The 109,323-nt window shown below is 45.3% G+C and overlaps 1 protein-coding gene and 1 pseudogene across 2 annotated transcripts; one reads left to right on the top strand and one right to left on the bottom strand.

Moving 5' to 3' along the window:
• The window catches only part of LOC136398404 (small ribosomal subunit protein eS6-like), a 24,841-nt pseudogene extending 7,192 nt beyond the window's left edge, over positions 1 to 17,649 (bottom strand).
• Positions 17,650 to 41,252: 23,603 nt separating this feature from the next.
• Positions 41,253 to 103,302, top strand: VANGL1 (VANGL planar cell polarity protein 1). Of its 2 annotated transcripts, XR_010750312.1 has the most exons (9): positions 41,253 to 41,374; positions 51,116 to 51,319; positions 58,166 to 58,298; positions 62,539 to 63,146; positions 88,601 to 88,734; positions 91,075 to 91,207; positions 91,977 to 92,211; positions 96,144 to 97,636; positions 97,737 to 103,302. XR_010750312.1 is itself a non-coding variant. In XM_066377224.1 (8 exons), the coding sequence occupies exons 2-8, from the start codon at positions 51,249 to 51,251 to the stop codon at positions 96,402 to 96,404; spliced, it is 1,575 nt and encodes a 524-aa protein (XP_066233321.1). In that variant the 5' UTR covers positions 41,253 to 41,374; positions 51,116 to 51,248; the 3' UTR covers positions 96,405 to 103,302. The 2 variants fall into 2 exon arrangements, 1 of the variants encoding a protein (XP_066233321.1); XM_066377224.1 differs by having other exon boundaries at positions 96,144 to 103,302.
• Positions 103,303 to 109,323: the final 6,021 nt, after the last annotated feature.

Consider the following 109,323-nt stretch of genomic DNA (forward strand, 5'->3'; position numbering starts at 1 on the left):
TTGCTCACTTCTGGTCAGTGAGAAAGTGAGAACTCTTCATGTTAAGGGTGATGATGATGGCTAACATTTATTAAACACATTTCACCAGTGTCTCCTCATTTAATAATCACAGAACCCAGGGCCCTGACCTGTGGTGGTGCAGTGGATAAAGCATCGACCTGGAATGCTGAGGTCACAGGTTCAAAATTCCAAGTTTGCCTGATCAAGGCACATATGGGAGTTGATGCTTCCTGCTCCTGTCTCTCTCCTTCTCTTTCTTTCTCTCCCCTCTCTAAAATTAATAAATAAAATCTTTTTTAAAAAAAGGAAAGAACCCTGGGAGGTAGACCTTGTCATCATTTCTATTTTCTGATGATAAAACTCAGACCTGAAGAGGTTATGTGCTAAGGTTATACAACTAGACAAGGTCATACAACTAGATCGTTTATTGATTTATTTAACAAGCCTTCTTTAAGCACCTGCCACATTCCAGACCCTGTGCTGGATACACTAGTGAGCAGAATGCAGCCCAGAGCCCATGCTCATGGAACTCAGTGGGGAGACAGAGTTGAGTTGGGAGGGCCAGAGAAGGCTTCTCTTAAGAGATCTAAGTTATGACCAGAGTTAAGTGGGTCAGGAGGTATGAAATACGGAGGAGAACTTCAGCTGAAGAAGCAGTTGTATGTGCAAAGCCTGTGGTAAGAAGCAGTGTGGCCTATTCAAGGAATTAAAAGAAGGCCATTGAGACCACAGTGGACAGAAGGAGAGGGACATGGGGCCAGAGAACCTGAAGAAGAAGGGGAGAACTTTGGTCTTCATCCTAAGTTCAATGGAAAGCCATTCATGAGTTTTAGCAAAGTGACAAGATGTAGACTACAGTTTAAGAGGATCAGACTGGGTGTTGTGTGGATAACAGATTGAAGAGGGGCAGGAGTCAAGATGGATGACCAGAGAGCTGACTGTTTTAAAAGTCTGGGAGAAAGTCAATAGTGGTTTGGCAGCAGTGGTGAAGGCGGAAAAGAAATGGAAATTTTTGAGCAAGAGTAAAGAGGTATAATCATAGGAGTTAACAATGATTGGACAGGGAAAGTGAGCAAGAGAAAGCTTTCAAGGATTTGAATTTGACTCTGTCAGTCACCAAAGACTGCACTTTCAACCACTACCCCTTAAGCATTCGGTTATTTAAGATTAAGTTCAGCTTGATAGAACCAGAATCTCCAAATATAACTAGTTTAAATTTTTTAAATATTTATTGATTAATTTTAGGAAGAGCTAAAAGAATAGAGAAAGAGAGATATAGATTTGTTTTCCCACATATTTATGCATCCCTTGGTTGATTCTTGCCCTGATGAGGCATCAAACACACAACCTTGTCCTACTGGGATGATGCTCTAACCAATTGAGCTACCCGCCCAGGGTCAATAGTTTAAATGAGATAAAAAATGTATTTTGTTCATATAAAGAAGTCTAGGGGTGGTAAATCCTGACTAGGTTAAGGTTCTGCCATGTTAAGGATTTAAGCATCTTCTAGTTTCTTGCTGTGCTCACCTTACCAAACAGTTTCTATCTTCTGGTCCAAAATGGCAGCTTGAGCTCAGCTATTACATTTGCATTCCAGCCAGCAGGAGAGAAGAAGAGTAGAAAGGGTGTTTCTCTTCCCCTTTAGGTCATTTCTTAGAAGTCACATATCAAATTCTGATTTTGTTTCATTTATCAGAATTCAGTTAATGACCATCCATACTAGCTACATAGGAAGCTGAGACTTGTCATCTATATTATGGGAAATGAGAGCCAGCTTAAAACCAAGGGGTCGATTAATGAATGGATAAACAAAATGTCATATATCCACGCAATGAAATATTCAGCAATAAAAAGGAATGAAGTAACTGTACTGATATATGCCACAACATGGATGAACTTTGAAAGCATTATGTTAAGTGAAAAAGGCCAGACACAAAAGACCACAGACTATATGATTACACTTATATAAAATGTCCAGCACAGGCAAAGCCATAGAGACAGACTATAGATTAGTGCTTGCCAAGGTATGGGGGAGAGGGATAAACAAGTAAGAAGCATATTTTGAAATGATGAAAATGTTATAGGCCTGGTTGCTTCGAGTGTTTTCCTGATAAGCCAAGGTTATGGGTTCAATCCTCGGTCAGGGCACATACAAGAAACAACAAATGAATGTGTAAATAAGTGGGACAGTAAATTGATATTTCTTTCTCTCTCTTTCTCTCTTCCTTCCCCTCTCTTTAAAATCAATAAATAAAAATTTAAATTAAAAAAATGTTATAGAATTAGATGGAGGTGATGCTTGCACACCTTTGGGAGTACAATAAAAACAACTGATTATACATTTTAGAAGGGCAAATTTTCAGCTATGTGAATTACATCTCAATTTTTAAATTTTATTTTTAGTTTCATATATGTTTTTTAAAAAAAAAGAAAAAAAAGTCAAGAGGCCCTGGCTGGTTAGCTCAGTCAGTTAAGAGCATCGTCCCTAAACAACAAGGTTGTGGTTTCAATCCCCAGTCAAGGCACATACAGAAGCAACCAATGAATGTGTGACTGAATGGAACAACAAATGCTCCCCTTCTCCCTCGGCTCTCTCTCCCTTCTTCTCTCTGTCTTTCTAAAAGTCAATAAAAATTAAGCCCTAGCCAGATAGCTCTATTGATTGGAGCACCGAATGGAAGCACAGAGGTTGCCAGTTCAATTCCCCGGTCAGGCCAGGTACAGGAGCAGCTCCATGTTCCCGTCTCTCTCTCTACCAGCCTGTCAAAAAAAAAAAAAAAAAAAAAAAAGATAAGATAGAATAATATATATAGATAGATAGATTTGGTTCTTCTGATGAAATAACACTTTAATTCTGGTTTTTGAGTCATGTCTTCAGAATCATATTTAGCTACAGAAAGCCGAACATTTACGGGGATTTTGGCCTGGATTTTAATTTTTCTGAGGATGCTCACCATCAGCATTGCACTGCTGCTATGTATCAGTCTCCAGTGCTGTGTAACAAATGACACCAAAATTCTACAGCTTAACTCAAGTGTTTACTATCTCAGAGCTTCTGTGAGCCAGATATATGGGACCTGTTTAGCGGGTGGTTCTGGCTCAGGGCTTCAGTAAAGCTGTCTGCCAGGGTGCAGTCCCTGAACACAGGACAAAGCACCCTCATGTGGCTGTTGACATGGACTTAGTTTCTCACTATGAGTCTATTGCTAAGGTTGCTCAGCTTCCTTAGGAGTGATGAGAGAGAGAGAGAGAGAAAGAGAAAGAGAGATGGAAGCTGGTGTGTCTTTTTAACCTAATCTCAGAAGTGACATCCATCACTTCTGCCAGACTCTATTGGTCACACCAGCTGATGTGGCACAATGTGACAGGAGACCACACACAAGTGTGCACAGGAGAGAGATCTTGAGGGCTGTACTGGGGACTGGCTGCTCTAGGGGGACAGCAGGGCTCGAGCTGGGCAAACCCAGGAAACAGAAATTCAGAGTGGATTTCCCCAAAGTGCCGTCAGTCAGTGGGACAAGAGCCAGTTTGCTGTGACGTGAAGGCCACATCTTCCCAGCTAGAGTGACACACCAGTGGTCCAGCTATTACTGCTGCTCTGGGAGCTGCCCTTGAGGACAGCATGTCGAAGGGTAAAGGGCACCAGACTGCAAATGAGGCCCCTCTGCATCCACTCCCTTACTCCGTGAGCTTGGTCAAGCTACTGCCTCTCTCCAGACCTCTGCTTCCTCCTTCCTAACAGACACAGTTCGACAAATGGTTTTTAAGCTGAGTTCTCTGGCTCCCCAGGGACCAAAGGATGTGCTCTGGTTTCACCAGGATCTGAGTAAGGGTTCAGCTGGGACAAAAATAAAAATGTGCCACAGATTAAAGGACAAAGTGACCTTGAAAGCCTCTGCTCTCTGATGCTTGAGTCCTCCTATGTCTTTACTTTTTTTTATTTGCTTGTACATGGATTCATATTTAATAAATTTCAGTAATACCTTAATATATTTGAAAATAGTCACCAATACATTTATGAAATATATTATTTGTTAACTTCAGAGATAATGCTTTAGAGACATATGGATTCATGAATCTCTAAGCCTGCATTCTTACTCCCTACTCTCCCATTCCATAAACCCTATGCTCTGTCACTAAGACTTATGGCCCATTGAATGGGGCTACTGAATTCACTAGCATTTTATGAGTTTGTGTTCACTGGAACATGTTTCATAGAGTTCAAAATAATTAGGCAAAGAAAAGAACATTGAGCAAAAGCTGAGTTATACAAAGTCAAATAATTCTCTCTCTTGTGGGACTTCTCAGAGCCTTAACTGTTGGGAAGCATTTTGAATCTCTACAAAGAAGGTACAGATTTCAGAATTCATTCATTTTTTAAAAAGAAATAATACTGTCTTCACTTTTAACTATCCTGATCTCAGAATCAGCAAAGCCTTCACTATAGGCTCCCTCTCAGTCACGCAGAAGGTATGCAGAGAACGTGCAGTTATGTTCCATCTTGTGGTTGGCTAACTAGAGGGAAATTGCCCTTGTATCAGATGCCACAGTAATTGTCATACAATCTTTCATTTTCTGCCCAGAGGGGGAATAATCTTAAGGGAAGGGTTGTGTCAGTGTTGTGTCGGTGTTGACACAGGGCCAATGTATCTGGATGGAAAGGGAAAAATCCGTCATCAAGACTCGCAGTCCAAGCAGAGAAGCACCGAAGGGGCAAAGGGGACAGACAGCACGTGGGTGTGAGAAAGGACTGTGCTGAGGGGCCTCTGAGTGCTCCTCGCCTCACCTGTGGCCACCGCAAGGATGACCAAGACAATCCAATGAAATTGTGGCCCGCTTGGAAAATGTAAGGAAAAGGTAGTGTCCTAGCTGTGGGATGCTGCACAGCTGGGGACAGAGGGCAAGTCCCCAGGGATGGGGCAGTTCTGCATGCGAGTGCCAGCCCACAACTGCCAGATCTTCTTGTTTTTCGGGAGAAGCTGAAAATTCAATTATTCATATGAAATTTTCCAATTCTTAAAATATTGGGCAAGCCAAACAAAACTTGTCACTGGGCCAGACCCGATTCATTACGAATGAGTGAATTTCAAATGAGTGATTCCATTTTAATCAAAATGCCAAAAAAAAATTAGACAAACATTTTCATCTTTCCTAGGAGAATTTGGCCCCTAGAGGCACATCATTTATTCAGTTATCAAGTGCCCGGTATTTGCCAGGCACAGAGAAGCCTGAATGTTCACATTTTCTCACTTCTGCTCTGACTGCAGCACCTCTCCGCTCCCTTGGTCCATCTGCTGGGTTTTCTGTATATGGGAAAGTGGGGGAAAAGGAAATAGAAGGGAAGAAGAACATAGGCCTAGAAGAAATGATTAGCTTGTGTCTCATTCCACAAGCAAAAGGTAAAGTCATGCCCCAAAGTCATCATCTTTGTACCTTCAGCAACTAGGCCAGAGCTCATTATTATTTATTGATAAATAGCATGCATCAATGGACCACCCATTATGTGCCAGCTCCAGGTGGTGATATTATCAGACTACTGGACTTTGCATTTTGTTCCTCATAACATTTCCATGACAGAGACCCCCTTGTAGAAGATGAGGAAACTGAAGCCTGAAGAGTCTAGGTAACTTGGCCAAATTCACAGAGCTCTCATGTGGTTGGGCTGGGGTGTGAATCCAGATGTGCCTGACTCCAGAGCACACATTTTTAACATTGTACTGAATGAATGAAAGAAAGAAAGAAAGAAAGAAAGAAAGAAAGAAAGAAAGAAAGAAAGAAAGAAAGAAAAGAAAGAAGAGAGCTGAGTGAATGAATGAGTGAATGAATGAGTGAATGAATGAGTGATTGAGTGCATGAATAAATGAGTGAGTGAATGAATGAATGAGTGAATGACTAAGTGAATGAGTACCTGAGTGAGGAAGTGAGTTGAGTGAATGACTAAGTGGATGAATGAGTGAGCGAGAGAGTGGGTCAGCTGAGGCCCGGCTCCCACTCTCCCTCACCCTCCAGCCCCACCTTACCCTCCCAACTCATGTGATGGCTCCAAGACTTAAATGTTTGAGTTACATTTCTGTGGATTTCCCACATCACCCCCTTTCATGCTCAGGGTTTTCCTATTTGTCATGGCCTCCCAGAGCTGTCAATGTTTAGACACGCACTTAGCTCTCTTCCTGTCACACTGATATCCTCGTCATTTTCTCCTCTTACATGTGTTAGTGAAGGGAAAATATTGAAGAAAGCAGCAGGTTTTCTGCATCAAGAAGGGTTATTATTTACCAGTGTGCTAGTTTCTGTCATTTTTTCTGTACCCCTAGTGTGCAATCAGAGCTCATAAAAGTGCTACTGTGTGGGAGGTCTACATTTCCTCTCCATTAAGCATCCCCAGATGTTCATGGCTCCTGACCCTTCCTACATCCCTGCCTGCTCCGGTCCTCCTTCTAGCCTCCCTCCTCCTCTCTGCTCCAGCAAGGATGCCCATCCTGCAGTTTGCTAATCCGTCAGCATTTCCCAGCACTGCAACTCAATGTCTTCCTGAGTGTCTGTTTCCTCCTTGATGTGGTCCAGTGGCTGCTGTCTTCTCTGATTCAGAAATCCCTCTTTCTGAGAACTTGACTCCCAACTGCAGATAGCACCCCCAGGTGCAATCAGAGAAGCCCCTGGGTGGACTCTGCTGACCCGATGGCTAGACAGGGAGTCAACAGACATTTCTATCACTGCTGTTAGCCAGCTCGCAATTTCAAGAAGTGCTGGTATGAAATCCTGAAACACCATGGTTCTCCAGTGAGGTCCAATGGTCTATTTTTGCAAAGTACCATTCCCAAAGGATACAAGTGATAACCCAGAGAGGGGCCTCTCTGTTTTCCATCCAGACCCACCCAGGACCAACTCCATGGGCTTTGTGGCTCTGTCCTGAGGGCTTTGGCTTTTATTACCTAGGAAAGGACACTGCAGAGTCTTAGAATAACATATGACTTGGAATCTGCAGAACCGAGATCACATTCTCACTCTGCCATGTCCTAGTTCCAGGAACTAAATAAAACCACTGAATTGAGGGGAAACATTCCCCTTACCTATAAAATGGGAATAAGAGCAAAAATGGTCTCACAAAATAATCATATTAAATAAATTAGCATGTGTGAATGACTTGGGACAGAGTAGGCTTTCATCACATGCTAAATGAATTTCTCAAAGAAAGAGTGGTGTCTGCTCATATTTTCCTTTCTCATCAGTAAAGTGGAAGAAATAGCATTACCTCTGGTGAGGGCTGTGCACTCACAGCAGGGACCACTTCTCTCCCAGCATAGTGATGGAGTTCATAATAGTGGGGTTCAGTCCATCCTAGTCCTGGTTTGTTTTCTCTCTTTTCTCTACCTGGCCAAAAAGTCTGATGTTACTTCTTAACTCTATTCTTTTACTTAAATATGTTTATTGTGAAAAAAGTTAAGCATACAGAACAGTAAAAGAAAAGCATAAGTTACTAGCCAGTTAGCATTTTGCCATATTACATATTATACCTATTATATAGGTATATTTTTATACACACACACACACACATAAAGTCCTCACTTAACATCATTGGTAGGTTCTGCATTTTTAAGAACCTATTGGTTACTTACCGTATTTTTCACTCCATAAGATGCACCTGACCAAAAGACATGCCTAGAGTTTTGAGGAAAATAAGAGAAAAAATATTCTGAACCAAATAGTGTATTAAAATATTTAACAAAATACCATGTTTTTCGCTCCATAAGATGCTAGGGTATTTTCCCCTCCACTTTTGGAGGGGGGAGGGAAGTGCGTTTTATGGAGCAAAAAATATGGTACATGTAACTAGTTTCACTACAGGCTAATTGATATAAACAAGAGTTAATTTTCTATGGCATCTCATTAATGTTATAATGAAATTACCTTGAATGAATCTTTATTCCAGGACCTGCTGTACATATTTGCTCAACAATTGCAGACATAATGACCCCTCATTCCAAAATAATTCAACAGATACTTCCAAAAGAAATCTTTCTTTTACACAACTTTTATAAATGATGCTAATAAGTATTAATATCATACGCTAACCAAATTAACAATTCCCTAATATTATTGAATAATTAATTCATATCAAAATTTTCTTTGTTATTTCCAAAATATATCTTATAACATTTTTTGGAATAGGTATCTCATCAATGATATATTTGGTTATGTCTCTTGAGTTTTTAAAAAATCTAGTACAGACCACTGCCCTGCCTACTCCCACTCCCAGCCCACCTGATGCAAACACACACTTTTTGTCTCCCTTAATGCTAATTTTAACCCTGGGGCTAAGATGGTGATCAGCCAGACCTCCATGTTGTTACAGTCCAGTTTTCTCCCTTGTGATTGGTGAGTTATCTGGGGAAGGGAGTCAGCTGGCTTTCTCTTTTCATTCTGCTGTGCTCTTTGCTCCTTGGTGCTGATAAATAAAGAACATTCCTGGTTCATCAGGAACAAAATTGGTTCTGAAAAAAATGAACCTCTAGGTCAGTGATTTTCAACTTTTTTTGAGCCACGGCACATTTTTTACATTTACAAAATCCTGGGGCACACCACCTACCAAAATGACACAAAATGACACTCTAACACAGTACATATTATACATATAGTTAATAATATAGTTTCTAAATGTATTTATACTCAGTGTGAAACCTGGGCCTGTTTTGATGAACACAAAAGGGATATCCTGGCAGGAATGGTAGAAAGACACACACGAAGCTCTTCCTCAACAGTTCTCAGTCTCTCTCTGTTTTTAGTTTTTATCGCAGTCAAGCTTGAGAAGCTCAGCTCACATAGCTATGTGGTTGAAAACGGGAGCAATGTCAAAATAGCTTTGTTGGCCAGAATGGGGAACTCCTTGACAACAGATAACCAAAAACTGTCCAAAGGAAGATCAGCAAACTTTAGCTTTAAAGTTAGATAACATTGTGATGCATTGTGATGCATTGTATATCACTCTCTGCGGGGGCCTCTTTTACAAAGAAAAAGGTCAAATATCTATATACACCATCAGGATAGACATAACCAGCTGAGGCTGAGGCTTCATCTAGTGGTGGCAACATTTACCTCCTGTCCTGACCAGGATAAGAAATCAGAACCATGGGGAGGAGTAGCAGCTTCAACTACTCGCTGTGGCCACACAATGACAAGTGCGGGGCAGCCCGAGCAGGGACCTTCCTGGGAGTGGATGGGAGGCAGCCTACTATTGGTTCATCACTAGTGGTCAGGATGAATCCTAGAATGTGATTGGTCAGTGGGCATTCCCTGTGCCTCCACTCTTCCTGTTGCTGATAGCTGGAGGGATTGTGAGGGAAATGTTTATGTTTGGATGGAGGCGGCTGGCGGCTGGCCGGATAAATAGCCTCCACGGGCCGTATCCAGCATGCAGGCCATAGTTTGGGGACCCATGTTTAATTTCCCCACGGCACACCTGACCATGTCTCACGGCACACTAGTGTGCCACGGCACACTGGTTGAAAAACACTGCTCTAGGTGACTCTGACCAAATTAGAAATGCAGGTAAGGGAGGGATTGCTGCCACCTAGGAGATGACAAGGGTGAGCTCAGGAGACATCTGAGCTGGCTCCTGAAGGCCAGCTTGAATTAGCAGATGCAGAGAAGTGTGCGAAGGACGCCTGGCGAGGGGAATAGCATGACGAGGGGAACAACGTGAAAGAAGCCACAGAAGCAGGAAAGCCTGGAATGAATATAAGGAACAGTGAACTGTAAACTTCTTAAAATGAGGGGTTAAATGGTGTTGAATTGTGACTCTCCAGTCGTCATTAAACCTCTGTTGAATGAATGAGTGAATGACTGAATGAAGGAACTAATGAATTAATATCAATAATTGAGTAATATTATAATTAAATAATTGAGATTTTAAGGATGTGGGGATCTAAGATCAATCTTGTTCAGTTCAAATCCCAGTTCAGCTATAGTTTACAAGATCTGTGACCCTGGGCAAACTTTGTAATGTTCTACAGCTCATTTTCCCAGTGTATACAATTGAGGTTAATAAGAGAATCTCCTAGGTACAACATGATCATTAAATGACATGATCTATATTAGCCAGTTAACAAAATATCTGGCATCTAATAAATGCTTAATAAATGTTTGCTATTATTAGCATCTTTTTTTTTTTTAATTATGTGAGTGATAGGGAGGCAGAGAGACAGACTCCCACATATGACCAGACTAGGATCCACCTGGCAAGCCCCCTACCGGCTGATACTCTGTCCATCTGGGGCTGAAGCTCTGTTGCTTGGCAACTGAGCTACTCCAACACCTGAGGGAAGCCATGGAGCCATCCTCAGTACACAGGGCCAACTTGCTCAAACCATTTGAACCATGGTTGCAGGAGGGGAAGAGAGAGCGAGAGAGAGAGAAGGAGAAGGAGAAGAAGAAGAAGAAGAAGAAGAAGAAGAAGAAGAAGAAGAAGAAGAAGAAAGAAGAGGAGGAGGAGGAGGAGGAGAAGGGGGGGGAAGGGTGGAGAAGCAGAGGGTCACTACTCCTGTGTGCCCTGATGGGGAATCAAATCTGGGACTTCCACACACCGGGCCGACACTGTACCACTGAGCAAACTGGCCAGGGCCTATTATTGGCATCTTTAAATTAGGAAATTAATTGTTTAAGAGGTGCTTTGAAATACTTTATAAAATGTTAATAAAGTACACTTTCTGAATATTTTTAAAATTAATTTTTATATTTTTTACTGATGGTCATCATTGTTGTTCATTTGCAGAGTTAAAACTTAGGAAATAGTTATGGAAAGTTGAGCCCAACCCCTGACATAATTATCAAAACTTCCCCCAAAAGGAGGAGCTGAATTAATGAGATGGTCTTTCCCTGTTGGAGGTCCCAGAGTCAGATGGCTGGGGGATATTATCTTTCATTCCAAGAACCAGGGGAGGAGGTGGGAATGTTGCCACTCGCTTATGCTTTATGTATTTTCCTGAGTCAGAAGCTGGATAATCAAAATATTCATTTACCACCACTCTGGAGCCCTACTAACTTTTCTACACCCACCATCCTAACACATTGCAGGGACAGTCCTTTGTTTTGTAAAAAGGGGGTAGGGATGCAAAGATATTTCAATATTAATGAAAACACTTCAGAGCTTCAGAGCACTTCAGTAAAGCAGAGTAAACACTAAGACAAAACACAAATCATTTCTGACCAGGTTATCCAGGTGAGGAATCCCCACCTTTTGAGCAAAAATGGAAAACTGACTCTAGAATTTTGAAAGCCTGGCTTGGTTACTGAGAGCTCATTTCAACAGCTGATTAAACAAATTCACAAATTCAGTTGACAAACCACTAATCAGTTCAATTTTGTCAATACCCTTTTACCTGAATGAACATTTACATTTGGACTCACTCCAGCTGTTGCTGCTACCAGATGGTTTATGGAGGCATGCTGAGGCACATCTGAAAATTAACATCTGGAAATCTGAATCACATTTTTCTTAAACATCCCTGAGGGAATGGAGCCTCAACAAGAGAAAAATCCAAACTTTTCATGGCTATTGTAAAAGGATGTGAGATATTCACGTTTTTTTGGTCTTAATTAAAACTTCCATGGAACAAAACAGAAACTGACCTAACATTCTAATTGAAAAGGCATTAATGCTGTGGATAGAGGAGTGTCACCTTTTGAATTGTACTATGAAGATGTCATTTATGAGACTGTCATCTTTAATATAAGTTTGTGAAAACGCCCCACCACTGGAAAGGTCTGTGCTCCAAACCATTTGTCCCAGAGTGGTGACAGATTTGCACTGACCCTCTTTGGGCAAGTGTGCTCCAAGGGCCTGGAGCCGACCACCTCCCTGAGTTGTCTCAAGGTTTAATGAGATAATGCATGTGCAAGTGATTTGTCAAATGAAGAGAACCTTATAAATTGTAGAGGGCTGCCTTACACATGATTAGTCCCCAGTAAAGACGAACTGTTTGACCGGACCTCACACTGCAGCAGAGGAAAGCAAAGAAAAATGCTGAACTCAGGCAGATACAAAACTACCACTGAGGATTTTCAGACCAGGGATCAAACCAGCAGAACTGTAGACCTGGCGAGGAGGTGGGGAAGCAGTTCTAGTTTTTTTCAAACTTTGAAAATACTCTATATAGAATATTATCCTAAAATGGGGTTTCCTTTTCTACTGTAAGTTTCAGACCTTGGGAGCTGCAGGGTTATTTCAAAGGGTTTGTGTATTTGTATGTGTATCCAGCCAACCCTGAGGGTAGCCTGACAATATGTACTCACTAGATCCTGGTAAATAATTATTAAATCAATGGATACTCCATCTTATTCATTTTATATACTGGTATATTTCAAATTACATCAATAGCGATGTGTTTTGATTATTTATTGTTGCATAACAAACTACTCCAAAACTTTATGGCTTAAAACAACAGCAAGCTGGCATTCTCCTGATTCTGTTTGTTAGCTGGTTGGTCTGTTGGTATTGCCTGGGGTCACTCATGTGGTCGCATTCAGGTGGCGGATCAGCAGGGACAGCTGGGCCTCTCTCCCTACTGTCCTTCATCCTCAAGGAGGGTGAACCAGCTTTATCATGTGATGATTCTGGGGTCCAAGAAGGCCAACCCCATGGGTGAGCATGTGCCAGCCACTGCAGGGGTCAAGTTTATCGATTTCCCCTTGGCCACGCAGGTCACCTCATCTAAGTCCCCAGTCATTGTCGCAGGAAACTGAACCAAGAGGTCAATTCTTTGCAGACCACAAGTGTGACAATCTACAGCAGTGATATTTAACAATTTTCCTCTCATGGCACACATAAATTAATTACTAAAGTTCTGTGGCATACCAAAAAATATATCTTTTGCTGATCTGACCAAAAAAATAGGTATAATTTTTATTTATTCACACCAGATGGCTATTATTGTGTTGGCTGTTATCTTTTTCTTTTTGGAAATTGCTGATCTATAGCACTCCTATGAAATATCTGTACCTTCATTTAAAAGTTACTGAATCCATAAGAGCTTTGGGCCATCATGTTTTCTCAGAGTCATCAAAATATCCAATAAAAATTCAGCGTACTCTCATGAGGCTCCATAACTTGTTTGACATTTTAAAGGGATCCTCGCAGTCACAAGAGGTGGGAGACTATGAAATGGAAAGTAGGACCTTAAGTTCCTTGGAGAGTTGGACATTTTCACGAGAGATGATCTGTGAATCTGTACTTTCTTTGGGCAATCATTCCATAGCTGTGTAAGGAGACACAGGAGGAGTAGACCCAGTTCCCGTCCAAGGGTGCCTCCCTACAAGGCTGTGACTGAATGAATTGATGATGTGTTTGTGCTTATTTTGAATGTTATCATTTTAATGGTCTACCACATACAGAGAAAAGTACTTTCACTTTCTTCTTAAGTGTTCTATTATCAAAATCAATTTAGTAAACTCTGCATTTGTAAACTAATATAGCACATTTTAAAAATGATATCTGATTATTCCTGATCCCCAAATCAGAAATTCTGAGTTCTGAGTTTTCTTCCTTCTTGTGGTGATAAAATTATTTGAATGGGTTCTTATCAGGATAAAATTGGAGAAATTATTGTGCAACCAAGACTTTCGCCAGAGTGTCACATTTGAAAATGATCCTCACTGAATTAGGTATGACCAGCCACTTTTCAGAAACAAAAGTTGTCTTTATTTATAGAGCTGATGCCTATAAAGCCCTATTGGAAATAAGAGTCAGATACCTGGCTTTTAGGGTCACATTGTCGCTTGTGGTAAAGAAGGTCACTCACTGGGAAGCCAGGGACCTTAGCAAATTTGGATGATCTTGAGAAAAGAGGTGTGTGGCCAGTAGGCATGGCACCATCACAGCCGCCTGGCCCATGCAGGTTCGCATTGGATTCGGATAGTCGGTAAAAAAACAACGGATCCAAAAGCTGGTGGGCCATCATCTTTAATCCTAGCTTGCACCCGGCAGGCAAGTAAAAACACACACTGGGCTCCAAAACCCACTCATTCAGTGCTCACAAAGCTACTGACTTATTCGAGTTTCCTAGAATCAAAGGTTTCTAGCTCACCAGACTTATTCACCTCTGTTCCCCATCTCCTTCCTTCTCCCTGCACAAACTCTGCACAAACTGGCCTCTCACTCAACACTCCGCCATCTTGGCTGCCTCTCCTGGCTCCTCCACGTGGCCTCTGTCTGCTCTCCTCTCTGTCCTCTCCTCTAAAGTTTTCTCAGGAACCAAGAGAGCAAGCTCCTGGTATGCCCCACTTTACAGGGCAGAAATCAAAACCTTTAATCCAATATACAAAATAGGGAAGTCTCTAATACAAAGTCACTTATCAGAGACATGATGGGATTGTACCACCCCACATCAAAAAGGGTGGGAAAGGCTTAGTCCTAAAACCAAGCCCCAGGCTACAAGGATCCTGCCTGCCCACAGCCTGCCCCCAACACATATTAATATCACCTAGGTGACAGGCTTCCATGTGGGCAGCACCATCTTTAACAAAGTGAGCATAATATATTTTATCTGCCCAACAAGAGGGATTTCTTTAAGTTAGTAAGCACTGCTGGTGACCCTGGTATCTGGCCTTCCAGCAGGCTGGCCCTCCCCCGCCATCCCTCTCTGCACTTCTCCATCAGCGCCCTCCCCAGACCAAGCCCAGCATTGCAGGCAGCCTTCCCAACTCCTGCTCTAGATGGGAGATCTCTCCCTTCAGGACTCCTGTTGGGCAGATAAAATATATTATGCTCCCTTTGTTAAAGATGGTGCTGCCCACTTGGAGGCCCATCGCCCAGGTGATATTAATGTGTGTTGGGGGCAGGCTGTGGGCAGGCAGGATCCTTGTAGCCTGAGGCTTAGTTTTAAGACTAAGCTTTTCCCCACACCCTTGACTGATTGCATGATCTGGGTGGTGCACTCTCATAAGGAATCCAATTATGCCTGAGATAAGTGACTTTGTATCAGAGACTTCCTTGTTTGTATATTGGATTAAAGGTTTTGATTTCTACACTATGAAGTGGGGCAGACTGAGAGCTTGCTCTCTCAGTTCCTGCTATCACCATTGCAGGGGCCTCCCTGATCCCTTCCCCTTCATGGGAAAAGCTGGTTTTCTGCTTTTCCCTTGTTTTCTCTTGTGGCTTCCCTATCTTGGTGAGATACCAATAAACAGAATGGCCCACCATCCTCCGACTCTGTCATTTCTTTACTGTCTCCCCGAATCCAATGGGAATCTGCATGTGAATGGCCGCAATGGTAGCTCCTGGCCTTACAGCTCCCAAGCTCTTACATGATCTAACCATTGTGGCAGGCCCAGGGCAGAGCGCAGAATGGGGTACCGCAAATAAGATGAATGAACGAGTGAATGAATGAATGAAGAGATGGCTTACAGCTAAAAAGAGATAATGTCTGAATAGATATTTTAAGAGAGATGTGATTTTAAAGTTGGGGAGGGAGATCAGGGTTAGGTACTGATAATGCTACCTGTTAGCCACACTGGGCCCATTTTAGGAGATCTGCTGTTAGATCCTGCCTCCTCTCCCTCCCTCCTTCCCTCTCTCCCTTTCTCCTTTTTCCCTCTTCCTACCCTCCCAGGAATGGGGACCTGATACCTGCTGTTGAAACAGGGGTCCCCAAACTATGGCCCACGGGCCACATGCGACCCCCTGAGGCCATTTATCTGGCCCCCACCACACTTCTGGAAGGGGCACCTCTTTCATTGGTGGTCAGTGAGAGGAGCACTGTATGTGGTGGTGCAGCAAAGCACAGCATCACTCACATACAGTACTACTTCCAGTGACACGGGATGCACGCATCAAGGCTCCAGAAGCGCGTCATATCACTTGTTCCGGCTAGCAGTGACAAATATGGAACCAACATTGACCATCTCATTAGCCAAAAGCAGGCCCATAGTTCCCATTGAAATACTGGTCAGTTTGTTGATTTAAATTTACTTGTTCTTTATTTTAAATATTGTATTTGTCCCCATTTTGTTTTTTTACTTTAAAATAAGATATGTGCAGTGTGCATAGGGATTTGTTCATAGTTTTTTTATAGTCCAGCCCTCCAACGGTCTGAGGGACAGTGAACTGACCCCCTGTGTAAAAAGTTTGGGGACCCCCTGTGTTAAAAGCTCTGGAGACAGATCTGGTCTGGAATCTTCCCTCCCTATTCATGGGCGAGTCAGCAAGTTACCTAACCTGTCTGAGCCTGCCCGCCAGGACTTCCTTACCTAGGGAGAAGGGAGCCAGTTTCTGCAGGGTGGCCAGGAAGGTCTGTGAAACCTTGAGCACAGCTCTTGGCAAGAAGTAAAACAGCGCTTTGTATTGTCCTCCTCATCACTTCCTCCCACCAGGACCCCCAGGCTGTGGCCAGGCAATTAGCAAGTCAAAAAGCTGCTGACCTTACTGTTCTCTCTTCACACCTTTGTCAGCCTCAGTGGCTGCTTCTACTTGCCAGGCTTCACTCTGGAGGCCTGGGGCCACGGGGTCCACATGTGTAGTCGTTGCCCAGCTGGCTGTGTGTCTCTGAGACCCCGAGGCTCTGGTGGCCCAGGTGATGGCATCCAGCCTAGAAGCTGGTGTCCAGAGAAGTTTCTGTAGTGTCCCCTGTGTGCTCCTTATGTGTGGGTTTTGGCGCTGCTCCTGAGGCTGGAGAAGTGGGCTATGAGGACGGCCCCCAGTGGCTGGGACCCTGTGTGGGGAAGGGCTGGCCCACCCATCTGAAGGAAGCAGGGAGGTTGCCCTGCCCCAAGCTCAGGCTCAGGCCCAGGCCCTGCAAACTCTGCCAGACCAGGACCTACCTCGTGGGTTTCTCCCAGTGCAAGGGCTTCCCTTAGGGGAGGTTGGGGAGGGGTTACAGGTAGACTGCCTACACTGAGTCCCTCCTTCGGTGGAGATTCTGGGTGACCCTGTGAAGCAGGGCCTCCCCGCAGCTTGAGAGACCCCATCTGCTTGCGTTCCTTGAAGCTTCTGCTGTATTTTTAAGAAGTGGATAGATGACAGAGTGGGATCATAAAAAAAGAAATTTATAAATTTTACATTAACGCTCTTAACAAAGAAGCACTTACTGAATGACCACATTTGGAGATAATATCAGGGTTCCCCTTCAGGCTTCACATGCAGGAGACTGGGACCCTCCTGGCCTGCTTCCTCGCCCCTCGCTCTCTGGGGTGGTTCTCTGCAGGCCAGGCCGTAGAAGCGCGGGGATGTGTGGTGTGTCTCAGAGGACATGGTGGGGGAGGGTTGCGGGGGGCGAGGCTGTGAACTTGGCAGGAAGGGGACTGATAGTAGAAACACGAGGCTGGTGCTAGGCCTCGTGGGGAACACAGCTTCCTGCTGAGCTGGGTGTAAGGAAGCCCAGAGTCCCCAGGCCTTCCTTCAACAGCCCTCCCTACCCATCCTTGGAGCCCACCAGCCTCCGCTCACCTGTCAATGGTCATGTCTTTGACCCTGGGATCCCAGCCTAGTCCTCTAATTGCAGGAACAGGTGCCATGCTCAGCCCGGGGCCCCGGGAGTACTGCCGGCCTGGCCTGCCAGGGCTAGTGGGCACTCCCAGGGGCCTTGAGAACACAAAAAGCAGGACTGGAAATGAGCGGGGGCTCTGGGGTGGGGAGGAAGGATAGAGCACCACGAACACCATCACACGGGTGTAAAGCCAGTAGCCATGGTATTGGGCAGATAAAATGTATTATGCTCACTTTGTTAAAGATAACACGAGGAGGCTGTAGCCCAGGTGATATTAATGTGTGTTGGGGTGGGCTAAAGGCAGGCAGAATCCTTGTAGCCTGGGGCTTGGTTTTGGGATTAAGCCTTTCCCACCCTTTTTGATGTGGGGTGGTACAATCCAATCATGCCTCAGAGAAGTGACTTTGTATTAGAGACTTTCCTATTTTGTATATTGGATTAGAGGTTGTGAAGCTACAATATAAAATGGGGGCAGAACAGAGTTTGTGCCCTTGGTTCCTGAGGTTAGCATGAGAGAGCAGAGAGAGTAGAGCCAGCAGCGGAAGGAGGCCACGTGGAGGAGGCCAGGAAAAGCAGCCGGGGAACTGAGGAGAATAAGGCTGGTGAGCTAGAAACCTTTGATTCTAGGAAACTCGGATAAATCAGTAGCTTTGTGAGCACTGAATGTGATTGGGTTTTGGAGCCCAGTGTGTGTTTTTACTTGCCCGCCAGGTGCAAGCTAGAATTAAAGACTATGGCCCACCAGTTCTTGGCTCCATTGTTTCTTTACCGACTGTCCGAATCCAATGCGAACCTGCACTGGCTGGGCTGCTTTGATAGTGTCCGTGACTACTGGCTTTACATTTGGCGTAGTCTGTGGCAGGATTCGATACAGATCGGCAAGGAGCCACCACCACCTTTGAGTGGTGGAATAGAGGACTGGCTGCTGTTATGGTTCCCCATGGCTGTCCTTTTGGGGACCGTAGGCTGGCTGACTTTTACAGCCATGCGTGAGGAAACTGAGAGCTCTGTGGAAGAGGCTGCCCGGGACCTGCAAACCGAGCAGTGGAAGGAGCTGCAGCAAACGCAGGAGAAACTGATGCTGACCCTGGAGCTGGAGGAAGCGCTGGAGGAGGAGGCCGACCAGGTTTACGAGATTCGCCTGGAAATGGAGCAAACGCTGGAGGAGGATTCAGAGGTTCATGAGTTGCGGCTTGCCCTGGATGTTGCGGAGAGCCAGCAGTGGCGGGAGGCCGGGGCTGAGGCCGGAGATGAGGCTGGAGCTGCAAGGTCTGCAGAGCAGAAGGCGGCAGCGGCTCGGGGCTCGAGCCTGGCAGCGGGAGCTGATGTTTCCAGTTCCTTTTTGGAAGATGAGGAGAATCGAGCAGGAGTTGTGATCTACAGTCTCCAGAAGATGGCAGCCCAGCTGGAAGGAGCACCTACTGCGGCCCCGGTAGGTCTGCGATTTTGGGACATAGGGCTGGCTGGACATGCTTTTCGGAGCAGAGGTGGAAATGCTGACTGCCATTGCCACGTGCCCCTCTTTGGGACAGTGTAAGACCTGCCAGGACGGCAGGAATGAGGGGGGTGGCTGATGATCCACGTGCGTGGACTGATTTCCTGGACTACGACCGGAGTGGGCATTGGCTCATTTGTTGGATGGATTTACAGATTATGGATTTTGGACAAATGTGAAATACCCTAATGGGGGTGGGGGTGGCTTTGCTGGAAGCACTCCCCTGCCCCGGGAAGCTTTTCCCGTAGGCCGAGGACATTTTGCGCTTTGGGCAAAGTGCTCAGAGATTGGTGAAATGTACCTTTGTAATTGTTGAAACTGTATGATTTTTGCTGTTGTAATTTGTGTAATGTGCCTAATTTCCTTGCACGGGGATGCCGGTGATGTAGATTGTGGGTAGTAAAGTGAGCATAGGGGTGGATTGTTGGGCAGATAAAATGTATTATGCTCACTTTGTTAAAGATAACACGAGGAGGCCGTCACCCAGGTGATATTAATGTATGTTGGGGTGGGCTAAAGGCAGGCAGAATCCTTGTAGCCTGGGGCTTGGTTTTGGGATTAAGCCTTCCCTACCCTTTTTGGGGTGGGGAATGTGGGGTGGTGCAATCCCATCATGTCTCTGATAAGTGACTTTGTATTAGAGACTTCCCTACTTCCCTATTTTATAATCTTAGTTCCTGAGATTAGCATTAGAGGAGAGAACAGAGAGGAGAGCAGACAGAGGCCATGTGGAGGAGCCAGGAGAGGCAGCCAAGATGGCGGAGTGTTGAGTGAGAGGCCAGTTTGTGCAGAGTTTGTGCAGGGAGAAGGAAGGAGATGGGGAACAGAGGTGAATAAGTCTGGTGAGCTAGAAACCTTTGATTCTAGGAAACTCGAATAAGTCAGTAGCTTTGTGAGCACTGAATGAGTGGGTTTTGGAGCCCAGTGTGTGTTTTTACTTGCCTGCCAGGTGCAAGCTAGGATTAAAGATGATGGCCCACCAGCTTTTGGATCCGTTGTTTTTTTACCGACTATCCGAATCCAATGTGAACCTGCATGGGCCAGGCGGCTGTGATGGTGGCCTTGTATACTGGCTTTACATGTGGCTTCAGAAGAAAAGGCTACAGGGTGTGCCTGGTTCTGAGGGCAACTGAGACCTGTGTCTGACCTTGAAACTTAAAGTTTTGCTGGGGCACATGGACACCCAGACTGGGAGGGCTGGTGGGAAGAGAGCAGAGCCCTACTCCATGTCGCTGTCTCAGATCGGTCCTAGGAGATTCCCATGGATATGTCCCAGAACTGTCTAGTATGCCTTGGCTGGTTAGCTTAGTTGATTTAGAGCATCATCCCGAAATGAGAAGGTTGCAGGTTCGATCCCCAGTCAGGGCACATTCGAGAAGCAACCAATAAACGCATAACTAAGTGGAACAACAAATGAATGCTTCTCTCTCTCTCCCTTCCTCTCTCTGTCAATCAATTAAAAGAAAAATAAAACTGCCTGGTGGAGTAAGCGTGTTCAGATAGTCAATCAGCAGAAAATTTTCCCTACCTCTCCCTACCTATAGCTTTAGCCTCTGTAGGGCCAACCTGCCTCGGGGTGATTGACAGTGCCGGTTAGATAATGTAGACTTTGTCTTTCCTTTTCTGTGAGGACTGGCTGGCAGAAATCCTCTTATAGAATTTCTTTTAAAGAATCCAGAGGAGCGTTTTACATATCATGCTGGCTGATTGGGAAAGCTAGAGATCTGGTGTGTGATGGTGCCACCTAGTGACTCAGAAGCCGCCATTCACCCTGAAGGAGGTGCATTCCCTTCCCAGAGGTGTGGGTTTATATTCTCAGAATCTGGCGTACATGAAAACTTCTTGCGATGCTTGTTTATATTGAGGAATCCTGGGCTCCAGACCCTGAGGTTTTAATTTTGTTTGTTAAGGGGGGGGGGGGGGGTAGGGAGTCTAAGAATGCTTTTTTTTTCTAACCAGTATCTCAGGTGTTTGTGAGACAGAGTGCTGGACCACACAGAGAACAAGTCTCACAAAGAACTGTTGTCTTCTAAGAGTCCTGTTGTGATGGGTAGATATGTATACTTGCATGGGTTCAACAACCTTGCTGACTACTCCAAAATCTGTGTCTTTAGCAAAATATAGAATATCAGCTGGTAATTTTTGACTGGTTGCTTTATAGCTCTAGAAACAGACACACACATTTAACACAGTCACCTCTGAATTCTTAAACTCTGTACCTCATCCCCAAACTCTTATTCTTTGGGAAAGAGTTAGCCTTTTCTGTTCTACTCAGGTTTTTAGCTGATGGGAGGAGGCCACTCCCAGTAGGAAGGGTAATCTGCTCGACTCAGTCCATCGATTTAAGTGTCAGAATCACCTAAAAGCACCTTCACAGAAACAGCTAGAATACCATTGGGTAAAATATCTGACACCCCAAGGCCCAGTCAAGTTGACACATACAATTAACCACGACAAGGCCATGGTTTGTCAACTTGGCACCGATTGCCTCATCTTAAACCACACAATCTCCAAATGAAGATAGTAGGAAGTTCCTAACTCCACCCAACATAGTACAACTCTTCTGTGTCCAATGGAATCTGCACCAAGCCCTCTGCCAGAAAAGGAGGTAAAGTCCTTGAATGATATTTACTCCTTCTTCTTGATATCCTGTAACTCAAACAGATGATATAAAATTAATAATACTTTAAACACCCTGATATAAAGTCAATACATCTTATGCTACATGATAAGAGAATAAAAGATGGAAGAAAAAATATAATATATACACATTATATATATACTTCTGCTACCCATTTCATGCTTCCTTTGCCTTCAGCAAGCACCTCAGCTGCCCGTGGCTCTTTACCTGGTGGGCTGGGGAGTGGTGACCCTGAAGGTCATTCCTGAAAAGTCTGGCCTTTGGTAGGCCTGCCTGGATTGGGTTGTTGCAGTTTTCCATGAACACCCACTGTGGGGTGTGGGATCTGACTTCCTGAGCAGCAATAAAGGCCCAATGATACACGCTGGAAATGTAGGGTAATGAGTATCCGTGGTGTGACACTTGACCAATGGAAAGTGACAGGAAAGGCGGCTGGAAAGAGACAGTTCCTCCTTTCTCTCTCCTGCAGGTTACTCTGAGGTGGGGTCCCACCTTGCAGGCTTTCTGGAGGAAGTCAATGCACTGAGTGCTCACAGCTCCTGAGCAACCCGTAAGGGGCACAAGGAGGGACTTGATGGCATCCCTTGCCTGCACTCAGCCTCACTTCCTTTCTCCCTGGGTGGTACCTTCAGACATGTTAATATCCTGACTTTGCTCCAGGTCCTGCTTTGTGAAGGATCTGAGCTCAGACAACTTAAAAGTGAATAAAGATGAAGATGTTACACATAAAAACTTTTGGAAGGGGACTAAAACAATCTCGGAGAAAACTTTATGCTTTAATGATCTATATTAGAAAAGAAGAAAGATCGAAAATTAATGCATTAACTATTCAGTTGAGGAGTTAGAGAAGGAATAATAGTGTAAGAATGAGACGGCACTCCATCACCAGATGTGCAGGCTTTATTAGAGGAGAAAGACCTGCCGGGGCACTCCTCCAGGAGAAGTGCACCGGGTTACAGACTAGGGGCGAGTTATATACTGTTTGGGAGAGCCTGAGGGGATACTGAGGCAAAAGTCCTGATATGTCCGGAATGCTCCTCCTTGGGGGGCTTCGAGCATGTGGGGGTTGAATCAAAAGTCCTGGTGAGTCCAGAGCCCCTCCTTAGGGAGGCTTGTCAGCTTTTTGGAATTCCTCTGTCTCAGGGGCAATAGTCCAGTAAGGGTGAGGTCTGACAAATAAGTGGAACATCAAGAGGGCAGTTTGGAATACACATATCTATCAAATAGATTTAATCCAAAGAAAATATAAGGAATGAAATAATGAAGTTAAGATGAGTTAATAAAATGAAAATAACATTATAGGTCAATAAAACCAAAGTTGTTTATTGAAAATATAAATACTTAAAACATACCTACAATAAAATGATCACAGAAAAAAAGTAGGAAACCACAAATAACCAAATTAGTGAAAAAGATAGGCAAAAAGACTAGCAAAGATTTTTAAAATAATGAAATATTTTAATTAAATGTTAAGCCAATAAACTTGGAAACTGTAAAGCCAGAAGCCACAGCCAGGGCCACTATCACAGCAGCCTGGCTCATGCAGGTTCGCATTGGATTCGGATAGTTGGTAAAGAAACAATGGAGCCAAAAACTAATAGGCCATTTTCTTTAATTCTAGCTTGTACCCAGCGGGCAAGTAAAAATACACACTGGGCTCCAAAACCCACTCACATTCAGTGCTCACAAAGCCACTGACTTATCCGAGTTTCCTAAAATCAAAGGTTTCTAGCTCACCAGCCTTATTCTCCTCAGTTCCCCATCTCCTTCCTTATCCCAGATACAAACACTACACAAACTGGCATCTCACTCAGCACTCCGCCATCTTGGCTGCTTCTCCTGGCCTCCTCCATGTGGCCTCCTTCTGCTCTCTGCTTTGCTTTCTCTGCTCTCTCATGCTAGTCATCCCAGGAACCAAGAGGGCAAGCTCTCATTCTGCCCCCATTTTATAGTGTAGATTCCAAACCTTTAATCCAATATACAAAATAGAGAAGTATCTAATACAAAGTCACCCTCTGAGGCATGATTGGATTGTACCACCCCACATCAAAAAGGGCGGGAAAGGCTTAATCCCAAAACCAAGCCCCAGGCTACAAGGATTCTCAATACACATTAATATCACCTGGGTGAGGGCCTCACGTGGACAGCACCATCTTTAACAAAGTGAGCATAATACATTTTATCTGCCCAACAGAAACTCCGGTAAAAATTACAATTTTACGGTTAAATCTTCAATACTGACTCAAGAAGAAATAGGAAAGTGGAATCCAAGTTGCATCAGGACTTTTGATTTGGGTAGGATACTGGCTGCCCCCCAGAGAAGGAATTCTTCAGACATCCCCCCAAAACAATACATAAAGGAGAATGCCTACAATTACTCTTCACCCACACTTATACCTGAAGACAATTTGCATAGAAGTAGGGAACACACTAGTGCTCGACTTATGACCACGATTGGTTCCTCCGACAGACCACTCACAGACTGGTCGTAACATGATTTGGTCGTAAGTTGAGTAGGCTATAGGTACAATACTGTGAAATGATGTTATAAAAATCTTTAAGTCATATTTTATCATAATTTTCTTTCATTCTTGTTATGTATCATAATTTTCTTTGTTCATTTTATGCCATTTGTATCATGTCTACACCATTTTGTTTCTTATTTTTACATTCGTCAGGTTTAAGTAAAACATTGCATTACCAGTATAACTGGTTTAATATTTGCAAAGACAATTTCCTCTTGGTAGACATCTTGGGAGGGGTTTGATGAAAAATATCCAAGACACAAAACACAAATTGCTGTACCGAGTTTGGGATAACAGTTGAAATGGTGCACGCGGAGATGGTAGTGCTGCCGGAAACTGGTCTGCACTGTTGTACGTGATAGATACGTGAATTCCAAACTGCCCTCTTGCTGTTCCGCTTATCTGTCAGACCTCACCCTTACTGGACTATCGCCCCTGAGACAAAGGAATTCCAAAAAGCTGAGAAGCCGCCCTAGGAGGGGCTCCAGACACACCAGGACTTTTGATTCAACACCCACATGCTCAAAACCCCCCAAGGAGGAGCATTCCGGACATACCAGGACTTTTGCCTCAGTATCGCCTCAGGCTCTCCCAAACACTATATAACTCGCCCCTAGTCTGTAACCAGTGCTCTTCTCCCCCAGGAGAAGTGCCCGGCAGGGTTCCTTTCTTCCTTTCAATAAAGCCTGTTACTCTGGTCTTTCGGACTCCCATGGATTCCAACAGTACGCCCCAGCTGGGCAACGCTTGCGCTGCTAGATGTGGAGCAGTCGTGGCTAGCGATTGTGGTCATAAAGTCGAATGGTCGTAAGTTGCATTGGTCGTAAATAGCATAGGTCGTAAGTCGATCAGTATTTATACACCTTGATGAGGAGCAGAGCAGAGGCAGCGTTAGAGCCCTCTCTGTAGTAGAGAAAGCGCAGAAGCCTCTAAGAGGATCAGAGAGAGTGTGAGCTGTGAGGACTTCAGAGCGAGATGGGGAACTTGTAACAAGAAGGCATCTTCTAGAGGCTTGCTAATAAAGGAAAGAAGATAGAAACAGTTGAATTTAAGTGGCCCAAGAAATGGTATCACAAAATCAAAGTCAGAAGCATATTCCTACCACTGATGACACCGCACACCCACCCCCATGCCTGCGCGTGCGCGCACCTCCTCATTAAAGAAACTGAATTTCATTATACCAACAGAAGAGGGCGCTGTTGAATTAAGAAACGCAGTAAACCAGCTGTTTTATCTGGGTTTCCACAAAGCAGTTTGAACCAGAATTGGCAGACAGATAATCTGAAAAGTGATTTCAAGGAACCTGAGAAAGGGACTGGGGAAAGATAAAAGGGAAGTTGGGAAAATCAGGCCATGAGTACACGGTGGAGCTGATTATTGCTGCAGGCAACCAGGACTCAATCTTGCGGGAGACCCTCTGCGGAGCCCTGAGACTGCAGAGATCAGCTGCCCTACGGAGAGCACAGGCGAGTGTTATATCCACTGACTGAAATATAATTTAATCCCATTGGTTAATGTGGCAGCCATGAGGGTTTGCTGTTCGAATCCCCCAAGAAAGAATTTGCCATTTGGCTACATAGCATGCACTTGGCTGAAAGCCTTCGTTTGCAGTGCCCTCGGGATCCGACATGCTCTTCGGGGCAGTACCCAGTAAATGAGCGAGTGTGGTGCAGGACCTTGCCATTTCTGCCCAAGTGGGCCTCATCTAATGGGCAATATTAGTTCCAGAGTTCCCTGTTGGGTTAAGACTTTGTTGATCTGCCTCACCATTTGAGGCTCTCTTGTCTTCTTCAACTGGTCTCTTGGCAACATTGTGGTCTGGAGGCTTTCCCTACCCAATCCTGAGCCCACGCTGTTTTACCTTTCATAGAAATGATTCCCAAAAAGCCACTTGCATTTCTAATGCCATCTTGGTCTCTTCTTGGAGGACTCAACTGCTTGGCCCCTTGAAGCGTTAACTTCCTTTGCATTTCCAGGTTCACACACATTTGAAACCCCTGCAGATGGATCACACGGGCAGGGCCAGAGAACCCCAGGGAGGAAAGTCAGAGCTATGCAGTGTAGCGGGAGCAGAAGCTGTCAGTTCCTACCTGTGCCCAGCTGGTTGCCTCAGCAGTGGTCAGCATGAGAAAGGTGACTGGAAGATATGACAAGCCAGACATAAGAGGCATCTGTTCCAGCCAACCACCCTCTGCACCATTCAGATGCATGGCTGCCATTACATCCTAACTGCTGCAGAGCTTTCTGTGTGTGGTTAGACTCAAAATACAAGACTCGGCAAAAGAAACTAGAGTGCATATGGCTGGAACCAGTGCCAAAGCCATCATTTATTCTCACTGTGTCCTTCTTCCATCACGCCTTCTAGAATTTCTTTCTGCTCGGCCAACACTTCAGTGGGGCTAGTTCAGCCCTCATCTCAGAGGGGCCAAAGCCATTGTTGGGCCGTGGAAAGACTTTCCCCAGGGTTCCAGATGGGCATCCATTGTGTGGCAGCCACTTGGTTCTAGGTCTTCCTGGCAACCTGGGCCAAGTGTCCCTGCCAATATTGTGACTCCTTTCTTTCCTTGGGACTCCACTGCCAGAAGGCTCCGCAAAGCCCAGGCAATGGGTATAGCCTCATTTTCAGTGGGATCCTTACTGTGTCCAGGTGGAAGGCCTATCACTTTCCCTCTCCCCAACCCCCTTTCTTCTTCCCACGCTGGGGTAAAGTGTTGGCCAGGTGGAAAAATGCCAGTCATTCCTTTTTGCAAGTAAAGTACTTCCCCATTTTCTAAGAGCAGCATTCTTTGGGCTCCTCATATTTGGCTGGAGGGTAAGATGGGCCCCCCACACATGGGGGAGAGGAGGAGAAACTAGCATTCTCCACTCCACCAGCCCTTCCAGGAGCTTCTTCCTTCCTCACTGACTCCCTGCTTTCTCCTTATAGGTCCAAGGTGGGTGGACGGGAAGCCTCTGGCCAGTGTGGACAAACTGAGCACCAGGACCAGGGCTTCTCTTTAGAATATGGTTTTATTCATCAAACACTCATTTTTAGCTTCAAGACTGCAGCAGAAATTCTGAGACCATCATAAATGTCCAATGCAAGATGAAAAGATATTCAACCTCACTGCAGTTATAGGAATGGAAGTTAAAGTCATAACAAAATATCATTTTTTAAATATTTTATTTATTGATTGTAGAGAGAGGAGAGGAGAGAGAGAGAGGAATGGAAAAAGGGAGGAAAGCATCAAGTTACAGTAGTTGCTTCTCCTATGTGCCCTGCCCAGGCAGGCCTGGGGTTTCAAATCAGCAACCTCAGTGTTCCAGGTCAATGCTCTATCTACTGTACCACCACAGGTCAGGCCAAAATATCATTATTTACTCATTTGTTTGGCAGAAATTAATAAGAGCAATTGTTGGGCAGATAAAATATATTTTGCTCACTTTGTTAAAGATGGCGCTTCCCATGTGGAAGCCCGTCACCCAGGTGATTGCTTGGGATGGGCGTGATTATGTTAATATGTGTTGGGGCAGGGCTTTCACGCCAAAAGTTTTAAAAGGAAGAGAGATCACGTTGTTCCGGGAGAAGAGTGATTATGTTCTAGGAGAAGCCCATGCTAGAGGAGAGCAGAGAAAGGCCATGTGGAGGAGAGGAGAAGTAGCCAAGATGGCGGAGTGCTGAGTGAGAAGCCAGTTTGTGCAGAGTTTGTGCAGGGAGAAGGAGATGGGGAACAGAGGTGAATAAGGCCAGTGAGGTAGAAACCTTTGATTCTAGGAAACTGGGATAAGTCAGTAGCTTTGTGAGCACTGAATGAGTGAGTTTTGGAGCCCAGTGTGTGTATTTCTTACCCGCCGGATGCAAGCTAGGATTAAAGGTGATGGCCCACCAGTTCTTGGCTCCGATGTTTCACTACCGACTGTCTGAATTCAATGCGAACCTGCATGGACCAGGCGGCTGTGATGGTGGCCGTGGCTGCTGGCTTTATAGCAATAAGAACCGAGTTGGACAGGACCTGAAGCTACACTGCAGGGGGTGGGTAAGATGTGGGTGTATATCTTTTTCTATTCTTTTTTCCTGAGAGGAAAGGAGACTTTGTACATGGTAAATACATTGTAGTTTATTGTGTGTTTTTTCATCTAATACGCAACATCTTAAAGTTTTTATTTTTAAAGCCTAGTTTATCACAAGCCTTCGAGTTCAACTTACAAACTATCTTGTTCTATTAACTAATCTAGCAATTACAAAGAATTTTAAAATTTGTTTCTCCTGGCTCTTTGATCAATGTTAAACTAACTCCATTTAAACAGATTAAATCCTTAAGCATTAACTCCATTGATGTTTTAATTAATCATATTTCCTGAGACATTTGAAAGTATAATTACAAGTTTAATATATTGGATTCTTCCAGGAAATGAAACTCCTGTTGTGGCAGACTTAACAAGCAAAATTATTCTCAGCAATTACGCTACTTTTGTAAGTTAATAAATCAATCTTGTCAATGTGGTATTTCAGGTTCTCTTGCCCATTTCAAACATCTTAAGGACAGGAAAGCAGGCAAGGCAGATAGATACAAAGCAGCAGGACACTTCTGAGATTTGTAACAAATCCCACAGGGTGCCACCCCATAGAAAGATTCCCACATCTATTGCTTCATCGTTTTATACTTGTTTGCGTATCTTTGTAGGAATTATAAATTGCTCTCTCAACCAAGGGAAACAAAATTACAGTCTCAGGTGAATTATCTTACTAAAGATGCAGGTTGAAAACTTGACTGACTTTGCCCTGGCTGGGTAGCTCAGTTGGTTAGAGCATTGTCCAGATATACCAAGATTGTGGGTTCGATCAGGACACATACAAGATCAACCAGTAAATAAAACAACAAATTGATTTTTCTCTCTGTTTCTCTCTTCGTGTTTCTCTTTCAAATCAATAAATAAAATAAATAAGGAAGTTGACTAATTTTACAATCTAGTTTGAGATACATGTGTACCTTCTTCTATCTTACTTGCTTACCTGTCTCATCGCCCACTTTTTCTAGAATACTGTGTTGACACAGGTAAAGGTGATGAACCTACATGGGAAGGTCCTACAAGCTAAAGAGCCCTCTTTCTTTTTATTATTATTAGTAGTAGTAGTGGTCAGTAGTAGTATCATTGATTTTAGTGAGAGAGGTAGGGAGAGAGAGAGACAGGAACATCGATCTGTTCCTGTCTGTGCCCTGACCAGGGGTTGAACTGGCAACCTCTGTGTTTCAGGATGACACTCTAACCAACCCAACCATCCCACCAGGGCTTGAGCCTCCTTCATAACCACTGGCTGGTGAGTTTACACATTGTTAGAGTTAGCATCTAATCTCTCCTCCACACCAGCCTGAGGGAAAATGCCATGCTAGCCCACCCATCCAGAATGTATCTCCAGAATAACAAGCTCTCAGGCTTTTCTCTTGTAAAACTTGACTCTTAGTTCAAAAACATGTTTGTTTGTTTTTTTATATTCAGCCAGGGAGCACGAGATAGTGGTAACACTCATTAAGGAATCTTTTGGAAACAAAGCCTTTTCATTTCAAAGTTAGCCACGATTGAAATCCACATGTGTACACACACGCCTCATAAATAACGCTGGCAGATCCCATAGTTCAGCAAGCTGTCCACTTCCCCAATTCTCGTTCACCCCAGCGAAGATGTCACACAGTGGCAGAGGGTCCCAGTGTTGTCACCAGCCAATGGGAGAACACAGCCTCTCCAAAAGCTTAGTTTCCTGTGTAAAATGGGAAACTCACCTCTTCCGGCCACTGAGAAAAAAGGGTGAATCCAATGTTAGGAGAATAAGGCTTCATCTCAGGACAAAGAAAGCTGGGAAGAATGTCATTCCCATCATAACAATAAAGAAAAGCCAGGTAAGCTCTATAGTTGTAACTGTTCTAGAGCCCATGAAGAATCTGACTTCACAAGGCAGCCAAGTACACCAAGGAGAGAGCAGCCACAAAGGCCAGTGGAACACACACATCATCTCCCCTGGGCAGAGCACAGGAGAGCAGTGTGCCTGCCAGCTGGGCCAGTAAGAAGTAAACAGAAGTGTGAAGAACTTCTCGGATGCTGGGGGTGGGTCAGCATGTCAGTTTGGAATCGCTGTGTCCCTGGAAATGAGGAGACTTTGCTGTCGCTTGCAAGCTCTTCTCCACGAACCTCTGTTGTGTGCTTGCAGAAATGATAACGGGGAAGGCTACACAGGTGTGGGGATGTAAGGACCAAGAGAAGATCAGAAAATAAGCAGGGCACTAATGGAACAGGGAACTTAAGGGTTACAGGCAGGTCCTGCTCCTGTTCTGTTAGGAATAACATGCCCAAGGTCGTTCAAGAAGCAGAGACAGATAGGGACTCTGGGAGGCTGAAAGAGAGAAGAAAAAAAAAAAAAAAAAGAGACAAACGTTTGCATTCTATTGGTTAAAAGACCCTTATCAGAAGTTTAGGTTTGGAATTCACCAATGAGGTAGACCCCAGCCCCTGTTGCTATGCTATGTGCAGCCCCCTTAGCAAATAGGTTACCGCCACATCTGCTTCTGTATTAGGCTTGCTTGCTTAGCTTATAAAAAGATTTAGCTGTGAGCACGGTGTCTCTGGACACCTCAGGAATTTGCCCCTGCACAGGTAAAACTGGCTAATAAAGTTACATCTATACTCCTGAAAGTCTCCGACATTTGTTCTTGTACCTGGTGGATGCTACAGGGGACAGAAGAGTGAGCAGCATCTTCTGGGTGACACGGGAGGGAGGAAGGTAATAGATGGCTAAAGGGACAGGCACAAAGCCCTGCTTATATCTCTGGACTCTTTTCTTTTATGAAGCAAAAGCCTTAAGCAATTGAGGGAGAGTGAACCCTCTAGATCCATGGCTTCTTAGAGAAGTGATACCCATCTTTCTTGGGAGAAGATAGGGAAGCATCTCCCAGGACACAGGCTAAGAGCCGTGGCTGCTGGAAGAAAGGTGGGGGTACAAACCCTCTGCCCAGGGAGAGCAGGAAAGCCTGTGGACCCAGAACCCTACACTGATGTCAGGAAGACTGCACAGCTGGGAAGGGGTTAGTCAATGAAATGGAAGAGAGAGTTCAGAGATCTATGCAAATATAGTCAACTGGCCTTTGGCAAAGGACAAAAGTAATACAATAGGGCAAAGACGATCTCTGCCACAAATCATACTGGAATAAATTGGACACCCACGTGCAAAAAACTGAAACTGGACACAGACCTTGTACGCGTCACAAAAATTAACTCAACATGTATCAAAGGCTGCAAGGTAAAATGTAAAATTATAAAACTCCTAGAAGATAACATTTCTTGCACAGTTCACTGAACTTGGATCCAAGGGTTGTTTTTTTTTTTTTTTTAAGATTTTATTTATTCATTTTCTAGAGTGGGGGAGCAGGAAGCATCAACTCCCATATGTGCCTTGACCAGGCAAGCCCAGGGTTTCAAACCAGTGACCTCAGAATTCCAGGTTGATGCTTTATTCATTGCATGACCACAGGTCAGGTAAATCCCAGGGTTTATAGTTTTTATTATATTTGGAAAACTGGAGGCTATTATTTTATTTTTTTAGGTGAGAGAAGGGGAAGGATTGAGGCAGACTCCTGCATGCACCCCAACTGGATTCACCTGGCAATCCTGTCTGGGGCAATGCTTGAGAACTGAGCTATGTTTGTGCCTGAGATTGACGTGCTCGGACCATCCAAGCTATCCTCAGCGCCTGGGGCCGACCCTCAAACCAATTGAGCCACTGGATGCAGGAGGGGAAGAGGGAGAGAAGGGGGAGAGGGAGAGGGGAGAAGCAGATGATCGTTTCTCCTGTGTGCCCTGACTGGAAATCAAACCTGGGAGATCCACACGCCAGGCTGACACTCTATCCACTATCCACTGAGCCATCAGCCAGGGCCCATTATTTCTTCTTTAAATTTTTTCTATTACCCTCCTGGTGAACTCCTAGTATGTGTACATTATATTACTTGAAGTTGCCCATTGATTACAATGTCCATTGGTTATGGTGCTCTGTTTACTTTAATTCTTGTTTCTTCTAGTTTCTGTTGCTATGCCTTCAAGTTCACTTAATCTTTCCTTCTACAATGTCTCATCTTTTGTCAATCTGATCTGATATATATATATTTTTTATTTCAGACATTGTAGTTTTTATCTCTGGAAGCTCAACTTAGGTCTATTTTATTTATTCCATTTCTCTGCTTATCATGTATAATTTTCCCTTTATCTCTTTGAACATATGAAATACAGTTAAAATCTTGTTTTCATATCTTTTTCACTAGTTCTATTATCCGTGTCAGTTCTAGTGAGTTTCAATTGATACAGTTTCCTCTTCATTAAGGGTCATATTTTTCTGCTTCTTTACATGTTTACCAATTTTTTATAGGCTACCTCATTGGATGCTGAATATTTGGGCACTCTGTAAATATTCTAGAGCTTTGTTCTGAACACAAAGTACTTGGACACAATTTGATACTTCAGGTCTTGCTTTTAAGCTTTGTTAAGTCCAACCAGAGCAGCATTTAATCCAGGGCTTTTTTAAATGACGTAAGAGCTTTCTGATGATACTACCCAATGCCCCATGGAGTATGAGGTTTTCCAGCTTGGGATGGTTATAACAGGCACTGTTTACTTTTCTGTGTGACTTCTAGGTATTGTTCCCTCTATCCACTCAGGGGATTCTTGCCTCACACACTGGCATGGTAGTCATTTGGGTACTGGGGAGGAGCCTGTGTGCTTTCCTAGAGTTCTCTTTACCAGCACTCTGTCATCTCCTGTTACTCTGCTATCTAGAATACTGGCTCCCTCTCGGGAGCAAACAGACCTCTCGATTTTGCTTGGGTTCCTCCCCCTTATACCACAGCCTGAAAACTTTCTTTAAGCAGCAAGTTGAGGCAATTGTAAGAATTACCTAATTTGTCCCCTGCATCTTCCATTGCCTGAATTTCTTGAATCCTGCTGTTTTATGTATCTTATCTAAATTTACAGTTATTTCACAAGGGAGAGAACAGCTGGCCCGGTACTCTACTGTGGTCATGGTGTCTGAAAAAAGCATCATAAGTTATATAAATGTTGAGTCACTATGTTGTATACCTGAACCTGATAAAATATTATATGCCAATATATTTTAACTAAAATAAACATTAGCAGCAAAGTATATATTTGAAATTTTTATTATTGAACTTAAAATGTAAGATAATTATAAGCTCAGAACTTAAAGTATTTTGTAATTAAAAGAAGAAATTTTATTATATCTTGAAATTTATGATTTATATGTTCAGATTTTCACCTGGGGGAAAGAAAACATAAGTAACATTGCAAGGAATTTTTTTTAAGGGAAAAGTAGACAGAAAAAGTGGAGGAGGGGTGGCAATGATCACAAATCAGAGAAGGGAAGAAGTAGAGAAACAATGACAAGAATGGCTGCTCCTGGGAGGTCAGCGAGGCCCTGTGTGGCTGGCAAGTCCCAGCTGGAGACAGTGGCCTAGGGAAAGCCACTTAACCAATTTGAATTTTTATAAAATATCAACTTTATAGTGTTCTCAAGAAAATGTTATTAGCCTTAACAGGCAATAGCGCAGTGGGTAGAGCATCGGACTGGGATACAGAAGACCCAGGTTCGAGACCCCGAGGTCGCCAGCTTGAGCGCGGGCTCATCTGGTTTGAGCAAAAACTCACCGGCTTGGACCCAAGGTCGCTGGCTCAAGCAAGGGGTTACTCGGTCTGCTGAAGGCCCACGGTCAAGGCACATATGAACAACTAAGCAATCAATGAACAACTAAGGTCTCGCAATGAAAAACTAATGATTGATGCTTCTCATCTCTCTCCGTTCCAGTCTGTCTGTCCCTGTCTATCGCTCTCTCTGTCTCTGTAAAAAAAAGAAAAAGAAAATATTATTAAATAAGATCATATATTTAAAAAACAACTATTGCAACACCTGGCACACAATAAAGAACACAATAAATATAAATTCCTTTTCTCTATGTTATCTATATGGCTCACAAATCAGCAAAACTTCAATAGACACCCTGTGTTAAAATAGAAGTTATATAATAAGGCCAACAGATAGGAGATATTTGCCATTGTAAAGGGTTTATTCCCAAGAGGAGGGTGTGTGACATGTCATGAGGGGCACACGGGAAAGCAGTGGGGTGAGTCAGGAGGCAGAGAGAGCAGGAGGAAAACACGAACATGTTATTGTTGTTTCTTGTGAAAAGGAACAGGCGAGGCAGGGTAGGCTGGCTCAGGACTGGCTAGTTTGAACAATTTCAGCAGGTTCCGGGGTGTAGGGGTTGTCTCTACCTGTCAGGTAGCTGGCCTAGGGTGATTATGGCAGGTGAAGGGTGGCCCAGAGTGAGAAAGCCTGGTGGGGGAACTGAACACGGCTCTGGGTGGGCTGGTTTGCACATGATTAGCGTACTAACAGATGAGCGGTTTACTAGCTCTAGGAATTAGCGACCCATGGGAAGTCAGCAAGGCCCCAGATATCAAGGCATCAGAAATACAGAAAATATAAAGGCATGATTAATACAACCCTGATCACCAGGAAGGATGGTGTTGTCCTATTATGCCCAGACCTGCCCCCTATCCCCACCACCTTCTGCGGAACCCATGGAGACTGATTCAGAAAGTGGGGGATGGGGGAGTGGATCTTCCTTCCATGCCTGTGTCTGCTCCACAGCCAGGAATCAGCCAGGCCCCCAGTGGCAGAGGCTGGCTCACCCTCAGGACATAATGCCAACTTGGTGTTCGTCCAAGTAATTAGCTTAACGCGGGATGTGGGGTGTTATTCAAGTGTTTCTCATAAATAGGCAATGAATTACTGATGACATCTCCATATATTAAGAACAACATTAAGGAAACTTCCGGGCCCCAGATGATGTGATTAACCCACCGAGCCCAGTCCATGATTAGCTGTGGAGAGTGTTATCCCTGGCCCCGCCCAGGCAAGTGGGATTGCCTTGGGAACACCCAGATGGCCCAAGGCCATGTGCACTGACTGGCATCTTCATCAGGTTCTCTGAGCCTGGCTCCTCCCTTTTTCGCTGATAGCCAGGCTGCTTAAGTGCAGGGCTGACTGTTGGCTTGGGAGTATCCTGCTTCTGAAAGCTGAGCCCGACCTGCTCCTGCGTCCCTCCCAGCCCACAAGGTAATGACAGCCTGGGAAAGTGCTGGCCTGCCTGGACCTGCAGAGCAGCATGGGACACCAGGGCCTGGCCCACTGCAGAGTCAGTGCACATGTCCACCGCCCACACTGCTTGTTAAGGTCCCGTGGGCCTGGTGGCTTTACACAGGGCGCATTAACTTAGATCCACAGACTACAGTCCCAAGCCCATCAAAGCAATGTGATGGAAAATTTCATCATTTACACTACCTTTTCAAGTTTACACATAGACATCTCACCCTCACCTCAAACTTAAGTCATCAGAGATCATTCTTAGAAGTAAAAGAGACTTTTAGAGAGCACTGTCTGGGGGCCCGTGGAGGTCTTCAGGGACTGTGAGCTCATTCAAGTTGTTTGAAAACAACTGGGAACGTGCATTTTCCTGTGGTTTCCACCCCAGTGACAATCACATTGTCAAAGTCCCCCCCCCCCCCCAAGAGGCCATCAGACACACCTCGTATCTGTGGCCTGATTTTATCTCCTGGCTTTCTGTTGAAACATCTTCCCTTCTACTTCATGGAGAATAGAGATGCCTTTGACCTCCTATGTCCCCCTGTTTGCTTACCTGTCTCCATCCGTACAAGGCTAGGCTTTCCACCCATCCCTTTCTTTCTTAAATTTTAAAGTTTAAAATTTCTTCTCCCTGGTCTATAAATAGACTTAAGCCTATGTCAAAACTAAACAATAGTGACACCAGTTTCACCTCCACATGTCCCTGTCCTATCTTTGCTCCACACAATCAGCATTCTCTGCCTACCTCTTGCTCTCCTCTGCATTGTCAACAACCTGTCACCTTCTGAAACAATACTCATTGTCATCTCCTCCCAAGTTCTAAGCCCACACTGTGACAAAGCAGTCTGGCTTATAGATTAGAGATGGGACTCTGTGGTCAGCCAATCTGGGCTTGAAGCCTAGCCCCACCAGTTAGCAGCTGTGGGATCACCTGTCTCTGCTCGAGTTTCCTTCTCTGAAAAATGTAGATGATCTAATACCTACAGCATGGGTTGTAGTGAGGATGACTAAGACCTGAAGGTACTTAGCACAATGCCTGATATATAATAGGTGCTCAATAAATGTGACCTATTGCCTGACCAGGCGGTGGCGCAGTGGAAAGAGCGTCGGACTGGGATGCAGAGGACCCAGGTTCGAGACCCCGAGGTCGCCAGCTTGAGCACAGGCTCATCTGGTTTGAGCAAAAGCTCACCGGCTTGAACCCAAGGTCGCTGGCTCCAACAAGGTGCTACTCGATCTGCTGAAGGCCCGCGGTCAAGGCACATATGAGAAAGCAATCAATGAACACCTAAGATGTTGCAATGCGCAATGAAAAACTAATGATTGATGCTTCTCATCTCTCTCCGTTCCTGTCTGTCTGTCCCTGTCTATCCCTCTCTCTGATTCACTCTCTGTCTCTGTAAAAAATAAATAAATAAATATGAATGTACCCTTGGCATGCTATAACTGAACCTGCCTTTTCTCCTTGAACTTCCTCTTCCTCCTGTTTGCCCACTGGTAATTGAGATTTGCCCATGGCTGCTTAGGCTGCAGTAACTCAAGCCCATTCATTGGTTCATGTTCCCTACATCCACCAGTCTCCTATTTGGTCTCCCTGCCTCCCCCCTTTGCTCATGAAGCCACTCTCTGCACCACATATCAGCTCATCTTCATAAAAATTCTTCAGTGACTCCCTACTGCCTGCCAGAAAAAGCCAACTGTCTAAGCTCACCATATTAAGGGACTGTGAGCTCTAGTGTCGGCCTCTTTCTTCCAGGTGTGCCCATCCTCGCCCTGCTTCCTCCTTTACACTGTCTCTGTGCCAAACTGCCAGCAGGTGTCCAGGGAAATCCTGCTGCTTCCACATGTTCTGCCTTCCTGCCCTTCCCCCATGACACCAGTGGCATTTAATGCTTTATGCTTCTAGCTCTGCAGTCCCACGCAGCCTCCTGTCAGTCCAACCCCATTTTCCACCAGCTCATCAGCACTGCTCACAGACACAGCTTCCTGCACATGCTCTGTCACAGCTCTGTGCCTTTGTCCAGGATGTCTGTTCCCTTGTAATCTGCCAGATACTCATCCTTCTCCTTCTGCCCGTGGGGTCACAGCCAGGGGAAGCCATGCTGCTTCTGCAGGCTGAGCTGGCCCTTCTCCCACTGCTCCCCCAGCATTCCCAGCCTGCCTCTCATCTGTCACAACACTCTGGAATCCAATTGCAAGGCTTTGTTTAAATAACAGTCTCACCCAGCAGCCTGAGCTCCTCCTGATAGGTGAGGTCACACCCCTGCCCCAACCCCGTCCCCTGTCTTGCTCTGTTTTCTCTTGCCATTTGTTATCACTGACACACCACACATGTCTGTTTGTCTGTGTCCACCCACTAGAATATTAATTCATGAGGCAGAAGCATGATCTGTTTCGATGGATCCCCAAAGCCTAAAATAGTCACTGGTAGGTAGTAAGTGCTCAGTAAATATTTGTTGAATAAATTGTCAAATCACTGATCAATGTTACATTATCTAGTTTTGTATTCTTGGTAGTTAATATATTGCCTGACTTGTAATAGGTAGTAAGCATACATTTTCGAATGAATGGATGGATGGATGGATGGATGGATGCATGAATACTTTCATCATATTATTAGCCTGTTTTAAAAAGTTCAAACACTAGTGTTGAATTCCAAGTTCTCTACTAATCAGCCACTCTATTTAAAATTCTGTCCTGGCAGGAGCCCTTATGTAAGCCCAACTGCTCTGCTCACTGTCCTTGACTGTATACCAGACACTGCTTCCTACACATCCCTGCCCATAATCCAAACAGAAATACTATTTACCCATTTATTCAACTTGTGTTTATTAAGTCCTTCAGATAAGCCAGTCACTGTTTTAGCCACTCTCCTTCACTAATGCCTGTTCCATGTCTTTCTTTCCTCAAGGTGAGGACAAATGGACCCTGACCTTCCAAGTCCATGTGACTCTCTCCTTGGGCACTAATAACCTACATTTCAATACCTCATCACTGGAATTTTTAACCTATAAGAAGATATTAGCCTGACCAGGCAGCGGCGCAGTGGATAGAGCATCGGACTGGGATGCAGAGAACCCAGGTTCGAGACCCCAAGGTCGCCAGCTTAAGTGCGGGCTCATGTGGTTTGAGCAAAGCTCAACAGCTTAGACCCAAGGTCGCTGGCTTGAGCAAGGGGTTACTTGGTCTGCTGAAGGCCCATGGTCAAGGCACATATGAGAAAGCAATCAATGAACAACTAAGGTCTCGCAACAAAAAACTGATGATTGATGCTTCTCATCTCTCTCCATTCCTGTCTGTCTGTCTCTCTTTCTCTCTGACTCTCTCTCTCTGTCCCTGTAAAAAAGAAAAGAAGAAGATATTACACGTGTCGATTTTACAAAAAAAAAAAAAGCCCTTTAAAGAATCAGCACATTTTAACATTTTAAACATTTTGAATAGAAATTTTTTCAGTATTTTTTTCACAACTTCCCTTTCTTCTTAACTAGAGTATTGTATACAGAATATCCATTTAACCTTTATAATTTAGGCTCACCACTATGGGCACTGATATTCTGTGACATCTCTGTGTGTCAAGAGGAGTCACTGATAAAAGGAAAAGGTAAGAGTTTGGAATTAAATAATCTTTACAATGACTCCCTTTGCAGTACCTGGGGTCTCCTGAACTCGCCTCCTGCTCTCTTTTAATGTGCTTCTGATATAAAGTAGGCTTAGGAATTAGATAATGGAGCTCATTAGAAATGTTTGCAAACTAAGTGTAAACAGTATATAAGCGAGGGTATGAGATAGTCTTTTATCTATAAAGCTTATCTATTTTAAAACATGAATTTTGTACATCTAATTTGTTGTTCAGGGGCCTTTCTCACTTAACTCCTGTTTTTCAGGTATATTCTGAATTCCCAAGGCTGGATAAATGACTTCTTCACAAGTATGCCTTTCGAGCACTTGTCCTTTTATATAGTCTCCTTGTTAACTATATTCATGTGCATATGTTTTGACTTTTCAATTAGATTGTTCCCTGGTTAACTCATTAACTCCCCCAAAGCAAGTGGTATTTTATTCACTCATTCATTTGCAAAGTGTATTCTAAAGCAGTGCTCCCCAACCTTTTTTGGGCCACAGACCGGTTTAATGTCAGAAAATATTTTCACGGACTTGGCCTTTAGGGTGGGACAGATAAATACATCACGTGACCGAGACAAGCATCAAGAGTGAGTCTTGGATGTAACAGAGGGAATCTGGTCATTCTTAAAAAATAAAACATCGTTCAGACTTAAATATAAATAAAACAAAAATAATGTAAGTTATTTATTCTTTCTCTACGAACTGGTACCAAATGGCCCATGGACCAGTACCAATCCATGGCCCAGGGGTTGGGGACCACTATTCTAAAGCAATGGTGCGGATGCAGTAGAGCAGTGCTATGGGCTTGAGGGAGAAGAATGTTTTCTCACTGGAAGACAGCAGAAGGCTTTGGGTGAGATGTGGCATTTGAAATGAATCTGGGTAGACAGGAAGAATTTTAGTGGGTAGCATTCTGGGGTTTGGGAAAGCTGTGAGGACAAGCAGAAAGAGAGAATGGGCGGGAATTTGTGGAAAGTGTAGTGTGCCGCAGTCTTGAGAGCACCCAATGGGGAGTACCCCGCCTCCCTAGTTGAGTTTGGAAAAATGGATGAGACAAATAAATATAACCTTTATTACTGGTTAAGGTTAAGCTGCAGAACTTGACTTTGGGCCAGAGCTAAATCAGGCTAACCCACTCTGTGACAGATACGGGTCCAGGCAGGCCTCCAGGCTATATAGATCCTCATTCAGTTCCTGGGAAGTTTTCCAACTCTTACCTTTTCAACTTGAATACTCGAGATTGTCAGATAACAACAAACAGTAGACGGCATTTAATAGTGAATTTATATCTTAAACTTGAGTTTATTTTACACTACCACTCTTTCCCACAAAAGCACCACCTGGTCAGGCAGCTAGACTTACTAAAGTGAAGTAGAATCACTCTGTGAAAATTCAGTGAGAATCTGTAGATCACTGGGGTTATTCAGAAGCATCATAACTAGAATTGGAAATCCCTGGCCTTTTGTAACCTAGATGGGTCTACATTTTAAAGATGAAATAGACACATTTTTATAAAGCTCTGCAGTGAAGCCTGGTGGCAGGCTGGGGGTGGTGGTGAAGACAGTACACATTGAATATATGATGTCCCCTGAAGAAGTGCAGTATTTGGGGACCAGAGAGGAAGAGGAGGTGAGGGGAGAGTAAAGACTTTAGGGGCTAAAGCTCCTTAAGGCTAGTTCAGGGTGGGCATGTGTTTTTCTGTCCCAGTTATCCCAGTGTTCTATTCCCACTCTCATCAGAGCTATGTCACATAAGCAGCTTTGGGTTTCCGCTAGATTCCAGACTCTCCACAGGGCTGCTCACCCCGACTCACACAAGACAACGGAGGGGAGAGAGAAGAGCGCAAATATTCATAGAAATCATTGACAACTGCTCAGTGCCCGTGGGCACTAGTCACTTTCTATTATCCTCACCACAACCTGCCAGGTTGCCTTTTCAGACCCGCAAGAAGGGAGAGACGCCTGACTTGTGGTGGTACAGTGGATAAAGCATTGACCTGGAACGCTGAGGTAGCTGGTTTGAAACCCTGGGCTTGCCCAATCAAGGCACATATGGGAGTTGATGCTTCTTGCTCCTCCCCCTCCTCTCTCTCCCTCCTTCTCTAAAATGAATAAATAAAATCTTTAAAAAAAAAAAAAAAAAAAAAGAAGGGAGAGACGGCTGGCTGTGGGGGCCACCGGACCCCGCCCTCGGCGGCAGGTGGGCCGGGCCCGCGGCGGGGCGGCCGCGCTCGCTGCTCTTGGCTAGCGGCCGCGCCGGGCTCGCAGGGCTGGGCTCGGGCTGCGGGGCGGTGCCGGGACAGGAAGCGGAAAGCGGCAGTGCAGCGGCAGCGGCGGCGGGGCTCTGCCTCTACAGGAGCCCATCGCAGGCCGCAGAGCCGGGGCCGCTGCGAGCCGAGACCGCGGCCGCGGAGCCCGCACGGCCGGCGCCGAGGTGAGTTTGGCGAGAGGCCGGGCGCGGCGACGGGTGCAGGGCGCCAACCTCGGGCGGAGAGACGCCCCCAGAGCGGATCCCGCACCCGCCGCAGGACTCGGACCCCCGCTCACCGCCCACCGCCCGCCGCCCCTCCTAAGGACCGCACCCCGTGCGTGCTCCCCAGGGTCCCACTCTCTCCTATCGCTGCGGGGTGCGTCCCTCCGGCCCCTGCCCCGCGCTCCCCGCCGCACCCCACTTCCTCGGGACCCGGAATTCTTCCCTCGCGCCTGGGACACCCCTTCTCCCCTTCGGGGTGCGCCCTGGGGTGCGCGTTCCGGCGGCCGGCAGGGAGTGGCCGAGAGATCCTGGAGGCACCGCGCGGCCGCCTCGCCCGTGGGGTCGGGGACCAGGGATCGGGTGCGCACCCCGGTCCCCACCCCGCCGCGGGGCTCGACCGGGTAACCGCCAGCGCCCGGGGGCCGCCGGCCCAGGGCCAGCTGCTGGCACAGAGCCGGCCTGTGTTCACACCTCGCTGCCCAAACTGAGCCGGCCCCGGAGGCCCGGGGGGGCGGGGGGCAGCCCGGTGGCGCGTCGCGGAGCGCAACAGGCAGGTAGGAGTTGACTTTCAAAAACGCCGGAGTAAAGCAGGAGGCGGCTGGCGAGCCTCTGCCCGTGGGGTCCCGGCTGGAGGAAATCCCCCCGCGCCCGGGTGGCTACGCCTGGGGCAAGACTTCATTTCCAACTGCAGTCTTTTAACTGTCCCAAGCAACGCGCCCAGAGGAGTGTAAAGCTTTATAAAAAATTTAAACGCGTCGGTGGTGGAGGCAGGAGTGGGGCGGAGCCGCGGCCTGGCGGCCGGAGATTAGCTTGGAGTGAGTGAGACTTGGAGCCCAGAAATCTGTTGCTCTGTTTTCACATCTTCAAACAGGTACCCTGCCCGCACAGCGGAGGTGTTGTGATCCCTAGCTGCTCCTTAAGAGACGATACAGCGCTTTATTATGGTGATTGTGTGGCTGGCACTTGCATTTTGTTAACCTTTCTTTTTTTTCCGGGGCTGTGGTTGGAAATGAATGTATTTTTAGATACTTATTCCAAAAGCTAGCTGGCTGTAAAGAATCTGGCTTTTTCAGTGATGTATTTATACATTTTACAGGGTTACTGGAAATATTAGAACTTGTGTCGCCCATCAACAATGCTAATTAGCATTCTCCATCCTGAGAGTAGGTTGTTTGATTACACAACTTCTGGGCTCTTAAGTGAAATGGCAGAAACTGCCTGCATCCAGGGAGATGTAATTAGTCATTTTATGTAACCACTCATTAGAGTTTTTAGAGTCGAATTAAATCAGTATGATATCGTTGGGGCTTTGATTTGTGGGAGGAAACTGTTTTATAGTTCAAAGACATAACACTCTTCACCTATCTGAGCATTTAGCATTTCCCAAACATTGTGCTTAAGTATAATTAGTAAAATATCTAGTGTGAAATTTTTCACTGTTAGAGTGTTGGCTGTGTGACTCTGTTGCAACTCAGTTTGGAAGTAAAATGAGAGAAGAGTTTTGAGAATGACATTTGTAAGGACTGCTTGCCAGGCAGTATCTTTTTATTGTTAGTTATGTCTTTGAGGGACCAGATGAAACCATGAAGGGGAGTTTCCTTACCAAGCAACAATTCCATGTCACCCTGTTCTGTTGAAGAATGAGCAGGCACTGAGTTAGGAAGGTATTCTCCCCTGCATCCCCCTCACACTAAAAAATACACCGTTACTCCAGGCCTCAGCAGCATTTGGATTGCATGGTGCTTATCACATTGTATTTTAATAGGCAGTTTCCACCTTTGGGCTGTGAACTCCTTAGGAGCTGGGGCTATTTCAGGTTTATTTCTTTTCTCCTGGAACCCTCCCACCTCCCTGTGCTTGGGACAGGGAAGATATGAATAATAGTTACAACTGTAGCATTCTTTATGGGTTTTGTGTGATGTGGGACCATTTATGATTGTTGCCCACCTTCCTTTGTGTAAATAGTTCTGGTAATTGCTACATTGTTAATACATTTTTCATAGCTCAGAGCCCTGGCTCCATACTTACCAGGTGTGTAACCTCACTATCCTTAACTGTAATGTGAAATTAACATTTTACCTCAGGTATAAGATTTGGCCTGTGGCCTGAGAATTACATGAAACATCACATGCAAATAACGTAAAACAGTTTCTAACACATCCTTTTCTGTCAAGTGAACTAGCTGTGGTTATGGGTAGCTGCGTATGGGCAGGTGACTTGGGCATCATGCTATGCTATTTCCAGAAGATGAACAAGACAGGATTAGGTGGACTTTGGGGCTGGACTCTGTTTCTCTTGGGAGCATTGATGTGGCCTGAAGCCCAGTGAAAAGATGCTTGTGTTCTGCTCTCTGTCTCAATCACTGTCCTGAACCCCACTTATTGGACAGCAATCATTAGATCTGGCAGCATGGGAATTACAGAAGAGGTAGTCCCTGTGAAATCTATTTTGCTGAAGCTTAAATGTCTAGCAGGGGACAAAGGTTACTTGAAAACAGATATACACCATAGGCACATTAACTATTCACAACTCTTCAGAATTCTATACTGAGCTGTTTACAGTGTTTTAGACCTAATTAATGGCTCCAGCCCAGAGCAGTTGTTCTGGGAAGGTGAGCTGCAATCATTGCTAAGACGGGTAAAACGAGGTTGACATTTTCTTTTCTTGTGAATCGTGGTCCAGAATCATTCATTTGTTAGAGCTCTGTTGTAACGAAAGAATCATGGGAATTTTCATAAATCCACAAGCCCTCTGATTCCCATCTCAGTGACCTGGATGATGTTTTATGCTTGATGGACCACAAATTCAGCAAAATGTTCTGCAGACCTTGCCATAGTTCTTAGCACCCTCCCTTACAGCCCCGAGACCCTCCAAGGAAACCACATAAAATACATACAGTCTCCTCTGATCTCTGTGATACTCACTTCCAACCTGGGAACAGTAAAAGGAGATCTGTGAGGAACACAATGGAAGCCATTAAATTACTTTGCTACAGTTCATGGTATTCATTAACGATAGACTATTATAGAACCCCCCAAAAGTATTTAAGTTCAATGAAAACAATACTCAAGTCATATGTCATATGCCATACAAAAGTATTCTAACTAACTGAATTTCACTTTACTGAATAATAGTAATTCTCCAACATTGTGAGTGCATACCATATGTTAGGCACTGTTCTGAATGATTATGAATTATATCACTTAATAGCCACCACAAGCCTATAAGGTAAGTAAAATAGAATTCTGTTGTTGTTGTTAGGGAAACAGGCGCAAGAGGCTAAGTAACTTTATCTGAGGTTACACAACTGGTAAGTACCAGAGCCAGGATCTGAACAGTGACAGTCTAACCAGAACCTGTGCTCATTGCTTCTCTTCTGTAGAAGAAAAGTCAACTCCAGACAAAATTATTTAAATTGTCATTTTTCCCTTGAGTGCCATATATGTGAACATGGGTATCTTGAGAAAAACTTAATAAAAAAAAAAATTAATGGAGTCCACCCTTTAGAATTATATATGATAAAAATTAAATATTCAAAGTAACGTACACTGAATATCTAAAATCTAAACACAAATGCACCAGAAACTTCTTTCTCTTATAAATATATCTACTGCAGAAGGAAGGCAGGGAGGGCAATGGCTCTTAAGTTTAGTGTGTGTCTCTGTGCCCCTTGCAAGGGAATTTTCAACCCTCCAAACCAGAGTTCCCTTAATTATTTGCTAGCTCCAGGCAGAACTGTTGATGTGTTTATAATTTCCTCTTCATGAAGTTAGCTTCTGTTTACCAGTGTCATTACCATGACATATTATTTTCCCTCGTAGGGTTTTCTGAACACCATGCTCTCCATTGAAATAGTGGGTATATTTTATGTGTGTGAACATCACTTTAGGGTAAGATTCTCTTTGAGGCTGAGGCTACCGATCTTCATTTTGTTTGTAATAAAGGGTGGTGAAGGAGATTCTCCCTGACATTTTTGCCAGAGAATTCCAGAACTTGAGATGCTGCCATTCAAAAGTATCCTATGTATTCAACTCAACACTGCCTGCCTGGCCTTCATGAGATGTGATGTGATGCGCTCCAGCCCTGTCTTTGTGTCTGCCACGGGCAGCGCCTCTGACTCCTACAAGATAATGACACACAGGCAGGAGAGGCAGCTGGTTGGGGTGTGTCTGAGATATAAATTGTGTCTCTGAGTGAGACTGGTGTGTGAGCAGCCGGGCAGCGCCACTACTGGTGGAGCTGACATCACTGCTGAATCTAATGCCTGCATCTTTCCCTCTTCTAGAGAACTGAGGATTTCAAATAGACCATGTTACCCCGGCTAGGTAGCTTAGGTGGTTAGAGCATCATCTAATATGCCAAGGTTGCAGGTGTGATCCCTGGTCAAAGCATATACAAGAATCAACCATTGAATGCATAAATATGTGGAACAAATTGATGTTTCTCTCTCTCTCTCCCTCTCTCTCTAAAATCAAACAATTAAAAAAAAAAACACTTAAGATAGACCATCTGTAAGGTGTCATCCACAGTAGCTGTATGGCTTCCTTAGGACAGCCACAGAAACCCTGCATTCGCACACATTGAGTGCCTGTCAGGTTCTGGGAGGTGGAGTAGTGAGAGTGGTAGCTGCCCTCATAGAGCTTATTATCTGTTCAGATATTGGATAATCAATCCCTCAGATGGAGAATTGGATGTGAGGGTGCTGTGAAAGGCCACAGTTTAGACGGGAAGGGGTTAAGCAATGGAGTGACATCCACACTGTGATTTGGAAGATCACTGCCTGCCGCCCTGCTGGACCCAAGCGCAGTGTGGGTCAGGCCATGGGTCAGTAATAGAAGGACAGTTCCAGATTCCAGGAGCTGTATGAACACCTTTGTATGACTCCATCTCATTCAGGCTGCACAGTAGCCTGTCAGGTTATCAGACTGGAAATTGGGTTCCTTTTCATTACTTTATTGTCTTCTTGATAAGGCAGCTCTGAGACCTTATCTGAGTTCTGCTAATTTCTTGTGCATACAAGGAAACTACCTTGTAAACACATCATTGCAGTGATAAGCTTCAGGATATTCTTTTCTTTTAACTGCATAGTCCCTTCTTACACGCAACTTCACTTTTCACTGTTTCAGTTTCCCGTGGTCAGCCACTGTCCAAAATATTAAGTGGAAAATTCCAGAAATAAACCATTTATAAGTTTTAAGTTGCATGCCATTCTGAGTAGTGGAATGAGATCTTGCTCCGTCACACCTGAGAAGTGAATTATCTTGTTGTCCAGCATGTCCACACTGTAGGTGCAATCTGCCCATTAGCCTCTTAGTGGTTTTGCTGGTTATCAGGGCAACAATGGAGCTGTTGCTGGGCTTGTGTTCTGGTGACTGCTGTTCTACTCCATAGCGTCACTTTTCAGTCACCTCCTCTCATTGCGTGGGCCTTGTGTTATCTCACAGCCTCACAAGAAGAAGAGTGAGTGCAGCATGATAAGATATTTGAGAGAAACCACATTCACATACTATTATAGTATATGGTTATAATGGTTCTATTTAATTATTGGTTACTGTTAGTCTCTGTGTCTAATTATAAATTAAACTTTCTCATAGGTATGTGTGTATAGCAAAAAACATAGGGTTCGGTACTCCTTGCGGTTTCAGGCAATCACTGGGGGTCTTGGAACATGTCCTCTGTGGAGGTAGGGGGGCTACTGTACATCGAAGTTCTTACATTGAGTTTTAAAATGAGTTCACTCTGGGTTTCTGTCACTTGACCACCTGTTGCTGCTGCTTAATCTCAGATCTCAGACAAGAGTTCACGTTGATGATGGAAACAGGATGATGGAGAATAGGGGTCCAGGCTCTGTAGACTAGATTCAATAAGGAACCCGCAGGCTTTGTAATAGGTTAGCCCTGGAGGAAGTGGGTGGCTGAGAACCAGGAAAGTGAGGGGAAGATCTTGGAGGACAGGGGGCACTTAGTGACAGTAGGATGTGTGGAACGTGGAGAAAGAGTATTGAAGTACCACAGGGATGGAGTTATAGGATTCACAGGGTGATTGTGTGGCCCTGATGGAGGAAACTGGGAAGGGTGGCTAGGGCAGTGGAGAGTCGCTGTGAGGCCATTGATGATCATCCCAGTGGGGCAAAAACATCTGAATGGGAACTGTACCCTGAGGACTTCTCTGCCTGGTGCTTGTTGGGTACCTCTGTGTTCAGAGTATCCTGCGGGTAAACAAGAGCTCTTGTCTCAAGGATCTGGTATCAGAGTAAAGCCATGGACAGAGACTAATGGGCAAGTTTGAGTCTTAAGGGATAACTTGATAGGGAGACAGAGGACATGTTGGAGGAGAAGCATCCGTGCATCGCATGGATGGTGATGGTGTGCCCTGGGCCCCCAGCTTACTAGGTATGGCGGTAGATGAATGAAGAGATGGGATAAGATCTAGGGAGAGGACAAGGCTATATACCTTTGGATGAAGCTCATGGTAATCACTGACCAACTAAGCTCTTTCAGTAGGAAGGCTGGAGGACTGGGGTGACTGTCAAGAGGGGGCGTGGCAGCATATACAGACCGCCCCTCTATAGATCTAGGCGGGGATTGTGGGAGAGAAACTGGACTAGGGCAGCTGGGACGGTTCGGTAAAGCCTTTACCCAAAGGGAGCCAGCCTATGATTGCCTTTGAGAGACATGCCTGGAGTTGCCTTAATGGATGGCCAGGATTTTTAATGAGAATGAAGAATGATGTCCGTTGGCAAAGGAGGAAGAGGAATGAAACTTGGGTAACCACGTACCAGAGGCTTTAGGTAAGGAGTCTCGATTAATGCTCACAACCAACTTAGGGCAGGAACATAGGCAATGGCCTCATTTTACAGGGGGAGAAACAGAAGCCCAGAGAGGTGAGCATCTGGCCCAAGGTGTCACGGCCAGGAAACATGAATAGGATAAGTCAGGCCTGTAGGACATGGGTCATCTGCCGCTGAGACCCTCCTCTCCCGCACCAGCAGAATTAGCTAGATGTTAGGCTGGAGAGGAAAGTCAGAAATTATGGGTTGGAAGGCAGAAAAGGTGTAGAAGTTGTGGGTGATGAATTATGAATGTAGAAGAGGCAGTCAGGGTTCTGGGTGAAGCAGCTGGTGCTAGACCCAGCAGGTTAGTGGAGAGCAGGGCGAAGGGACTTCAGGAGAGGAGGCTGGTTCAGGGCAGGCCTGCGGAGCCCGGCTCACCTTCCCCAGGCAGGAAGCAGCGAAGTCCGAGCAGAAAGGAAATGAGTCTCTTCAGGTGCTGCTGAAAGCTCATTGAAATTGCTTGTGAGGCCCTGGCCGGTTGGCTCAGCGGTAGAGCTTCGGCCTAGCCTGCGGTGGACCCGGGTTCGATTCCCGGCCAGGGCACATAGGAGAAGCGCCCATTTGCTTCTCCACCACCCCCCCCCCTTCCTCTCTGTCTCTCTCTTCCCCTCCCGCAGCCAAGGCTCCACTGGAGCAAAGATGGCCCGGGCGCTGGGCATGGCTCTGTGGCCTCTGCCTCAGGCGCTAGAGTGGCTCTGGTCGCAATATGGCGACGCCCAGGATGGGCAGAGCATCGCCTCCTGGTGGGCGTGCCGGGTGGATCCCGGTCGGGCGCATGCGGGAGTCTGTCTGACTGTCTCTCCCTGTTTCCAGCTTCAGAAAAATGAAAAAAAAAAAAAAAAAAAAAAAAAAAGAAATTGCTTGTGAACATGAGAGGCAGAGGAGGGAGGACAAGGGGATGAGCAGGCTCGTGAACTCTTCTAGGAAAAGTGGGGGTAGGTCCATGAGCAAAACATTTTTTCAAAATGTCTGTAATATTTATATTCACATTCACGGTCACCCCAGAAAAAGTAGGCTGTCTTATTTCTATTTAAGGGATGAGGAGAGCCGAAGTTCCCAGGGGAACCCACCCTGCTCAGGTAACAGCTTGTTAGCACGTGGTGGGCTAGATGCCCCAGTGCCATCTGACTACAGGTAAGCTGCGGGTGAGCCACAGGTGAGCCTCCAGGTGAGAAGACAGTATAGGCACTGCTCTGCCCTGCTTCTTTCCCAAGTTTTCCACTGCCTGAGAAAGACAAGGAAGGTGTCAGGTTTCAGAACCAGAACGAACATACTAATAACCAAAACTTTCATTATCTAGTACTGTATTTGGAGCTGCTGCTGGGAGCGTTCATGCTTGTAGCTTATGTCTTTCTCCCAGTAGCCTTGTTGTATACACTTTACAGATACAGGTTTAGAGAGGTTTAGTACTATGACTGAGGTCACACAATAAGCCAGTAAAACCTGGGGTCGGAACCCAGCTCCGGATACTATATCTGCTTACATCTTCAGCTCAATCCGAGAGAGACAGTGGCTGGTTGATTTACCCACGTTTGACAACAGAGGAAACGGATGCTCAAGGCCAGTGGCAAATCTCAGGCTGTGTTAGACAGAGAAAGACTCTGGCTAGAACCCAGGTCTTTCTCTGCTCACCTGGGGCCTTTGCTGGCAGAGGAGGAATGAGATGATGAGTCTCCGTATCAGGACCAGGGAGGTTAGCCCTGGGTCACAGACCATGGAGGGGAATGTACCCTTTGAGAGTGAGGGTTGTGGTGGTTCTCAGAGGACTTTCTCTAGACTTGCAGGTAGCTGGGGTCAGGAGCCAGGGCCTCCCCTCAGGAGGGACAGGGGCACGGTATTTGCAGGTCCTTTGTTTTCCCTTCGCACTTCTCACTGGCTGTGTTTGCAGTTTGAGTTTCCAGGGGCCCTGAAAGGAGGAGCCCTTGGACGGAGACTAGCTCTGGGGTGAGGGGCACAAAGGAAAGGCACCACTTGCAGATCCCCGTTTTCTAGAATATAGCTTGTGGGGCTCAGGAATTTACCTGGAAATGTTTTTGATTTATTTTTATTGCCAATCAAAATCTAATGAAAACGTGGGGAAAGACCTAGGAGCCTGCAGCTCGTAAATCCCCGGCTCTCTCTTCCTGGAATCCCTCCTCATCCTTGTCTTTACGTAGCTGTTTACAGGGCTGAAACTGCTGAGTGGGTTCAGTGTGTCTCCACAGTCCTGTGGCTGGTTTGTAAATTTATCGTGCTATCATATATCCATTCTTCGTAATTATCATTTTAAACAGCTCGATGCTGTTTTGTGGGTGGATAAACCTATTTCTCTGTTTGGAGGGCATTTAGATTGTTTCTGGCTGTTTACTGTTAGAGACAATGTGGTAATAATAATTTTTCTTTAGAAAAGAAATTAGTTCCCTAAGATAAATTCTCAGGAATTTGGGTTCTTGGATTAAAGAGACTGAGAACTTTTTTTAAATTTTCTTTTCAATTGGGCGTTGGAAACTGTGAGCAAATCCCTGAAAAGTGACTTCCCTGGGTATTGTTTTTGTAACCAGCAAGCTGGCAGTGGGGACTGGGCAGAGTGTCTCTGGCTATGGGAAGCTATTTCCCCAGCCCAAACCTGCGGGGGCCAGGCAGTGTCCATGAAGTGGCCAAGGGCCACTGATTTTCCTGCTGCCCTGGTTGGGGTTTGGCTAGTTAGTCACCTACCTGTCTCCCTCCTGGACACCTGGAAAGCTTGGTCCCACACGGGTAGAGCACTGAGTGTCCATTGGCTTCCCCATCACACACTTGCTCAACAATAGAAACCCAGAGATGTCATTTATCTTCCAGCTCAGTTAGGTTGGCTTTGAAGGTTGACATCTGTTTTTTTCCCCTTTTCCCAGAATTTGCTCCCGTTGAAGAAAGGCTCCCTGATTCCCAGGCCCTTTGAGATTTTAGGAATCAGGTTGGTGGAATCCTCTACCTCGACGGAGAAACAGTACCTGCTTCTTCATCAAGAGCAGGCTCTTCATTGCTATGGATACCGAATCCACGTATTCTGGATATTCTTACTATTCAAGCCATTCGAAAAAATCTCACAGACAAGGGTATGTAAGCTGTGCATGGTTCCACTTTTCCTTTTGGGGACACTTGCAAGTTGCTGGAGCATTTCAATTCACTTTTCCAACAGTGACACGGGTTGCAGGACTGTGGGTGTTGATGGCATGGTATGCGGGAAGCTGAGTTTGAAAAGCATTTAACACGCGTTGGGAGTAACCACTCCACCAAGTTGCATTTTATAGCTGCCATTATAGTTGGCCTTAATTTCTCACAATTGATTTTCAATTAACATTCCTCCCTGCAGTGGAAATGTTTCTTCATTTCCAAGTACTTCTCATAGATGACAGTTCTCCCAGAGCTTTACCAAGAATGCAAATGAAAATTTTAAAACACATGTTAATTTGTTGCTTTTTGGCCAAAGCTGCTGACTCAGGGTCCATTTTGAATGTGCCACGAGGCTTATACAAGAAAGTGGGATCACCTGGGCACCTTATTTCTCTCTGACTATTCTTCCCTTTGAATAAGCCTGGGCTTTGGAAACGCTGCCCTGAGTGCTGGGGGCTAACCCCTCCCCTGGGCGGGATGCACAGGTGCACACAGCTCTTCATAGACCCTGCTGTGTTGCAGACCTTCAAAGGGTTTGCAAGTCAAGGAATGAGGGGATGAATGAATAAGGAGGTGGCACTCTACTGCTTAAGAATGCGGTTTGTAAAGTTACAGGGCTGCCACTTTCTTAGACTCATCTGTGAAATGGGTATAGCAATGCCTTCTTATAGGGCTGTTAAGAGAATCACTTGAGGCTATGCATGTAAAGCATTTAAACAGCGCATAGAAGGAGGTTGCTAACCAGTGGCTCTGTTAATACTATGAATGGCCTTGGCATTTCAGCCCCAGAGTCAAAGACCCCAACTGGCCACTGCCCAAAGGCCCAGCTGTGGCCCCAGACCTTCATGGCCTGGGAAGGGTGACTGTAGTGCTATATCCCTCGTACAAGCAGCTGAATGCAGATGCACCTGAAGATGCAGGTCTGGAAAGCTGTCCTCTGACTCCCAGGAATGTCGTCCACAGGAAAGAGGCTGGACATAGACGGTGATTGACAGGAATACTCCTTGATACATTGTTCTTCTGTACTCATTCGCTCTTTTACAAGTGTGTATTTTGCAATTAAAAATATGAATGAAATAAAAGAGGGTAAAAGAAAGATTTTTAAGGATTGTTTAATGACATAGAAATGTGTTTGTGAGGCCATGTTATAAAAACCAAGGTTTATAACTTTGCACGTTACAATAGCTATATGTTCTTATGGTGACGTGAATATCAGCCTATTGGCCATGTCTGTCTCAGGGACCTAATTCTGTCTCTGGGGTTATTAGGATTATGGGTTTGTTTGTTTTTAATTTCATAATTTTCTGAGCTTTAATGCATTGCTGCTATAATCATAAAAATTGAGAGAAGGATGTAAGTGAGCTTGTGTTAGAGTTGAGTAAGCCTCTAGTCACAAACTTCAACCAGTGGGTAAACATATCAAATTAGTTATAAATTACCAGAAACAGCTCTTTCAAAATAGCAAATTTTTGGACTTGTCTGGAAAAAGCAATTCCCTGTCAATGTGCCAAGTTTCCCTTTTCACCCGACAGTGATGGAAGTCAGAATTGGGGGTTCTTGAGTGTTCGGAGGTGAATAAGGAGGACCCCTGCAGGAGTCGTCAAACTTTTTATAAAAACCGCCCACTTTTGCAGCGCTGGTCAACCTGGTCCCTACCGTGCAACCAAACAGCGCCGCGATTGGCCCATCATGAAAGCTGGAACGCCCACTAGTGGGCGGTAGGGACCAGGTCTACCAGCACTGCAAAAGTGGGCGGTTTTTATAAAAAGTTTGACGACCCCTGCTTGCAGTATTCTGGAGGGGACTGTCTCCGGTGTTCTTCATTAACACGCACGTCCTGACTGCCACACTTCAGGGCCTGAGCTGTGCTCTTCTGTTTCCTCAGGCCTCCTGGGGCCCCAGGAATTGATATAGGAGTGCCCTTGTGGGAACTTTAAGAGCCTACGGCTTTCAATTAAAAGAGCTTGTGGAACTCAGTACCTTCTAGGACCCACGTGGACAGAGAGTACTTAGCAAATGGTAATACAAGCTGAGACTTTTAATAAATCAAGGAATGCTACTGAATGCCTACTCAGGAAGGCTCTTAGTGGAGGGATGGCCACTCCAGATTTATTGGAGCACTCCATGGTTCTTAAGAACAAAGCAACACCCCTGTGGGGTGGAGTCTGTGTCTGGGGGCCCTGTGGGGCGTGGTCACTGTGGAGCAGAGGGTGTAACCCTTTGTCAGCACAGAACAGAGAGAACAGGAAGCAGTAATAATACTCCTGCACTGGCATGTGAGCAGGCCCTGATCCAGCCAAGAGTACTGTCACCCAGGAGTGTGCCTGTGAAGGCCTCCCTTCTCAAGGATTCGTTGGCAATTTGAATGGAAGAGTAGAAACAGGGAAGGACCTTGCTGTTTTGCATAATTTTAGTAGAACTCTGGATCAGAGGCTAATAATGAAGTGCACCAAACTTGATATGCCTGATGACACTGTGATTATCTTTGGAGGACAGGCTGGTGACAGGTGATTCTTCTCTAGCAGAAGATAGTGCTCCGCTTTTCTGAGGTCCACCATCTCCAGAGGGTGGACAGCTATCTTGCTGGGACAGTGGTGTAGGCTTCAGCCGACCTCACCTAACCTTTAGCTTTGGAGCACCAGTTCCCTGAGTTAAACACAGCCTCAACCAGCCATGGTGAGGACCAGTTGGAGAGTGACCACTAGGACCCTTGGTCCTTAGCCCTGATCCCCACAGCTGTCCTAGGACGGCGGGAGGTGGTACCCCCATTCACTCAGTGATAAGTCTAAGGCCCAGAGGCACCAGGATTTGCCTGAAGGTATGAGGCTCGTAGGTCCCCTTGACAGGTTTCAGGCCCACTTGTTGGTCCGTTGGAAGCCCGTGCCTTTTCCCTGGGCTGTGCCAGAGTAACTGGCAGGAAGAAAAAAACAAACGAACCAGGAAATGAAGGGAAACTCATGTGACTAACATGCTAAATTGCATTGTCCAAAAGAGGGCTGCCTGAGTGGTGGGAGGCCGTTGCCTTTGTTCCCAGGCTGCTTCAGAGCCCCTCCGAGAGGAAGCAGCCAGCCAGGCCCAGCCGTCAGAGGAGAGACAGGACAGGTAGTGGGTGGTGCAGAGAAGGAAAGGGAGGAGTACCCGGTGGGACAGGCTTTCCCCAAATAGAAAGAGCAAACAACAGACACAGCGAAGTCATCTTCTCAGGACTTGCAAGTGGGACCCGTGTGGGGTTTGACAGGGAGTCTTACTGGGGCAGGAGGGGGTTGGCAGCAGCCGCCCAGGCTCAGCTCTGGAATCATCTCAGTAGATGTGTTCACATACACGCAGGTGCAGACACAGGCTGGGCCTCCTGCGTGTCCTTGCCTGCTCTGCCTGCCCCTCCCACCCACGTGCACAAATACACTTCTCTTCGCTCATGCGTGCAGATGCTGCATGTAAACAGACTCAGAGGTAAAGATACAAAGATACCTGTCGCTGGCATTCCTCTGGCAAAAGCACTGAGGTGATCCCAACCTCTTAGAGCTGGAAAACACCCAATTGGGCATGTGTTCATGTGTTTCTTTCAGTGGTTTGGTCGCCTTATTCCTCTGGTCTCCTGTTTGCAACCCTGATGGTCTTCCCCACTGGGGAGCCCTCTCCCGGAGGGCTCTAGACACTTCCTTGGAGTTACTGGGATGGATGTTTGGGGACCTGTTGCATTGAAACAGTCGTATTGTGGCTTGTAGCTCCATAAACTGAAGCGCACTGACCAGCAGTACTTTTGTTGGGCCTCTCTGTTTAGAACTGGCTCGGAGACCTTCCTGGAGCTGTCATTCAGGGGCAATGCTCTTTCTGAAAGCTGTATGACAGTTCTTGCTCCCTTGATAGCAAGGACCACAACGCGGAGCCCACACTTGATAGAGTGATCTTTACATCTGCCGTTTCACTTGACTGTGTAGAGGAAGCTCTCACCTGTGGGTGTCTCTCTGTCCTGATGCTTGCTGTCCTGAGCCTTTCTCCTAGCCTCATCCTCCTAGTGCTAGTTGAGTAAAGAAGCCACTAGACATTGCAACAATTTGTACGGCTAAATATACACCCATGGCTCCGTGATTGAGCCCCTGCTGTAACCCCCCACCCCCAGGACTATTTAGGTGGGAGAGCCTTGGGGAATGTTTCCTGGATCACCTGGGGTGCTGGTGGAAAATGCTGGTTCCTGTGGTCTCCCTCCCAGCTGAGTTCTGCGAGGGTGGCTCCAGCGTCTGACCCCATGTCCTTGCCGGTGGTTTCTCTGCGCACACTTGGGTGTGAGAAGCACTGGTTTAGGGTTTCTGGCTCTGGGGATGAGAAACCTCCCTGGGGTTATCAGATAATGGGCGCTTATCTGGTTTACCTCAGATGTTACCAGAGGAACTGATAGACTGTCCTTCTCCTTTGGGTGTCCTTGGGCCCTCTCCGAGCCAGGCTGGGTGGGTGGGGGGTTGGAGTGAGAACAGTAGGAGGTTCAGGCCCTGGGAACTGGCACTGGGTAAAAGAAGTTTGCTTCCCAACAGAATGTGTGCTGTCTCAGGATTTGACGCATGCGACCAGTGAATAGATAGATGGGTTAGGGGAGCATGTGACTTGGCTGATGGCAGAGAGAGTGACAGAGTTGAGAACAGGTGGGGAAAGGGGAAAAAGGGTAAAATCAAAGAGGGGCCCCTGGGGAGCAGCAGTTCTAGACTGAACATTTCACTCTGCCACGTGGGAAATCTCCTCCAAGTTGTTCACTGTTTCTCACAATGAGTCCTTTGGAAGTGATTATTTTTGGCAGCCCAGAGTGTTGGTCGCTCTGCTTTGTGCTATCCAAGGTCACAGCTCAATCCAAGGTGACTCCTAGCAGTAACTTCAGACGCATATCTCATTGCTGTAGTAGTTCATCGAGTATGGGGTATGAGCATGAGCAGCAGGAATATTCATACTGCAGAATCTTCCAGGGGCTCCTCAACTCAGTGCAGCATTGCGGGTATCGGTCGAGGCGTTGGGAGCAGACCTGGGTTCAGATCCTGCTCTGCCACTCCTGTGACTTTGGGAAGTCACTTAATCTCTTTGAGCCTCAGCGTCCTTGTCTGTAAAACAGGGACAGTGACACTGGCCTGATAAGCTTATTGTTGGGGGTGAATGGAGTTAACACAGTAAAGCACTTAGTGAAGTGCTCTGAGAATTGGGGTGGGCCATGGACTGGAGGAGCTGGCATTGACCTCTCAGGTCTCTCATCTATTTCCCTACTTGTCTGGTGAAAATAAAACACCTGAGTTGACCAGAATACATCTATTTCTAGACTCTGGTTTATAGTAGATTGTAATGAAAAGCTATTTAGAGATCAGAGATGCTAGCTAGCTCTGGAAGAGTCAGAAGGCTCCTGGCTCTTTGAAGGACTTAGCCAGTGCATATCCTGGGGAGGCATCGCTAGGGCAGGGAATGAACACAGGAAGCCTGCATGTGGTTTTGTTAGCTTAGCAGTAGGCTAATAGGAGACATACTATGGAGGGGAGGGAAGAAGGTGTGATTGTGTGTCAATAGCTCCTTTTACATCTCTTTCTGCAAGTATACATACTCTGCTTCACAAAGTCATTTCTGCCCTTGGCTAAGAGTCATAGCAGTAATAATAGCGATGGTGTACACTTATCCCACACCCATGTACTGATCTCTACATGCAATATCTGTGTGGTATTATCATTATCCCCATTTCACAAATGAAGAAACGGAGGTTTTTTCAGAGTTTGAATAACTTGTGCAAGACCACGCAGCTAGTAGGGGCAGAACTAAGATCTGACTCTTTGTCCCCAAAGTCAATGCATGCAGTGCTTCTGTCCTGCCTGGGAGACATGGGAATGGGGATAGTGGTTGAAGAAGGGGGACTGATGTCAAGGTGGCCTGTTGGGTATCAGATTGAGGGAACTTACTCTTGGCTGCGGAAGGGCTCCTTAGGTTGTATTAACTGTTCACAGTTGGGGGCAGAAGTGCCAGTTCCCATAGGTGGTTGAGGCGTAGGTTGTGACCTCTGAGCTTTGCACAGTGACTGGTTTCTTTAGCAATTTCAAGATTGACCCATGGCAGGGTGCTCTCACAGTGGCCTGGAAGACCACCCAGGAGCAATACTATGCAGCAGCCTGCTTCCCTTTGGAGGCTTGAAGACCACACACACACACATATACACACACCCAACACACACACACACACACCTTGGTGTCATTTTGCCTAGGTTTTGTTTGTTTCTGGGACGCCTTTGAGTTCAGCTAGTACCTGTGGGAATGACTTTTAGGTTGAACGTGTAGGAATGAGAAGTAGACGGTTCTCTGTGCTGGTTTAGAATTTCCTTTCTTATCCAAAGGTTCAGGGTGACACAGTGTCCCAGATTTTTTTGGACAGACCAAAGCTTAAATATTCTGCAGCATTGTCCCAATAAAAAAGGTCCTAGAAAATAAGTTTAGTCCAATTATAACAAAATCAAGGCAATCATTTTACAATAGCCATGTGCCTTAGCTACACAAATTCTAAAATTCACAATTTTAACCTTTGAAAAATATGATCACCATTAATGGAGGCATAACAGTCACTGTTTTTGGGTTCTGGAATGGCAGAAAGAAAATGCTAAGTAGGGAGTAAAGGTCAACTTATTCCTTGTGGTGGGGGGGTGGCGATGGGTGGGTATTGGTGTTATGTGTGTGTGTGTGTAATCTTCCTAAATTCAAAGTGAAATTTATAGTATAATGTGATGAGAGTTAATTAACATTGGATAAATATGGTAACCGATTATCTTTCTTTTTCAGGGAAAGAAATAGAGAGAGACACAAGTCACCCCGGAGTAAAGATGGCAGAGGGTCAGAAAAATCTGTCACCATTCAGCCTCCAACCGGAGAACCCCTGCTGGCAAATGATTCCACTCGGACGGAGGAAGTTCAGGTAGGGATCAAAGGCAGTCTATAAGCACACTGCCCCTTGATCAAGACTCCTTTCCGTAAATGATTTTCTAAGTCTTGTTGCAATAGGTTCTCTTGGGTTTTTATTTTTATTTCTCTAGCATGTTAATTAGTTTATCTACATCCTGTGGTTTCTTGTTGTTCTAAGGACAGGCAACCTGTCGTGCCATTGGCTAACTGGGGGATTCTTCTGAAGTGTGATTGGTAGGGCTGCTTTGAATGGTGTTGAAAAGAAGCCAACAAGGCTGACATTGGGGCAGAGAAGGGGAAAGTATGGGCTGCAGCCGCCAGAGGCTCGCTGCAAGTGGAACAGGATAAAAAAGGGAAAAACCATCCTTCCAGAAATCTGACGGCGTGGGGAGGAAGGACAGGATAGTTAGGACAGCCCAGAGTGAGCCTCAGTACTGGACATGAAATAAATTGAGGCTGCACACTGAGATGCCTGGTAGGAAAACGTAGGTGAATGGAATAGGCCCTGGGACACGAAAAAGGCAGAGATACACCAGGCTGGCTTGGGGATGAATAGCTGAGAGTGACGGGGTCTGTGCATTTCCTCTGTCACGGGGACATGGGTTCCTCCCAACACGTCTTACAGCTCAGGAACACAAGGGTCTGTCTGTGTTCCTAGGCCTTGCAATATTTAAGAAAAGCTACAAATTAGGATTTTATGTGAAATCACCCCATTTTTTAAGTACAGTTGACCGTTGAACAACACGGGCTTGAACAGTTGCGAGCCACTGATATATACACGTGGATTTTTTTCACTAGGTGAACAGAATCCTGTAAATTTCTTTCTCTTCCTTATGAGTGTCTCAATAATATTTTCTCTTACTTACTTTAGCTTACTTTAGTTTAAGAGAATGGTATATGACACAAAAAATGTGTGTTAATCAACTCTTTATGTTATTTTTAAGGATTCCAGTCAACAGTAAGCTATTATTAGTTAAGGTTTTGGGGAGTCAAAGTTATATGCAGATTTTTGACTGTGTGGAGAGGTCAAGGCCCCTAACTCATCCATTGTTCAAGGGTCAGCTGTATTCATAATTTATGAAATTTTTTAAAACATTGTGTGGGTTCTTCTCTCTGGGCCCCCACTGTCTGGCAGCCCACCCGATTTAAGTACAGTTAATAAACATTTGAGCTACACTCAGAAACATGTTTGCATACCCTCCACAGCTGTTGAAATATATGCATGTCCTTGGCCCCAAATCAGCCGATGTATACACACACAATCAACCGATGTATGCACACACAGCTGTAAAGATGTAGGACTCTGGCTGAGTCTCTGTGTGCCTGTAAGTATACACAGATGTGCCTTTATAAGCAGATAGATTGGCTGAAACTAGAATTCCCCAGAGTATACAAGGTGCTGTGGGAACCAGAGCTGCAGCTATAGGGTGAGTGTGGGGTTTGTCCAGTGATGAGTAAACGTCTTTAGTCCTTACTGTTTCACTGCCTGCTTTGGTGCTGGGAGGGCCAAAGGGATGGAGGGTTGGAGAATTGGAGGGAAGTTTGGATGGATGGGGCCAATCCTAAGATTGGACCACCTTAAGTGCTGCAGGGGTTCAGTTTCTTTCTAGATGTGGCTTCAGAGGTGCTGGAAGCCCAAGTGAAGGCATTTCTTCTTTGCAGCTTCTCTACATCTTGTAACAGCATTGGGAAGCTGTTGGTGTGTTACAGCAGGAAGTCACAATGAGAAAAGCTTTGCAGTGGATATTTGGAGGCTGTACTTCTCAGTAGCTATGCGACCTTGGGCAGTCACCACTTTGGTGGGACTCAGTTTCTTCACTGAAAATTTAGGAACTTGGATTAAAGGAGCTTAGACCCTTTCTGTTCTAAGAACCTCAAGCTTGAGAGGGCAGGCATCTACATTTTTTAGGGACAGCTGTGCACACATTCTTACAATGGACAGGAGATTTAGTTAGTGACTCTTTGGCAGAAAAAAAGGTGAGTAGCTAAATCAGAGTAGTGTGGTGGTCATTTTGTTAAATGAACACAAAATAGTAGTACTGATTTTAGCATCGATTATTACTGAGTATGAGGCCCAGTACAAAACAGAGAATCCAGTATTGCCTTCGCTAAGAGTAATACAGAGTAATTTTAGGTAGCCTGTAAACTCACCTTATATTAAAACAAATTGACTATCTTTGAATTTGTGTCTATTTTTTCCCCTGCTTGTGATTTTTGTTTTCTTTTTAAAAATTGAAGGAAATTTACATACAGAGAAATGAACAGATCTAATGTACCCAGTTTGATAAATTTTGAGAACTGAATAAACCCACCTAACTCATATTCCTGTCAATATATTTCTATTACTCTAGAAAGTTCTCTCATGTTCTTCCCAGTCAATTCCTGTCCCCTACCCCCACCTCTTCAATGCCAGCTCCATTGTGATTTCTATCACTGTAGATTAGTTTTACCTGTTTTAGAATTTAATATAATTGGAATCATATTCTTTTATTTTGCACTTTTTTTTCACTCAGCATAATGATTTTGAAATTTATCCATGCTATGGTGTATTTCTGCAGTTTATTTTTTGGTATTTTTGCTGAGTAGTGTTCTGTTGTATAAATATACCACAATTTGTTATGCATTCTCTGGGTGGACCGATTATTTGGGTTGCACCATGTTTGGCTATTATGAATAAAACTGTTAAGAACATTGTCATACAAGTCTTTTGTAGACATATGTTTTCATTTATTTTGATAAAAACCTGGAAGTGGAATTGGCCATACAGTTAAACATATATTTAAATTTGTATGAAACTGCCAGACTATTTTTCAAGAGTGATTATACCATTTTTTACTGCCATCAGCCATGTTTGAGAGTCGTGGTTGCTTCTATTGTCTTAAAGAGTCATTTCTCTCATGCTATGTGATGCCTGTAGCTTTCCAAGCGGAAGAACTATTTCTTCACAGGTCACAACCTTCACCACCGTCACTACTTCTTGCTATGAGCTGTACCTGTGTTTTCCAATGATAGACTCTATAATCTTAACACAACATCAGGCTGGTTAACTATTTTGCGGACCAGCATGAAATTTCTAGTGGACCAGTGGTTGAAAACCACTGTGCTATACAATCATAAGTCATATTTTTATCCTCACTAGATTTGAGGTTATTGTTCTGCTATGAGATCTCTATCTTGCTGATTCAGCTCTTAAACTAGATTTGTCTAAGTTGGTATCTTACACATTAATTTCACCCAACTGGCCACCCCATCTGACTTTTTCCCCAAGTTGCATCATATACCCAAATCTCTGAGTCCCATTCTCTTTGGACGCCACATGACTTTTCATTGCCTCCTGCTTTGTTGTTGCTTTGGAGTGAGTCAGTTTTTAGTAAAATAGTAAAATTGTTTAAAATCCAAACAAATGGATCTTATTCAATGAAGAGACTAATTGATCTAACTAGAAACTACCTCAACATTTAAAAAGAGAGAAAGCAAAAAAGTAAAAGACAGGTACGTTCTAATAATCCTGGTATTTCCATGCTCTTGATGTTGAGTTTGTCACGAGAATGTGTATTGTGGGAGGAATTTTGAGCTGCCCTGGCCATAGACAATTGAATTAGCTTAGCTTGTTCAGTGAGAAATGTTGTCAAGGAGAGTTAGACACCGGTATTTCTTAAACGGGTCTTGAAAACGTCACAGAACTTCAAAAACAAGCACATAATAGCTGCAAATAAGCTTTGATTTGTACAAGGTAGGTTCCCTTGCTGTGCCTTTCGCTGTTCGTGGCTGCTGGAAGCACTTCTGGAAATTGGACATTGTAAGCCTTCTGACCCAGGCATGAACTGAGAAGAATGGAGACGGTTTTGTTCTTATGCCATAGTGAGCTCTCATGTTAGTCTAGCAAAGGACAGGATTGTTTTTGCAGGACATAGCCCCAGGACCCTCCAGGCCTCAAGGGATTCCAATACAGGGAATGGTAATCAATGAGTCACCCAAACATACAAAAAGGTCAAATCACGTTCTCTCTGTTTGTAAAGGTAAGTAGATAATTCACATTTTGAAAAATTTCAATGAAAGTTGTTAAAGTTTAAAAATTCCTGTATTTAACAAGTTAAGCTTCTATTTTCTAGGAAGCTCATACAGGTGGCTCAGTTCAACGGTGGGGGTGGGGGATACTCCATGTCTACTCTGTCTCCAAGTGCTTGCTTTGTGGCTTTTACAAATGACCTGCTGCATGTGGCCCTTCATCCTCATTGTTTCGTCCCCGACAGGATGACAACTGGGGAGAGACCACCACGGCCATCACAGGCACGTCGGAGCACAGTATATCACAGGAGGACATTGCCAAGATCAGCAAGGACATGGAGGACAGTGTGGGACTGGACTGTAAGCGCTACCTGGGCCTCACCATTGCCTCTGTGCTTGGACTTTTAGTGTTCCTCAGCCCCATTGCCTTCATCCTGCTGCCGCCCATCCTGTGGAGGGAGGAGCTGGAGCCCTGTGGCACCATCTGTGAGGGGCTCTTCATCTCCGTGGCGTTCAAGCTCCTCATTCTGCTCATCGGGACCTGGGCCCTCTTCTTCCGCAAGCAGAGAGCTGACATGCCACGAGTGTTTGTGTTCCGCGCCCTTTTGTTGGTCCTCATCTTTCTCTTTGTGGTTTCCTATTGGCTGTTTTATGGAGTCCGCATCTTGGACTCTCGGGACCGTAATTACCAGGGCATCGTGCAATATGCAGTCTCGCTCGTGGACGCGCTTCTCTTCATCCACTACCTAGCCATCGTCCTGCTGGAGCTCAGGCAGTTGCAGCCCATGTTCACGCTGCAGGTGGTCCGCTCCACTGATGGCGCGTCCCGCTTCTATAGCCTGGGACATCTGAGGTAAGGGGGGGCGTTCAGCAGGCCTTCAGCAAGTGAAGAGTGACATAGGTGCCACGTGCCAGGACCAAGACTGACTCTGATTCAGTCTTTGAGAGATGTGTGCATGGGGGGGGGGGGGGGTACATTGAATGTCCTGACTTCTCAATGAGAGGATACAGTTATTGGCTCTTATCCACACCAGAGTTTAGTTTGGCCCACTCTCAAAATTGTTGGCACCTCCCAAAAATAATGGAGAAAGGATGTGTAGTGAAGGCTGCTGACCTTGCCCCTGAACTTGGCCTATGAATGAATCATGGACCAAGTGATCAGCAAGTCCATTTGCTGAAAAAGATACATCTGGTCTACCCTATTGTCCCAGTGGAATTTACTATTCGTTCCTGTTCTTTCTACTTTCAGAGGTGCCCTGGTTTGGGTATTGAATTACATGGTCCCCCTAGTGACTGTCCCCCTAATGACTGCTCCCCTAGTGACCCTCCGGTAAAGAACCAAGTGAGAGACTTCAGACGTGTAAGGGCTGGGTGTTCTGAAGATGTATACATGAGAAAAAGTTAGAAACATATTGAGATATCATGCTTTAAACTGTCACAAAGCCTAATTCAGTTGTGGTTAACTAAAAGAGTGCTGATCATCATTTATTTATTTAATTTTATTTTTATTCACCCCAAGGTAAGCACTTTATATAAATTGTCATGTTTAGTTTTCACAGAACTCCTTGATATAGGTATTATTAATCCTAATCTCCTGATGAGAAAAGGGGCGTTTGGGAAATTTAAGTAATTTTTACAGAATAGTATGGCTGGCCTGGTTTCAGATTCACCCAGGTGTCCTGAAGCAGGCCTGTGTTAATGTCCCCATGATGGTTTCTCCGGCTTTGTGTTTACTGGTCTATTTTTCTGTCTGTTTTCTTCCACAAACTGTGACTCCCAGGGGATAGGGGCTCGTCTCATTGCAGCCTCGGTGGCTGGCCAGGGGCATGGCACACGGTGGACAGTCACATGGTGACCCGCTGAATGAATTTCCTGAGATGTCCCACTTCACCCCATGCTGGGCTCTCCGGCCTCAGCAGATGATACATGCTGGTGTGTGTAACCCACGTGGCACCTGGCTGTTCGTTAATTAATAGTAGCCATCATTGCTGTGGTGTCATAGCTGCCAAAGGGCATCTTAGTGGGATTTCGAGCAGTGCGCCTCACCATGTTTCCAGCTGGGCCCAGGAACGTGGCCCGGCCCCAGTCGGGAGTCTGACCACCCTGCCAAATTATCTCAAAACCACCTCAGTGTTGGCACGCTCACTCTTTCACTCCTCAGACTCAGCTTGTACCGCTCTGGACCAGGTGGGTCAGCGTTCCAGGCTGCAGCCACCCCTGACCCAACCTCAAAGGAAATCGGTATTGGGTTCACATGCTCTGGTCAATAAAATTGGCATTTCGAGTCCTTTCAGAGGCCTGTGGGGCTCACTGCAGCTTCTTCGTCTCAGACAGCACGCTTTCCCGCATGTTACTCTAGAGAGTGAGCTGAAGACTGGTGTTAATTGAACATCGTGCTGTAAACAGACTCATAGATAGAACCAACTGACAGCTGTCAGAGGGGAGGGGAGTTGAGGGGGTGGGTAAAAAAGGTGAAGGGATTAAGCAAAGAAAAAAATCTTACAGACATAACAGTGTGGAGATTGCAGGAGGGAAAGAGGTGGAGGATAGATGGTGATGGAGGGAGAATTGACTTAGGGTGGTGAACACACAATGCAATAGACAGATGATGTAGAATTGTGTGCTTGAAACCTGTATAACTTTATCAATCAATGCCACACCAATAAATTTAATAAAAGCTTTTTAAAAACACATGTGCTGTGCAGCGCCCAGGACTGGGGCCCCAAGGCACAGGATAGCTGCTTCCGAGTTCTGTTCTGGAACTCCTAGGGCTCACAGCCCTGAGAGAGACCAGCACGCTGCTGTGCAGTGGACTGTCACTGACACAGACCTGGGGACAGGGGACAGGAACATAGGACAAGGGACTCAAGGCAGTGGCAGCAGTAAAGCCCTTCAGGAAGCAGTCTATCTCAGGACAGGACAGACTTTGAGGAGGGGGGAGGGGAGGGTGTGGAGAGAATCCTGCTCTGATCCCAACAGAGATGAGTGATACTTCAGACTTTGTAAATATCAGTAGGTTGGACACTGGTAGGTATTGAGACCCTCTGTGTGTGTTTTGGCCCTGGTCCTAGTTGGTAGGAATCCCACCTGCAGAGGTGAGAAAGGGAAGGAAGGCTTCTCACCTTAGGTAGCTGGGTGATGGGGCTGATCTCCCCTCCAAAGCTCCCCATTGCTCCTCTTCTCCTTCGAGGCTGGCAGGCGGGGTGGGGAGGGAGCAAGCAGCACAGCCCAAGGCAGTGTGCCTGTGGTATGTTCGGGATGTTGGCGTTTCTCAGTACCTCACCCATGGCTCTGCCAGCCAGGAGTAGATCTGGGTGGTAGAGACTGGACTGATTGCACTGTGTGACCCGCAGGCTGGCAGCAAACCTCTCATGTCCTCACCACGACCAGCGACCTTCTGGTCTTTGCTTGCTGACCCTGAAGCCATTAACCCCAGGGATACCCGAGGGCTCACATTTCCAACAGCCATGGGGGAGAGCGTGTCCAGGTGGTCCCAGTATCTTTCTTTCCACCCTTCTCCAGTGCCCTTTGTGTGTCCCCCCACCCCACCCCCCGCCTTCAGTAAGCCCTGCTTTGTCCCCCACGGGGCTGAAAGAGGGCTGGAGAAGGCAAGATGCCCGTATTCACACCTAGAGCACTCAGGCAGGGCCCGCAGCTCTGTGACAGCCATCCTCAGGGCAAGCCTGGCATCTCTCCCTGCTGACGCTGTGGGCTCGGTCACCCGCCGATCCTTGGGCTAAATCTGGTCCAAACCCAGTGGTAGCTGAAAGAGTCACTGGGCCAGAAATATAACTTCTAAGCCCTTTTGTAAAGTGTAGTAACAGACGGGAGGGAAGGGGGAATAGGAACAAAGAGTGAGTCCTGGGGTCCAAATAGCTGGTCTTCTCAGACCCAACGGGCATCACAGGCCCTTTCATTCGCCCTTTATATAAAGTCTCTGCTGCAGCAGCGACTTGTTGGGCTGATGGTCTGTTCTTTCTTTGTTTTGTTTTCAAAGATGGTTTTATTGAATCAGCTGAGCTATTTTTGAGGGATGGCTAAAGGGTGCCTATTCCTGAGTTTCTTAAGAAAATCTGCTTCTTGTTGGCTTTTTATAAAAGGTCCATTCAGGGGCCCTGCTTGTTGGCAGGAATGGAGTCATGGCTTACTTGAAAATGTTCAGAAATGTAAAAGGTTATTATTGTACAAAGTGAGATCCCGTAAGTAGATGAAGAGACTTCCTAATCTTTTCCCAGTGCCTTAGGGATGACTAAAGGCTTTTCAGATATTCCATCTGTTCCTCCTGCCTGTCAGGTTAAGGGACCGGTGCAAGGCTGCAGGGAACGACTGCCTTCCTGTTGGTCACCCCTGTGCCACGCTCCCCACAGCATGCTGGCTCTCACTCATCATGTGATTCGTAATTCTGCACACGTGTCCCTTGTTGCTTTTCTTAGCCACATTCTGACAATGAGTTGCTAACTTTTCCAGGATTTCAACAAAGACTAGAGTTTGATCTGACTGTGTTTGGGGAGAAACCCACAAAAAAATAGAAAAGAGACTAAAATAACATTTACCCTTATCACATGCCAGACATCTTCTGAGCTCTTAACATGTAACCACTGAATCCTAACAGTCTTGTGAGATTGGCAGTGTTGCCCTCATTCTCAGATGAGGAAACTGAGGCACTGTGGAGTTAAGTGTGAGGTCTTTGGCCACACAGTTTGTGACTGTCAGAGCCAGGATTTGAGCCCAGGATGTTTGGCACCAGAATAACCTTAACTACTTCACCATAGTTCCTCTGAGTAGATGCGTTCACATTCTCGTTATTGCATTCAGGGCGCAGCAGGGGACTTGTAAGCGTGTTTGAGTACTTACCATGTGCCATGCTGGATGCTACTTTTTAAACATTGTCCTGTTTCATGTCACTGATAGCTTTGGGGCTGGAATGGAGAATGAGGAGGATTGTCAGAGGTGGCTGGCTTGTGTTTGCAGCCATTTCTTAGTCCATCGGTTCTTTTATTCAATCAGCTAGCAAACAAGTCTGCGCCTTATAACCACAGCAGCAGGTTTGAGCCTTTGTCTGGTTAAACCTTTTAAACTTTTTTACATCACTTGTCCCATCTTTTATCTTTTGCTGTATAAAACCACCCAGTTCCTTGGGCTGAGCTCAGCGGGGGAAGTTCTTTTGCTAGTCTGGCCAGTGGTCCCTGTGTGACCACAGGCAACTGGGAGGCAGCTGGGCTGGGCTTCCCTCCCTCCCCATATATTCTGCTGTTCTCACCCTCCCCAGAGAGCCCGCTTTGGGGAGTAGTGTGTTATGAGGGTAGCAGGACTGCTCTGGGCTCCCAAGAACACAAAATCAGATGCTCCCAGGCCTCTTAAAGCTTAGAACTGGCCCTGAATCCTCTTGTCAAAGCAGGTCCGAGCCCCAGCCCAGGTTTAAGGGGAGAGGACTGTGCAAGGTGGGGATCCTGAGAGGGGTGGGGTCCCTATCCTCTGGGTCCAGGATATGGCAGAGACCTGCAGCCACCACCTTGGCTCTCATCCTCAGAGTCTGTCTACTTGTTCTTCCTTTGCATATAGTTCCAACAGACTTAATTACTGACTTCCATTTCTCAAAAAGTCCAGAAGTAGTATCTTTCAAGAGGGGGGAGAGCCCGGTAGCGAGGTGTTTGAACTTCAGTGAAAAGTGATGGCCAATCATCATCAGCAAGGATAGTCTGAAACCACAGAAGCAGATCAAACTGTTGTCCCAGCCCCCTGAGAACGCTGTCTGTTCAGTGACCCATTCTGTTGAATATTCATTTTGCCAAAGCTCCATTGCATTGAATTTCTGCCAGCAGGTTTTAACTGGGGTTTTAAGCATGCTTCATTCATTGAGATGAAGAGTATCTTATAAATGGACATTGACCGTGCACTTTTTCTTTTTTTTTTTTTTAATAATTTTATTTTTAATGGGGCGACATCAATAAATCAGGATACATATATTCAAAGGTAACAACTCCAGGTTATCGTGTCGTTCACTTATGTTGCATACCCATCACCCAAAGTCAGATTGTCCTCTGTCACCTTCTATCTAGTTTTCTTTGTGCCCCTCCCCCTCCCCCTTTCCCTCTCCCTCTCCCCCCTCCCCCCGTAACCACCACACTCTTATCAATGTCTCTTAGTTTCACTTTTATGTCCCACCTACGTATGGAATAATGCAGTTCCTGGTTTTTTCTGATTTACTTATTTCACTTCATATAATGTTATCAAGATCCCACCATTTTGCTGTAAATGATCTGATGTCATCATTTCTTATGGCTGAGTAGTATTCCATAGTGTATATGTGCCACATCTTCTTTATCCAGTCATCTATTGACGGGCTTTTTGGTTGTTTCCATGTCCTGGCCACTGTGAACAATGCTGCAATGAACATGGGGCTGCATGTGTCTTTACGTATCAATGTTTCTGAGTTTTGGGGGTATATACCCAGTAGAGGGATTGCTGGGTCATAGGTAATTCTATTTTCAGTTTTTTGAGGAACCACCATACTTTCTTCCATAATGGTTGTACTACTTTATATTCCCACCAACAGTGTATGAGGGTTCCTTTTTCTCCACAGCCTCTCCAACATTTGTTATTACCTGTCTTGTTAATAATAGCTAATCTAACAGGTGTGAGGTGGTATCTCATTGCAGTTTTGATTTGCATTTCTCTAATAACTAACGAAGATGAGCATCTTTTCATATATCTGTTGGCCATTTGTGTTTCTTCCTGGGAGAAGTGTCTGTTCATGTCCTCTTCCCATTTTTGTATTGGATTGTTTGTTTGTTTGTTGTTGAGTTTTATGAGTTCTTTGTATATTTTGGATATTAGGCCCTTATCTGAGCTGTTGTTTGAAAATATCATTTCCCATTTAGTTGGCTGTCTATTTTGTTATCAGTTTCTCTTGCTGAGCAAAAACTTCTTAGTCTGATGTAGTCCCATTCATTAATTTTTGCCTTCACTTCTCTTGCCATTGGAGTCAAATTCATAAAATGCTCTTTAAAACCCAGGTCCATGAGTTTAGTACCTATGTCTTCTTCTATGCACTTAATTGTTTCAGGTCTTATGTTTAGATCTTTGATCCATTTTGAGTTAATTTTAGTATAGGGGGACAAACTGTAGTCCAGTTTCATTCTTTTGCATGTGGCTTTCCAGTTTTCCCAGCACCATTTATTGAAGAGGCTTTCTTTTCTCCATTGTGTGTTCTTGTCCCCTTTATCAAAAATTATTTGACTATATATATGTGTGGTTTTATTTCTGGGTTTTCTATTCTGTTCCATTGGTCTGAGTGTCCATATTTCTGCCAATACCATGCTGTTTTGATTGTCGTGGCCCTATAATATAGTTTGAATTCAGGTATTGTAATGCCCCCAGCTTCATTCTTTTTCTTTAGGATTGCTTTGGCTATTCGGGGTTTTTTATAGTTCCATATAAATCTGATAATTTTTTGCTCCTTTTCTTTAAAAAATGTCATTGGAATTTTTACAAGAATTGCATTAAATTTATATATTGCTTTGGGTAATATGGCCATCTTGATTATATTTATTCTTCCTAACCAAGAACAAGGTATATTCTTCCATCTCATTATATGTTTTTCGATTTCCCTTAACAATGGTTTATAGTTTTCATTATATAAGTCCTTTACATTCTTTGTTATGTTTATTCCTGAGTATTTTATTTTTTTTGTTGCAATCGTGAAGGGGATTGTTCTTTTGAGTTCGTTCTCAATTGTTTCATTGTTGGCATATAGAAAGGCTATTGACTTCTGTATGTTAATTTTGTATCCTGCGACCTTACTGTATTGGCTTATTGTTTCTAGTAATCTTTTTGTGGATTCTTTGGGATTTTCGATGTATAGGATCATATCATATGCAAAAAGTGATACCTTTGCCTGACCAGGCAGTTGCGCAGTGGATAGAGCGTCGGACTGGGATGTGGAAGGACCCAGGTTCGAGACCCCAAGGTCGCCAGCTTGAGCGTGGGCTCATCTGGTTTGAACAAAAATTCACCAGCTTGGACCCAAGGTCGCTGGCTCAAGCAAGGGGTTACTTGGTCTGCTGAAGGCCCATGGTCAAGGCACATATGAGAAAGCAATCAATGAACAACTAAGGTGTCGCAATGCACGATGAAAAACTAATAATTGATGCTTCTCATCTCTCTGTTCCTGTCTGTCTGTCCCTGTCTATCCCTCACTCTGACTCTGTAAAAAAAAAAAAAAAAAAAAAAAAAAAGTGATACCTTTACTTCTTCTTTTCCGATATGGATGCCTTTTATTTCTTTGTCTTGTCTGATTGCTCTGGCTAGAACCTCTAGTACCACATTAAATAAGAGTGGAGAGAGTGGACAACCCTGTCTTGTTCCTGATTTAAGGGGGAAAGCCTTCAGTTTAGTGCCATTTAATATGATGTTAGCTGATGGTTTATCATATATGGCCTTTATCATGTTGAGATATTTTCCTTCTATACCCATTTTGTTGAGAGTCTTAAACATAAAATTGTGTTGTATTTTATCGAAAGCCTTTTCTGCGTCTATTGATAAGATCATGTGGTTTTTGTTCTTTGTTTTGTTGATATGGTGTATTACGTTAACCGTTTTGCGTATGTTGAACCATCCTTGAGATTCTGGGATGAATCCCACTTGATCATGATGTATTATCTTTTTAATATGTTGCTGTATTCGATTTGCTAGTATTTTGTTTAGTATTTTAGCATCTGTATTCATTAGAGATACTGGTCTGTAGTTTTCTTTTTTTGTGCAGTCCTTGCCTGGTTTTGGTATGAGGGTTATGTTGGCCTCATAAAATCTGTTTGGAAGTATTGCTTCTTCTTCAATTTTTTGGAAGACTTTCAGTAGAATAGGAACCAAGTCTTCTTTGAATGTTTGATAAAATTCGCTGGTTTGGCCGTCAGGGCCTGGACTTTTATTTTTGGGGAGGTTTTTAATGGTTTTTTCTATTTCTTCTCTACTAATAGGTCTGTTTAGGCTTTCTGCTTCTTCTTAACTCAGTCTAGGGAGGTTGTATGGTTCTAGGAATTTATCCATTTCTTCTAGGTTGTTGAATTTAGTGGCATAAAGTTTTTCATAGTATTCTACAATAATTCTTTGTATATCTACGGTGTCCTTGGTGATTTCTCCTCTTTCTTTTTGGATTTTGTTTATATGAGTTCTTTCTCTTTTTTCCTTGGTAAGTCTTGCCAAGGGTTTGTCAATTTTGTTGATCTTTTCAAAGAACCAGCTCCTTGTTCTATTAATTTTTTCTATAGTTTTTCTGTTCTCTAATTCATTTATTTTTGCTCTGATTTTTATTATCTCCTTTCTTTGGCTGGTTTTGGGTTGTCTTTGTTCTTCTTTTTCTAGTTCCTTAAGGTGGGAAGTTAAGTGGTTTACTTGGGCTCCCTCTTGTTTGTTCATATAGGCTTGAAGTGATATGAACTTGCCTCTTATCACTGCTTTTGCTGCATCCCATAGATTCTGATATGTTATTTTCATTAGTCTGTATATATCTTTTGATCTCTGCACTTAATTCTTCTTTGACCCATTCATTTTTTAAAAGTATGTTGTTTAGTTTCCACATTTTTGGGGGATTTTTTTCCTCTTTTTTGAAGTTGAATTCTAATTTCAAGGCTTTATGGTCAGAAAATATGCTTGGTACAACTTTGATTTTTCTGAATTTGCTGATGTTGTTTTTGTGGCCCAACATATGGTCAATTCTTGAGAATGATCCATGTACACTGGAGAAAAATGTATACTCAGTCACTTTGGGATGAAATGTCCTGTAGATGTCTATCATATCCAGGTGCTCTAGTGTTTTGTTTAAGGCCACTATATCTTTGTTGATTCTCTGTTTGGATGACCGATCTAGAGCCGTCAGCGGTGTATTGAGGTCTCCAAGTACGATTGTATTTTTGTCAGTTTTTGTTTTAAGGTCAATAAGTAGCTGTCTTATATATTTTGGTGCTCCTTGGTTTGGTGCATATATATTAAGAATTGTTATGTCTTCTTGATTCAGTGTCCCCTTAGCCATTATGAAATGGCCATTTTTGTCTCTGAGTACTTTTGCTGTCTTGCAGTCAGCATTATCAGATATGAGTATTGCTACACCTGCTTTTTTTTAGATGTTATTTGCTTGGAGTATTGTTTTCCAGCCTTTCACTTTGAATTTGTTTTTATCCTTGTTACTTAGATGAGTTTCCTGTAGGCAGCATACAGTTGGATTTTCTTTTTTAATCCATTCTGCTACTCTGTGCCTTTTTATTGGTGAGTTTAATCCGTTTACATTTAGTGTAATTATTGACACTTGTGAGCTCCCTATTGCCCTTTTATATATTGCTTTCTGTTAGTTTTCTGTCTTGTTTGATCCTTCTCTTTCGTTTTTCTATCTTTTGTTTTTATTTGGTTGTATTCCATACATCTTTCCTCTGTTAATATCTTTTTTATCTCATGTGCTTCTGTGGTGGTTTTTCCAATGGTGGTTACCTTTAAGCAATGAAAAGGGTTCCTACCCTGTTCATTGTAGCACACTATTTTGTGAGTGCTTTTGCACTCCATCGTCCTTTGCTACTGTTAATCTCCATCCTCTCCCCCCCTTTCTTTTTGTTGTTGTCACAGTTTAAATTTGGTTTTATTGTGTTCTTCTTGGAGCTTTTATTTGTGGCTTTGTTTTTTTTTGTTCTTTGTATCTGATTGGAGAACCCCCTTTAGTAATTCCTGGAGTGGGGGTTTTTAGATGATAAATTCCCTCATCTTTTCTGTATCTGTGAATGTTTTTATTTCTCCTTCATATTTAAAGGATAGCTTTGATGGGTATAGTATTCGTGGCTGGAAGTTCCTCTCTCTCAGGACTTTAAATATTGGGGTCCACTCTCTTCTAGCTTTTAGAGTTTCTGCTGAGAAATCTGATGATAATTAATGGGCCTTCCTTTATATGTTGTATTCTTCTTTTCCCTGGCTGCCTTGAGAACTTTTTCTTTGCCATTGGTTTGTGCCAATTTCATTATGATATGCCTTGGAGTAGGTTTGTTGGGGTTAAGAAACTCAGAGTTCTGTTTGCTTCTTGAATTTGAGGCGTTAGTTCTTTCCACAGGCTTGGGAAGTTCTCATCTATTATTTGTTTGAGTATGTTCTCCATTCCATTTTCTCTCTCTTCTCCCTCTGATATACCTATTATTCTTATGTTATTCTTTTTGATGGAGTCAGATAATCCTTGTAGGGCTATCTCATTTTTTTAAATTTTGGAATCTATTTCTTCTCTCTGTTGTGCCTCAAGTTGCTTGTCTTCTATTTCACTAATCCTCTCTTCTATCTGGCCTGTTCTATTAGCTAAGCTTGTAACCTCGTTTTCAGCTCATGAATTGAGTTTTTCATCTCTGTTTGATTTGTTTTTATACTTTCAATTTCCTTGGACATATATTCTTTGTGTTCGTTGAGTTGTTTTCTGAGCTCCCTAAATTGCCTTTGTGTTTTCTTATATATCTCGGAGGATTTTTAGGATTTCTATCTTAAATTCTCTGTCATTTAGCTCCAAGGTTTCCAATATATTAAATTTTTTCTCCATAGATTTTTACTCATCTAGCTGTGTTACCTCTCTTTCTTTTGTATCCATGATATTCGATTTTCTCTTCCTTAATGGCATCTGAGGGTGGTTTTGTTGATAGTATTAATGAGATTTAATAAAGAATAAAAAGTTAAAAAAATAAAAAATCGAAAAGATTTTTTTTTAAAATAATCAATAATGAAATAAATAAAATAAAAATTAAAGAAAAAAAAAAGTAAATTATTCCCCCCTCCTCCTTTTTTTCCTCTCCTCTCCTCTCCCCTCTTTCTTGAGAAAATCTTGTGGTGAACTGTGAATTATATTGTACTAAATAGAACAAACAATGCCTGTAATGGAGGGCCTGAATTGGGGAGAAGTAATAAAGGGGCAAAAAAAAAAGGGCGTATGGACCCACAAAAAGCAAATAAGAAAAAAAAATTGGGTCAAGAATAAAATGATTTGCTTTTAGGTGTTGTTTGACTAAGAGTTATGATGAGAGGAATAAGAGGGAAACAGGAAAATGGGGGGACAAATTAAAAAATTACTATTGTATTTAGTGGAACAAGAACTAGATAAAATGGAGAGCCAGGGATGGGAGCACTTCTAGTGTGTTAAAAAGGTAAAGTAAAAAAACCCCAAAATGCCACAAACATAAGTTTGAGTCCCAGATAAGATATTGTTCGTTATTGAGGTTTGAATGAGAGGAGACGTAAAGGAGAAAGGAAGAAACTAATATAGAGGGAGAAAAGAGAGAGAGAGAGAGAGAGAGAGAGAGAGAGAGAGAAAAGAGGGAACCACTAAAAGAAGAAAAAGAAAAAAGAGGAGAGAGAGAGAGTTAAGGGTTTTGGAGTGCAACCCTCATAGAGAGAAAGGAAGAGGAAAGAAAAGATAATGGGAGATGTAACACTTATGGGTAGTGTAGTTCAAGGAGAGGAAAGAGTAAGACCGGCAGAGAGTTAAATGACCAAATTGGAGGAGGAATAAAAAATATCAAGAATGAAGATAAGAGAAACAAACAAACAAATATAATAAAATGGAATAGGCTATAAAGTCTGCGTATTATTCTTGATTTTGAGAGGTTATCTTCTTGCTTTTTCTTTTCTCTCCCTCTTCCTGGTCGGTGACTCTGTACCTCGGGTTCTGCCCCTTTGGCACGCTCAGGTAGAGGTTTGCAGTTGATAAGTCTCTATGGCGATGTCGTGTATTGTGCTTCAGTCTCGTTGGCAGTCGAGTCTCATTAGCATTTATAGGCTCCGACAGTGAGAGAGTCTGTGTTCCTGGAGCCTTTCTCCTAGTCTTTTCTTCCTCAGTTAGTAGCCTGATAATCCAGCTATGGGGTTGCTGCTGCCTCTGCCTGGATAGTAAGAGGCTCAAAGAGCTGGCAACTCCCCACTCAATTCCCACTCAGCACAGGGCTCTGGGTAAGGGTCAGTCAGTCAGACCTGCTAGCATAATCAGGCGGGGCTTCCGCCCACTCAAAGACCTCTGGCTCTGCCACTCTGTGGGATAACACGGGCACGCACTGCCGAGGCATTTGGAGGAATCTCTCGCCCACTATCTGTGTGCGCAGATCAGGATATCAGGTCAGCAGTCTCACACTCTGAGTGAAACCCCCACCCGCACGGAAAAGTTCCAGCATTGGAATTGCCTCTCGCTCCGTCCCCAGGCGCGGCTTTTTCAAGGCGCTGGGGCAGCCCGAGATTCTGCTTTTTGGCCCACACAAAGGCCCCTGACTCTGCCCCTCTGTGGGATAGATAACACGGGCAGGCACTGCCGAGGCACTCGGAGGAATCTCTCGCTCACTATCTGCACGCGCAGACCAGGATATCAGGCCAGCAGTCTCACCTGAGTGAAACCCCCACCCGCACGGAAGAGTTCCGGCGTTGGAATTGGCTCTCGCTCTGTCCCCGTGTGCGGCTTTCCCAGGGCGCTGGGGCGGCCCGGAGATTCCGCTTTCGGCCCACACAGAGGCCTCTGACTCTGCCCCTCTGTGGGGCAACACAGGCGCCCACTCCTGAGGTGCTTGGAGGAATCTCTTGCCCACTCTTTGTGCACGCAGACCAGGATAATCAGGCTGGCCGCCTCACCCTCTGAGTGAATCCCCCTCCCACACGGAAAAGTTCCAGCGTTGGAATTAGTTCTCGCTCCCTCTCCGTGCGTGGCTTTCCCAGGGTGCTGGGGCGGCCCGGAGATTCCGCTTTCGGCCCACACAAAGGCCTCTGACTCTGCCTCTCTGTGGGACAACACGGGCGCACACTCTCGGGGCTTTGGAAGGAATCTCTCGTGCACTATCTGCGTGCGCCGACCAGGAGATTGGGGAAAATGGCTGCCCCGCTTGTCTGTCTTTGTCTGGGTTTGGCACGAGTGTTAGCTTGTATTGCCCGGGTTGCCACAGGAACAGTTTTTCCTCAGCCTGGATCTCTGTGCCACAGCCTGGTTCGGCCATTTGTGCCGCGGCCTGGATCTATTCACCCCCTTTGCCCGCCTCAGTTTCTATATTCTCAGTTCCCAGTGAAAGCCGCCCTGTTTAGGTTAGTGAGGAAGGCGGAGCATTTCTTACTCCCTATTTCCTTCGGGGTTTGATTATATATTTAGCCAATTTTTCACTCGACCATACCTTCGGGTGTATTGCGAAACATCTGGAGGCTCCAAGGATAGGTTTTTCTGTTTCTGGTTGAAGATCTTGTTGAGTTTTGGGGGAGATTTATCAGTATTGCTTCCTACCGCACCATTACTCTGACCCATGGACTTTTTCATTGAGGGTCTGGTTACTGATCACAGAACCACCTGTGCTTTAGAAGAACGGGTTTGGCTTCCTTTTCCAACAGTGGGAGTTTATGATTGTAGCACAGTTGTGTTGAAAAGGAACTGTTACGGACTGAATGTGTCCCCCCCCAAAAAATAATAGCTCATAGTGGGGATCTATAGGAGGAACATGTTACTGAATCATGGAGAACAGGCTGTCCCTGTTATAAAGTGGCAAAGAACTTGGTTGAATTGTGTTTCTGTCCTGGTGTTCTGTGGCAGGTAGAATTTATGAGTGATGAAACTGGATATTTAGCTGAGGAAATTTCTAAGCAAAATATTGAAAGTGCAGCTTGGGTCCTTCTTATTCCTTCTAGTAAAATGTGAGAGGAGAGATGGGAATTGAAGAAGGAATTGCTAAGCACAAAGAAATCCAAACTTGAAGCCTTGGAAGATTCTTGGCCTGTCTAGATTTTTGGTAATTTTTTTTTCAAATACAGTTTCCAGTCTGCATTATTTTTATATTTGTTTCAGGTGTATAGCATAGTGGTTAGACAATCACATACTTTACAAAGTGTTCCCCCTGATGCTTTCAGTACCCACTTGGTACCATACATTGTTATTGTATTATTATGACTGTATTCCCTATGCTGCACTTTACATCCCCATTACTGTTCGGTAACTACCAATCTGTACTTCTCAATCCCTCCACCTACATCCAGACCCTCAACCCCCCCCCCCCCCCCCCCCCGGCAATCATCAGTCTGTTCTCTGTCTCTTTGAGTGTGCTTCTGTTTTGTTTGTTCATTTATATTGTTTTTTAGATTACACACATAAGTGAAATCATACAGAATTTGTCTCAGCCTACGATTGCAAAAAAAATAAATAAATAACTGATGAAGCATGACCTGTAGGGAACACTGAGGGTGTGGCTGAACAACCGTAGGGCAAGGAGATTAGTTTGGGTATGAACCAGGGATTGAATCAGCCATTTCAAGCAGAAGCCAGGGATAAAGATGAGATTATCCCAGTAGAAACAGGGTCAGCTGGGACTAAAGGAAACAGAGAAAGTGAGGTGGGATGAAGGAAAACTGCTTAACATGTATTATCCTTCAAGAAAAGGGAAGAATGAGATTGCCACTCTTGTGGGTCCCAAGGGCATAGCACTGAACCAAAGAGGATTACTCTCAAGTTAATATCTAATGGGTATACACTGCTAGGTTTGAACTTGGTTGGGACCCAACATCCCTTTCTCCTTTCCAGTGGGAGTGTCTCTCCTGTGCCTCATCCACCTTGGTATTTTGGAAGCACATAACTTGTCTAGTTTCACATGTTCACAGTTGGAGAGGAATTTTGCCTCAGTATGAATTGTTCCATGAGTCTCACCCATACATGATTTAGGAGAGATGATACTTAGATGAGACTTTGGACTTCAGACTCAGAGTTAATGCTGGAATGAATTAAGATCTTTGGGGCTATTGGGATGGAAATGATATATTTTGCATGTGACAAGGACATGAATTTTGGGGAACCAGGGCCAGAATGTTATGGACTGAATTATGTCACCCAAAATTCATAGGTTGTAGCTTTATGCCCCAGTGTGGCTGTATTCGAAGATGGGGGCCTCTAAAGTAAATAAGGTTAAGTGAAGTAGAAGGTCTGATGAAATTAGTGTCCTTATAAGAAGAGACACCAGAGAGCTTGCACACTCATGGCTGAGAAAAGGCCGTGTGTGAGTATAGTGAAAAGACAGGAAGAGAGCCCCCACCAGAAACAGGGTTGGCCAGACCTTGGTCTTGAACTTCTAGGCTCCCTAACTATAAGAAAATAAATTTTTGTTGTTTATGCCTCTCTATCTATGGTATTTTGTTGCAGCAGACCGAGCTAAGACAGGAACATATTATGTACACTGATGACTTTTGACCCCAGAGCCCCAGGAAACCATGGGATCAATGAGAGCAGCTCAACCCTGAAGACAGAACTCATATTGTCCTTTCTCCAGCTCACGCCTGCATCCTCCCAACTTGAGTGGGGTCCTTGTTTCTCTCTGCCGCACTTGAGTTTTCTAGTTAGAAATGAGAAAGGGAGGGGCTCTTGGGAAAGTTAGGTTGTTTCAGTAATTCCAGGATATTTCCACTCCCCTTGAAATCTTATGTCTGTGGATCAAATGACATTCAGAATGGGGATCACTGGGCTGTGCCCCCCCACCCGTGTTCCAGACTAGAAAACATGGTCTCACAGGACCCAGCACCATTTGTGGTAAAGTTGAGAGTGTTTTTAAATGGCCATGTTATTTACGATCATGGTGTCATAGACAATTTCATTTTTAGAAATGTTCGTTCTGTTTAATTGTGTTTTAGTGAAGATACTTGCTAGTCTTCACCCCACTCCCTTAAAAAGCAAAGGATAGAAATGGGTAAGCTGAAATGTGAGTCTGAAGTTCTTGCTCAGGTCTGCTTCACTGTGGGAGGATTTCAAAGGTGGGCCCGGAGCTGCCGCTTTTGCGTTGGCCCTTGGTTCAAAGTGGTTTAATGAAAGGTGCCGGGCACCGCAGCCCTGTGTTTGTATAGCTGCCTGCTGGCAGCAGCCACAGCTGGAACGGCTTCCCTCTTACAGTGTCTGCCCCCAGCCTCACCCTGTGGCCAAGAGGAGTCACCCGTTGAGGGTGAAGGATCCCGTGGTTGTACAGCTAGTGTAGGTGGCCTTCCTGGAAGGCCATGGGTGGGGCTGGGCAGTGGATCCCACACCCCAAACAGTGTGCCATTCATTTTCCTGAAGGACTCGCGCTGTAGGCAGGGCCTGGCATTCTGCACATTTGCCCATGGATTGATGGGTGGGATTTGACATAGTGCGTGTGAGATCCTGACACTCGAGTAGGCAGAGGGCCAAAGGCCTGCTTGCCCTGTCCTGCAGGGCCGCTGCCCAGCTGAGCTCTGTGTCTGTAGGCAGAGGTCCACTTGGCCAGATGGACCACCCGCAACCTCAAACTTCTCACTGTGCTCCCATAATTCTTCCCAGGCCCAGAGGTATGGGTGTTGAGGGGTATGAAGCTGGAGAAGAGAAGGCCAGTCGAGTGTCCAGGGAGGGTCCGGAGGTGCTTAGTCCCCATCTAAATCTCCTCGCTGGAGAGCCCTAAGTGGGTGGTTGTCTTTGATGTGTGTCTGATGTGACTCAGCAGAGTCATGCAAAGTGCTGAGAAGGTTCACTCTCCCTTCCAGGGGGCAGATGCAGCCCAGGTCAGACTGTGCAGGGAGGAGGCCGTGTGGTGTGGTCTGTGCCCTGGCTTGGAAGTGGGGCTGCAATCGCCGGACCTGTCACTTGAGGGGAAGTGTGTCTCATACATCCTCCCAATTTCGAGAGGCTCTGCTATGGGACAGACTGCCAAGCGGACAGCCAGCCATGCCTGGATCATCTCAGATGGAGGCTCTCATCAGTGTTGTTACTACACTCAGAACCAACCGCCCATGGACAGGAGGGATGACATATGTGACAGCTCTCTGTTGTTTAGTGCTGAGAGGAGCAGGGCCAGGTCATTGCGTGTGGCTGCTGGAGGCTTCTAGTCCTCATGGGCTTCTCCCTGTGTTGACAGAGCAGTCTCCTCTGGGCACACCCTGCTGTGGGTTTACTTGTATCATTAGAGAGGGCATCTTCCAGGGTTACACTTTATTACCAGAAACTTAAACAAGGCAGTGCTGGGCATGCAGAAGTGTTCTCAGGCTCCCCACACTGCTCCGTGGGGGCCATTCTCTGATGGCCAGATCCTGTTGACCCTGCCTCCTTCGGGCTGTCCGTGTGGATGCCTCTAACCTCTAGCCTCAGTTGACTGTCTTTCAGTGGGGACACCCTGTACAGCTTGTCTGCAGATCCAGTGTTCAAAGCCTAGGCCTTTCCAGCTTGAGAATGTTGAATCAAGGAACTTGATCCCTGAAGTTGCCATGCAGCTGAGAAGCCAGCAGACCAGGGTCATTCCGGAATCCATGCAGCCAGGAGGAGAGGCACTGTGGGCTTCGACCGCGGGACAGGACCACTGAGCTGGGTCCCTTCTCAGGATGCTATCTGCCTCATGTCTCAAGATCTCAAGCAGCAGTATGTGTCCCACCTGCTGTATCAATACAAAGTCCCAGAAAAAATCCAGCCTTTCTTCCAGATCTTTCTGCAGTCTGACTTAGATCTCTCGATAAACACAATAGATTCCAGTTTTTCTCCTCCCTGTTCTCAAGTTCCAAGGTGGTCATTACCTATTATCTGTGTGGGGCCTGTGTTAGCCACCTCCCCATATGTAGCAGTAGATAAACATTTTAATTAAAAGGCAAGAGGGCTTGGAGGTATAGACGCCTATGTGCTGGTTCTCAGTGGCAGCGGAAGCAACACTCAGGGGCTAATTATGTTTGCATCACCAGGATGCACACAAATATTGCTGCAAATCGTCCTGACTCTTTCACAGGCAAGTCAGCTTATCTCTGAGTCCAGGGAGTAGTCAAGCCCTCACACCCAGATTGGAGTCTTATTGACTCTTCTGGAGAAGTCAGTCTGACAAAACCCAGGGCATCCACCGGCTCCCTCGGGTTTGGAGTGTTCACAGAATGCTGAGTCAACTTTCATTTGGGATTCTGCCTTTCAGAGTTTTCTCACAGCCCCTGGGTTCAGGCCTAAAACACAGCCACCAGAGTAGATGTTCTTGCAGAGTTAGAGATAGGGTGGCCTTGGGACCTGAGAAGCCTTTACTGATGGCGTCCTCTGCGTCCTCCCCCTCTCTGCTACCCACCCACTCTCTCTCATCTCACCCCCTTCCTCCTCACCCCCTCACCTTAGCCATTGGTCTTAGCCCAGCCTTGCCTTTTTCCTGCCTCCTCCTTGCCCTAAATCCACATGTGTTCATTTCCTAAGGCTGCTATAGTGAAGGACCATGGGCTGGGTGGCTTCGATTCTCTTCGTTTTGGAGTCCAGGATTCTGAGATCTAGGTGTTGATGAGGACATGCTCCCTCTGAAGTTTCTGGGGAAGAACCTTCCTTGTCCTCCTAGCTCCTGGTCAGCCCTCAATGCACTTTGGCTTGTGTCTGCATCACTTTAATTTCTGCTCCACTGTCACCTGGCCTTCTCCATGAGTCCTTTTCTCATAAAGACAGCATGATGACCTTATCTTACTGTCGTTACTTCTGTGAAGATCCAACAAGGGCACATTCTTGGTTCTGGGTAGATGTGAATTTTGGAGGACACTGTTCAGCCCACCACCATAGATTTCTCAAAGCTATTCTGTGACTCAACACTGAGACCTCTTGCTGTCACTGTAGATGTTTAGGATTGTTTCCCACTGGCCTGTCTCCTCACACTGCTTCCGCTCTCTGGAATGAGCTTTGCAGCTGCTGTCCGTGTGGAGTGACCATCATTCATCTTTCAATAAACTAAGCTTTGCCTCCTCTGTAGATTTTCATCTGCTTCCTCACCTCCAATCACATGTTCCATCAGCTGCTGAGCCCCTGGACTATGGTCACCACCAGTGGGAGAGTAAGCCTTTGAGGTCTTGTCCACATCATATCCCAGCACTTGGCACTTGCAGGTGCTCATCTTTCATACTTGCCTGTGAATAGAGCTGGGAGGCAGGTTGTTAGGGTTTTTCTGAATGTCAGCATCCTTAGTTGGCTTGCAGTGTGGTGAGTACTTAACCTGAAGGGAGGTGGTTGTAGAGTTTGCTATGACCAGAACAGGTTCTTAAGTGTTCTTCTGTCAGCCCATCCCTCGGTAGCCACAGCGGTGGTGGCCAGCACTCACGAGGGGCGTTAGCATGGAGGAAATGCTTTCATGCTTTTCATGCATGAAGAAAGCTTTTTTGTTGTTGTTGTTGATAGAGCTGAAGGGAGCAAACAGATATTTGAAAAGAACTAGCTGACACCTGAATGAGGTTTTGCCCCCTGGTCCTGTCAGGGACAGCTTTTGTCCCTGTTCTGGAGGAAGTCGGTCTAGATGAGCTCTGAAGCCTGAATATTTCTGATTTTAATAGCTTGTATTCATTTAATGGTGGAAGCCACAATCAAATTCAGGGGAAAGTGAAGGAATAGGAAATGGACAACTCTGTGTGTGTTTGTACATGCATGTGTGTGCATACGTGTGCACACGTGCTTCTCCAGGCTTTACTGCCCTTATCTGCACAATGAGAGTTAAAAGGGAGGCTACAAATGCTTGTTCCCAGCAAGTATTTGATGGACTTTCACCAGAAGAAGGGTTTGGTACTGAAGGAAGCAGTGGGTGGAGCTTAAAGAAAGGTCATTCCAGGATGGACTAAGTGAATTGTCTTTGAGGTGAAGGCTGGATGCTGCCTGGGGTGTTGTAAAAAGAATTTGGTGCGTGGGTTGGGGGTTTGGATCAGATGGACTGTGATTTCTTCAATTCTGGGTCTCTGCTTGGGTGAACTTGAAGGGTCTCTTCATTTTGTGTGAAGTGAAATAAGTGGAGATTGGGTCATACTTGTTTGCCCAAGGGGTAGCATGAATGTCCTAGCCACACACCAACCTCAACCCTTGCTGTGAAGGGCTCACCTTCATTGATACTGTGATTTAGGTTTCTGTAATCCTTTCTGGTTCATGGATGCTTTCACAGCACATAGAATAGTCAGGATGATCTCTGCAGCACAGGCCAAGGGGGGACAGTGACCCACGCAGGGTTCCAGGGTCGCAGGATCAGAACTGGAGTCCAGGCCTTTTGACTCGGAGGGCCCTGCTTTTTCTACTTCGTGTGCCATGGACTCCCTTGACTTGACTTTCAGGAGGCCGAGCATTGGCAGGAAATACTGCATAAGGAACACTATGCAGAGGGCCTGTTCTGACTCACTTCCTGTGACAGTACCCTCATGGCAGGTCCTTGATGGCAGGGCAGGGCAGCCACATGGAAGGGAGGATCTGCACCCCAGCATACATGGCTCTATGCAAGCTCACTGCACTGCCATTTAGGAGCCTTTTGCTTTGGGACAGCACTTTAAAATGTATTATCTCATTTCATCTTTAAAACAGACCTAAACCAGACAACTCCTCCTTGGGAAGCAGAAAAGTGGAGGGTGAGTCTCCAGTGTTTTTTCCTGGCCTAAACGCCTCCTGCCTTTGAAGTCTGGGGAAGTTGTAGACTTCAGAATTGCCTCCACGGGTATTTAAGCTCAGGAGATAACTGCCACAAGTGACAGCAGACCTCAGTCAGAACCTTGTGTATTTGTATCTTGTGTTTTCTCACGAGAATTTCTGACTAGCTGCCTACACCTGACACTGGCTAACCATTTCGATAACCGTGGAGTGATGCATTTCATACAGTTGGGTAGTTTGGAACCCATTTATGTAATAGCAGGGTTTTCTGTGTTTTTTTCCCCATCCTGCAGATGAAGAGTCTGAGGTTTGGAGAAATGAGTTGATTGGTTCAATGTCAAAGAATAAATAAAAGAGCCAAGATTCATATAGTCTGGGGACGAAGCCAGAACCACTTGCACAACACATGGCTTCTCCCCTGCAGCTTGCACAGAGCACGGGGAAGGTATTCATTTGCTTTTGTTTTTATTTTTCAGGACTTACCTTTCAAAAACCTGTTTTTGAGATTTTTATGAACTAAAATTTGAACTATCTTGTGGAGGGGCCTCTTTCTAAGCCTATTTAAGAAATGTAGCACAGGGTAAATCCCTCTTCACCAATGCCATGGCAATTATATACCAATCATCGATGACATGGAAGTGTTTTGTGGTTGGTTAGACACAAAAGGCCCTGGCATTTCACGTGCCACTCTATGTGTCCTGAGGAGAACACGCCAGTGAGGCAGCATGGGCAGTGTGAGTTTCGGCTGTGGAAGTGGCTGAACTCCCAGCACTGGTGCTGAGCTGGTGTTGCCCTGTCTTGTCCATGAGGTCAGGTTCAGACCAGCCTGGACCAAGCAGAGCTGAGGGGGCACTACATTCCCATTGGTAACAACAAGAGCTGCTTCTGATCCTGACTGGTCCATATTCCATATTCTCTTTTCATGTGTGTATTTGGGATTCCTGTATTTGTGTCTTTATGGTTTTTTTCCCACAAATATGTGTGGTCTGTGGAAGCATAGTTACCTGGATAGTGACATGGGGGGTATATGGAACGTGGTATGAATGAGCTCAGAGGTCTCTATCTTGGGAGAGTGCTCCTTGCCACGAGTCTTTGGTGGGTTCGTATCCCCAACATGTACATCAGGCCCCACCTGCCTGTAATATAGGATTGTTTAGTATGCCATTGTCTCTGAATATGACAGTGATAAGAGAGATGGCAGGTGTCTCATCTTGGTCCCTTCTTCCCCAGAGGGGATCTGGTTGAGAGACTGGGACCAATTAAAGGGTTTGCTTTTGTTCATCTCTGAAACTCCATGGTTTTATGAAATATATGCTCAGAACTGATCCTATAACTATGAGAATCTAGGGTTTCCTTAATGAGCAAGTTGAGCCAGTAGGTATTGTATACCAGTAGGGAAGTCAAAGGAGGTGTCCCTTGTGCGTGGGGACTTGCACAGACTTGATGATGAGGAGACCAACACACTCAGAGCATCACCAGTGACGTGTGATGCTGTTGATGTTAGGAGTTTAGGGACAGGTCATTGGGGACCAGAGAGTTGGAAAAGACTTCCTAAAAGAAGTCCATCCTGCTTTGGCCATGTAAGATGCCAAAGGAAAGAAGCAGGAAGGTACTGAACTTTGACCCTGGCTGAGGAAAGGGATCTTGCCTACTGGCATTGTGGGGCTCCAACTTGGACCAATGCTGGGGTGCCCCACTGTATGGCCCTTCAACAGGTGCTGAATTCTTGTTTATTGGGAAGTTAAATAATAGATTCATAGAACGTTCCTTTTAACCTAAAATCCATTATCTAACGAACTCAGGCAATCCAGAGCATGAATCAGAAGCCAGAACAGAAATAAAAAAGACCTTGGGCTTTGGATTCAAATAGACATCAGACACCTGTGTTGCAGCAGGTACCACTTAGATGGGGTGGAGCTCCGCCCTGGGGTCCCTGGAAGCCCACTTTCTCTATTTATACCCAAGTTGAGGGTATAATGAAAACAAAGATGGGTGCCTGAGGCAGGTAGGTGGACAGCAGCTGGCAGTCAGGGTGGCCTATACTGAGGGAGGCTGTAGGGGATAAGTGAACAGACAGCCTGGTGACTCAGCCTGGGGTGTGGGGACAGGAGCCCCACCTCCTATGGGGTCTGACCTTCCCTGTGCTTTGTGCATGGTTAGCTCGTCATCAGTGTGAGTAGTGATCACCCTGAGACTAGCAAGACTTACAGCCTATATTACTTATGTAGTTCACTCTCTTTAAAAAGGTAAAGAGAGGCATTACGGAGTTTCAACCAAACCTCACAACCACTTGTTTTAAGTTGGGCATTTCAATTCTGTGTGATTTTTAGTTCTGTTTGATTTTCTGTGGCACTTCTCAAACCCCAATATTGCTGATAGGTCAAGTGTGGCCCACACAGTTTTCTGTAGGTGAGTGTGTGCCACCACTCTGAGGGGCATTTCCAGACTTCCCTGTGAGTCCCTCAGCTCTCATGTTTGCTGGGCAGCCTGGGGCTGGCCAGGTCCACAACTGCTTCTGGGGCATTCTGGAACAGTCTGGGGTGTTCTGGAAGCTCTGTGGAGATGATAGTCCTGGAGGAAGACCACACTGTCTGAACTTTGCCCCAGTTGGGTTTTTCTGAGTGACGGTTCTTGAGGTTTTGGAGGACAGTGAGACTCACCCCCGTGACATCAGTGGCTCCTGTCTCATGTTACCTGCCCAGTCCCTGGGCCCTCCCAGGGCCCCTGGGGCTTCAAAGGGAGGCAGGCTGTGCTTGCTGGAAGGGGATGGAGTATGCACCCTGCAAGGGAACCCCTGTAGGACCCGGGCCTGAAAAGCACTCCTCCCTGGGCAGCCCAGTGTGCTGTGTGATTTCTAATGGGGAGTCGGGATACAGCTGAGCTCTGATCCAGCCTCGCCCACCTGCCCCACAGGCCTGGCTGAGCTAGTGGGGTCCCCTGAGCTTCTCCTGCAGCCTGGCTGAGCAGAACAGCCAAACCCACAGCCACACAGGGTTTGTTTGGAAGACAGGCCTGAGAATGACCTCTGAGTTGCCTTTAAATTTTTAAATTCTAATCAGGGAAATACCTTCCTGCTGGAATCCAGGCACCTGGAGATGTTTCCATGTCAGTGTAGGAGCATGGGATAGAATGTTTGCACCCAGCGTGTCTGTGTGGAGAGGTCCTCGTCTCCCTAGCCCGGGGACCCTGGCGAATCAGCGCACAGGAGCAGGAGGCAGATGGGTGCGGATGCGTGTATTTGTGGTGTGCCATTCAGGAGAGGCTGTGGTCAGCCTCTGATGGAGTGGGAAATGAAGAAGCACTTGCCCTCTTCAGAGCACAAAGAAGGATAGGCAAGGAGGAGCTGAGGCTGTGCTGAGCTCCACATTAGGGGACTTCTGCACAGAGATCTGTGGCACACAAACCTCAACTCGAGAACCACCTTACACCCAGCAGTCAGCTTTTCTCTGTGTGTGCCTCTGATCCTTGGGTATTCCAGCTGTCACAGGGCTTCGGTACCATGGACACCTGGTTAAAGAGAAGCTCTATTCATCTTATCTTTGCAGTCCCAGGGCTTGCAGGTATAGGTACTTACTCAAATATGAAAGTGACGACTGAGCAGCTAAGTAACATTGACTAGGGCTTTCAAAGCGTGGCTTTGTACTTAGGGACTGAAACTGCCATTATATGAGGTTGGTCTCACCAAGTGCATGTATCTGGGTAGATACTAGACACTAGCCAAATGCAGAGTACATATCCAGACACTTGCGGGAGAGAAGTAAGAAAGTTTTGCCAAGACTGTGCTCTCAAAGAGTTTAACTGACTGACTTGTAGATCATTTTCAGATTCTGTGTTAAACTCTGGGGGCAGAGTTCCAAGGGAAGCTGAAGGGTGGGTTGGCAGAATGGCCAGCTGATAGGTTAGGGACAGCACTGTCTTGGTGTCAAGTGAATATCCCTGAGCCACTCAGAGAGCCATGGAACACAGTGTGGTCACCCAGGAATCAAAGGCAGCCTGTCCTGGTTCCCCAGCTAGTATAAGTAATCCTTGTGAGCTCATCACTTAGAAGGGGCCTGGGAAGGAAAATATAAAGGGTAAGATGCAAATAACTGTAGTGTTTAGCATAGGGTAGGTGGTACTGGTATGCACACTGTCCCACAGAGGCCACGTGTCACAGGGAAGGAGTACAGGTTAGAGGTTAGCAACTGCAAATTGGAGTCCCAGCCCTTCTGTGTGGGAAAGGCATGTGCTGTTGTGCAGGTCAGAGATTTTTGAACTTCAATTTTCTTTCCTTGAGTGATTGCAGGGGTCAAAGGAGGTAAGGTATGTAAAATCCTCTCACATCGAAGACCAAGAGCATGTTCTTTTGCTACCCAATACTGAGTACGGGCACCCTCCCTCACCACCCACATAATTACCTGTTGGCATTAGCTCTTCTCTGCTCCTGCCCTGTTCTGCTAAGGGCCAAGCAGGTGATCAGTTACAGATTGCAGGACATTGGGACGATCTAGCTGGCCATGCAGTGTGTGTGGGAGGGGCATGTCCATTGCACTAGGACCTAGGAGACCTGGGTCCACACTGTGTCCTCTCACTCATTAAGTGTGGCCATCTGTAAGTATCTTACCATTTTGGGATCATCAGTTTTCTTTTTTGTAAACTGGGGGAAATAGGAAAGTTCTGTGTGGCCTAAACAAATCTAAGCTATAATTTATTCCTTTTTCAACTATTGGCTAGATGGGATATGGCTAATGACATAGACTGAGAGAGGGCACAGAAGCCACATGATGATAGGACTTAGTTTCATCTTTAATCCTGGAGATGAAGGAGTGGTGAAACCCAGTAGCTTTCTCTGTGCAGTTACCTAGGGTGCTCTGGCACTTTACCTGGCTTTTTATTTGTTTTTTCACTTAGGACCTACTTATTTAATGAAAAGGGTTTGCACTAATTTTGTCCCCCCCCCCCACACTTTTTTTCAGTATCCAGCGAGCAGCATTGGTGGTTCTGGAAAATTACTATAAAGATTTCACCATTTATAATCCCAACCTCCTAACAGCATCCAAATTCCGCGCAGCCAAGCACATGGCCGGGCTGAAAGTCTACAATGTAGATGGTGCGTGCCTGTAACAGTGTTTATGATGGGTTTAGGGGTATCTGGGGCAGTTGGAGCAACTACTGCTCACAAAAACTAGGGGATCAGGGATGTGCAGACACTCCATTACTTTCAGCCTTTTGTACAGTGCATTGTCACCAATGCAATAAAAGTTGGTTTTGCATCTCATTTGTATAATTGAACAACTTTCTTTGACTTGTTTGCTTTTTTGATGTTCTTGTTTAATTAAAAAAAAGCAGCCCTGGCCGGTTGGCTCAGCGGTAGAGCGTCGGCCTAGCGTGCGGAGGACCCGGGTTCGATTCCCGGCCAGGGCACATAGGAGAAGCGCCCATTTGCTTCTCCACCCCTCCGCCGCGCTTTCCTCTCTGTCTCTCTCTTCCCCTCCCGCAGCCAAGGCTCCATTGGAGCAAAGATGGCCCGGGCGCTGGGCATGGCTCTGTGGCCTCTGCCTCAGGCGCTAGAGTGGCTCTGGTCGCAATATGGCGACGCCCAGGATGGGCAGAGCATCGCCCCCTGGTGGGCAGAGCATCGCCCCTGGTGGGCGTGCTGGGTGGATCCCGGTCGGGCGCATGCGGGAGTCTGTCTGACTGTCTCTCCCTGTTTCCAGCTTCAGAAAAATGAAAAAAAAAAAAAAAAAAAAAAAAAAAAAAAGCAAGTGCTTCCTTTTTTATCACTTCATATTCATTTTGAAATATCCCCTAATTTTTTTTTTTTATTTATTCATTTTAGAGAGGAGAGGGAGAGACAGAGAGAGGGGGGGGGGGAGAGGGGAGGACCTGGAAGCATCAACTCCCATATGTGCCTTGACCAGGCAAGCCAAGGGTTTTGAACCAGCGACCTCAGCATTTCCAGGTCAATGCTTTATCCACTGCGCCACCATAGGTCAGGCAAAATATCCCCTAATTTTTGTGAGCAGTATATTTAGCTTAAACTTCATGGCTCATCTGGTTTGACCTCCTCTCTCTGTTTGTATTTATGGTTCATTCTCTTTCAGAACAGTTTCTCTCTCTTTCTTTCTCTCTCTCTTTTGCAGGCAAACATTTTCAGAGGAATGTTGATTTATGGTCTATATCTGTGGGAGGTCCATTCATTTTGGGATTTAATGATTGAAAACAATAGTGATGTGTGTGTGTGTTTCCTGCCTCCTGCTGGGAACATCTTATATTGGAAGCTATTAGGAAAGGGCTGCTTTTCAAATGTGGATAAAGTACCCAAAGCAAAGACCTAGCTACCCATATCTGTTAAGACTACATAGCTCTCAGTAGCTCAGGCATCTGGTGAAGCACTTACAGCCGTTTCTTAGTCCTGGCTAGAAGATGGAGTTGAGGGATGGCAGGAGGCCAGAGGTCAGGCTGGGGACATCAGAGCTGTTTGAGGCTATCAGATGGTTAAGTTCAAGAAACAGGACACGGTGTCATTTCTTGCTGGGCTGCTTGGGTCAAGGCAAGAGCCTTGTAAACCTTAGAAGAGGATCATGTTGTTAGCAAGTCAAGTGATTTATAGATGGTGTCAATTTTGGTGGTGACAGAATATCCTCCACATTTTACATTTTTATTTTATTATTATTTTTGGCTAATGAGATGTACACTCTCTCATGAATCCTAAAAGATTGGTAATTTTTTTTTTTACCTGTGATCTGTTAACAGCAAAAATGCCCACTAGCAAAACCGAGTCATTAACCAAGTAGATAAACATGAGAAAGCATGAGGTCTGTCTTGTCCTTCTGAAAAGTCAAGGTGTCAGTGGTCAGGGGAACGAGACCAGGACTTCTAAGTCTGCATTAACAAATGGGCCATTTTGCAAGTTCTCAAGCATTATGGTATTTTCTCTCCGAGCGGCAGCTGCCGTGACAGTCCGGCCGGGCTTGTTCTCCTGTGTGCAGTCTGTGTCACTGTTTCCCTGGACTTGGCTCTTTCTCTGTCCTTGTGCTCCTATCTCTCGTTCTCCCTCATCGTCTTGTTGCTGAAACGTGACGTTCCAGCTGCCCTTAGGGCCAAGCAGAGCCTTTCCGTAACAGATGGTAAGTAACATGTTCACGTTCTGTGTTATTTTTGGCCACCGTTTTAGTTGTCGCACATTCTTTATCTTCTTCTGAGTTCTTTTTCCATGTGCGCTGATCACATTGGGTTTCAGGGAGATTTCCTGCCTCTCGTGAGCACGTTGAATGAATGAGAAGCAGGGACACCATTCACCCTCATGGGAAGTCACTGTTGGGATTTGTGTCTGGGCTTCCCAGGGAATGGGTAGACAGTCCTGACAGACGGTGGCCCTAGTATTCTGCTCTGTTTTGTGCCCCCATGACACCAACACTGTTTCTCCTCTGCTGTCCTTTCCTCAAAGGCCCCAGTAACAATGCCACTGGCCAGTCCCGGGCCATGATTGCTGCAGCTGCTCGGCGCAGGGACTCGACCCACAACGAGCTGTATTATGAAGAGGCGGAACACGAGCGGCGGGTGAAGAAGCGGAAAGCAAGGTCTGTTGTCCCCCTTTTCCACTAGAATGAAATTTTACTTTCTGCACATGGCCTGCTTGAGCCTTTGGAGTGAATATTGCTGTAGTGTTTCTCAAATGTTTGCATGCATAAGCATCACCAGGAGGGCTCGTTATAATACAGGTCTCTGGACCGCCACCCACAACGGTCACTTACTCTTCAGTGAGTCTGGAGTTGGGGCCACGAATTGTCGTTTCTTACAAATCTCCAGCTGATGCTGAGCTGCTGGCCCACGGCCTACACCCCAGGCCCTTGCTGGTTTTCAGGATCTGATCTTATGAACTGAAATGGGCAGAGGTGGTTTCCATCATGTGTGCTGGGCCCCTTCCTTCCTATATCCCAGGGACTTCTGGTTTGGCGGTTGGATTGACAGGGATACAGCTCTGGTTCTTTATATGGTGGCTTTGGCACCACCAGCCACTGCTCAGAGTCTGAGGGACCTTAGAACTGTTTCATCTAACCCTTCATGTCCAGATGAAGTGAGTCTCCTGAGCAAATCAGTGGCAGCATTGAGAACAGAGGTCATCTCCGAGTCCCAGGCCTCCTTCCTCCTCACCCCCTAGAGCCCAGGTCCCACTTGTGATTTTTGCCATCCTTTCTCCCCTCTCAGCCATCTGGAGTGACAGCTAAGGATGTGGCCCTTGGGAGAGCTGGTGGCAGACTGGGACATGGCAGGTGGGCAGGGGTCCTTCCAGGTCCTGGTGACCTTGTTCTCAAATCCCGTCCTGATTCCTGGTTTCACTGTCCCCAGGCTGGTGGTCGCGGTGGAGGAGGCCTTCATCCACATCCAGCGTCTCCAGGCCGAGGAGCAGCAGAAGGCCCCAGGGGAGGTGATGGACCCCAGGGAGGCCGCCCAGGCCATCTTCCCTTCCATGGCCCGGGCTCTGCAGAAGTACCTGCGTACCACACGGCAGCAGCACTACCACAGCATGGAGAGCATCCTGCAGCACCTGACTTTCTGCGTCACCAACAGCATGACCCCAAAGGTGTGGCTTGGCACCCCGCGGATGTCCTGTTTTAGGGTGTTACCAGGAGTGACCCAATCAAAGGCTTTTTGAAGCACCAGCTAAGAAGAAAAAATAAGTCTCACTTATTTTATAGTATTTGGGTACAGTTGGTTTTTAGATGTGCCTTTGAAGGCCTCTAGGTTCAAGCAGAGAGAAGACAGTACAGGTAGTAGTTAGGGATACTTGGTCAACTCATTCTAACCTGTCTCCACCAACTAGCTACAAACCTTGGGCCAATAGCTTAATGACTCTGTGTCTCAGTTTCCTTAGCTGTAAATTGGAGATGTACTAATATTTACTTCATTGGGTTGTTTTGAGAAATAAAGAAGTTCATGCATGTGACATGCTCAGAACGGTGCCTGTATATTATAAGGAAGTAAATATTATAATATTTACCTCATTGGGTTGTTTTGAGAAATAAAGAAGTTCATGCATGTGACATGCTTATAACGGTGCCTGTATATCAAATGGCTATTATTATTAGAGGTAGAAATAATGCCATCCCTGTGTTAGGCATTTTGGCCATTGTGGAGTTAGTTTTGATGAATGGTCTTTTAGATTATGATATGAGCACAGGTGCAGGGCTATTGCCAGAAATCTAATAGAAGGAGGCAGCCAGTGAGACAAAGTAGAGTAAGGATTGAGCAAATAATCTCTTCAGACAGAAGTGGGTTCAAATCCTGGTTCCAACAACTTAATTGGTTTGTGACTTTGCATTAAGTTACTCTACACTTGTTTCCTCTTATGTAAAATGGGGATAATAGTATCTACATGATAGGGTCATTGTGTGAGGATTACATTAAATATGGCAACACGACAGGGAATAGATGATGTTGGAATAGAGTGCACATGAAACATTTGGGAACTATTAGTATTAGTACAAGGACCTGTGAGCCTACAGTGACCTGTACATGTACAACTGCTGGTTACATTGTCACTAACCAGTAATAACCCTCAAGAAATTGAGATAGAAACATTAAGTAAACAAACTATAAGGTTTCCATATTCTTTGATTCTCTTAGCAAAAATACTCTGCACTGTTACATGTACACATGAATGTACATGCACTGATTTTTGTAAAATAATCTGTAATAACTCCAAAAAAAAAGCTTAAAAATAGAACAGCAGCTTACTAATTATGCAATATCTATCACCTGTTGAGCATGGAAGAATCTTTGTTAGAATATCAAGGTAGAAAAAGCAGAATGCAAAAATGTATGAACACCGTGGTTGTGAGTGAGGAGAGCAGGTCTGCATGTGCAAAGTGAGGGCTCATACGACTGATGGAAGCAGTTCATTCCTTTTTTCAAAATTTTGTCAAGTTTCCTAGTTGCTTTCTTATTTCATTTAAAAAATGTTTACCTTTATGAATTAAAAATAGTAATCTTTGTATAAAAGCTTAAACATAAAGAACAGCGTATTGTACTAGGTGAAGTTTCATTCCCCTAACTCAAACAGTTTTTACTGATAAAAAGTAGGATGTGTGCTTGTGCAGGTGTGTGTGTATATGTGTGTGTTTAAAGCAGAAATGGGAGAAAAAAACAACCTAAGTGGTATCTCATATGTAGATATATATATAGAGAGAGAGAGAGTTTGGAAACTTTCAACTTGCTTTATTCACTTAAAACTCTCTTTCATGTCAGGACCTCCAGATCTCTGTCATACAGATCAAACTCATTCTAATAGCTGCATCTCATTCCACTAAATATGCATTTTATTTACTGCCTATTGATACATTTTTGGATTAAGATCTTTTATGAGTCTAAACTGGGGTTGGCTGTTTTTGTTCATCTCTGTGATTGGAAGGCAGCCACGCCCTTTTATTTACATATCTTCCCTGGCTGCTTTCTCTTCACACAGGCTGAGCTAAGTAACTGTGACAGAGTGTGGCTCGCAAAGCCAAAAATATTTGCATTTAGAGAAAAATTTGCCAGCCTCTGGTCTAAACAGTGTTGACATGTCTATCTCTTTAACATATGTTTTTGTGCATTTGTGCAAGTATTTCTGAAGGGTACATTTCTGGTTGAGAAATAGCTGGATCAAAAGTATAGATCTGCCAAATTGTCCTTCTAAGAGGTGTGGCAGTTTTATACTTTGCCTCTGGGATATGATGAGACTGTTTATTTTCCTCATACTTGACAGCATTAGGTGTTACCATTCTTTTTAATCATTGCCCATCTAAGTAAGAGAAGGAAAATATATTTTTTATTGTTTGAATTCATTTTTCTTTATTAATGTGATAAAACATCTTCATAGGTTAATGTATGTATTTATAATGTTTCTATAAATTATTTTATTTCTCTCCCTCTCTCTTTTTTAAGTGCAAGGAAGAGAGACAGAGAAATAGATTTCCACATGTGCCCCAACTGGGATCCACCCAGCAAGCCCCTACTGGGTAGTGATGCTCTACCCACCTAAGGCCATTGCTCTGTAACTGAACTATTTTTAGCACCTGAGCTAGAGGCTTCACAGAGCCATCCTCAGCGCTTGGGGCTAACTTGCTTGAACCAATCGAGCCATTGGCTGCAAGAGGGAAAGAGAGAGAGAGAGAGAAGGGAGAAGTGGAGGAATGGAAAATCAGATGGCCACTTCTCCTGTGTGCCCTGACCAGGAATCAAACCTAGGACATCCACATGCTGGGCCAACTCTCTACCTCTGAGCCAATCGGCCAGGGCCTTATTTCTGTCATTGTTGAACTATGTCTTTTTCTTGTGAATATAAGAGCTATTTTATATTAGAAGTGTGTTTTGTACCAGAGGCACAGCTCTGCTTAGAACATCTGCTTACAGTCCTGAGATACTGAACCTCACAGTATCAGTGAGGGGTGGGTGCTCGTGAGTACCACTTAGAAACCATCCTGACCTGTGTGGAGGACCAGATGATAGATCCCAGTACTTTCTATCAGTATCACTGGCTCATCCTTCCTCACAGCCAAATCAATGTATTTATGGATGTCATACAAAGCTGTTGAGCTTCTATCTTAGAAGTTCATATTTAAAGAACAGTTCCTGCCTTCCAGGAGAGTAAAGTCTATTGTGGGGCCCAGACAACAAGTCCGTAATTGTTTAGAAAGTGAAACATCACACGGGAGTCCTGCCAGTAATTATAAGCCTTTAGAGCAGGGCGTGTTAATCTACCTCAGAGGTTCAGACGTAAGGTGTGGTTTGAGAAATTTAAAGGGCCAGGAGGAATTTGCTAAAAGGCGACATTTGGCAGGAGGAGCTACACATGTGAAATTAGGGGGACATCAGACAGCTCCCAAGAGCTCAGCCTAACTGGAGCCAAGAAGTCATGCCAGGGGACCTGGGGTCTGGCCATCCCTTGGTCTTGACGTGTGCACACTCTATCCAACATAAATAACTACCAGTGACATTGATTGTAGCCACCTCCTGCCGTTCAATGGTTAGTGAACCATTTCATCCCCCCAGCAGGCCTGTGAGTTAGGTGCTGTCATCTCCACTTATGGAAGAGTGAAACGACCCGTCCATAGTCACACAACCAGGCAGCGATAGAGTATGCGTTTTTACACGTGCAGGTACATCTCTTTCAGTGTTCAGCTCGTACTTCTGGAGTGCCCTGCGTGCCTGGCCCTGGCCCTGGGCTTTCAATGACGGAGGAGGTGGACCTGCAGACTGGCACAGGCCGGGGCATGTGCAGTGGGGCCCTGCCATGGCTTCTGGGCAAAGAATGACACCAGCCACCCTCCACCCCTTCTCCTGTGTGCTTCCTGCCATCTCACCCTCTGCACATTTGTAGAGGGGAGTGAAGAAGCCCCAGCTGTCTTCCCTCCCCAGCAGTAACCCAGCTAGAGGCTCTATGGGAATGCGGTGTGACATTTGGCTCTGTCTTATTTATTGGGAGACCTCTTCCACTGGTTGTCTCTCCTGACAGCCTTCCTCCTCTCATTTCAGGCCTTTCTAGAACGTTACCTCAGCGCAGGCCCCACGCTGCAGTATGACAAGGAGCGCTGGCTGTCGACGCAGTGGAGGCTTGTTAGTGACGAGGCTGTGACAAATGGGTTGCGGGATGGACTCGTTTTCGTCCTGAAGTGCTTGGACTTCAGCCTCGTCATCAATGTGAAGAAAATCCCATTCATCGTGCTCTCGGAGGAGTTCGTAGACCCCAAATCTCACAAATTTGTCCTCCGATTGCAGTCTGAGACATCAGTTTAAAAGGTTTATATTTGTGACTTTATTAAAAAAAAGTGAATATATATAGAGATATATATGTATACCAGAGGGGCATCTTGTTGTTTTTATTATTTTCCATTGCTGAGACTGGCAGATGTTAGACCAGCGTCCTATGACCATCTGCACTTTATTTGGAAGGAACCAGGGGATGTCTGCCCCAGAAAAGTGATGGGGGACACCTGACTGTTGTGGAAGGGACTTTTCAAGAAGCCGTTCCCTGGCGTTTCTGTGACAGCACTAACCAAAGCGGAGGCAGCCGTCGGGGGAGCCTCGCCTTAACAACAATCTGTCCCTGCCTGTTGGCCAGTGCCACGCCTTCCCGCAGACTGCTAGGGTATTCATCTTTGTTCTGGTTCAGGAAGCCAGACACGACATGGCCACATATGTGTTTGTGTATGTAAACGTCCAGTTCCACATCACCCATGGGAGCCAGGGGCTGTTCTATATTGCCTTAGGTTCTCCAAAGAAAGATCACAAAAGATGTTCACTAATGATTTGAGTAGATTTTTTCTTTTCCCAAAACGAAAACCTTCCTACTCTGTTTTGGCCCTGCTTCCCTACTGGCCAGAGCAGGTAGCCTGTCACTAACTCTGTGATCTGCACCCATCTTCACCCATCTTGCCCTTCCTGGTGGCACGTGCGCGCACGCACACACACACACACACACACACACACACACACACACACACACACTCCCACCTGACTGGCAGGCTTGGCCAGGGAAGCCCAGCCTTCAGAGCTGCCTGGAACCTGTCTCTGCCCATTTGCCCTTAGACTCTGTGCACAGCCTTAGGTGGTCCCACAGATTGTCTGTGTAGGAAGTGTGGATTGCCCATCAGCTAGATCACAGGGAGGGCAAGCCAGCTAGAATGTCCCTGTTGGGCTGCAGCGGGAGCCACCCCTCCTGCTGCTGCTCCCCTGCTCCCCACTGACCAGGGAGGACTGATGCTGTCACTCTGGGGCTGGCAGCTTCAGCTTGGAGCCTCGAGTTTCCCAGGGAGGGAGGTTCTCTCAAAGCTTCGCAGCAAGCTCCCAGCCACGGGAGACCAAACAGTGTCTGCTGCAGTGACACCAGCTGCTGTCCAGCCCCTGATTTCTGGCCACCATCACTGTGCGACTAACTCATTGCCTCTGCCTCTCACTATCAGGGAAGGGTTTGTTTCAAAGCCTCTGGTGTTAACACAGCTCGTAGAGTTTGGAAAAGTGCAGAGAAGGTATGAACTGGCAGCAAAGTTTAGGGAAGGGAGAGCGGGGACCAGTGTTGGGATACAGAATGATTCGCCCAAGATCTGCTTATGGAAAAGTGCAGAGAAGGTATGAACTGGCAGCAAAGTTTAGGGAAGGGAGAGCGGGGACCAGTGTTGGGATCCAGAATGATTCGCCCAAGATCTGCTTATTAAATACAGATGGTTCCAGTGGGCTTTCCCGGGGCTGTGTGGGCACTAGGGACTGACCCTTCCTGGCAGAGCCCTGCAGCAGAGTCTGGGAGGACTACATCCAGGCTCTCCATGCCTCCCTCTGCCTTCCTGTATCCACAACAAAACTTCACAAAGTAGTCACTCTTGCTTTTCTCAGGTACTTAGGGTGCTGTCCCCTTGCTTTAGTAAAGGACAATACTGTCATAGTGCTCTGTGTGTTCCGTGTGCCCTTACTGGCGGATGCATGACACAGGTGGGACAGCATTTGTGTGTCATCCTTTAACTCAGAACTGGCTTTGGATATTTATGCACCTGTCCCCAAAAGAGTAAACAGTGTTCTTGGATCAACAGCCTTCTGGTCAAAGAGTAGATGCGCTGAGGAAGAAGGTAGGGGAAACCAGTTGGCATGGCACAAACCAAGATGTACTTTTTAACTGCATGGTTCTGTCAATGAAAAACATACCATGTGACCATGGTGCTCTTTTTCCTCTTAGTTTTTGCCTGTAGGTCCCTTGAAGCTGGACATTCCTTAGGATGACGTCTTTCTCAGGAAATATATTGTGGGAGGTGGTGAATGTCTATGACTTTGGCTACATAAAGGTTATAATGTCCCAGACTAAATGTGTCTGAGGCTGCTGCATCAGGAGCACAGCAGTGGATGTGCCGTGAATGTCTCCACACATCGTTCAGAATGACACTGCTCGCCATCATTCTAAACTCTGGGCTTCCAAACCTGTCTTACGTTACTAGTCCTGAAGGGGTTCAGTCGAATGGGGGCTTGGGCGCCTGCGCCCTAGCATGTTAAGAAAGGTTTAAATTAAGGACTATTTTTTCTCTCTACCTATCTCTCTCTCTCTCTCTCTCTCTCTCTCTCTCTCTCTCGATTTTGGCATTCTTCTCTGAATTTCTGAAACTGTTGTTTCTGTTTTAAATTGAATGTCGATATTTTCATGCTTTGTATTGAGTTCTTTTTGAAAAAAATACCAAAATAAAATGCAGGATCTTTGTCCACAGCCTTTGCACATTCAACCTCTTACTCGTGTGAAGTACTGGTGAAGTGGAACAAGGTGGATGGTGTTAAACCATTGAAGGCTTCAGATCACTGCCCCCACAGTGGAGCACATGTGTTTTTATTTCGGTTCTTGAAAACAATAGGCTGTTGTTTTTGAAAAGGGAGTGAACTGTGCCTGGGGGCTAGTTGAATAGAGATACATCCACATTAGAGGAGACAGGATTTCATTTGCCTTAAATGTTTATAGATTTTTCTATAACTTTCAGCTAAGGTTATTGCAATGTGAACGTTAAAAAGAACAGAAGGTAATGAGCGCATATTTGAGATCGCTCCTTCCCTGGCGATGTTTTCACCAGTGGGTAACTTTCGTCTTTAAGTGTGTCCTTCCAAAGATGCCAATTTTTAATTCTTTTCTTTTTTTTTTTTTTACAGAGACAGAGAGTCAGAGAGAGGGACAGATAGGAACAGACAGACAGGAACAGAGAGAGATAAGAAGCATCAATCATCAGTTTTTCATTGCGACACCTTAGTTGTTCATTGATTGCTTTCTCATATGTGCCTTGACCGCGGGCCTTCAGCAGACTGAGTAACCCCTTGCTCGAGCCAGCGACCTTAGGTCCAAGTTGGTGAGCTTTGCTCAAACCAGATGAGCCCACGCTCAAGTTGGCGACCTTGGGATCTTGAACCTGGGTCCTCCACATCCCAGCCCAATGCTCTATCCACTGCGCCACCACCTGGTCAGGCGATGCCAGTTTTTAATTGTCCATGATCTGAATGTGAAAGCCTGAATTCTTGGAGGTGGAAGAGATTTTAAGGTTTTCTAGTTCATCCATCCTTTGTGTTATTAGTGCAGTCGGAACATGTAATGCTTTATTTAGCCAAAATTCCGAAGGAAAGCCCTTGAGAAAATGCTTGACCAGTTTTCTCCAGCCATTGCCATCTGTCTCCCTTTATATCTCTCTGCCTTCCTTTACAAAAATACGGACAGAAACAGATTCTGGACAGCAAATTGTTAGGGGTAGGTGGCATGCGTGTGGCAGAGTCTGTGTGTATGTCGCAGCTCGTTGCCTGAGCTTTGAGCTGTTCAGTGGGGAGAACATGGCTGCGCTCTGTGTTGGAGAGGGGCAAGGTGCCTACCCTCCTCTCTCTGCCATCATTGGTGATAGTTGGGTGTTCAGCCTTGTGTCTCAGCTCCACTCTGGAGTGCATGTGTTTAGATAGTGTTTAGATATGGCTGTAGCTCTGTGGGGTCCAATGAGCCTCCTGAGTTAACAGAAACTGATAACTCTGCTCCTGGGACAGCGAGTGTTCCAGCCATTTAAAGAGACCAACAGCATCAGTCTTGGGTTCACTCTCTTCTCTCTGGGCCCTGCTGTGTAAAGCTCCCTAAACAGGAAGGCAGATTGTGGTTATGTGTTCCCGTACACGTTCACATTTCTCAGAGTGTCTATTCCCAGGTGGACGGCGTGTTTCTATGTTGGACATCTAAACATCTGTATTATCTGTAGCAGATGGGTGTGTATCTTCGTAGATAACTTGTTTGTGTGTGTATATGGGTGAGTGTGTGTGGCGTATGTGTTTCTACATCAGCCTTGTGTTTGAGAGATTTTCTAATTGCACCATCTTTTGGGAGGTTGCTCTAAAGCCAGACATGTCTCCCACCCCTCTTTTATTCTTTTCCCTCAGTTACGCTGGCTTCTCTCCTGGAGTGAGTAGCAGTAGCTCAGAAGTGTCCCTGGAGAGCCTGCTGTCCTGCACATGAGTCCATGCGACTTTAGTCTCAGGCCTCTCTGGCTAGAAAACAGCAAGGTCAAGTTCTATTATAATTACTGCTCCAACTTCATTACCCTGGAAGCCTGACTATATGTTTCTCGATATACCTTAAAAATTGAGCATCATCAAAAAATAAGATTGATGGCTGAAGGTAGCGTGGAAATGTTAACACAATATTTAAATAGTCCAGCAGCAGAGACCCTGCGATTGTAAAGGGATGTAAGTATTTCTGGGGAGCGTTCGTGCTTAATGGATCTTGTTACAAAATATAAATCACTACTGTGAATTTACTACTATGTAACCTTGTGGTCCTATTCCATTATAAAATATATGAATCATACTTAAGCCCATAGCACAGTTCTTGAATGGTATTCGGTGCAGTAGTGAATTGAGGAAGTGAGATCCCATGTGGAAATCACTTTATTGAGCTTTAACCAAGTGGATGCTCAAAAACCTTAGACTTCAGACCACATTTTTGACAAGATATAATGGTCAAAGAAGGAAGAGAAGAGTCCTAACACGTATTTGTTAGCATTGTATGTTAGGTGCTGTTCTAGACGGCCTTGTTGTCCTCACTCTCCTTTAAGGTAGGGTCCTCTTCATTGTGCGGGTCAGAAAAAGGGCGTAGGGAGGGAGAGGCTCGCCACGGTCTCATGGATAGTAAGTGGAGGCTCACATGGAATGGCTGGTTCCAATCCCTCAGTCACTGTGCTTAAGGTAGGGTCTAAGTGATTTGACATTTTGGATGCAGAGGAGGGACCTGAGGACACTTAACCTTGAACCAGAACCTGGAATGGGAGGGGAGACAGTCGGAGGCTTTTGCTCCTTCACTTTGGATTTGCCCCAGAGGTGTGGCTCCACCAGAAGCTTCTCCACCATAAGGACAGATTTCTTAGGATTTTCAATGAAAAGAACTTGAGAATCCTGCCCCGCAGAAACCCAGCCCTGCCAGTGTCATACCTGGTCTAAGGCCCAGGTGCTGTCCCTGCAGCCACCCTTTACTTTTGTGCCCGCCCCCCACCCCTAACCTGGTTTGGGCAGGTGTGCACCTTGGGCTTTGGTGGCAGGGAGCTGTGCAGGAGCTCACCCGGCCTCTTCCTGAGCCAACGAAGCCCCTTCCTGGTACTGTGTCAACATTATGTGCCTGGTTAGGGCAGGAGAAGAGCTGCCCGTAAACCCAGCCAGGGAGGTTTGGAGCTATAGTCTGGGCTCTCTCCCGACACCATGTACCCAGCAATCTGCATCCACTGGTTTTCCCCCACAATTTCCCTCAAGAGTTTTAAAGAACATCACAAGCGAGGGCTCTGAAAACACCATTTTCCTTTATTCCTGTATCTTCAAGGTTTGCTCTGTTGCGCCTGCCTACCTTTGCTCTCCTGCTGTTTGCTTCAATAAGGACAGGGAGGGGAAGGGAGTGCGCACAGCCTCAGCATTGCTGCTCATCGGAATCGGGACAGGTTTCAAAGGGTAGATAAGAAATCTAGAACTACTGAATAAAATTAGGTTGCAGGACTCTGAGTCCCTTTCACCAGGCCTTGTCCCATTTTTACTTAGATAACTCCATTGTTTTGTTTCACCTGTGAAATAAATCTCTTATCATGAGTGTCCCCAACACAACAACAGACTCCTGAAAAGATACCTTATGGCGCTAAGAATCTACAATTTTATGTTTCTCTCAGCTCGAAAACATTGGGGTTTTGTCCTTGACTTAGGGGAATAAAAACACACTTATCTTAAACCTTGCGAACAAATGTGACAGACCCCCGGGCTTTTATCTTGAATGTCTTTGGTATTTCTTTTAGCACTGAAATTGTATTTGGATAAAAATATGTGAGTGTACAGTTGTCTGGTTTCGTATGTGCTTATATTTATCTAATCTGAGCTTCCAGTGGGGACATGAGCTTTCATTTGGAAGGAGCTTATCCTATAGGAGTTTCTAAACCCGTTAAGGCCCAAAAGTCCAGGGAAGCTCCTCCTCTGAGGAACAGAGACTGTTGCTCATGGGGTCACTCAGAGAGGAATAATGAAATAATCACTTAATGTTGGTCATCAGGCTGATTTTTAAAAAAAGGGAAACAAGAAAATCCAAACTTTACTGATAATTTCTTATTTTTATAATGGATTCACTATAGGCTCCAGTTAAATAGCAAACTCCTCTGGACCCCTAATTTATGACATGATTAACCAAATTTGATTTCTAAGAAGTCATTTATGAGTATGATTATGGTGGAGAGTGTCCGGCCAGTGAGGGCAGGGTGGGTACCAGCTCACAGCAGGGTGAATGTAACTGGCCTTGGGGATGACCACTTTCTCAACAAGGATGCTAGGGAGAGGGCCAGAGGGACCTGGGCCAGGTCTTATTCTGAGGAGTTTATTTGACAATTGCTTTTGTGTTGAAAGAACTATACATTTCTAGTGGCCTGACCAGGTGGTGGCGCAGTGGATAGAGCGTTGGACTGGGATGCGGAGGACCCAGGTTCGATACCCCAAGGTTGCCAGCTTGAGCACGGGCTCATTTGGCTTGAGCAAAAAGCTCACCAGCTTGTACCCAAGGTCGCTGGCTCAAGCAAGGGGTTACTCAGTCTGCTGAAGGCCCACCACCTTCAGCGGTCAAGGTACATATGAGAAAGCAATCAATGAACAACTAAGGTGTCGCAATGAAAAACTGATGATTGATGCTTCTCATCTCTCTCTGTCCCTATCTATCCCTCTCTCTGACTCTCTTTCTGTCCCTGTAAATACACACACACACACACACACAGTGTGTCCATAAAGTCATGGTGCACTTTTGACCAATCAAAGAAAAGCAACAAAACGATAGAAATGTGACATCTGCACCAAATAAAAGGAAAACCCTCGCAGTTTCTGTAGGATGATGTGGCAGCATGTGCGCATGTGCAGATGATGACGTAACACCATATATACAGCGGAGCAGCCCATGGCCATGCCAGTCGAGATGTGGACCAGGGGCCCCCAAACTTTTTACACAGGGGACCAGTTCACTATCCCTCAGACCATTGGAGGGCCACCACATACAATGCTCCTCTCACTGACCCCTGTACCCATGATCCCATATGTGCATGACAAAGCCTGAGTGTGATTTCCTGCACAAACTGGGTGGTGGGCTCTATCAAGACATTTCAAACATGTAAATGAATGAACTAACTACCAGCAACCATCTGCATGAGTATGCTTACACACATTCATAGATGATGCTGTGAAGCCTCCTCTCATTCAAACATCAGCAACAATGTCAGCGTCTCTTAAGGGCAGAATGTACCTGGCATCCAAGTCATTTTGTTCCCTTTTGACTCCTCCATCTCAATTAACTGCCAAACATTTTACATGTCACATTTTTTATATTGTAAAACTTGGAAAATTAAACAGAAATCTTAAGTTGTAGGTTTGGTTTTTTTTCATCTAAAGAGTTTCGTGTTTTAGGGAACATTCTCACTCTTGCATGATTTTGATATCCCCTTGAAGACAACCTGTCAAGTTTCTATGAAAATGAGACAATAGGATCGGGTGAGTGGGGAAGTAGAGTGGCCACTGTAACAGGAACTACTGGTTGCCATCATTTTATGGTCAAGGGAATATTGTAAATGAATAGACTACTGAAAATTAAAATCCTAGGCTCTAAAACCTAGAGATGGAACAAGCCTTTTTGAGTAAATCAACAAATGAAAAAGATCTTTGAGTGGGGGTGTAAATATTTGATTGTTTTTGTGAGTGACTTGGTAATTCAATTTAAATGAAAGACTTATTGTAGACAGGTCTATTTAAAGAGGACTTGGTTATTTGACAAAGAAGTATTAGAGCTTGCCTTCTGCTATGCTCAGCTATCTTTTTACCAGCACAGAGTGCTGATAGCACACACATTCTTGTCGGTCGCATGGACAGGAATTAGAGAAAGCAATTGATGTGATGATATTCATTATATAAATTATTGATAAGCTGTTTCCCTGAGCCAAGAGCCAAGATGTGCACAATTTATATCTGCACGAGCAAACTACCACAGAAATGACGAAAGCTGTGTGCAGACAGAAACCAAAGATTCTTTTCTTTTTCATTCATTACCTATGATACAGCTGTAGAATTCTGGAAGAGTTTTTGAGAATATCATATAGTAAACTATCAGATTATGGAAATGGAGTGAGGGATGTCAGGATGGCATCAGATAAAGCCAGTGCCAGAGACAAGGCCCATCAGCATAGAACAGCATACCTCTGCTTTAAGGGAAACTTGGTAATTCCCTGTTGGGGTCAAAGTGCCATGCGAACATCTAATTATATAGACTAATGTTGACATGGACAATCAAAGCTGTATTTGTATTTGGCTTGTGGGTATGTTGTCTGTATTTACATCTGAGTGTATTACTGTGGTTCAGAGAATTCATGATATTTTTGTAGAAATGATATGATGTGCTTTACACATTTTTCCTGTCCCAGCTTCTTACTCAGCCTCCCCACTTGCCCACTCACTTCTGTGATCTGCGCGTGGTAACAAACTTTAAGGGTCCATTGATTAAAAATGTGAGTGAGCCTTGGCCAGTTGGTTCAGTGGTAGAATATCAGCCTGGCTTGTGGATGTCCTGGGTTTGATTCCCAGTCAGGGAACATAGGAGAAGCACCCATCTGTTTCTCCACCCATCCATCTCCCACTTCTCTCTCTCTCTCTCTCTCTCTCTCTCTCTCTCTCTCTCTCTCTCTCTTTCTCTCCGCCTCCTGCAGCCATGGCTCTGCTGGAGCAAGTTGGCCCTAGGTGCTCCATGGACCCTGCCTTAGGTACTAAGAAGAGCTTGGTTGCTGAGCAATGGAGCAACACCCCAGACGGGCAGAGTATCACCTCCTAGTGGGCTTGCTGGGTGGATCCCAGTTGGGGTGCATGCAGGAATCTGTCTCTGCCCTCCTGCCTATCACTGAATAATAATTTTTTAAAATGCGAGTAAGTGAATGAATGCATGAGAGAGTAATGGCACAATGCTACCATCCTGTAACCTAATCACATATGATTATTTTAGGGGAATCATTGGGATTTGTGGGGTTCTAGGGTTATTATTAAGAATTCTGATTATCACTGCTTAAAGAGTTCAGATTGGTAAAATACCAGATTAATTCAAAACGGGTTCCTCACTCACTAACCTTGCAAACACTTGGGTCTGCAGATGCATTAAAATAACTGAACTGATATGTAGGTGGCCAGGGTCATTCTCTTCCAAAAGAGTGATTCTTGGCCCTTTTGCTTTCTTCTCCTCACCACTTTGCTTCCCATCATGAAGGCTCTATTTCTGGGGGACTTGGCCAACCTGGGAAAAGAGAATAACCACACTGAAAACTTGCTCACAGAGCCAAGGAGATTCTGTTTCTATTTCTTTAGCAGTAGGCTATCCTAGCAAATCTGAACAGATAACACTATGTTCCCTAAACTTCCCGGAATAAGATTGACGTTTGATCATCACTAGCCCATTGTTAACAGAATGTTTAGTTGGCTTTGCCCTGGGCTTGGAGAGTATTTAGTCAGACAAGATTTTTTAAGTGCCTGTCATAACTTAAGAATGGAGGTAGAACAGAATCAGCCTAAGTCTTTTCCCTAAGGTTGGCTTCAGACTAATAGGAAGAGGAAGACATACACATAAAATAGGGTCTATAAGAGAACGCTGCATGAGGTACAGTGAGGGAGGGCTGCTTGTAAGAGGTGGCCAATTTTCCTGGGGAATCTGCCTGGAAAATTTAACTGAAAAAGAGTCATGGAGTGTACCTTACCCTATACTTTAGGTAAGATAGCTGGGAATGTGCTTGGAGGCACAGTGGGAGAAGGCCAGGCATTCTAGTGGATGGAACAGCCAAGGCTCGGAGGTTGTTAAGCTGTCAGGCAGCTCCTGTCAACTTCAGGTTCTAGGAGTAAAGGGGGCAGGTAGTGGGGAGGCATTGTGACAGGTGAGGCTTTAAAGCAGACAAAGGCAGCTCACACAGATCTTGCAAAGGAAATCAGCTTTTACCCCATGACAAAGCTGGACCTGACCCCCTAGCTCCTTGCCATGGTGCTGACCTGACTTCTGCTAAAACAACAACTGGATGCCATAATCCTAAATGAGCCCTTTGGCCACCATCATTCCAAGATGGATGCTCCACATATGCTGCAGGACATCAGCTAGTCTGCTGTCTACATATCAGTCACCAGCATCAGCACCACCCAGACTTCGCTTTCCTCATATGGAGGAGACACGCTTCAAGCACTGTGGGTTTTACAAGCCCCACTCCTTTTCTTTCCTTACCTCCAGCCTCCTGCCCCATAGCCTAGACTCTACATTCGGCAGTCAAAAACATTTTCATTCAGCTCTCTTTTCTGGCCACTGTTCTTTAAAAAAAAATTTTTTTAATAGCTATCAAAGCTAGAGAGCCATCGAAGAATTTTAAGCACGTGTGTGGACAGGTCAATTATTCATTTCAGGGAAATCGGTGGATTGCAAGCTGAATTGGAGGTGGGAAGCAGTAGGGCCTGCAGGAACCCAGTGGGGGACTGCGAAAACCCCAGTGGCACTGGAAGAGGGGGTGCAGAGAAGAGGGCGGGACTTGCTCCCTGTTAGAGGTGCGATGGGAGACAAGGAAATGGCACTGAGGTTTCTGGCCTGAATACTGTCAGGAGAGGCTTCTTCTTTGCTCTTCTGCTTCTAGGAAGAAGGACCTTTCCCTCAATGCTGCTGGCCTCTGGCCCAGCCCTTATTCCTGTCTCTGGGATGGAGGGAGTTACCTGGTTAGTGGGCGACAGCCATTGGTCCATGTTTCTTAGGGTAAAATTCTTAGGGCAAAGTTAGTGTATGGGGCTCCAGCCTTCTCCTCCTCTCTCCCTCCACCCTTGACCACTGAGACACAATGGCCTGGATCCTCTCCACATATCTGATTCCCTTGGGTAGCCAGCACTTGGAGGCAGGAAACTGGGAAACCATTCTCCTAAACTCTAATCTACAAATGGCTGCTTTTCTATAACTGTTGACTTTTTGACTTACTCTCTCAGTTGGTTCAAACCTCAGTCAAGAAAAGAGGGCTACTTTTCAAAGAACCCCTTTAGACCCCCAAAGCTGTGTTGATCTCAGGATGGGGCACCCAGATGAAGTTGTCCCAGGGTGACAGCTGGAGTGGAGGGCTTAGGACTCAGGAGAAGCCTGGCTAAAGACAGATGGTACTGGAAGCCACAGACTGGGAGAGATGACCCAGGCATGTGGGAAGAGTAATGGGTCCCAGTCCTGGCTTAGGTCAGTCCCCAGTGACTCTTCTTAAAATGCAAATGGTCACCTGGGATGGTGTTCAGGCAGGTGACAGGCATCTGCATTTTCTAAAATAAGATTATGATTCTGTTGCTCACTGAGCAGGGTTGAGAAAACCCGGTATGAATAAGTTCAAGGACAGAGCCACAGAACCCACCAGCACTTAAAAGGGATGTGTATGTCTAGGTGTGTCAGGATTATTGATCATAATGGCCTGTGAGTGGTGATGTTATTGACAGTGTAGGATTCTCAGCCAATACAAACCAGGGTTTGGATGGTACAAAACCTTGTTGCAGAAAAGTCAAGCTCATTTCACATGATGGAATGATATTTTCAAGAAACACGTTGGAAATGATTGTGCATTCTTGGTAACATAATAAATTATTTTTTTCTAATAGGTTGACCTTGTAGTTCTAATTATCTGACATTTCCAATACTGTTTAAATTGATGATGGCCTCCAAGGTGAAATGAGGAGTCTCTTGGCTTAATCAGTAAAAGGGATTATGGAAAATTCATTTGTGTCCATCTTCGGACACTATCTGTGAAAAAGAAATAGAATGCTTTGATTCCTTGACCAAAGAAATTTAATTTTGTTAAATCCTTGATTTAAGTGTTAAAGTGTGATTACATTTACTCTCTTTTCAAGTGTTTGTGTGACCCTCAGAAAATTACATGAGCCTTCTGCTTCTCACTCAGTTTTCTCATCTATAAAATGGGGAGAATAGCAAGACTCTCTCCTAAGAACTTTGTAAAGATTAAATGAAATGTTACACATAAAGCAATAGCATATTGCTCCCAGCACAAACCAAACATAGAGTAAATATCATCTTAAAAAGCTTTAAACCAATAATGGAACAGCTACTTCCAGACGGTGCCAGCGCAACCCTCAGCCCTTCTAACGCAAGAGCAACGACGTGATTCAAATTTCCTGCACGTCACTCATGCCCTCCCTCTGAGAGTAAGATTTTCCTGGGCTGGGAAACAGACCACTTTTATGATGGAACACATTCCTTGGCTGTTTGAAAGATGAGCTTCAAAGATGGCTTTGAAAACTTACCTCCCCAAGAGGTTACTCGAGGTGTGCCTGAGCCTGGCTGGCTGGCAGCACAGCCCAGCTGGGGAAGTGCCTGCCTTGTGTTGTGAGGCAAGAATAAGAGCCAGGAGCTCGTTGTGCATTGTTATCCAGCGGTACTGGGCAAGTATAGGTATTCTGACCATCAATTATTCACCCACCATTTCAATAAAGGGGTATCTACTTGGTTCTGGGGATACAAAGATAAATAAATTCCTCACCTGCAATTTAGTGACAGGACAGATATGGAAATATGAATTGCAATTTAAATAAGTGCCATGAATCAGGGCATGAACTTGGAAGCAGAAGGGAAGGGGCCCCTTCAGGTCACTAGGCAACTGTTTAGATGGTGATATCACTC

This window comes from Saccopteryx leptura, chromosome 3 (genome assembly GCF_036850995.1).
Source record: "Saccopteryx leptura isolate mSacLep1 chromosome 3, mSacLep1_pri_phased_curated, whole genome shotgun sequence".
Lineage (NCBI taxonomy): Eukaryota > Metazoa > Chordata > Mammalia > Chiroptera > Emballonuridae > Saccopteryx > Saccopteryx leptura.

What these genes read in the sequence shown, in the direction of transcription:
- VANGL1 (XM_066377224.1), top strand. Translation starts at nt 51,249, where the DNA reads ATGGATACCGAATCCACGTATTCTGGATATTCTTACTATTCAAGCCAT. An exon ending in CTCGGACGGAGGAAGTTCAG is followed by an intron (nt 58,299 to 62,538) that starts GTAGGGATCAAA and finishes CGTCCCCGACAG; the next exon opens with GATGACAACTGGGGAGAGAC. An exon ending in CCAACAGCATGACCCCAAAG is followed by an intron (nt 92,212 to 96,143) that starts GTGTGGCTTGGC and finishes CTCTCATTTCAG; the next exon opens with GCCTTTCTAGAACGTTACCT.